Genomic DNA, 120,487 nt, shown 5'->3' with positions numbered 1-120,487 from the left:
ATCTTATCGCTCCCTATAAACCTAAATTCGATTTTCAATCGAAGACATGAACGAGGAACATAATTCTCAACGGTGTGCTCCACCTTCCACGAATTCGTTCGTTGCAACGGTACACTACTCGCCCGAGGAAAAGAACGGAGAAAAGTGTGCGAAAGAGGTAAATAAACAAAACGGCGAACGAGCAAGAGCTAAGCAAAGCTTGCAGAAAATCTTGGGACATAGCACGGTCGAGTTCCTCCTCGAGGATGTCCTCGTTGCTACGTTTTCGTTTAAAATTGATTGATTCTTTTGAAACCACTAATCTTTCTAATTTTGAAAAGCTGCGTGAAACGGGAAGATACCTCGAAAACTGAACGAAACTTTTGCGCAAATTTTACATAAAAAACGATTCGTGTAAAAATAAAAAGCAAGGAACGAATAGTTTTAAGTATGAGCAAGGATTTAACTTAATTAACTTCCTTCGTGTAATTTGCAGAAATTTTTGTGAAATTTTTTTGAGAATTGCACAAGTATAAAGATTAATTTTTCGTTGACAGTAAAGTCATATTGACTGACACTTTTGAAATTGTTTTTACTTAAAAGATATAGTAAAGAAATCAAATAAATCTCTGTTATTGCATTCAATAGTCGTCGATGTTCCAATAGATATGAGAGATTTTTTAGTACAAGATTTGATCAGTGATTTCAAACAGTTATTTCATTTCGATCGAGAATTCGATTTCGAGATTTCCTTTGCGTGAACTCGTTCGTCGGACAAGATGGAAATCTGGCATAACTTGCTTGTCACCGAAAAAAGATATTGCGTTCGAAGTAAAGTAGACTCGCAGTAATCAAACACGACATTTTTTATATTATATTACGTGTAATTATATGTAACGCCACATTACCAAACACACATGCAACACCCATTTGACGTATTGAAAGTTTCAAATAAAAGAACAAGAACATTAAAGTCAGGTTATGTAGGATTACAGTCGACTTTCCAAACTGTAAGCTAGCAATCAGACCACAGAAAAGGGAAATTGCAAAAAGGAATATAAGATCGGTGTCAAATAATCGCACGAACGAAAATAGATGTAACGAGAAACAAAAAGAACCGGTCTCAGGGGTGGTTACGTTCACAGGCGAATGGAACTGCGAAACCGGAAGCACCGCGAGAGAATTATTTCGAGGGCGTGAGGGAAAAGCGTAATTACTACGAAAATTGCTTCCACCGATTTATATTCTCGTTGGACGACCGCGGCGAGAAATGAAAAATGAAATCACGACGAGCCTCGGGGCGAGAATATCGTTCCGAACGAAAACAGAGAAATTCCGATCGCAGATGGTAGGGAAATTCCTGACAGAGTCCCATACACCTTACAACGAACTTAATTTCCGAATCGAATTCCGACGATTTGTAATTCCGCCTAGTTCGGTCGTGCTCTAATGAAATCGTATGAAGTACGAGTGTAATTAGCATTCTCTTGTGTATTAGTAGTTACATTGCCAATGTGAAACTAATGGCGTCGAGCAGGATTAGATGCAGGGAAATTAAGAATGGTAACCGAGTGACGTAGTTTCACGCAGCTATTATTATACGTTATCCTGTCTCTTGTTAGTTGTTGAATTTTATCACAGAGATTTGTTCTTACAAGGAACGATAAGCAGAAACAGGGAGAAATAAAATTACAAACAATCTAATATTATATTCGCCTGAAAATAGAAGTACTCCTTTTTACAGGTAAAGATCACAAAAATCATCAAAAATACTTTCTACATTATTTGGAAATTATAAGAAGTACTCACTACAGCTCTTTCTTTATACTCCATCTTCTTTCGTAATTTCTGGTAGAAACACAACATTCTTGCAATTATTTTTTTGAAGCAATACGCAAGAGAAAGCATTATTAAAACTTTCACCAAACAAATGTTCTGTAAAGCAAACTTTTTCTACCTTGTTTCCTCTGAATTATTCTTGTGTAGAGATGAAACATCGCCACCCTTGGCCAACTTTTGTGACACGAAGCGACTGCTTGTTTCCGGACTCGGAGACACAGAAATTCGCGGAATTTTCGCGTTTTCCCCGTAGGCGTTTTACCCGTTTCATGGAAAATATCGTAGCTGGTGAAAAGCGAGCTGCATTTCCCGGATGAAGGGTGGTGCGATCGCTCCGTGAAATGGAGGGCGAACTAGCGAGAGAAAGAAGGGATTTGAATTCCAAGGAAAAGTTTGAATTAGAGGGAATAGCGATGCCAAGGGATTTCTCTTGAAATGACGGATCAATGAGTAGTTTCCTTTATGATGATAGAATGACAAAGTTGGGGAATTGACTAGGCCACAAATATTGGAAAGGGACTCGTATTTTAGATAACATCTTTGATGTAATAGCGGCAGATTCTTTACCCGAAGATTTCGTTTATATTTTCTAACATAGGTATTTTGAATTTTTTAAAGTTAATGACGCTAATACAAAGTAAAAATTACAGCACGATAAAATCCAATTAATTTCCAAATATTTGTTTAATAATCGAAGCTCAACGATATAATTTAATATTACTAAAGTTTCAGAACTTTTATTAAACTTATTAAAAAGATACCCGACTATGGACAGAGCATCGAACTATCGTGCCCAAAAAAACGAGAGAAGGAAGAAAGAACAGAATTTACGTTGGAAATTTTACACAACACCGACTTCAAGACCATAAACCCGCAAGCAAAAATCCATAGTAAAATAGAAGTCCGCCCAAGCGCTCAAACTATAAATTCTGTCCTCGCAAAATCAAAAATCCCAGCAGCCTTGATACTCTCTAAAGCGGACAATGCAAGTCATTGCAAATATTCTCTCAACCAAACCTGTTGGTGGTAGCAGATATTTTCGAAGCTATGTCGAAGTTTCTTTGCCAGGTTTACGACTGCTAACTTCTTACCCACAAGCAGCAATCCGAGCATTAATTGCGTAGTGGCAAAAATGGTGAAACGAAGCAACCCGCGAAGCTCTTGAAAACGATACGACCAGCTGCCTCGTAAACCTTTGCACATTCAAATCTGCTCACTAAGATGAGAAATTTTCAAGGGAAAATTTTCGTTGCTTTGAGATGCGATCGATATTTTATCTCTACCTTCGCAGTATCGTCAGAGAAATTCGTCTTTTGAAGGGATATGGGAATTCTATAATGTGAAGAAGATTATAAAATGCTTCGTTTATTATACACTATCACTCAAAAGTTTGTGGTTACTTTTCTAGTTATAAAATTAGGGATGCGAAAGTCTAGGATGGTTTTATCTTCTATGAGAACTGTTGTAGAATGTCAGTTTTCAAAGTTGATGTACAATAAAAAATACGTAATATATTAATTTTATCTAATGCGCTCTATCGAAGATGTAATTAACTCACTCACTGCCAACTACAAAATATCTCGTAGTAAGCGTACGTATCAAGATTGCCGATTACGAGATATCTCGTAGTTTGCGCTACAAGTTTAGTTTGATTGCAATTGGTCACGGAATAACTTTGCGTTAGAAATTATTAAAAAGGATGAACGAAAATTTTATATAATAATATTCATATAATAGTATATAGATTTTGTGAAATTCCATGTTTCCTTTAGAATAAAATCTTGGCGCCTAGAGCAAAACGCTCTAAATTTACCTAGCAGTGAATGGGTTAATGTAAAATATTTTTATTTCTATTATTCCTGTAATATTCCTTTAACGATTTCATTCCATTTTATTCTCTATCTCTCGTATCTTTAAACACGAAGATTAAAAACTCATTTCAATTATAAACGTAATTCTACCTTGGTTTCTTTGCTCGTGAAACATCGATAAAAGACAATCGTTATTAGCACCCCCGAGATGGAATACAAACGCGAAACGTCGTTGTACAGATATTTACGTACGCGAAATCGTTTCAATTTATTAAAACGTGTAGCAACGCATTCTGTAGATCAAACAACGTTTACTAACAAATATAATTTTATTAACAGCGGTAAGAGGATTGCATTAATTACCATTTTTACACGCCGTTCCGAAGATTCTCCGGAAAACGGCCAACGTTAATTAAAATTATTGTACGTATAGAGTACGCTAATATAATACGGTAATATGAGTATATGAATTCCACTTTTGTATATGCAACCGAAAATCGAGGAAGAAAGTCAAAGTAATCCATGCGGAACAAATTAAAGATAAATTAGAATTCAAATTAGAATAATCTACAACAAAAAATCCCAACCAGTAAATTATGCAATAAAGAATCAGGATATTCATCACGGTACATTAGCCAGAAAAAATCTCTCCCACAAGACACTTTACCGCCAGACCAATAAATTAAAAAGCAAAGAAAAATCAGAATAGCTCGGTTATCAGAAAAAACCCTGCTATTCCACGCGAACACGTCGCTGGAAGCATGCGTAACAGCAAAGTAGTTTGGAATCGTTATCGCGGAAGTTAACGCGGCGCAATTATACGTGCTCCGGGGCTAGCACCGAGCAAGTACGATAGTTGTAAATTCTGAGAAGCGGATCTGATCCTTCCAGAAGTCCTGTACTAGCGCCAGCAACCGGCAAGGCAATCTCCGCGTAAAATCTCCAGGAAAATATTGAAAATTGCAAGGCTTCCTAACTACGCCAAGGTAATTGTAGCAGTCTCTCCTTTCACGGTATAACAAGCTACGAAATCATATTCCATCTTGCGCCGTATGCACCACGATTCCCAATGAAGCATCGGCAGGACAACGAGACACGCGTCCTTCTTTTCTTCAAACAACAACGAGCTTAGCATTTTTATCGCAACCGCGTTTATGCGCCCAAAGGAATTCGTGATATCGAAGCGAATAAGGAAGAAGGAGCCGGGGGCTGTGTTAACCATCCGACGAAGCTGCGTTCTCCTTGTATTTGAAATACCTGAATTCTCCGCGGTACAACCGCTCTGGAATTTTTGTTCCCTATTGTGGAAATACGAGGTTCTTGGTTGTTTCCTGTTTCTCGTGGAGAATCGAAATACGAATTGAGAATGCAATGGAGAATTAATCTCTGCGAGATTGTTGGTGTTCAGCCGCGAGTCAAAATAAACCGCATTACACGGGATTTGGCAGGATGTGTGATATTACTGAACTCAGTATTCTTCTGCATTTTCTGGTATTTTAAAAGAAAGTGGACGATATTTATACAGTGTACACTGTATGCTTGTGTACTTGCAATAACCCGTGATGCTTTGCGGGAGTGACGAAAAGGTGGGAATAAAACAGACTCGACCCGCGGTAAATTAAAATTTCAAATTATCGTCAGCGTGATAGATCGATCGACGATAAAAACGATATTATTTGGATGTAGGTGGCATTGGTAATAATTGTATTTTGTATAATGTTTCCACAAACGAGAGAAATGAAGCTCGAGCGGTTGAAATTTGTGCAATTATTAGTCGATCGGTCTCTGAATGATTTTCGTGAGAAACTTGAACAAATTTGCAGCGAACGCGTTGGCAAAAAGTTAAATGGAAAATCATTCCATATTCATGCAGGAACATATAATAATTGTATCGTCTGTGAAGGCTTTATTCGGTATTTGTAATTACATATCGAGCCTGATACAATTCTCGAAAATTAACATTATTCATGTTCATTTTGAAAGCTAAATTTTTTTCTCAATGTACGTGCTGAAGCAGAACGCAATTCACATTATTTTCGAAATAACAAATGTGAAATTCATGGGATGTGTTAAAGAGCCAATATTATAGGTATAATGTTGTCGAAATTCATAAATCTTCAATTAAAATGAAATTCGATGCTCCTCGAATCGAAACGCATTGATTTCTAAAAATATAATGATTTAAATAGCTCGAGATTTAATTATCATTTATGTTTCAGCTTTACGTATATGTATGCGATCTTGATTTTCCCTTCGATTTAACATGACGTACGAGCAACGAATTAATCCAGATTCCGACACACATGTTGAACTTAATCCTGTCATTACATGTAAACAAGATGTAAATTCGCGTATCTATCGTTCATAAGTAGGTACTATTTGTGATAACGTATTGCCATGTTACTATATAGTATTGTCAGATGCGAACAATATCGATTAATTGTCTATCCGATGCTTACAATCGATAGAGCGACGAACTATTCAGCAGAGCAGATGTCCATTTTCACATGTTTCGCTGGTAATAAATTATTAGAATTTTTATGGAACATGCTGCTCGCTTTGTTTAACAAAGGGAGATAAAAGTATAGATTTAAATGGGAGAGCACAGGGATATTTTTCCCTCTCTTTATCAATTTTCTGTTTAATAGAGAACCTTATATTTTAAAAGCTCGTTCTCTATTTTCATTTCTTTTCACTTTTATTTCCCTATCGTATCCATATTATATCTTCTACAATTCAATATTTACATAACTTTGCATATTTCCCAAATATCCATAGGATCATTAATTCCAGAATTTTCAATTTTCTGCCTGGCTATACACTGGAATTAAGTCTTTTACACTTGTACCTTCGTTTTAGTTCTGCACCCTACCCTTTCCTCATAATTTATTCTCATACAAATTCACGATCCAATAAAGAGTAAAAGACCTTTCAGCGAGTAACACTTCTTCTACCAACTACATATGCAAACAAACAAAATTCAAAGGCAGTATAAATCCTTATGAACTGAAATCATAAACGAGAAAAGGGAGAATAATTCATATACCTGTGCAAATAACTGGAAAGAGTTTTCCAAGTTCCCTCGGACGCGTCGAAGAGAAGAGAATTCCATTACTGGTGGTTGCTCGCAACGATACGATTTCCTTCTCTCGATATCTTTCCAAACACGTGCTTCGAAAGCAACGAAAGCCGACCAACGTCGCGAAACTTTAAGCACCAAAGCAGAAAACTCGCTGGTTTTCAAACGGGAACGTTCCGCGAAAGTTTTCATGCAGGGTCTTTAGAGGATTTTTACTTCCCCTTTCGCCACGTTTGCCAACGGTCGTCGGCCATTGTGCGACTACCCATTTGTTTGCACGCTCGTACCGTTTGTAATTCGCAGGATGCATCGCTGAAATCGGAGAAAAATTCGTGTCGCGTCGCGTTACGGCGATTAGCGTCTGGCCGTGCAATTGTGAACGAACCGATGAAACGCAAGCAGACATTCTAGGCTGGATATTGCCTCGATCTTCCGATGAAAAAAACGGAAAAGAGCAATCAGCGAGAATTAGAAAACATAACGTTCGTAAAGGAATATTTTTTGAACTGAAGATGGACGATTTTGGAGAAATTTTAGTTTTATTTCTATGGAGTGACGAATAAAGATTTATGGATAGGTCATTATTCGTTTCAGCTTCAAGCCTTCTTTTTTTCTTTAAACTACCATTTTAACTTGGATTGCTTTGACTGATTTAAACGCCATACGTTGTATTTCCCAACCATTTTACTACATTTTCACAGCTTGAAAAATTTGTCATGCATTTATGACAAACGACTACACGTATACTGATATTACCGCCATAGAACCTTCAAAATTGTCGCTGACATTGCTTTTATATAACGATGTATGGCTCACCTTACGTCGACGTACACAGGATAACCGAAACTCCTGCAGGATAGCCAAAGGCTGTTGAAAGAGCTGTGTCAGCTTTGTCCTGTACTCGACAGTACCAGTTGTGCAGTGATCGATCGGATAGCATGCAGCTGGTTGGACTGAGTTAAGGGAATGTCGTATCAACTGGAAAATACCGTGTCCGGGCTATGTTCTACTCGAGGTTTGGATAAGCCTAGATCCTGCAGTTATAAGGAGATACTATATTGTTTCAGTTTAGTCACGGTAGTATGTTGAACATGACACAATGTTTTGCTTGAAGGCGGAGGACGGGTTTCAGAACGTTGCTTTAGTCTAATTCTAAATGGTAATGATCTGCATGAGGCGTGTTTTAGCATAGATACATTTGATTAAATTAAGGAATGTTTTAGATCTTTGGAGTAAAATATTCTTCTCAGAGGAATTAATTAAAAAAATAAAAAAATAATTTAATTTGAGGAATTAATGTGGACATTTGTTGTATTTTCTTTTTTCATTTCATTACTAATATATATAATATATATAATAATAATAATATATATATATATACACTCTCGATGATTTTTTCACTTTACTATATCAATATCAGATAGTAATTTTTTTAATAAAAATATAACAATTCCTTTCAATTTCTATTCTTGTTCAAATTTTCGTTAGCAGGAATCATCCAAAATATTCTGTTAATCGATATTCCAATAAACGACTATTCGGTTATTCGAGGATTAATAAAAGTATCTACATATATACCTATCTACGTGTTACACCTGGGCCACGGAATTCAATCCATTAACTACCATTCACCAATTTATCATCGATAAATTTACAAGATCATTCAAATCTTTCATCAGTTTCTCAAAGAATAGACATCGTTAGAGCAGCACTTAAACGAATTTACCTCCCTTTAGCCAATGATGCCGCAGGTAGAAATTATTCTGCTTGAGCGAAGTTGTATCGCTGCCTGGGGAATTCGATTTCGAGACTTGACCCCGGCTCACTGACGAAGAAACGCGTATTAATGGGGGAAAAGGAGTCGTTTTCGTTCGTGTAATTATATCTATCGTCTATTATCAATTAAAACCTTTGTCTCGCCTCATCTCCCTGCAATTTTCTAGCCTGATTATTGGACGATCGTCCACTTCTTTGTTTTTGATACGAGCATGATAACAGACGAATAATGTCTGATAAGAAGCAGAAATGCTGTTGTTTTCGACGAGATTTTTTTCTTGATGGGAGATGGACCCTTCGGATAGTGGAAGTGATTTATTTTGTATATCAAAGCACACGATTAAAAACAGATACATAAATCTCTTTTCTTATAACATAAATATCTAATTTTTATATCACTTGGTGATTAAAATGGAGGGGATATTATTCTTTTATTTGATATGGCAGGACTATAAAATAGGCTACTAAAAATCTCCAACTGTTTCGTAGAAATATTTTACTAAACTATATATTTCAGTAAATATTTATTATATTAGCGTTTAGTAAGACAGTCCTTGTGTTACACAATCATAATGTAGACGTAGACTACGTCTTAAAAATATTATTAAATGTATTAAATGTCGAGAATCTACATACTGAGATACTAATGGACAACGACAGTGTAATATAAAAGAGTGTACAGAACATTTTTATATGTCACACGTAAAAATTCTCCAAGTATCTCGAGGTCATTTTTATAATATAAGATATTCATGAGCACAGTTCTGCAGTCACACGATGTAGAACAAGTAAAGTGCAAGTATAGCCTGTAAATTAGCTGTACGCGTGCAAACGAATGGATACAAGAGGCAATCGAACCTTTTCCTATCTGAAACTGATCGAGGATGTGGTAACGATTAATCGGTGGTCCACCTGGTTTAGCCTCTGAAAGACTAGCATCCGATCGATATTCGAACTTAATTTATCCGCAAGTGGAACACGTCGGATACCGATACTGTCGATGAACTCGCGAGAAAAGCAGCGTTCAATCTTCAGCCAGGATTCGCAGTTGATTCGCAAACAAGATTTCAGAGCGCGTTCTAAACGTTCAAACAAAGTGAAGTGGTCGGCCAGCTGATTTATTGGCGGGATTTTCTGCTCTCGTAGCCTGCGATCCCCTCGGTCTTTGTGCAGCTGTCGTTGCACGCTCTCCGCCTATACACGCCGGTGTATTAAATCGTCAGAGAATTGAAACTCGACGAAATTAACCTGGATCCAGACGAGATTTCTGCCGCTTATCCTTCCACGATGATGCGTTTAACCCTCGGTTTTAAGCCGTGATCCTATTTTATTTTCGACTCGATCGTGTCCTCCTTCTTTCTAAATAGTTTCCTCGTTTAAAAAAAACGAATACGTATTACCTTTTGAATTTCACCGGTATAAATATTTTGTTCCTTTTTTACTTTTCTTGTCTCTTAAAACCAGTAACCTGACAATTTCTTTATATAATTTAAATTACAAAATATACAAAAGCATGAATACATGATGCGAGCCAAGGGATACGATGAAGTTAATCCTCTTTTTTCTGCTCTTCTTATCGAAATAGGGAATATAATTTACATTGATCTTCAACATTCCTTTATACCTAGATTATTTCAGATTTTCTTCCGAATGTTCCCATTATACGCTCCTCTTTTACTTTTTCAGGTTGAGTCTAAAGTACATTTGATTCTTATTTCAAGGTATTTCAAATTCTTTGAAACCAGGTCATGTAGATTTCAAATTTACAATATGTACGTACAATACGTTCTTTACTAAGTATAATTTCTACGTTTCATCGCTGTATCTTGACAATTTTCATACTGATAGTTTCTCACTATTTCTGGCATTTTTTATTTTCTATACTATCATGCTTTAGAATTCGATCTTGCAATATTTTACTATTACGAGAGACACCTTAAGGCTATTCGTATGATCTGAATTCTTTATGGCCTTCGCGTGCGACCTATCCTTTCGAAATCTGCGCAAATGCGTGCTACACATCTTCTACGTCCACGTAACACTTTGCACTTTGTATTCTCTGTAACTCACCGTAACACGATGCACTCCGTATTCCGTGACACAATCCAATGTTCAGCAGTTTGTAACTTTGGTCGTCTGTAACATTGTTCCCTGCATATTGTTCTCGTGTTTTCTGAAGTTCCACCGGCTTTACTTAATAGTGAATCAAACTGGAGATGAGGCGATAGTGGAATCTAGAGCTAGAGATTAGTCCATTTTTCGTCTCTAATAATTATCTCCACGTTTTAATTAATATTCATTCATTTACACCTTAAGTGATTCACGCTAGTGTCTGCATTATATCATAGTTTATATCTCGTATTTTATCTTACATTAATGAAACATCTCCGATAATATCATTCGAATTTCTGTCGATTTTTACCACGAGCAAAATTCCTTCTGAAACCTTTTTCTGATCATATACTTCCTTCCGGTATATAGCTCTCGCGGATGAAGTGACAAACTATCATCATCATTGTATGTTTTCAGGAGTATACACACCTGAACGAACGTAAACGTTTACGTCGCACGTTTCATCGCGAAATGTTTGACAAGTGTAATCAAAACGCATCGCTAGGTGTTGGCAAATTTTCGTCTGAATCTCCCATGAGATAGGACTACTGATTGAATTTTCGTTTAGAATAGATCTTCGTCAATTTTAGTGAAACTTATTTTAAGAGAAGAAATTCGTAATATTTTAAAAAAACATATTGCTATTGCGCTTAATTATCTGTGAATGAATATTGCCCTGTAAAGTACTAATTTACACGTATTTGTAATAAATATTGATTTTCGTTGTTTTGTAATTAAACCGAATGATTATTTAGTATATAGAAACAACTGAAATGCAAATATCGTGTTTCACTTATATTTGATCGTATCGTATGGTAATCTGTTTTATCATTCAAGTTTATTGACCCAATTCAGAATTCTACGCTACAATCAATTCATTATACGTGATTACGTATATAGATATCTTGTGCACAGAAATGAAAATCCAACGATATATTAGAAATAATTTACAAATATTACTTGCATGTTACAGTAGTTTACACGACTCACGATTATACGGAAAAGTGTGCTAAATAACATGTATAGGTCGACAACTTGTTTTTCAATGTAGAAATATTTTCAAGATTGGTAATAAAGAAACAAATGTCCCTGTAATAATACTAAATTTGTAAATTTCTGAACGGATTTCGGTAACGATACGAATTATATAAAACAAAGTATTAAATATATTTGTCTCTATAAAACAAAATATTAAAGATATCTTTCTCGTTAATAATGATTATTTCAAGCAAACTGGAAAGTTCATATTTCTTATATATTTCGAAAAAGTAAGTTTTTATTTAAGTCAGCTTTCCTTGTATGGATACAGAGGAGAATAGTTTAAAGAAAAGATAGTTTTACCGGACTGGAAAATGTAGTTCCTCCGGCTACGCAATTATGAACTTGCGAACAACTTCGTTTGAGAAAAAAAAGAGTTTCAAATAATGGATATTCAACACACTAACCCATAAAATGAAATAGCTTTGTTAATCAACAACTTTTATCCGTTGAATTTCTATGCGAACACTCAACTACGTAATCATTCGGATTAAAAACTGTTCCTTCTTTTTCTATTCATCTGCAAGCTAATTGCAAAAATGAACACATCAAAAACGTTTTCAATCTGAAAAAAGCAAATAGAAAGGGTAACGAAAATTGTTTTTGCAACATTCTACATTTTTAACTTACGGTAAAAGAGATAAAAAGAGTAACAACATTTATACACAGCGGTTTACATTTCAAGCATTTGATAAACTAAATGAGAAAAGCAACGTAAATTGTAACAAATCTGCATTCTTATGTTCTAATGAAGCAGATAGAGATTAATAGTATCCAACGCGCGCGTCGCTTGCATAAATACGTATTAACTAAATTAGATAAATTAAAATTTATTTAAGGAATAGTCGCACACCGAACAAATGGAAAAGATAAAAATAAATCTACGTAAAGTTGTATTAAAAAAAAGAAAAATAACTCACCAATCGTTGTTCGATTTCAATTGACCATTGCCTTAGGACATCCGTGAGTTGAATCCCTCAGACAAGGCAATCGACCTTTTCGATTTCTCCATCGGAACTCCGTCTTCCTCGTCTTTCTCAAATCCAACCTGTTCGCCGCTGAAAATGCTTTTTAACGATTCTCTACGATCGTTGATACGTAAAAGTTAAAAACACTTGCGCGTCTTGTAAATTCATTTGACTGCTTTTAGACAGCGATATAATCTTTTACATTGTGCAACACAGAGTACCGAACCTCGTTTCACATGAAAAAGTCATTTTCGGAAAACCAACAGAGAGACAAAAATTCCCTTTTTTCCGTCCGATACGATCCGATAGCGGATGTTTTTCGCTTTTTTTCCCTCTCTTTTATTTTTTCGATAGCTGTTCGAAACCCAAACGATTTATTCCCTTTGAAATTCCGCTCTAATCCTTTTGGTTTCCCGGTATAAGGAATAAATAGCGGCAAGCGATTAAGCACGTCGCAAAGATAACATGCCGCGTATTAATTCCCGACCGAACCCTCCATAACACTTAATCTGATTTATTGATAAAGTTGCGGCTTCACGTTCGCCGTTACAATCTCGCCATGCACGCCTTTCATATATTCTATAGTATAATATCGACGATCATGATGTTCGAACATAAGCTTAAACACGTTTCAGCAAATTGGTTTTTAAGCTATCAGTTAATTCGATGGTTCAGTTCGTTTAAATTTAAGATACAGAAAATGTTACGGTGTTCAATCGTGTTCATAAGTATCAAGGGATCTCCTTGTTCTATATAAGATGTGATAATTGGTTTCAATTATTAAGAAAATAATTAATTTTCGCCTCGTGTTAAAAGCTTGAAAAAGTTTGCTTCGGAGAATATATGAATTATTTGATTCAGTTGTCGAGAATGTTTTAATATTTTCCGCCATATTAATGGTTGATACATGAGAAGTATAAAATGAAGAGATAAAAGCGTAATAATTGTTGTATCATTACAAAGAATGTAAATGGAAGACCTGAAGATGAAATTAAAGTTGAAACGCAAATTTGCTATTTATTAAAAAAGTTTCGGCAAATGATTCCCAGGAGTTTAATTTACTGAAAGTTGCACCATTGAAGCTTTTTTTAATAACAGAACACTCCATTTTTTGTCGTTGATTTTTATGTAGATACTATAGCGTAATGACCGAAATATCTTTCATAAAAATAAGATATTTTCTTGGCAATGGTACTCCATAACATTTTCAGTTTGTTCAAACTATAAATCATATTAGAAAAAATAAGATTTTTTGTTCACCTTCGTATCTATAAGAAATCACATAAGAAAAGCAAGAACGAAGAACAAACTTAACCAAAATATTGTTTCGAGAAAGTGCACTAAAATACTCATAAACAATTAAATGCCTTTTAATATTTACAGGATCTTTATTTCGGTAAGTGAACGAAGTATGACAGCTTACAACGTTTTCGATCGAGGATGTGTGCGTAACTGAGAGCCTCGTATTACATCGTTACGTGTAACATTAATCAACCTCTCATCTAATCGTCAACCCAATTAACTGTGTGTCTTCTATTTTATCCACAGCATTTATGTCTCACGTGTACATCCGCATATATTCTCCTTAATTATACGTAATATCTTACGAACTATGCATTCCGCACCATTTCCACCCCGATTCGTGTTTCGCATTTCGACGCGACTTTCAAAAAAGTCCAAAGAATACGCTATTCATTCCCAAATCTTCAACGTTGTTCTATAACATTTCTTTCTCTTTTATACGTCTCACATGCTATAATTATCAATGAAAACACCGTGAAACGAGATGAAAAATATAATAGTATCTTCGTAAACGTAGTAACAAACGAATTCTAGGAGGACGTTGGATATACACTTTTGGAAATCGATCGATCGAGAGCGAACGAGTTTGCCTGTAATTATATAAAGTGGCCTAAAAAGTAAAATTAATGTTCGCTCGGAAGGCTAACATAAAGATTAATACAGAAGATAACATATTAGAAATACAGTAAAAGAATACATTCTTAGCCTTTCGTGTAGAATGATGAGGCAACAAAGGGAAAATATACTTAATATACAAAAGTTTAGAAAGCAAATATTTCTTGCAGAAGCGCTTCTCGACAAAAATTAGGCTACTTTCATAATCACAAGCATAAGTTAGTACTTCTCTAGCTGAGAAAAGTTCTCTCTTCATAGTATTACAAATAACATGTACATTTTGTCATCGAGCACTTGTGAATGCAGCAATATATTCGACAAAATGGATCTTTTTTTCTTCTTAAAAACGGATTGATTTAAATGATGGTCCTAATAATTTATACGGTGCTGGAATTAAAATCCCTATTGTCTAATAATTGTCTGAATGGATATGTAAAGGTCCAAATTCGCTTACAATTCTTATCATAGAATAACTATCTGTTTTGTTTGAAATTGTTTTTTGAGATTGAAAATGGTTGCATTCATAAGTCCTCGAAAGAGTGACTAAACGCTCCGTCAGAATTGAACGTTGAATGAAATCACGAGATTAATTGTAGCGTCGTGATTCTGTGCATACACTGGCTATCGTATAACTTATATCGCTAAACACGTTTAAGATAGGGGTTTCGGTAATGTTCATACATTTTTAGTCCCACGTTTAGGCGACGTACAAGCTTTCCGATAAAAGTCATTATTCATTTTCATGCGTATACTTCATAAAACAATACATGAATACATAAATACATAAATAAAAAACAATACATGAGCTTAATTATTCAATTTCACTCTTCAACTATAAAAATCAGCACTTGATATCCTATAATTATTTTTAACTAAGGAAAAAGAAGAACAACCATACCGGTCTTTCCCATATAAAATTAATTACCAGGTAACAGAAAATTAATAACTTTTATCGATAGCTCTCCGAACGTCCGGAATCAAACGACGATCTAATACAGCACCGAGAAACACCCACCATGGTTCACCTATGAAGTTTTCGCTTACCTACACGTATTTACACACTGCATGCACGTCTATATAGACACTCTTATCGTTTACAAATATCAAAAGGATTCGCCTGATCTCTCCGTTTCGCGGGACTTCGGTTCATCCCTCGTCCATTTCTCGAGCCATTCAGCCCCTCGCGGTTCGCCTTTAGGGCTTCCTTTCAACCGGCGCCTCAGACAAAGGTTCAAAGACGAGCCACGAGGACGTTCGCAGAAAATAGAGTAAATTTCCGGGACGACGTTGTCGAGGATGATTACGGAGCAAAGGGAAATTGTCTTTCGATCGCCTGTGTTAATCGTACCGAATGAAAACCACGAACTATGCGGAGAAAACAATGCCGTTGTATTAACTATATGTTTAGGATAGATTGTTGAAAATTTATTCAATTTACGTTTGACGTTTGAATAAATAGGCAATTTAATATCTTATTATTGGAACTTTTTACTAGAAATAAAGTATTTTAATCTTGATTTTAAATTGCAAGTAAAGGGAAGTCTGGTTATAAAGAGTTAACTCTGTTCTTAGTAGAAAGATATTTCAGATAATTACAGTTTACCAATGGACAGTTAATTAACGAATGAATTGGATCTCTCTGCATGTTTCAGCCACGTTTATGACCTGCAGTATCTTCACCGGTATTCAGGCTGTATCAAGAATGTTCGATACGACACGACATATTAAACTTGAGGAATGTTTAAAGTTTTTCTCGGGCACCGGAAACGAATTCATCGAGTTCAATTTACTTTCTCGTCTGCTTTTTGATTGCCCTCCATTTCCTCCCTGCTCTACAGCTTCCCATTTTCAAACGAAACATCCTTTTAAAATATTTACTCTGCAGCTAAGGGGTTGTTAACCCTTTGTACTGAACTGTCGCTGTATAGTGACACTGACAAATGATATGAAAATTATTTCTTACATAAGTATAAGTAACGATATATCTGATATGTCTACGTCTATATATCTAAATTGGTATAAACAATATCTGATTATATATGCAGTAATTAAGATTATAAAAATAACATTCAAAATCGGTATCAGATGTTAACAAATATTCACAAAAAATGTTTTATAAATTCACGTAATGATCGGCAATGTTCAAATAGAAACTTTCTAAGCGTTTAATTAACCATTCTATTACAAAGATTATATACGTATTTAATAAACAGATGTTTTTACAAACGTACATTTCACATCCACGAAATGGTATTAATGTTTCTGTTATTTTGTGTATCACGTATTAACTAAATACACCGAATATAAAATATTTGAAACATTACGATCATTCCACTCTAATAAACTCCGTCGCAACCTGCGCATTATCCCCATATCTCTTCATTACCAATTTTGAATAGTTAACAGCGTACAATGTATAAAAATCTACGATGCAATCTACGGGAGGCTGAGACACCCCCTTGCTCGATCAAACTCAGCCTTCGTTCAATCAAACAAAGAACTCCGCTAATTTTCTTCGCTTTCATCACAGAATTTCAATTTCCCTTTGTTCCGCAATGAATCTACGTAGAACGTCGTGCTACGAAACGAAGGCAGCGATCGACGAAAACCCGCAAACCGCCACCGTAACCAAACTGAACCTCAGACCTTAATTCACTCGCTATCCCGCTGGGTGGAACAGCTTGAAAATAATTTCGTACCTCGTGCAGGATTCGTCGACCTTCTCCCTTCTAAGTAGCGTAACGACGATCGATCAACCGGTGCGAAGAAAAGGGTGTAAGAGCCGCGTTGACGATCGTTCACTACCCGTGATGATAGTAGATCTTGTCCTTGCAATTGCACGTGGCACCGCAGAACTTTCGTCGTTCGCGGCCCTCTTTCGTGTTCGTCTCGCAGACCCAGTTACGAAACGTCCTGACCAATTCGGCGCAGTTCGACCAAAGATCGTTGTAATAGCAGGCGTTTGTGCACAGCTTGTTGTACGAACAGTGGTCCTTGCACATGCTACACGGCTTGCCCGCCACGTAAGGACGGCTAAGTTGACCTTTGTAATTGCCGCTGCAAGTAGAAAGAATTGTGAGCCATTAACATGGTTTTTTATGCACATGTACATCGTTTTTTATAATCGTCTTTGTCTAAGGCTGCTATGAAACGTTTGAGAGTGAGATGATGTGGAATTTGGTGGAGGATTAATGAAACATGTATTTATCCGATATGAAGAATACAGGAAAGAAACACAGTCTTTTGTTTTAATGTCGCTTTATGATTAAAAAGCAATGTTTCAATATGAAATAATTAAAAATAGAAATATCTTTCAATATTTTAGAACAAAGAACAATTTTAAATTATGAGATAATCTAAACAGTCTAATAGCCTAAATCGAATAAAAGGATATTGTGATACTGGATTTAAGTGCTGCCGTGTAAATGGAAAATGTGATTTGTCGTCTTTTCCCTCTGCTCAGCCTCTTCGCAGTTGCACAATCAGTTACAAGGCACTCTGCATATCGGTATCAACTTTCTGCTAAGTAATTACAATGATCTTTCCCAAAAGGGAAACATCCGTTTCCGCAACCACGAAACAACTTTTCACTGAATAATTTTTCTCTAAACAGCCGTTCGATGTTTGTTTTATACAACCATCATAGCTGTATTTCGACCAGAAAGAATAATTTTGCCCGGTTGCAATCAGAGCGCAACTTTCCTTCATCTCCAAGAACACGACAAAAGACTCTCTAGCTCGCTCATTTCTCCCCATCAATTTCACCCCATCCCCGTGGCAAATGCTCGCCTAATAACTCCGCGTTTACCCGCTTCGACTCGCCTGCCTGGCACTCTCTTCCTCCGGCAATCTTTCCTTCAACTTTACTTTCAGACAATTAAGCCGTGACGTTTCACGACGTTTCATGATTGCAGTTCGCGAACGTCTCCAGCAACTTTCTCTACCCGTCAGACTCTACGTTTTCCAGCGACAAACAGCCTGAGGAATGAGCTCGAGCCAATCCTCGCGACCAAGTCACGATTAATTTACATTTGGAGTATTTTTCGCACCCGGTCACCGAGATCGTCGCCGCGCCGTTTCGAATTCAAATGTCCCGCCGCGAAATTCATCACGAAACCGCGCCGGAAAGTAAAAAGTAATAGTGTCCTCCGTCACAGCTCTTTATCTACTACCCGATCGAAGGAAGACCGCGGACATCATATTAGATCATCACGAATTAGAAGAATTAAAAATCTCTGTAAGGAAAGATCGCGTAGAACGGGTTTATTGGATAAATGCTAGAAATCGAGGCAACGAATAGTTTCGTCGTTCCTGAAGGATTTTGTTTCTAATTTAATACATTTAGCGATTACAGTGTTAAAGCAGGCTTTTTGTTTGCGTCGGTTTGATATCATTGGATTGCGGAGTTATATTTAAGTTCATTTGTATTCATGTACCTGTCTTGTAATTAATGAGATTTTTAATTACTGCGATCTTCAAGTTTTTATATTATGCCACTGTTCTTGTTTCAATAAAAGAGATTTTAATATTATAGAAGTAACTTTAGTAAAATTGGAAAATAAATCGTGAATATCGGTAACAACTGCATCATATTTTCCTGAAACTGACGAACGTAGTAGAGTCGATCAAAGTTCAAATTAGACTACATCAGCTATCATAGTTGCCTAAGGTTTGAAAATATTTACCGTGTCCTCGCCAAGAAAATATTAACAAGAAACGCGACGTAAAATTTATTCTTGTTTATTTTGCTTTGCGTGCAAGAATTACGTTCAAAGAGTAGACAGAATAATTTCTGGCTCGATTAATACAACGGACGCGTTAATACTGGTTTTTGTGTAAGTGGTTTGAAAATTAATTTCTTAAAACGCGGCTGACAAATTGTACAAGTTATCGGCCGTAATTTTCAAAAGAATAATCGTCCACTTTATGCGGCTGTTGCGTAAAGAACTCGAGAAACTTTCCTGAAACACGATCCAAGGGGAATAGAATTAATTTCGAAAATGTGCTCTTGCGTCACGACGTCTCAGAGCATTACTCCGGGATATTATTCCAGAATACTACGATGTAGCACACTATACCGTACAATAACAAAAACACATATTTCTATAACAACACAACAAAATATTCGTTGTAAAATGATGAAGCAGATAAGGAATAAAGTAATTATTAAGGAAGCATGCAATATGTTTAGAATAGAACAGTTTAATGTCTATAATATGCAGGAATTTTTATTGAATCGCTCGAGTTCCAAGAATATTTATAGAGCTTACCGAGAGATAGAATTTTTAGAATTGAAAAGCATACACGCAAAAAATTGGGAACGGTTTATCGAAAATATTCTTCTTGAAATAGTAAACACTTGGTTGAATCGGATTAATTAAAAAAACCAATCGAATAGCACAGATTGAATGGATTCTGGAAATTCTACGACCAAATTGCAGGAGCAGGTGCCTTAAATATCGCTGTATTTAATTTTAAACTTGTTAAAAATTTAATTTCGTTGACTGTTCATCGAGTGGTTGAAAAATTAACGATTTTACGATTTTCGGGTTTAAAAATCTTATTGTAGAGTTTTATGATCTTTCATGATCATCTTCTATGTGAACAATAACGAATAGACAGAGAGGAATAATAGAAACAATGTCCAAGGTGCTAAACAACGTGGTATTCTGGTGAAGCGATCGTGAAGAAGTTTATAGAGGGTGGTCAAAAAGTGGCTACATGCACGAGACGTCGGAGAAGTGGGTCAGACGTCAAGTAGTCTTCTTCAGAGAAGACATGCTCCTCTTGTCGACAAAAAGCAACACCAGATACACGAAATGTAACGTACACTTCGTGATTCAACTTCTTTTTATCTTCCCTCTTCTTTTTCACAAGCATGCATGCAATTTAATTATACCCTCTCATTGCACATTCGCATTTTCCACGTTTTTTAATTGTGCTACATTTCGTCGTTATAATCCATTTTCAATATTTGTTCGTTTCATAGGACATGCTCCTTTTAGGAAAATGACTTATAATATTGAAAATAACGAAATATCTAAATTGGGTAAACAAAACAATTCATAATTATTGGAATATCTAGTCGTACCAGGTAAGGTGTGATAATTAATTTAACATTATAGTAAAATAAAATTATTTTGACTTATCATCGTATAAATTTTCTCGCTTACAGGCCGTTGACCCAACATGATAAATATATCTTAGAATGTAATCGCTCAAAACACAGAGCTTAAGGCGAATTACGTGCCGCGTGAGCGCGATTTGCCGGCAAGATTGCAAGCCTGTCATGATTATGACGATGCAAATGAAACCGTGATACTCTTTACATAGAGGGCTACGTTGCAACTGTTTCGCGAGTGCTCGCACAGTAACTCGCAGAATATGACTGATGAAACACTGATAAAAGACTCTGACATAAGATGAATGACTATTGTACGAATCGTCAGATTCGTCGAACAGATAGCGTGTTACGTTAATATGAAATCCAACGTTCGTACACACACGTTTAATCTCTTATAGCAAATAAGTATCTATAATTACGTTACATATGACGACATTTAAAACGTGAAATTTATAGTACCTACTATTCACAACCTTCTGAAAGTTAGATTTCTTTACAATCCATCGACCTCATAAACACCGCCAGTTTTCCCCTTGGTTCCCTCTTCGCTATCTTATTTTTTATCCCTTTAATTCCTTTGTAATTACCTTTCTTTATTTATCCTTCCGGGCAGTCCTAACGCGCGTACACTGGTAATATTTCCTTGGCGCGATGCACCAACAACGAGAAAAGAAAAGAAGAAGGAAGGGAAAGAGACGAAGCCGAGAGAATTTAAATTACGCGCGTCGAGCGCCGTCATAAATTCGTTTCTCGACCGCAATTTTCCGGATTATGCCCGTGGCCTTCCGCCGCGGTACCAGGCAAACTTTTCGATTACAATGAGCCACCATCATAAATTCCTGGCGCAGGAAGCAGCTGCGACTACCTACACGCGGTAATTCCCTCTGATACTTGCGACCACACGTGGCGAAGACAACTCTGTTACGTTCGTTTTTCACTAATTGACGGCGTGTGAAAAATTCATTAATATGTGTATTTAAGAACTCTTTAACTCGCCTTAATTCAGCTCCAAACGTTTCTCAACATTTCACCAAATCAACGTTAGAAGTTAAGTTTCACGATTGAATATATTCCGCTCGAACAAACTTGATTTCTTCCTCTTGTCTTAAAATCTTACTACTTATCTATTATCCTATTATATAAAAAATTACAAATTTCTGTCCTACATTGCTCTGCCGGTCTATTACTCGGAGAAAGAAAACTTAGTTTTTCAAACGAATTCAAGCAACCTCGTGCCTTAACACGCTTTTGAAAATATCCCTCTGAAGTCGGCAAAATTAAATAAGACGCTTGGAAAGGAAATCATAATAGCCAGTCGGTCGCGTTTTCGAAACGACTAAACCACAGAACCGAGAAAAATGAAACGAAAACAGTGAAACGAGAGCGCGCACAGAACACGGCAACTGCTTGAAGAGAATACACGCAAAGGTACTTCAGCTTTGTTACCGCTCCGTATTGTATTCCTTTTGCTGTTCGCTTTATAGGCGCTTTTTTGTTCCTTGACAAGTGGCTCTCTTGTAGGCACCTTTACACCAAACGCGATAGAACCAAGTTCGACGTATACTTAAAATTCTAACCAATCCCGGTACTCAAATTTCGCATCATAGAAATCTGATATTATGGGGAATACATACAAAGCTGTATACTTAAAGTTCTACGTCTATAGTTTTGTAACTTGTGAAACAAATTATTAGAATATCCTGTAACAATTGTTCCGAGATTGGTAATAAAACATTATTTTCTAATGCCATTTCTCGGTGCATCTCACTCCATTAAAACGAATGAAATAATTTTCACCAACTTTTTTTATACAAATATTCCACTGTGATACTGCTCGAATGTAGTCGACCGACTTTCGAGCCTGTAGAACAAACAATTTGTGAAATTTCAAGGTATCTTATTTTCAAATTGTCAGCAATTGTTTACTCACCTTGGAGCATAGTTGCACACATACATGAAAAAGTCCTTGCCGAGTGGACCTTTGCCACCAGTGCAATGACTCACGCCACAGCCTACTAAATGTGTGGTGGCCCACACGATTTGAGTGTAATGGCCGATTTTGCGATAATCGTTGGCTTCTTCGTTGCCGTATTTGAAATCTTTATATTCCATGTACCACATTCTGATAGCGAAATTCCTGAAAATGAAAGGACGATTGATTAATCGGCAAATTTACATTAACATCTTCCTTTTACTTTCGCCACCATTGTACAATTCTACTCGGGCTGAAACGCCGTTTCTTCTTCACTTTGTACACTGAAAGAAGCGAGGAGCGTTCGAAAGGCCTTTCAATCCAAAAGAAGAGAATCAAGTCAATTAAAAACACGACAGACTCGGTCGAATGGTTTCATTGGAATTGCCGACGCCAAAGGAGGACGTGGAAGTGACATCGGCGACAATTGTTCACTGAACGTCAACAGGTGGGTCTCTAAGGAAACCAGCGAGTACGAAAGCAAGTTATCGTTAGGCAGAAGTAGAACAATGCTGGTGAATCGTAACTTCGAATCAGACTAGGAACTTTCGCCTCAACAATAACAGCTTTTTCTACTGGGAGTCTACGGTCTTCCGCGTATTTATAGGCTTATTCATACGAGGCTACTGAATAATGTATTACCTATTTTTAGAAAAGAATTTCTTACATTGAAACTTTGTACGAAGTAGCAAATAGAATTTTATTTATACGCGGCTCAAAGCTATAAGAAAGAGATTGTAACGAGAAGAGGTTTTATTGTATGAAACAGGAGATTACTTTCCGTTGCTATTGGCAATTCCAATGATTGAAACATTCGTTAAAGAAATGCAGAGATACAAATAATGAGTATAAAAATATGTAAATCTTGTTGCAAGTGAATTAATTACGGTAAATTACAAGATACACTGAATCACTGTACATTGTGATTAATGCTGCACGAAAGAAATCAAACAATTCAAATTGGTAGTAATCATTTAAACAATTTGATTTCCCCTATTTTATCCTTCGGTCATTTTTCTTAAATTTCACTACGAACTTTTCGAATAATCCAATAGCCCAAAAAGTCCAAAGTAAAATGTAATTCTAAAAATTATCAAATACTTTCGGCTATATCAAGATACTCAAATATTCTAGTCCAGAAAAAAATCAAGCTTCCTCGATAAATTCTAATACTCTAATGTGTTAGTCAAACACTGTAACTCCCTTCGCTCGAAACTTGAAATAATAATATTACACGAGTAAATCCTTTGGTAGTAACAATGATAGTTAGCGACTTAATTGAAAGGTATCGATGTGGCAATTATACGGAAATAAGGATCCGCCTTTGTCTGCGTTCTGTGGTGCACTCTACTCGAAATTCTATGCCCTATGCGCCAGAATTCTGCGGTTATTGGAGCACCACGGGGACAATCATCCCCTGCAGCGAGAATATCTTCCTCTGGGGCACGAATACATTATGCGTACAATCCACGAAAGATCTTTTGAAGTAAATTTGAATAATAAAGAATTTTAAGCCCTTACAGAGATGAAAGGTTTGTAGATGCTAGAATAAGATACGCTCGCTGCGAAATACATACATAGCTTAGCTCCTTTTGCATAATTTTGTAAATGCGAAAATTTGGAAATTTCATGAAGCAATAAGAAAATCAGATTCAAATAGAAATATTCATAACTTATTTATATTCGCTTCTTTCTGATTTAGAAAAATAGATTGGTGGATGTTAGTTAAACGTTAAACGTACTTTCTGATATATTTTAATCCTAAATCACCCGAAACTTTCTTGTCTAAATAATAACGGGCTTTTCTATTGAACATACCGCGATCTTCGGCGTCTTCAAACGAAGTTTGGAATAAATTCGAAGGCACAAGACGTTACTGTATCACTTTCCCACAGAAATTTAATTATTTTAAGACTATGAAGTAACGCAATGTTTAGAATATTTCCATGAATTTCATCAAGTCTATTGTTCTGCTCGAAGAACGTCGAGGATTAGATTAAGCTGATACGACTTTGATTGCCCATTGTATGCAGGAATATGTAATCTTACTTGAAAATTTTTAAACTCACCATAGCGTCCTTCTCGTTGTAATGAAGATATTTTGCCCACTCGACCCGAAATCATCCAAATATCGACCGGTTGCATTGTCATGTACCAAACCGAGGCATCGATTAGCCCATTTCTGTGCAGCTTTACCCAAACCTGGATGCCACTTCTGAAACAATATAATATTTCCTGGTCATATTACGTATCATATACTCCTGTTCATAATTATCAGAGATTCATCATTAGAGACACTTATAATAAAATAAGAAACATTTATAGTAAATGAATAAATACAATAAATAAATTTAGGAAATGAAAATCTTTAAAAATTGTCACTTGATTTGTAAACTAAAAAACCAGCGAAGAGCCATCTCCTCAATTGTTAAAATTCCTTAATCAATTTTCGATGTATTTATGTTATATCTAGAAAACAGCAGTAAGCACGAGAAATATAAAAAAGTCATTGCCCGGCTATTTTTAAAGATGAAAATCCTTTTAAAGCACAATCTCAAATGGCCTCATAACCAGCACGATCCCTTCACATCCACTTCGCGATACAATCTCCACAGAAATTTATCGAAGAACCCCTCCGTAGGTTCCCTCCATGAAACGAAAGCGACTGTAACCAAGTGGTACTTCGTTTATTCGGAGCCCGTTAATTTTCACCTCGGTATCGCTTTAACGCGAGAGCGATCCGAGTTTCCTCATAAAAATTTATAACTCGCCACGACCTTACGATAGTCGCGTCCGGCCATCGAACCGCGGCGTTAAGCACTTTTACGCGAACGTCTCGAAGAGGGAAGGACTTTTCTGTACGAGCCCCGCGAATTTGCCAGCCCCGCTTTTCACGTGAAGATTAGAACGATACCGTGGCGTCGTGAATGCATCGTCGCGTCGGCATCGTAACGAACCGCTCGTAAACGAGAGTTTATTAAGATGTACTATTTATTAGAGGAACGCGGATATGTTTACGTAGGTACTAGTGGCATTAGGCACTGTGTTAGGCATCTCTTCGAGATGAAATCTTACGCCTATATTAAATATCAAGCAATAGTTTATTACTTTATTTAAATTTCGTGAAATTATAAAATCTAGGAGGAAGAAATAGCGATGAAATAGTATCAAAGGAATCTTTGAAACTACATTTCATGGCGACAATATTAGAAAGCAGAATTTGATAATGTAAAATGATTGCAGAAATTATAAATAAAATGTCATGCTGGTGTATAAATTAAAAATTCAGGAAATTTCCGTGAAACTTAACTTTCTTCCTGATTAAGCGTGTGGTAAACGCAAATAAAAAAATCATCCAATTTTGTTCCGTTGAAATTTTACAGAGCCTTTGCAGAATACAATTAGTTCAATTATCTTACGTCCGTGTAGTTGAAACAATTACAGAACATCGCGAGCAGGATGCGTTAATGGAATGAAGCCTGCATTTAACAAATGAAATCCAACTTTGAAATAAAGCAGTCTGTGTAATTTGTATTAAACAGAAATTCCAGATAAATCTGCATATTCCTGCAACGAATTCGTAGAACGAGTTAGAGTGAATTGTAATTTATAAAATTAGTTTCGTTACTCGGCAAAGATATCGTTTTCCCCTTACATACTTTCTTATAGTTAAGGAAATGGATCCGTTTTTCATTGGCGTATTTGACATGAAATGATATTAAGCTTTCTGTAGATGTTTTTTAACGTAATCCTCATCGAACCAAAAGTGTGAAATCCATCTATGAATGAATGAAATTATACTTTTGCAACTATAATTCAAACGGTAATTAACGCCGAAATGTTGTGACAAGAATCTTATTGTAATTGTAAAATAATAATTGGTTACAACGCTGTACTAATTATTTTCAACAAGAAATATCTTGGAAAAATCTTGTACAGGAGTTCCAATAAATCTGTAATTACTTATATGAATTCTTTCTCCTTTAGGATGGGTGAACACTCTTGACCACTGTTTCATTTCATGTTTGACTATTATACTATAATTATTTTTGTCATAAACTGACATTTAATATAAATTAGCACAGTTCTATGTCAGAAACTAGTACCACAGAAGAGTAAATTTAGTTTTAGCTCGTAAGCACAGTTCTATGTCAGAAACTAGTACCACAGAAGAGTAAATTTAGCTTTAGCTCGTAAGAAATATAAAAATTATACAAAAATTACTGAAATAAATTGTTAAAAGTGTTAAATTACAATAAACATTTAAGAGTTATTAAATTTGATTCAATTATAATAGAACAATCATTTTTCACAACATCGGGAAAGATCGTTCGACCAACCAATCGGAACATTGTCAAGAGTATGTCACCGGGTATACATGTAAAGTGGTCATTTTCATTTCTATTTCCGTACCGTGAATATCGAAAACAAATTTTGTTTTACTTACTAACAATTATTAAATTATTTATTTAATATTACATTTAAAAAAGTGATTAGTAGCATTAAAGTGATTTAAGTGATTATGTTACGATAGAAAAATCATTTCTTATGACATCAGCAAAAATCGTTAATGTGTATACATCAATTTACGCGCAGTCTGATACACATAGACTTGAAAATATACCATTTATATAAAACACTTGTGCCACTAATTTAAAACAACTCTATTGCTAATTTATAAATATATGTCATTAATTTCAGACAATTATTCCATTAATTTGTGACAATTTACTATTAATTAAAAACAAATATTCCATTAATTTTTAACAATTAATTTATAGTAAAATGCTATTAATTTGAAAAAATTAAATTAATGATTTATTTTATTTCATCTACTATTCATTAAAGCCTTGAAATCTTTCACATGATATTTTATTTCTATTTAATTCTAGTTTTTAATGTTAAATACTTTACTTAATTTTTCATTTCACTACTTCATATAAAATCAGTGCAATGCACTAGCAGTGCAAAATGTACCCATTGATTGACTATGGAATTTAACTCTTCGTGTCCGCTCAAGGCCAAAGAATTAAACCGTTTTCATGGACTTGAGGAAGCAACTGTAATGAAATCAAGGACCACGAAATCTCGCCATCCAATCATGCATGTACTATTGGTAAACCGCATGGTTTGCTTCCTTTGGCGATGAATTCCAATCTTCAAATATGATTATTTGAGCTCAGATACGGGTTTAATACGAGTTCTATCAATATGTATACACTTCAATAACTAAGAACATAAAATATATCTTTATTGAAAGATATTTAAAACGCATCTCTATGCTCGTGTACAAACCTAACAGAGTGATGTACAGATTTTATTTTTGTCTTAATGATTTTCGACTTATTGTCATAATCTATAGCATTCTCTGCTTTTGAAAACATAATTGATAAAATTATTTGAGAACCAAATATAATGCAGTTAAATGTCCTGAACAATTTCCTACGTATTGTACCCTATTCCCTTTAACAAATTAGATATTATATTATAATTAATAATAAGATATAATATTGCGTATGAATGGTCTATATTTTATGAATAGATACTAACTTGTAAGATATATTTTGATAATAATCTTTACTCTCGCTCGCACACTTATAGATATACTCATATTAAAATCACGTACAGCACTAATTAATAAATTTCAATACTAACTAATTCTTTACTATCCAATAGTTTTACATCTTTTGCTCTCGATAACATGAATGACAATTACTCGTGAATCAAGTATAATACAAGCATGTTTAAGAACCTTTTACGTAATCTATTTATCGTCTATTCATAAATCTATTCACGAATCCATTTCCTTCTCTCCAATTATACATTAAATTGAAACAAATAAAATCTAGTGCAATGTAGGATAAGATATTTTATAGATAGATATTTTATAGATATTTTATAGATAAATATTTTATAGATAGATATTTTATCAATAAATAGAATTATCAATTTATGATATGTAATGAGATCCGAGAATATTCGCCTCCCCGTGGTGGGTCCCAGTAATTAGTAACGTTTTCCAAACATTAATATCTCGAAATACTATTGTAAATATTAGACAGTTAATATAATATTAACTTTAATATTACAGGCATATTACCATTTGTAAAACGATACACATATTAATATTTCCGAGTATTACTATCAGAAAAACAATATCAACCTAGCAACTACTTTAATACATTCCAACCTAGGTTATCAAAAATTCCTTTCGGAGTTTCATGATCTAAACTGGACTGGTACTAGCCGCGGGGGCATCGTAGGACGTCCTGGGATCCCGTGGACCGCCGTAGGACGCCGTGATATATCTCGAGAACATCGTGGAACGAGCGCGTTTTAGCTTTAACGAATTATAAGATACTTACGTTAAGCCGATCGCAACCCCATTATGTACAATGACGCTTGTCGAACTCGCAACGAAAAATAAAAATCTATTTTCTTTCGCCCCTCCCGCTGATTACATAACACAAATTGTTCTCGAGATTTATTGGCTCGCTATCGTTCATCTATTGCATTCCTTCTATCTATTGCACAGCGTACTCGTTCGCGCGTCGGTCAACGTGTACTTGAGATTCCCTTGTATTCGTAAGTCGGCCAAAGGACACCTTTGTTTTAGTGACTACTCGATAACTGTTCGCTCATTGCGTCGAGTCGCGAGAGTTATCGTCGAGCCGATGGTACTCGCAAAGTCCAGTCAAGGATATGCGACTCTGCCCAATTGGTACTTCGGTACTCAGACAGGGTTAGAATCTGTAATTTGATGTACTTCGTAATCTTGTTCGGCGAGTCCCTCCCACTGGGAGTGGACCCTTCTAGTTCAGTTGGGACAAGTTCCTCGTAATCCTAATCAGTGGTTCCTCTCATCGGGAGCTCCACTTGTTCATTTGAAGTGTGTCAGATTACAGGCCCGCACGCTCGATCCTTGGCTGGGCAACCGCGACATCATCGGTCGATGACTTCGACCGTGGTTCGCGTAAATTTCGAACGGCGAAGCAGGATTCGAGTGACGGTCAATCTTTGAACCTCCCGCCGAAACTTAGTGTTATATTGCGCACGGGAATGCGTCACGTAGGTTCCTTGCTTCTTTCGAGAGATCGCGATCTCGTTCGTTCCGGGCACGTCACGATTTTTCTTTTATTCTCTGATTCATCGTTATCCCTTTTGCCTTCCCTCTTTTTAAGGGAAGTTCAGTTAACTCATGTCAGAGTTTACAATTTTTCGATATTTTGAAAGTTAGAGTTTAATAGAACGACTCGAATTCCCCTTTGCAAGACACGAAATTACGAATAAAGTATCGATAGTTTTGTTTTCTTTCCGCCGTTTCAAGTTAGACAAATGTATCTTTGATACTGTTCATAACGATCGGCGTAATTGCGTGGAAGATAGCTGTTGTGTCGTGTGTGCCTTATTTTAAGATTATAAAATTCACGTGAGCGCTGTGTAGGAAGTAGATATTGCGTGATGCATGAATTACTTTAAGTTTGTATTCATGTAATATTCATGTAAGCGCTGCGTAGGAGATAGGTGTTTCACAGCTTAGGCTCAGAACTCGACATTCTTCCCAACAACTTGAATGTCGAGATTTGCAAGCAATTTTGAGTGACTCGTGAGCAGGTTTCGTAATTACCTGCTCATGGTGAGACCTGGTAATTGGCATCGTTTTTCAAAGATTAGTCTTCACGTCATCCTACCCTTTCTTTACATTATTTTATCATTACTACGCTAACATAGTCCAGTGTAGATCATGCAAAAGTTCTTTCGGAATCTTTTCGTTGAACTGACAATCCCTCGTGGGACGCCTGTGGAATACCGCAAGGACCTCGTGGGGCGCGTGCGTCTTAGTTTTAATTAATTAGTTTTAATAACCTTTATAATAATGTGTATAATCTTTGTATAGAAGATGAATGTTACGTCGTGTATGCTTGCTTCTAAGTTTATAAAGATTTGTGTAATCCTTATATATATACATGTGTGTGTATTTATTCATTTATTTATTCATTTATGATATAATATAATATGTATAACGGTTCCATATAATATACACGTATATCATGTAAAGATTATGGAGAGTTGCGTGCTATATGCTTTTAAGTTTTATATGTATTAGTTTTAACTTTCAACTGAGGCAGCTAACGCGGGATGCGTGCGTCTTAACCTTAATTAATCATAAGGGAGATCTTATGCCTCAGTAAATTATTAGCATCCATCGTGGGACGCAAGGAATATCGTAGAAACATTGTGAGATACGTGTATTCAAGTTCTAGTTGATTTTAAGACAGATATATCTAGGTTAAGTCCATGGTGCACGATCTCTCTACCAAGATACATTACCTAACATAGAGCAAAAAGTTAAAAGCTCCTTTATCTAATTCTTTCAAATACTAAATTATTAAACAGAACGATTGATTTAACAAAGTATTTATAGTTTAATTTCGCCCTAAGTGGAGGTCTTTGATGCGAGAGACTGCTAGTAGAGCTGCTATCTAATGTACATTAAATTAAGTAGGTTTTAGTTCTAAGATCTAGATTAAGTTAATTTTAAGTCTCATTGGTGGACGACGAGAGACGAGTAGGGATTTTATTCTTCGTTTCAAGTTTTAGTCTTAAGTCTTGGTTTTAAACCTTGATCTTTGAGTCTTAATTTTAAGTTTTAGAATTAGTTTTAAGTCTTACATAGTTTTAACATATTTCTGAAATTTTGGTGACTATTTCACTCTTTCGTGAAACACGGAAAAACAGTGAATGTCACATCTATACCTCGTCTGTGATTGTATCGTTCGGAAGCCGAAAAATTGAATTATACGGCTTTCAACGTTATTACCGAATCGTTCTCGCATTTTCTACTCTTCCAGATTGTTTCCTCTGTTATTGCCTCCGAATCAACGGATAAGCTCCTTGTGTTCCAACTTTTGTTAATGAAAATCGCGCTGCATCGCGGAAATTACCAACTTTCCTCGAAGCGGTTGATTCACTTTATGAGATTTGGAAACGTATAATGATACGATGTTTGTGCTAGTGTTGGTGTTTGGAGTTAGAATTCTGTGAAAGTAACTATTATTTCCCTCTTTCTCTTTTTAACACTATAACTTCTAAATTCGTCAAAATAATAGCTTTAGACTTTTTGTTTTTTCTTCTTTGAGGATTATCTGAAACATACAGCTGTTTTTAGCGAAATTAATATTCACCTTTATTAAAATAGAAACATGAATGATCATGTACGTACTTACCTACTAATTTATTATCATATCGTTTTAATTAAAGATATCTTCGTGTAATATATTTAGGTTTATATGTGGTGGTAATGACAGAGGCTTCGCGTATATTCGTGAAATTTTTTAATCGTGTATAAAATTTTAGAAATTATGTTAAATTCTTTGATTAATTCTCCTTCCCATGAAGAAGATTGTGGAACGTGAACGGAATATGGAAACTTACAAATTGAGTTACATTTAGAAAGTTATGAAGTTTTCACAAGGTCGAGGTCTAAAACTTCAAAAGTGTAGAATACAGAAAAATTATGTAGATTTTGTGGAGTTATGGAGTTCTTTAACATGTTTTGTGTCATAGACTAGTTTACAGATGTAAAACTTTCAACGGATAAAGATGTTTGCCACGCTGCACTGTTAGAGAAAGATACCATACTACAACAGTGAAACAATATGACGATTTTCAAAGCTGATTTAAAATATTTAAATGTCCTATTTTATTATCGAAACAGTTGTTAATATTTATCGCGTGTTAATTTTAGTGGAGAATCATACACGTGGTTTCGAACGTTCCATGTCTTGATTAAAATTGAGTATTTTCCTGTCCATGAGTAATTAAATGGCTTGAAAGTCTGGCTGATGAACAGCAGCGCGTTCCAATGTTATTTGACAATAACGAATGCTGGTACTTCAACCACAGGGATTCATCATCGTTAATGCGTTGCCCGTGAATAATCAGGATCAGGGCATGACTTATGAGATTATTTATTATGCATTAGCCGTAATAGCGGGAAATATCCGCGAAACAACGTAACGATCGTCCATTTTGGTTTTACCGGCAATCAACTTAAAATTCATCATTTGACGCGAGCTATAAAGCTCCCACGGTAACCGTACAATCCGTTGTTACGATAGTGAAACGTGTTTAATGGCAAACGCGAAGTAATTGTTTCGGATGTTGAATGAACAAAACGCTCTGTAACGAGATTGATTTTGGTGACGAGTTACTGTATTCCACGTCGACATGAACCAAATCGAAAATTTATTTGTAAATAAAAATACATGAAATATTTCCACATAGAATTGTTTCTATACGATACGATATAAAAATCGTATATTTAAAACTTTTGTGTTAGATCAGTAACTTTTAAATAAGCTATAAAATGTTGATTCGCGAATATTCAGAAAATATCCGATTCGATGGATGTTCAAAATCCAATTAGGATGTTCGTGATTATTTGAATAATAATACGGAATATTTCTACATGAAACTGTTTACTATAACATAGAATTTGAATATTCGACAAATTTTCTAAAAAAGGATATGAAATTTTGTGAAACATTAATATTTGAGATGCTTGCAATTACTTGAATAGAGATAATATAGAAGTACATGAACATCGAACAGTCTGCTAATAGAAAAATAATCGAGTCCCATATTAACTGAACTGGTATTATCTTCAGTAAAACTCTACATATTACCTATAGATTATCTGATATCTCGAAAATGCCCTTATTTTATTTTCAAATATAATTCCCAATTTCAAAGATTCGCTTTCAATTATTAAAAAAAAAGAATTTCAATTATAACAACGAATCGCGTACTAGAATCACGTTTCTTCGTGGCAGGTGGAATTTTATCAAATGAAGGCGGGAAGGCCGGAACCCCTTTGTGTCTCTTCCACGCTTCGTTAGCCACCCCGACAAAAGCAACTGCTCGGTTTTTTAGGAAAGAAAACGCGGCTCATTGCCTCGACGAGAGGGAATTCGTCCGTCGCGGCGAGAGAAGCTTGGGATCGTTAAACCGACGCCTGTTACAAATGTTTCCACTCGCTCAAACGGCGAACGATTCACCACCGGCTTGTTCAAAGCTACCAATGTTACACTCGGCTCTACTACTCGTGCTTCGTCACGCCACAAAAATAATCGAATTCGCTACGACTCGTTGGTAAATGCAATTGATTTATTTACAGCGAGGATGTAAGGATGTTGTGATGTTTTTGGAAGGGTAGTTTTGGTTTGGTGCCTTTGGCTGAGGTAATAAAGCGTGAAATGCATAAGCTTTGTAAATTAAATATTAGATAACATGTACAAGTAGTGTACTTATGAACTAAAGTGTACATATAGGAATATAAATTGCTCATAAATATATCCTATTTTTATTATTTCAAACATAAGACTAATTAGATGTTTTCGTCGAAAAATACACGTATTCTTGTGAGAAAGAATTTAGAATTCACCGTATATTTAGAATTTAAAATCACTGTTTCCTTCTCTCAGCGATAAACTGACTTTTATTTTATGAAATTTCGTAACTACGCGCTTTTCGTCTAACGTTTAACAGCAAAAAAAATATCGAATGAAACTTCAATAGCATTGCCAAAACCAAACGTGGAGTATACAATCGGAGGGAAATAACGTTGTTTATAGGGAAAGTAGTTTCGCGGTCCTGATTATGTAAACTGCAGTTCGTACGTAAAGTTTAATGCTGGTTTTACTGGGATAAACATGATCCAAAAGTAATCTCCATTTTCACGATAAGACCAACAGAATATCAATTTCCTTTGTTTCTCTTTTTTTTGTATGTTTCTTTTTCTTATTTATTGATTTCGTTTTCACTAAGGGGATTTTGGAAATCGTGAATGAGAAAACGATGCCATTGTTTGCATAGAATAATTCTAAATTTAGTCAAGATACTAATGTCGATTTCAAACAAAATTTAGTATCGATTTTATCAGCTCAACTGAAAAAAATGTTTCAAACATGAAAATTAACATTTTACATAAAATTCCTATAACAAAAAATAAAAAATAAATAAAAAATGGGGAAAAAATAAAAATATGATATGAATGAATAAAAAATAAATTCGGACAGCGGACTGTGTACAACTAAAACTCGTTATTCGGCAAATTGATCTGAACAATTTTTTAATCAAGAAGCGAAGGGAAGATATAGTGAAATTTTTTAATTAAAATTTCTTTATTAAAAAATTCTTAAGCTCTGAAGCATTTAATTTTTATCCCAAAATTTTAACTCAAAGTTTGCAACTTTCTTTCATAACAATGTATTCTGTTACGTTACTGCAACAGCAACATTTCCTTAATCGCTCCCTTAGCATTAAATTTCCTGTTTATAATTATGTTTAGACAAATACAGAATGTCCAACGCAGTTAGGACGATCACAATACCAATTATTAATAACAATCGTCAATTTCCATTTCATCCATCGTAAGGAAAGACCTTCGTGAACCAACATTTCTTTTTCTTGTTTCCTCATAGAAAGATCCAGTTGTAAAAGAGACAAACCAAAAACTCAGAAATTTCATCAAAGAAACCATCTCCTATCTCCGCGAATATAGAGGGAAGAACCTTGCTCCAGCGTGTACCGCGCTTTGTTTCACGTCGATATCCCGATCCCTCGCATCGAAAGCTCGCTCTGTTAAAATGCACGAGCGCGCCGGCGATGAATGGCGGTGGAAATTCTTGGAAACGCCGTGACCCACTTTTTTTTCCTGGGAATGCGTACGTTCCCTAGTAGTTGTGGGCAGCAGTGGGGGTAGTAGCAATAAAAAAGACGCTGACTCGGCGTCTGTCGCTGGCCAGCGCACAGGTGCTGCGCTTGGGATAGGTCAGCACTAGAGTGGAAGAAAGAGAAAGATAACGACACCGAACCGCTCGAAATTATGCTTCGCTTCGAACGAACGATATCTATGGTACGGAAAGTCGGTTCGACATGAAACAAAAACTGGGTTAAAGGGGAAGAATTGCTGCTTCTGACGGCGTGAGTTATGGGGAGTTGGTGTTGATAGATTTGGAATTACGGTCCGGTGAATTTTAGGGGCATTTAATAGGCGATTGAACATGCAATCATACTTTCACGTTATTGTTTATTTGAAAAGTAATTAATGATAAAAAAGGAATAGCTAAAAGCTAATAAAATTGAAAACAATAATCGAGAATTGATAGATGATAACATTTAGAAATTAATTGAATTTAAAAAATAGATCGCATATAAATATCACATACGTGAGCGGAATTCTTGAATCCCTTTGGATATATTCATGGTTAAATTTTTGTAATCAAAGTACTGGTACCATATTGTTAATTACATAATTAGTAATAATGTAAAAATAACAGAGATAACGATATTTGCAAAGAATAGAAGATCGAGAGAAATTTGTTAGCATTACCGTGTCTGAAATAATGAAGAACATTTAAGTTGAAAATTATGAGAAGATATACGCTTCAAGGTAATCATTTCGTATGCAAATATAATTTTAATCGTCCGCCTGGAAACCTTAATTCAACCGGCCCTCCCCTCGGTTTCAATTAAATCTGTTAATCAGGAAATCGTTGTACAAACTAATCTGAAATTTTCAATTAAAATGGAGTACTGCGAAGTCAATTGCAGAGGGCGAAATTAACAATCGTTGACAACTTACTCCCCTGCCTTTCCATTCTAATTTTATTCAAAGTATAAATTTTACTCTGTACCTTCCTTTAAATTTACTTCCTCTCTTAAGACAACGTCATAAATAAAAATCATGTTAGTAAATGATTAATAAATTAATAAAATTAACAATAAAATAATAACGCAATACGAATGATTTAAAAAATGAACTACAAGGTAGGCAATGAAATTTCAAGTGTAACGATAAAGTTGCAAGCGACTCACCATGGCGAGCATATTAGCCGCTGGAGGATTGACTTGCGTGCGAAAATAGTTATGCGTGTCGACGATCTTCTGTCGGACCCTGCCGCTGTTCGTTCTTAGTAGCTTGACAGGCACTCTGTCCCCATACAGCCTTGGTGCTGAAAGCAGAGGCAAACGTTCCTCTCAACAACGTCTCGATAACCGATACTCCTTGTCAATAAAAGTCCTCTTTTTCCCTTTTCCCTCTGTCTTTCACCCTCCCCTCTCTTTACGCGCGTTGCTCCATTTCCTTCCCTTTCGCCCATGGAACAAATGTCCGCTTTAAAGGGGAATATCGACAGCGCCGCCAACTCCAAACAGGGCAATAACGTTCTATTTTCATATCCTTTACCCCTGTTCGCTGCTCTGCGATTCCGCGTTTCGCGGATCGCTTTGTCGAAGAGAAACAAACGGAACAGAGACTCATGTTCGAAATTGAGACGGGATATGCGATTTTCCAAATGGCGCCGAATGGCAACCTTCGGAAAGGACGTTGCTTCTTCCTGAACATTTTTGTCGATTGTGGTGAGGCATCGGAAGGGTTGTGCAAACGGAACAACTGTTGTGCAAACGAAACTGTTGCGTTTGAACACATTTAATTTGTGATAACGCGTGTGTCTGGATTTTCAACCTGTGAATCACGCACGATTTGCGAAGATATTTCTTGAATAATTAAGACGATGCTGAACTCACGATATTGGCGTGATTTTTCCATTATATTTTAGATCGATTGAGAAAGTCGTGATATCTTTCGACTAACTTAGATCTTCATATTTAGAATTCATAAGAGTTGGCCTCGAATCGGAGCTCCCTTTTTTATTCCATAAAAAGTGCATCAAAAAAACGTCGGGAAATAACCTACGTAAGTTCAAGCAATATCTCAACTCTTTTAACGCATCAAACTGTTTATGATCGAGTGCTTTCAAGTTTTTATTACAGCTAAGGATGGATAATTGAAAAGTTCCATTACGCTGCTATGAGACGTAAAGTACCTACATCTCGAGAGATTGCTATAGTTCTCCTCGACATTATCAGCGACAGAACAAAAGATATTGAAATCGTTTAAAAAATAAGTTTATCTTTCCCAGTATACCACTAAAATACTGATACACCTAAAAACTGAAAATACAAGCTTTTATGGAAACGGTCACTCAATTCTCAGAGAAAGAGATTTATATAAAAGAAATTCCCACAATGGCTTATTTCGTCGTCGAACGAGAAAACGAAAGACGCGCCATTAAACGAAGTTATATCGGATCCCCGAACAATGGGTGACATTTATTTTAATGTGAACGAACACTTGCCATGTGCGTTAAGCCGTGATACACGGGTTGCCCGTGTAATTTTTGTCCAATTACCGGTCAACAATGAAGCCAGCGGGAACGCGTCTATTATAAAAACGCCCTATATCACCGGATCTGAACGGGCGATCATATTTTACTTCCGTAACGTTAGCTGCAAATGCATTTGTAAAGCGACGCATGTAACCAGCTAACACCGGCTAATAACCGATATAAGGGAGTGCTCGTAAAAAAGCTCGTCAACTCCCATGCACTTCTAGCTTTCTACAATTATTTCGAAAATTGGTCGTGTGATTCGAAGTAGCCAGATTCACATATTATGAGAATAGTTTGTTGCAATTCTGTCGTATCATCAGCTTGCCTCTTTTTTTACTTTTTTTTCTTTAAAATATTTAAAGTAAAGTATACTGTAAAATCTTAAGTTATTAAAATGTCAATCTTAAAGTATTATAAAACCTTAATCGCGTCTATTCGCGAGAATAAAAAGAAAAAATAAATTTGCAAAAGTTATTCAGTTCTGTTTCTGTAGTTTCGTTGTTTCGAGCACCTCGGGTAGTTTCTTACAGTTACCATCACATAAGTAATTTAAGACAGATTTTATTCGATCACAGACACAACTCGAATTCTTAATTTTATTAAATCACCCGCCTATTTTACATTTTATCATTTCATGATAATACCTTACACGATTTTCTACAAAGTTTCCACCATTTTCACAGAATCTTCATTCCACATAAATTCAGCGTCTAATTAAGGGTTCCTTTGAGTGGAACATTTTCCTAACACCGACCATCCTTTTATCTAAGAACCTGGGTAACTTTATCGACGAGTCCATTAACAGAGCAAACACGAAACCCATTTTTCTTACTGCCGCGTGTCCCAAAATTATTATTTTAATTAAAAAGTTTTCGGCGCGTTAAATTGCTCATCACATCCCATTGAAAAATTCCATCTTTTTACAGAACGTAAAGATAGAAAAAATAGCGAACCTAGTGGTTCATAAAATCGACTTGTGTATTGTCAAAATTTTGGCGTTTTAATGGAAAATTAGATGAAAATTTCATTTCAACAAACTAGAATTCGTAGAAATAAATAGCAAATATGTGTTGATTCGGTTAAAAGAAATATAATGTTAATAATATAACAATCCATAAAACATGCGGAATGAAATAACGATATGAAAAGAGAAAGTTTCACTTCCTTCATCGACTCTGGAAACGTTCGAGAACTCAGAAACAGTTTCTATTCGCATTTACCGAGTCATTGTATCTTCAAGTCACGAGTAGCAGCCCTTGCGTATTTCGCAGGGTAAGAATTTCGCTGTGATTAATGGTAACGAAAATTCAACTTGGTTCGAGCGACAGTAGCGATATTACTCACGTCATAGTTCGCAAACTCCGGCCCTCGGTAAATACAGATTGGGCGATTTTCTTTCGCTAGATTCCCGACGACAGCTGCGTCCAAGATTTCTCTACGAAGCCGCTCAGACTTCTTCTCACACCGGCAAAATTTCTGGAATGGTTTACCAGTTCCAACTTCTTTTCGACGTGGAACCAAAAATATTTTTCAAATTATGAGACAGCCTGTCCAACGATTTTCTATTATTAGGCCGTTTTTTCAATCTCTTCGTACTTCTCCTAAGTTTAACTAACGATAAAGGTTCCGCTGAATGATCTTGAAATTTAAAAATGTGAAATTAGATATTGAAATATCGTGTGTGAACCTATCTCCACAATCTCCACAAAGATTAAAGCGAAGCAGAAATGTATTTTCAACATCATTCTACGTACCTCAAACTAGTTTGCTATGTAATTTCTACCATTATTGAGATAGTTGTCATAACGGGACACCGGTTCTTGCATGCGCGCTTCATAAAATGGTGCCGCTAAAGAAGGTACCTAGCGCGAACGTAACTTCCGAAATTTCATACGGTTCCAGACATAATTTCGTGGAGAAGTGACCGTAAAATTTGTGGGAAATGAATGAAAAGTAACGAAGTTGTGTCACGTGTTTGGTATTTAGCAAGTTACTATCACGCTGGTTGTCACTTTAGGTGGCATCAATGTACGAAACGCGCAAAAACGAACGTTAATACAAGTATCTCAATAAAAGTAAAGAATTACAATACATAGCAAAGAAATTTAAGGTATGTAGAATGCAATGAACATAAATTACTATAGATTCGGAAATAAATTTTGTGCTTTTCGTTAATAGCCAATCGGAAATTTCTGGACTACGCCACGTAATAACAACGATAAACCTATGACCATTACGTAACACTACTGCAAACAAGCCTCAATTATCAGCAAACAAGATGCTAACGCACATTCCCTGTTCGACCTTCTCGACGACGTTAATCCACGATATCCCGCGAATGATCGCAAATTATCCGCGAATGAAGCCTGGTTCTCGGATCGACCAATCCGCATTGTCGCACGGCCAGAGAACCGCCTCGTGGGCTAATCAACGACAGCTTCATCTCCTTGTAAATTACTCGCAACCCTAATTTATCGCGGTGACCCACCAGCATCCGGGGGATCAGATGTTTATCCACTCACGTGTTCTGATAAAATCTCCAGACCCCTAATAACCCCTGACCCTAATTTAACATTCGAACCATGTTAGGCGAGGCCAAGCTCTCACGCGAGTATGGTTTCGGCTTGGGTTTAGCTTTTCTCTCCAGCGAAGACGAAACAGTTGATCCTACTTATAGGTCGGAACTTTGAAAGACTTATTCAACCCCGTTTATCTTGTAGATTCTAGTGGAATGGGATTACACGGGACAAATGTGAAAATTCTGATGAGTCGAGGTAACGTTGAACGCGTATAATAAATTGGTGAATGGTGCAGAATTTACGAATTCTTTGTGTGTTTTTTCGTTTCTTCGATCATCGAGTTTCTATCGATGAATGCATGAACTTCGCGTGATTGTGAATTTCCCTTCCTCTCTTTTCACGAATACGTAAAATTTACAAAATTCCCTGCGAATTTGTCCCTTGTTCTTCTAATCATTTAAGAGAAATGAATTTTCATGTATTCGCGTATTTTACGTATTTTCCTCGCCCTACTGTCTAATTCGAACTTATTTCATTGTACTCGTTACATGTTTTAATTCATTGTTTGAAATATATTCGACAGAGAATGATTTCAATGGGTGTGGAATTTGTGAAAATCGGCGTGAATTCCCTTTTTGTTTTTATAGTAAGCAATGTATTTGTTTCGTTGTAGTCGTTACATGCTTCGATAAAATTGGAAAAGAACAAATTCCAATTGGTGTGGAATTTTCCAAATGCATTGTGAATTCTCTTTGTTTCCTTTTTGTAGAGTTTCATAGCAGATATAATTGCATTTTATTTCACCACACCCACTGTATGTTTCGAAATTTTCGATACACACTCCTCTCTCATTCGCAACTTTTCAGATTACTAAACCATTGACTTCCAACGTTGCGCTAACGCAACATTTCACTCGCAATTTTTGTCAGCAAATTCACGGTATTGAACTTTGCCATTTCAGGTTACAATAACAAAAGTAAGTTTCAAACATTTCTGTAATATTTTTTTATTATTATTTTTTCTTCCGCCTAGATTGCACAATGTCTTGAAATTTGAAGAAATTGAAATATTTATAACATTAGGATAAATCATTCTTTTTTAAATAATGGAAATAATCTTTTTCTTTTTTTCGTAGATCTGCGTGCAATGTCTAGTATCGTAATGTTCATATTTCGGCAAAATATATATGTAATTGTATTTACGTTTATCAATAACGTTGAGTCTGCGAAACTATGGGATTAGTAGATAAAGTTCGAAATATAGAGAAAAATGTGAGTGGGCAATTGAATATTTTCTGACAATTTCTTTTCGTTATATTAAAATTAAATTACTTCATACACTAAAACTTCAAAGATTCTTTACCATTGGCACTATTCGCGAGAGCTGCGTTGGAAATTGCCATTTGAAAGCCACTTCAACTATGAAAATAAAGAGAGGAGCTCATTCGACTTTGCTTTCGAAAGGCAAACTGAAGTTCCGGTGGTGAAGTGAAACGACTATTCCATTGTGAATGTGATCACAAAAAATAGCACTGTAGAATATTTAGCACAGGCTAGAAAAGAAAAGAAAACTGCCTCTGTACCACAGCCTTGTGTAACTTTCGAGTATAATCAAAATATGGGACACTTTATGATGTAAAAAATGGTGATGGTCTCTGTTTATAAATTTGGTTAAGCACGTTATTATAAATTCATGGAAAGTACATGAACTCGCACATACTAAAAAGATGTCGCAGCTAGTGTTTCCATCATATTTAGCTACGACCTTGTCCTTGTCCTTGACGAGAATGTCCTTATTCTGAGGATCTTGAAATTGGAAATGAACAATCTAACTTAAAAATTAGTGGAAAGGAAAGAACAAATTATGGCTGTCCTACAAAAAATGCTTTATCCATAAAAATACGTTATGCTCGTACAGGGAATGCTACAACAGTTGGTACTTGAGCAAAAAGAAGATGTAAATCGTGCAGAAGTATAGCTATTTATAAATGCCGAAACTATAATACGCATCTCCACGCAAAATGTTTGGAACAGTTCCGATCTTCAAACTAATAGTAGGAATATATACCTTAAAAGGCGAAAGCTGCATAAACGTAAAGTTTCGTTACACAAAAACTAGCGATTCGAAATTTATTTTGATAGCATTTATATTATTTCTTGTACATTTGTATAAATAATAAATAGCTATATGTATAAAACTTGCCTTATCTCACTAATTGGTCTTCAATGGGCTAATAAACAAATCCACCATGTAGTAGAAACAAATTACTATATGTGTATTACGCAATGTGGAGAATTTATTACTAACAACCGAACATTTGATTTTAAACTGCATTTTACCTTCTACACATTTTTACCTCATATTTCTACGAAGAAAACTATGTGCCTCACTCTACACAATCCACCAGAAAATTCGTAACATTTTTCATTCTTCTGTAGACTTCTTTGCCTTGTGTAAATCTGACTCACAGATGGCAAAATTCTCCGAGTAACTTCGCTCGCGGACTTACCATTGTGCGCGGAGCTTTGTTTATACCAACTTTATATCAGTACTTTTTTCGTGACCCTAAAATTAGGGATGATGAAGTTGAGAGTTTCTGTAACAGGTGTGCATAATGAATGCGGGTGCAACTTTCGAAAAACTCATTCTATCTGGCCCATGAAAAGCAGTGAAAAGAGAAAACCATGACAAAAATTTGAACAACTTGACTCTGTTTTTTTTTTCCTTTATATTAAATGCTCCATGTGTCCTATATCCCTTGTATTCTAGAAATTTCAAGAAAAATATAGCGGCAAAATTCGTGGAGATACTGGGTTTGATCGATCGATAACGATTCGCGCGTGAGAAGAGTTTCTTGACAGAGAAAAGCTAGAAAGAAGAATCGAAGAGATTGAAATAAATGTGACTACTTACTCGGCTTGCTACGATGCGTCTTCCGTGGCACAGCCGCTGGCAGCGCCAGAGCTATTAGAACGATAATCCACAGCCACCTCATAATTTCCGATTACGACCTGCAACATACCAAGCAACACCTTATTCAAGAGCAAAGATCGTTAATAGCTTTGAAGTTTGAAAGAAGCTTGTATCTTTTCTGGCAGACTAATGGTAGTTTCATGAAAATTTTTCAAACTTAATATTTAATATTATAATAATATTAATTCAATATTATTTTATGGAAATTTATAGACTGGCTCGAGTGAAGCATTCGATACACTTCGATATTTGTCATCGTGTAATTTCTACATCGATACCTTGTATCTGTTTGCGCGCTTTAATAGTAATGGCTAACAGCATGTAAATTAACTGCTCAAAAACTTACAAAAATTACATCGCTATATATTTATTCACAATGCATGAACTAAATAGTAGACCTTCTAATTAAATTACACATAATCTCTTCCGTTTTTGACGAAGGAAATTTATTCACGAAATTGAACAGATCGTTCAAAGAAATTTATTTGACAAATTATAAAACTAAATTGTACTTCTTTCCAATTTATATCTCTAAATAGTACTTTAAATTTTCTCGGAGCTTTCGTTTCAAGTCGGTTGTATCACCGCGAGTGAGCTTATATTTTCGCAGGCGGCGAAGTGTTCATTAAAGAAAGCCTCTTACCGGGCTTCTTATCTCCGCCCTTTTCGCGACGAAACGATACGGGCCTTGCTCGTATGCGCTTCAAATAGCCGAGCGTACGTGCGCGAAAACGGAATGACGCGCAGAATGAAGAGCGAGGCAGTCGGCCAGAAAAGAGCAGAAAATGAAAATAAGTGATCCAAAGACGACGCGACGTCAGGATAGAGAAAAGGGATTTACACGCGAGATTCTTTTACCTGTTTCCCTGTGTGAGATCTTCTTTCAATGATCCCATATATTTTAAGTAAATAACCGTAAATAAGCTGGAACAAAGCACATTTCATTTCGACTCTCTACAACGAAGCTACGTGACCCAAAAGTTAAACTGTATTTATCTACTTTCTGTATTTAAAGAAGTTCTACGATTGTCTTCTTTTTAAAAGAAACCTGCTGTATAATATATCATCTTGTATAAAATTGAAGATCTCAGGAAAAAGATACGATAAATACATTTTTATCGAGTTTCGAATCTTCAACGGAGTAATTCGACGTCCACGACTCTCATAATACCAGAAAAAAAGATGGAAGATGAGTTCTATGATTGCAAATTTTATCTTCTGCTTGTTGCGAAAAAAAGACGATTTTAATACTCGTTCCAAACAACGGCGAAAATTTTCAAATGCTAACGTGACAATAAAAGTGAAAAAGAGAAAATTCTATCAACATCGGGAAATAAAATTTCACTTGCTACTCGTGTTGAAATCTACATTGATCGCGGTGAATCGGCCGTGTAGCCGAGCTTTTCACGGGCGAACGCGCTTCTCATTAATCACGATTCTCCGCATCAGCGGGAAATTTCATTATTTCTCCGGAGGCGAACGCGTCCAATGCTGTGACAGCGTCGATGTCTGCCACACTGTATCAAACGCACAAACGAAGACAGATTGTGTTGCCACTCGTCAAAATCGCCCAGAGCGCGAACACCGGCCAAAATCGAGGATTAACGCTGGCCTTTTTTTTGTTTTGCGCGAGCGAACAGCTCGACTACCTACCCGGAAAATCAGTCATCAGGTTATGAGCATCGAGCTGTGTCGACGGGATGCTCGTGGTCAGTAGCGTTGAACGAGTTGTTAACTGAATTTGGTTAATGGATTAAAAACGTAATGCGGAAGCTCTCTTAAAATTTATTAATCTAGTACAAGTCTTTATTACCATAAAACACGTTTTTTTTGTTGGGAAATTTTGTTCATAATTTTGTACTTCAAACATATACAATGTCTATAAAAAGTACATCGTTGTATTTATCATAATATTTACATACTAGATAATTAATTCCGGATATATTCATAGCATTTAATAATACTTCCACGTAACTACCAAGAATTCGATACGATAAAAAATGAAATGTATAATCTAGTAAAAAATGTTTCTCATTTATATCGTATTTATTTAAAAAATTGCTGATTTCTAATTTATCCGAGATCCGAACAAATGAAACGTGTTGAGTTTCAGAAATTCTTGATCGTCAAAGAGATCACTCTTTCCATCAAACCAAATCCTCTCAGTTATCATACCCATATCTCCATTATTCCCGCGTCCCTGAAACCAGCCGCTGGTATCAAACTCTTTATCCGTGCTTTACATTCACCTGTCCCAATACACCTATATAACGATATCTCGAACATTATACGCCCGTTTATTCAGCAAACCGGCGTAGAAATCGTGCATACCGATGGAACGAAAAAAAAAGAGGTTGAAATTCTGCCAAATACCAAGCGCTTGAGGTATCGTTACATATTCGGGGCAACTATCGATGTAGGGAATCGAGTCGATACCTGAGCAAATGGTTCATGAGTCCGTATCGTGTCTCGATTTCAGGCCCGAGTGATCAGAAAGCCGATAGAAAAAGGCGAAAAAGGGCGAGGAGTAAGAGCCGCGTATCTGCTCTATATCTTAAACCACTTTGCATTTGCTCTATATGGGGTACCATCGTCTTTCCGGATGGCTGAAAAGGGTGAATTCCGCCGGAGAAAATGAAAACGGAAGGTATAAAAGCGTCTGCACACGGTCCATAGAACGGGGACGCTAGAAAACGAAAAATATCTTTGACGTTCGATCTTGAGGACCTTGCGCCTGGTGACTTTGTTGCAGATACTCCACTATCTTAGGTGCGCGCACGCGAGAGACTGGTGACTTAGTAAAAGAGATGTTAATGTGGTGGTTTATGACGTAGACGTAAGAGCAGAATAAAGTTAAATTCAGTAAAACAGAATGTAAGATTAAGTTCTAAATTATATCATAGACATATCATAGGCGTGAGAGAAAGATATAGTTAGATTCGAATTAGAATACCGAGTGGTCTTTCGAGAGGAGAAATTTCACAATAACAGAAATCATGGCGCAACGTTCCAACGATCAACGTCATTAGCACGTGTTAAAATCTAAAAGGAGTGTTAAAGTTTCAAAAATTCAACGATCTATTTCCTTATTTACTTTTCGCAACGTGTGAAAAGTGATTATTATTTCAAAACAAGTTGGAGTTCTAACGACTACTTTCGAAGGTTTCGGTGAGTAAAAAGCAGAAGTTTTAGAGTTGGGAACTCTATCTGTCTTCCTATGCGAAATTGGAAGATTAGAAGACCCGTGGTTGTATAGTTTTGAATTAGAGAGAGAGTTACGGAGTTCAAGATTGCAAGGTTCGGAGTTTTAGGGTTTTGGTTTATAGAGTTTCGAGTTGTGAATTCGGAAGTATAGAATAGAAGATGTAAATTTATCGTAGATGAAGGACATTAATTTCAGAGAACACTAATATTTTTTTCTTACCATGTTTTATCTGTTTCTTAATCGGAATTTCTTCCGCTTTATTTATATTTATTCTTAATATCGACACATTTGTAGTATCGAATTAATTATAATTGTTAGTGTTTGAAAAGACAAGTTATTGTTATTCGTATCATTATTATAAGCGCCTACATTCAATATTTTGAAGATGTATTATTTAATAAGCAAAATTTTCAAGAACATTAATTGATGAAAATTAAACAGTCGAATAAAATATAAGACAATTGTAAAGTGCGTTGGCTTGATATTATTCATAAACAATCATCGTGTGTTTTACATTAAACTAATCATACATAACGATGTAATTGATAATGGAAATTAATATAGTTGATAATGAAATTAATATGAAAATGATAATAATAGACGGAGCAAAGTGAATAAGATTTATTGAACGCTACACGAATACGTAATGTATCTGCTTCATTTTATCGGAGAAACTAGATGTTGCGTCATATCGAATTTCAGTAGTAGAGCTAGGATACGCTCAGCCATGTCTGACCATAACTAATGTTAACTACTAAAACTATTATAACGTATCGTCGTATTATAACATTTAAGTTTGGATTGGATAACAAATAAATTTTAATGTAAGAGGTTAACGAAAAGTAAGTATATATAACAATTGTATATTTTCGTTAACATTGTTTGGAAAATTTAAAATATGTTGAAAAATAGTTTTTGGAATAATCTTTATTTAATCAATTAGTAATACATTGTTATTCAAGCTATTGCTTAATAATCTTTTTAAAATCTTTATCGATAATTATATTTAGCTGAATGTTTAAGATATATTTTAACGATTAAGTAAAAGTAACGATAAAGTATATTATAAACTTAATTATTGCTTTTACTTTATTAAACGTACAAATTTAAATGTTTCAATATGAAAATTTGCGCAATATTTATTTGTTTATTTATCATTCGATACATGAAACGTGTGACATGTATAGATTGCAACAAAACCGTTTAGTGTGACGAGTTATTGATCATTAAAATATTTGCGAAACACCGTGTTGACATGCTTCAATAATGCAACAACGCATAAACCAATCATATACATTAATAATGAAACGTCCAGGTCGTAGAAGTTGTAAACGTCGATCAGCAAGTACTTATTTTCACTAATTAATGAGCTTCAAATCTCTAGATTCAAACCTCCCATCGAAGCAAACATTTGTAACTAAGCGATCATGCTCTGATTATACCATATGTAGCTATGTTATGTAAGTTGTGTCAACCATTATTTAAATCAAACTTAATTAAAAATAGGTAAAATTAAATCATTTCATAATTAAATAAAAAATGATTAAAATATAGTTTCCAAGTATTCAAGTGTGTTTACCTCCGTGTTATTCGTATTAAGAAAAATCAACCTAATTTAGCTGGTAACGAGAAAGTTTCAATTTTGACAGTTACAGCGGAATGGTCAAACGACACGAGTCGGTAGCAACATATACACGATAGGGTTCGTTGCTGGTCGTTATCAGCAGAATTCCAGCATCATTTGCGAAATTAAATGCAAACATTCACGAACTCTACACAGAAATTTTGAGCGAGCGGTATTTCGCTCGTTTTTGTTCGGCAAGCTGTAGATGGATTCTGTGTGCGATATGAGTGCTTGAATTTATTACTACTTAAGCAAATTGTAAAATTATACGTTTCTTCTAGCTAGGAACACAGAAATATCTCGTAAACAACTTTTATACTGATGCAATATTATAACTGGTAATATAACTGAACAAATAAAGCTAAATAGAGATCTAGTTTTTTCTGCAATTAACTTGTGAAATAAAAGCAAAACAAAGCTCTAATTTATTACGAAAAGAAATTCTACGAATACAAATGTATAATTTCAACATTCGGAACTGGTAAATAGATTGGGCATGAGAATAAATCTATCCTAATTTGAGGAATTTCAATCACCTTCCTATCTCGAATCATTTCTCATAAAACTTCACAGAACTTCAGAATTTCAACGAATTTACATATTCCCAATGTATATAAGTTACCAGTGATCCACGATACGTTTTCATTAAGTGGAGAGAAATGCCCTTTACCTCGATATCGAACTAAAGCGAAAAAAAAAAAAGGTTGAACTGAAACGAAGTTACTGTAATTGTCGAGTTTCTGTAATCGAGTATAGCAATGAAACTTTTCGACCCAGTTTTAACCTATCCAAGGTCTTAAATTTAACAGCACATTCGAAGAGTTAGAAAGAGCCATCAAAGCAAGGTAATGACATTCTGAACGAACAGAGGCACTAGCTTACCCTTTAACTATACATATTATAGAACATCTGTACTAAAACTTAAATTTAAATAATATCAAAGCAATTTCACCCTGAAGCAATCGCAATCTTTAACAGCTGTTTTAAGGTCTATTACATATTTTAAATTTTTTGCACATTATTTGAAACATTAATTTTAACAACGAATCCGCCGGTTTAATCCTTATGCGCATGTAGTTAAACCACGGTTATCAATCAATCACTTAACAAGTAACAGTCAGAACAGTAAGTTTCTAACAGCCAAGCCAGTCCGTTGTTTAATCAATCAGGATCGGCATTACTAAGAAACAATCAGACTTCGACGTTAAACCATTAAATCCATGTTTCTCGTAATAAATTGGTTTCAGCTGCAAACAATTTCTAGATTGGCTGATTACTTCAAATTAGGGCGAAACTATGCCCATTCATTGCCAATTTCTTTAAATGTAAAAGGGAATCTCATATTCATTGGTAACTCACTGTAACGAGGTAATCGAAACAGTCCGTTCATCTCGTATCGCCCTTTTAACAGAGAACATTGAGAAGATGTAGGAAAAAAGGAGAGATACTCCGTCTGGAGAGGAAGACGAGTTGAAGGAGTAGAAGAAAAATCCCTGAGGAAATCCGGCTTCGTCAAAGAAACCCGGTAACATCTATTAAGACCTTTGTCGCATGACTCGCATTTTTATAACCGAATCGACGTGGTTGAAACCCGATTTCATCCCCCGTTGGCTTTTGTCAGACAAAGGGATTGAGATTGCTCGACGATGCACATTATAACAATATTCGTGTACCGTAGAGATTCTAAGGAAAGATACGAATTCTAAGGAATGATCTTTGTCATTGAGGAACTTTATAAAATGGTCGATTTTACAAATACCTAAAATCGCTCTATCAATTCTTCTTTCTTTCGACCAGTCGTAAAATTACAAGTATTCGTCAATATACCTGCATATTTTCGAAAGTTGCTTAATCGTGAAAGAGCTTAATCTTTGTCCACCCTTATAACTCTGAGTACGTTTTCAACTTAACGTATAAAAGGAAAAAATTGCTCACCAATTCTCAAGAACGTCGAAGCGAAAGAGAAGAAAGATGTCTGAGAGAAGCACGAGCGAAACCGGCCATAAGACTCAGAGTTAACGAGGAATAACGAAAGAGACCAAGACGCAGGTTTCCCCTCGAGTGTACCCGGAAATCGGGGCATCGGAACTTTTTCCAACGTCGCGTACCGCTAAAATATCGGTCAAATAACATTTCTCCCTCATTCCCGTTACCCTTCAACAAACGACCATTAATTCGCGGGGAGAGGCTGCTTCCAACTCGTTCGAGGAGAGAACCTCCTATTTCCCGATACTGACCCTTCTCTCCACCCCCTCGTTTAAAAACCCTCTTCTCGCTTCCGCAACTTCAAAATCCGCCTGATCCAACTGTCTGTTTCCTCTCTCTCTCTCTCTTTCTCTCTCTGTTTCCGTCCAAGCGGCGAATTCATGTCGCTGCAGACGATCGAACGAATACCATGCGACCGCTATGAATTCGTAGAGGGGCGAAGGCGAAGGGATGATAGCAAGACCGGGGGTTGAATTCAACGACCGCTTTACATCATCCTGAATACTGCTTCAGGCCAGTCCGAATGGATATAGAAGCCCAGCTGTTTGATTTCTTTTGATTTACTCCGAAACTAGAAGGTAGAGTAATCTTTCGTGTTTTCGTGGGTTCGGTACGAAGGCGATGAGCGTTGTATATTGGTATATAGATGACTTTTTTGGAACCTTCCCTCGGATGTTTTCCCAAATAAACCTGTTTTCTAGAGAGTTTGTTTTTTTTATTGATATAGTAGTTCTGAGGGGTAAAATGTTGTAGAATATGGCTAAGTCGTGAAATCGGTAGATTGTTGCCCGTTGGAAATTATATATTATTGCCTGTTAAAAGTACCGATATACTATTTGGATTAACATTTCGAAACTCACATGCCATTACAGTACAAGTCCATAGACTAGCCAGTTATAGAACTAAAATATAAGAAGTATTGTACAGCCGCCTTGAAAAAGTGTTTGACAAAATCTGCCATTATGGATTAGTACTAACACGTAAAATTCACTTTCTACCATTATATTATAATCTTCTAAAATCTTACTAAATCTTCTAAGAACTTATTGATCGAACCTTCTATGTAAAAATCAAGGATATTCTCAGGCATTAAGCAGATAAGAGGTGTACTCGGACTAATTTTATACATCCTCTTTACGGTTGATATTACCAGCAGTTAATAGATTCTTGAAGATTGATTGTATAAAAGAAAGTTTAAAGTAAACGCCAATAAATATAAACACATAACGTTCACCTTAACGTAAAGTGAAACGTCAAAAGACTAATCAAAAGACAAATAATACCAAGGTTTTCCGAACGAAGACAGTCAAATATTTGGGACTACATTTAGGCTCTAAATCGACGTGAAAGGAACACATTATCGCAAAAGTTTGGCGATATATAAAATACCGATTACAAAGGAGAGAAATGGCATGGATGATTGGCAAAAGATCGAAGCTTAGTACAGAAAATAAATTACAGCTCTATAAAAGTATAATAAAGCCTGGGCGTACGATATACTACTATGAGGAATGATGGCGAAGAGCCATATGACCAAACTTGCAGTTCAACTCAATTATGTCACGTTCAATCGTTAGTGCTCCATGGTTTGTTAGGAACGAAGAAATAAGAAATAAGGATAATGTCGTCACGGTAAAGGAGAAAATAATCAAGGCACTCGGCAATATTATATAATTAAAAAGGCATAAGAACGCACGTTAATCCATTAGCCAATAATACATCCGATCGATATATCCCACGTAGGCTTAAAAGAATACACCTTACAGCCCTAATAAACAAGTAAACATCTGCAAATAACCCACATAAATTGATCTTAATGAGAATGACGTTATCTCAATGGAGACATCGTCGTTGTGGTATTTTGCCACATTTAGAACAATTTGGCTAATGTCTACTGACAAATTGCAAGGTATACAAGAGATACACAAAAGAGGACAAAAATTTAAATTAACTGACGGCACTTAAGGTGAATTAGAAATTTCTCTGTTTCATTTTATACAGTACAGGCGCACACAGCTGGCTGTTTCTGTTTTTAATCCTTACATTATATTTCTTTTTCCTTTCTTTTTACTGCCATAAATCCTTTTTTTACGTCGTTGCATTCTTCTTCTTATTTCTGGAACTTTTTCTCCGCGTCTCCTTACACCTTTTTATTGTTGAAATTCTCTTGTCGGTGATCTTGCGTAGCTTTTCATTGGCGAAATCCCTTTTCCGTGCCCAGCATTATTTTTTATTGCCCGTCTCCCCTTCTCGCTGGGATCCCCTGTTGCTAGAATCTCTGTCTGGTATCCTGCGGCAGAATTGCTTGACCGAATGTGAAAACTTTTTGAGTTAGGACCTGGCCATATCGCAGATGTTTGTATTAGCTCTCATAAATTCTGTATAAATATCTTAACTCCCAGAACAATATCCTTTTCAAAATGAAACTTCCAACTTGCCTTCCATTCCAGTATTCCATTAAAGTTTGAACTACACAATTATTTAAATTACGGACAGGTTCGTACTATTAATAATCGTGCAAACTTAAATTTCAAGATCACTATTGCTTATAATGAATGAAAATGTAACTCAAAGCAAATTTCATTAGCACTACCGCAACTTTCTTCTCTGTAATTTCAAACTTTTCAAACGAAGAAATTATCAATTCGATATAAAAGATCAGACATTACTTAAAATTATGAAACTCTTTTCATGAAACAGAAGCGTGACTGGACCAAGAACATATTGGAAAACATAGCAAATAAAATTACAAATAATTTTAAATTTCAGTAGTAACTGAAATTTTAAACATTGTATTTTACATAAACATATGGCCATTACCAACGAATTTTCATAAATGTTAGGCGAAATTAGAAATTTCCCATAAACAAGCAGTGAAATATAACTTCATTTTATTCGCGTGGTATGAAAGATTAAGTATAATTACTATGAAAGATGTATCATTCCACGATCATTTCGCCTCGTCAACTTCTTCTTCAGCAAGACATTTCATGGAATTATTGTACAGAAGAAACACGAACGTACCGCGACTTTTGCTCACAGTTCCTCGACTTTCTGGGATAGACGAAAACGCAGTCAAGTTTCTTCTCCAGAGATTTATGTGTTGTCCTGAACTACGATACGAGCGTGCTCATTCTCGTCCGGTCTTTCAACTACTGTTACGTGGAATGAATTATGACGTGATACTTCAGACACAAGCGTGATCGTTCGATATCGTTTGAATTCAATTTTATGCCTCGATGTAACTTTAGTACTAATAGAAATGTATACGTGCAAAGGAGAATGAGCGATAAAGGAAGCTTAATACAACGAAAAAGCAAAAGAGATTTCGATATATACATATATTTATAAAGCTTCTCACGATTAAAATAGAAAAACGGTATTGGAGAAATTCAAAGGACAAATGGCTCGTAAACTGCAACCCTTTCCTTCTTTAATCCACAGAAACCGCGTCATAAATTCGACTTTACTGTACTGGTCGTAGCACTTCGAATCACGCCATAAATGTTTATAAGAGAGCTTAAATTTTCCAATGAGCACACTTTATGTAATTCTTACGTAAAATTAGCGTAAGTTCGAAACTAAAGCGATGTTTTACGATCAGTGTAGTTTTATAGCAATTCGCTGACGCGAACTGTAATCGACCGGGTGCTTTTTTGTTCGCAAAAATGGCGATCAGTCGTGAACGGTGATATTTTCTGACAGCGAGGTGTGTTCTTTCGAAACAGCAACTGTGTCGAATGATTTATTGCCGGAGTGAAACACGTCAAAGAAAATCCGTGGAGATTTAGTATTTCGATTTAATGTGATCGAATGCTTTTATCGAAGTTGTTTTTGGTGTATCTTTCGAAATGATCGAAGTTTCCCGATGAATATTTCACTTAACAGAGGATTGGATAAGGAATCGATTTTATATAGGTATGGAGAAGATTCCAATGCTGTGAAGAATGAATTACGCAAACGATACAGGGTACTCAGCTTTTCTCTGCAATATGTAGAAATAAAAAAAAAATGTCATATAAATATAGACGTATAAATACTTTTATAGAAAATACAAAACGACAATAAACTGATTTTTTCCTAAATTATGAGAAAAATACGAGATGACTGCGGACTGCCAATTTCATTATGCAACGTGAAAACGAGTATCAGGATGACAGATTCGTCTGATGTAATATTTTATTATATAAGTTAATGGTCGGTCTCGATTCACAACATTGTTACAGCGCTCGTAGGATTTTCTGGGCCCTACATTTTTATTCCTGTGAATGTAGAGGAACAGCAAAGGATATCTATCGACGTTCGATGGAATAACCATCCACCGTGGGCACAGTCGAGCAAATATTCCTAGAAATGATCCCTTGTTATGCAAACACGCATGAAGAATAATCCGGTGGAATAAGCCCTGCTGGATTGTTAGACGCGACAATAATGGTGTCTGAATAGTAGAAAAAATAGAGATGCCGGGAATATGATTCGAAGGAACGTAAAATAATTCGATACATTTGTACGTTCTCGTTCTTGTCCACTTTCGTCGCGTTTCAGTCGATAAGCTGTAATTAAGAATAAAAAGAGCAAAAACCCAATCTGCGCGATAACTAACGTTGCCCGCGAAATTTTGCAATAGAAAGTGAGAAATATATCTCAAATAAATATATCAAACTGCAATAAAATCGCAGTAAATTATCCGAAACAATACATTCCCGCGTGTTAAAGGCCTTTGATCAGAGTCCAAATAAGCAAAAACAACAGGATATATCGTTATCTATGATACGACCCCCGGAAACAACGTATAACGGATTTATGTGGCCCATACTGCTGGTCGCAATGATAACGCTGTCAAAATTCATCGTTTTCTCGCGACGCGAGATAACGCGTCGTGTCCGGCTTTCAGGAAACCGTGGATGGGATTCGACTGTCACGAAACGCGCAATTACCCAGCTTCTATACAGGATAAACAGCGTGTAACTTTCAAATAGAACATAACAGTTAGACCGATGTTATGTTTCTGTGAAAATGTTGCATTCGCTACAGCGATTTCGCGTAGTTGTTTCGCTATTAAAATTAGATCCGAGACCGACGCATATTACTCTTGGCGGAAGAGACATGTGTTGTTATTCTGTATGTTTGTTATAATTTTTCAACTCTGTATACCTTGAATTATTTCATTTTTATATTTCTAACACTATAAAAGGAATTATAGATGCTAGAACGTTCTCCTGCTAGAACAAGACATAAACATTAAATGCAACTAAACATAAACAAGAGTGGTTTTTGTTATGAGTCTTTTAATTGCCAAAGCCCAAGATATAAAAGAGCGTGTTTTGGGCCAGCGAAGAATTCCCAAGAAATTTGTAGATAACTCCGTTGACGATGCGAAAAATTCACCGATGAAACAAGCATCCGAGAGTTCCAGTCAAACGCGTTTCTGTGCAAACGAAGGAGACGAACACATTTATCCCTTAGAGACTCTGGGGATCGTTTCAGATTCGCGGCGTGCGAGCAATTCGTGGCGTCGGCATCGCACACGCGCTCTCGTGTTTCTTCCGTTTCCATGTATGTATGCATGAGCTGGGACGCGGCGAGCGAGGATTTTATAAGGGATTTTATTCATTCCGAGCGAATTCCTCGCGGTAAAGGGTGGCCTGCAAGCCGACACCGAGCTGTTTCATTCACATTTTAACACGAACCGCTAAAAGTATTCCCTTTAGCGAACCTCTCGTTCTCGTTTTCTCTCCTCCTTTGCCTCTGTGAGGAAGACGAGATGGACTAATCGTAACGTGTTAGCCGTTTTCGGAGAGTTTCGTTTTACCCTTCGTGAATTATTGTTATCGGACAAAACGGTTTTTAATATTTTAACAAAACTTCGAGCAGAACGTTGAAATAAGAAATCACGCATATTAATCGTTTCATATCGTCCACAAACTTAAGAAACGTCTTAATGACAGAAAAATAGAATTATGCAAAAGACTCGGAGAAAGAAGCAGAATAAATTGCGCAGTATATAACATGAACCTACTCTGGAAATAACGAAATACCAAAAGAAAGGCAAGCAATTTTGCAAATTTTGCCAATTATACCGTCATTTGTTTCTCCAATTGGCAGTCGTTTCGTTCGTTGCATCGACTGTTGAAACAGTGGAAACGTTCAGGACGCTACAATATACGGAAGAACACTGCAAGCGAATCTGTTTTTCATATTGAAACAGTCACGTTCCTCTGCGAAGGTATTATTACAACCGACATGCCACTGTCTGTAGCACAGCCTCGTCGCTCCTCTCCTGCAATTTGCTATTCAACCTGGAGCCCCCTGTTTGCCGAATAGTTTGTCGAATACGTGTACGTCCGCGCCTGCAGTCTGATTGGCTGTATGCGCAATTGCATCAGAGCCTGGTGCTCTTCGCCGAAGACGCATCACAAACTAGTTTCCCACACGTAAACCGCCGTTTCGCGATTTCCTTTTGACCGAGATGAGGAGAGGATTACTCCATGAGAGAGGTATTAACGTAGAAGCGAGTGGTATTGCGAGTGGCAATTGTGGCTCATGACGATTTGCATGGCAAGATCGTTAACGCCATTCCTAGTCCAGAAACGTATTAATTTAAGGATTATATAGATATGCTTAATTTAATTGCTTAGGGAAGAATGGTTGTGCCGTCGATTGTAAGAGTGACACGATACTTTGATACTCGATGTGTTACGACCGTTCGCGGAGAGACGCGGTCGCGAGGAAAACGCGTCAGCGAGGGGCGTAACTTCTCGCTACGATTCGGTGAATCGACGCCGCGAAGTAGTCGTTCCCCTGTTTCGTTTAGGATAACAGAGGTGGTTGATTTGAATATGACACAGTAGTAAGTTATATTTCACCGTTTATTCCACAACTTATAACGAGGATAGTTACACTGGTGCGTATGTACGAGATAAGTGAGTGACTGAGTGATCTGCGGGTGTGTATACCCGCTCGAAGGATGTTGACCGTTCGAAGGATGCAAAAACAGTACTCTTGGAAGACGATGCTGTCTCGGAGGAGAGCTAAGGATGAGTGTGTCTAGCGCACGGGACCATCGGATTGGTTGGTGCCGATGTTATTTAGGAGAGTGAGGGAATAGGCTTCGTTTTTAATTGGTTAAACGAAGGGCCTTAACCGCCCTCGAGAGAAAGTGGTTAGTGGGAGGAAAGTTGCAGCGTACGTGACAAAAACTGACTTTCCCTTGTTAAGCCGTGGTAGACAATAGTCTCTAGAAATTCCTCCGGACCAGATGTTTGTTTCGTTTGAAGGACCTTTTCTAGGAAATCTATGTGATTTATGGAAGGTCCTTGAAATCATGGAAGATACGCTGCGAATATCCGAAGACATCTGGTTGCCATATTGCCAGCGGTGTGTGGCCTCGGCTAGGTAGTGTTACGCGACGTAACACGATGTATTATTAAGTAATTCGTTGTCGATGTGATATCGAGTACACTACCATATATGGTCGATATACCGATATCGTTATATTATCTGGCTTTGCTTTACAATATACGAATTTTCCCATTTTTTTGTACGACTAATATAATTTATTGGAATAGATTACTACTGTAAGCTCACGCTAGGAAAGATGTGACTTTTAAAACGTTGCACCTTAGGTGATTCAAATACCTCTACCTTATCCCCTTAAATCATCCTTACCCGCGAAACAAATCTGCTTAAGATCGCCATCAAAGACTTCCACGCGTAAACACCAACCTATCACAAAATAAACGAACCTCTGTCTCAGTCCTTGGAGATTTCTACGCCTTGCTTCTCCCTTTAACGGTACTGCACACGACGGAACTACAAAGGCGACAGGCAAAACTCGTTAAGTCAACGCAACGGTCTCAACCATCGGTTTCGCCGTGTAACGACAGTAAACTCGCGACTGTATTAGCCGAAACGACGTCGATAAACATTTGTAGATAGAGTTATATTTCAACGACAACGAGTAAACCAGAAGGGGTAGAACGAGTGGGAAAACGTCTTTACCCAGTTCCTAGGCGGCAGTATCGATTGTGCAACTTGGCTGGGAACTACTTTAAAAGTTTCCACCGCGGTACTCTTTCGTTCCTGGAGACTCTCAACGCCCGACTCTTCGTACCTGTACTCTCGGACTGGTCCCTTTTACGCGATTACACCCCCGTTCGTCGCGATTCTCACCAACTCGAACCACCACCAACACCGAATCAGAGTTGCGGAGATCGCAATTCGCTTTGGATTCTTTTCGATTTCTTAATGGAGACTCGAGTTCATTTCGATATAGAGGAGAGTCGTATAGTACCGACCGCCATAAAGTTTGTTGTTATATCTTTGCTAGAGTGGGTAAAAATAAAAATTTAAAGGATGAGTTTATAATATACTTACGGAATTTTATAGAAGGAAGGAAATTAATTTTGTGCAATTCAATAATAAGAATTAACAATTTCCAACAGTAAAAACGTTGTAATTGGTTAGAAAAGAAAAGGCCAATTACTTAATCAGTAAATTTTTTGGTCTAAATTATTAATAACGTTGAAAAAGGGCATTTAGACGTTAGAGTACACATTTCTATTCAAATTTTATTTTTACATAAATCACACGTAAAATAATTAATATTTTCTTGGTCTATGCATTCGAGGTTTGCCCAGTCTTCATATTCGTCGTTCTTGGGATATTAAAAGCCTTGGTCTATCTCTCGGTAATTTTATTCTCAAATAGTAACTTTATAGCTACATTTGTGTTCTTTTTTCTGCATTGGAATCTCTTCCGCGACATTTTTCTGTGGAAAAGGTAGAAGGAAGATTAAATGAATATTCGTTAACTTTAGTTACCAACGGATTGAGCTTACAGATAAAAAAAATTTGGTCTACAGTAGTCGACGGCTAATTGATTGTTACTGAGCGATAAACACGTAGAAACGTTTTGCATTACAGTGTATATAATTTACAAAGAAAGTTACAAAACTGGAGCTTGTAATTATACAGCTACTTAATAGATTAAATATGGAAAAATATCATTTACTTACTTGACAAACAAATTATCAGCTCTAGAAAATAACTTTTAACACTTGGAATACCGACATATACGTTTAACGTGTTGGAACAGCGAAAACAATATATCTTCGAAATAGATTACGCGTAAATTGTTATATTTATTTGATTATTTTTATAAAAGTGTCAATATCTGGTGAAAAAGCCGGAACTAATTTTGGTCGGTACTGGACAACTCTCCCTTATGTATAGTATGTATACGTAATTTTTATAGAGATAAATTCAAAATTTAAAAAACTGGAAAGAATAAAAACATTTCTGTACAGCGTATGGTGAATAAATAAAATGTTTAACAAATAAATAAATATTTTTGTGTACATAGTATCTATAAATATCGAACATCAGAAAATGTCAAAAAGTACTACGTTCCCGTTCCCTCCTGCCATTCTTTGTGTCATTTCATCACTAGTTTGTGTCATTTTATACACAAACTAGTTTTAAGATAAATATTTTTATTTGTTTATTTTATTTATTTATTTACTTACGGGATAAACCGTTTGACATAACAGATTAACGTAGGATACAAAAAAAAAAAATAAAGAAAAAATAGAAAAGAGAAGATGCATATGTACGAAAAAGAAAAAGAATGAGAATAGACATGTAAGAAGTAATGAGACAGAGACACGGTATAAAAATGTAAAAAAAGCTTACGATACAACATTGTCATAGTATTAAATATACTATAAATTGGCCGAAAATATCTCTGCTCGTGTGACAAAAATTTACGTGATTGACTATGCGATTTATGCAATTATAGTAACCGTACAATGTACGATGTTGTGTATGAAACAATAAATGACTTTTTAAGCTTCTTAACACTGATACATTGAGGAAGAGTAACAGCATGATATCTGAACAATCGACAATACCTTTAGCTATTTCATTAATGAAAATTATATCAGACATAATTGTTCTCCTGCTCAATGTCGGAAGATTTAAGCTATTCAGGACATTGTCATAATTGTGAGAGTCAAACGGCATCTGATATTCGCTACTTTTGACGTCCAGCCTTAAGAATTTGTGCTGAACATTCTCCATATTATGACTGTGAGACATACAATTTTAAAAATTTTTTACAATAAATTAACAACATTATTATACCAATATTATTATTATTAAAACGTTAATTGTCCATAATTATTTGTTTTATGAGGCATATGAGAAGTATTTCTTATACAGTACGTCCAGGATTCTCTCTTGTTCAATTCAAGCTAAGAACCTTGAAACTCCTGAAATACGCTGCAAATATCGTCCACAGAATATCAAGAATATAAAGAGCCTCGGGTTACGATGTTTTCCTCTAGCCATACTTTATCAGATATTCAGAAAAGAACTCCAAAGACCAAACAGAACGCAGTTCATTTAAAACACTGTCGGCTTCACGATCCTCTTCGTAACAATAAATTTAAACCTCCTTACCAAGGGAATGTCGCGTAACTTACAGAACAATGCCAGACCTCTTCCACAAATTTCACATACATCCTTCTCCGTAGAAACCACTGAAACTTAAACTGCCCTGCACTTCCAATACTCCATACGTTACTTAACTACGAATATCCGTGCACCTTATTCTCCTTTATTTTCGAGTCACATGTCGCACCAGTTCTCAGCATTGAATCCCTTATGCATTACTTCATTTGTATTTTACTTCTCCTTTTAGAGATTTTTCTTAGATCGTCTTATCGTATCAACGTATCATCTCATCCATCATATTCTTCTAATTTATCTTCGACAGAATTCTGAGTTCTTCTTAGACATTTAGATCTTTACATTCATATGTAATTAATATTCTTGTGATACACTGGTAAAAATAGTATTTATATTTCCGGACGGGAAAATAACATATGGCACAAATTTGAAAAATTTTATTGAACAGAACACAGAAATATAAAAGCATATTTCATTAACTTAACAATTAGTTTTTAGAATATGGTTCTTAAGTGTTATACAGCCCTGAAGTGAAAATAAATACTTTTTCCTGGAAAATTAGAAATATGGAATTCGAAGGAATCAAATGATAGCAGATGCTGCAGAAAAACAAAAAGTTGCTCGCATTTAACGAATATGTTAATGTTTTGTACAGTTCCTACGTTTTTTACAACTACCGTCATTCTTCTTGATAACGACTTAAATAGCTTTTAGATTCTTTTTTGTGTTATTTTTTCACACTCTCCGACGATACAGTTTCTCGAGTTATTTACATTCTGAAATCACCGTCTGTTTACATAATCTGCTCTCGCGAGCTCACCCTAACAATTTTCTATTATTCGGCTGACCTTTCTGGCTATAAAACTTCTATCTTTCCCTTGAGAAATATTTCTGCACCGAACTGTACAATGTAACCACGACATTATCCTATTGGAGTACGAAGTTTTCATCAGATCAATTGATCAAGTCAATCTACCTTATACTATTCATTTTTTTCAATTAACAAATGCCCATAAGAAGCAGGGACTGAACTTTGCGGGAAAGCAGTTAAAATGATTTAAAGGATGGAGGAGTGTTACTTTCAACGATGGAAAAATGGTTAATTTAGATGGCCCAGATAGGTAGAAGTATTATTATCGTGATTTACAGACGAAAAAGAAATCCGCGATGAATTGGTGGAAGTGGGACGAGAAACGAAAATCGTATTTATTAACGGAAAATGGATAGTATGAAATAGATTGACTTTATCAACTGACAGATACAAGCACACACAGTGCACAGGTCGGTGAAGAAATACTTTTTTGAGAAAATGATGGAAGTTTTATAATGGGCAGAAAATTCACCCGACCTAAATATAATAGAAAATTGTTGGGATGAGCTCGCAAGAGCAGTTTGTGAAAATAGACGGCAATTACACGATGTAAATGACTCGTGAAACTGCATTGTCGGAGAATGATAAAAAGCAAAACAAAAAGAATGGAGAAGCTATTTAAATTATAACGAAACAGAATGAAAGCAATTGTAAGAAATAAAGGAAACTACACGAAATATTAACATAACAATATCTTTGGCAAATATGGGTAAATTTTCATTTTCCTGCCGCATGCGTTGCCATTTCGTCGCACTGGATTCATATTAATTTTCATTTCAGAACTATACGCACAGTGGTACATTAAAAACTAGTTATTGAGTTAATGAAAAATATTTTTGTATGTTTATTTGCTATTTGATGAAATTTTCCGAATTTATACCGTGTTATCTTTCCATACGGAAGTGTATACTTCAATTACTTCAAAGAAAGATGCTCAGAAAGCTTTCAGGATGATCTAATACATTTTTATCTACTTATTATCAAATATCTATCGAGGGCAATGTAGCTAATCTGTTCATAATCTGTTTGAAGAATCTTTTCATAAATATACAAATCCTAATAAGCACAAATAAATTCAATTCGTAAAAATGTATAAACTCGTTAGTCGTTACTGCAATTCTCGCAAACCACAGCACTCGCGGATGTATTACATTTCCACCGCGAGTCAGGATTAATTTCTGCAACACCCCCGCACAGCGACGATTCTCGCGACGTAATTCAGCAAGTTACACGTTCAGTTGTCCCCGCGCGAACTTAATATTTTCTGCATTGTCGAGTGTAATTCCTAAGACGATACCACGCGCATTTCACCATTTTCGTATCTCTGTCGCGCTATAATTCTCTGCTCGTCGCGCTTTCAGCGCCAGCCAAGCGTAATACGTCACCCCCATTTACGACGGTGTGGCGAACATCTTCAGGATTCGAGACTTGTATATGCAACTTATGTGCAACAGTGGTTTCGCATGCGTGCACCTTGGGAACATCATTTAAGCGGAAGCATCCCCGTCGACAGAACTTCTCGCGCGCCTTAAAGTTTTACCGTGGACGAAGCGCGATCTAATAAGTTGAGCGAGACCCAGATTGCTTACTCTCTTTCCCTTTTGCGCCTAACTTTATGCCAACGTTAGACTTCCATAATTTCTAGATCTCCAGTTACAGTTTGAATTTTGCATTTCGTTTATTTGTAAGAGTTGCTGAAAAGCTCCAATCGAGTGGTACAAGTGACGAAGCGTTCAATTAGAGAAAATTGTAGGCGGTGAAATGATCCGAGAAAGTGAGTTTCAATTTTGGATTTCGTTCACTCGTAGGATTTTTTCTAGTTTTTTAATTATAGAATATACAGATGCAAATATCTCTTAAACTACACGTTATTCGAAGACGTATTTCAGACAAAACTTGTTCTGTTTGAAGAGGCACATCTTACGATGCCCAGCAGATTTGTTTAGGTGGAGGCGTTTCCGAAATCTCAAGGTGATTTTGTTTTCCTAAATGGAGCTATATATCTTTTTATACACTGTTCAACATAGTTTTTAATTCTCTACAAAAAGTTTTATATTAAGGTACCTGTATCTGGAAATGCTTAGTCTAAAATATATTTCAAGATTAATTAAGGGCGAGGAAAACAAATAAAAACATCGCGTTATCTTTTCTTGCCCTTCGTACGATAAATTTTACTAGATTAAAGTTGAAATATCTTTTAAACTAATCATTTTTTATCCCAAGCACCTTGGTAGTTTCTTATAGAGAGTTAAAAAATTCATCGAATGATATATATAGTTTATGAAATATATAGTTTAGCAGATATTCGTGTAGATCGATTAAAATGGAACATTCTGTATGTGATAAAATCTTCAACTTGGAAAAACTGTAAGCGTAAAATTATAAAATATTGAGAAAATAAGATTGAATTTCGTTTATTCGTAATAGATCCAATTGGAGAGTAGAAACAATAAAGTTTTTAATTTGAGAAATCTCTGATGCATTCTGATTCGATTTACAAATTCTCGCACAGTTTCGCACCATTTCACAGAATTGGTGATGCGTTTGAACGATATGATTCCGTCGAAGATGTTTAGTATTTTATCACGCTACTCTTTCCCCTTTTCTCCCTCCCTTTTTCTGTTTCTACGAGAAACCTTTGCCTGTCACAGTATTTAATTTGCCCTTCCTTTTTTAAAGTTCGTCGCCCTGTTCGCGGAATTTGCATATAACTTGCCGTGTCGCAACGTCGGCGTCGTTCGCGAGGAAAATTCAGGAGTCAAAATTCGCCTCACGTATCAGTGGCGCAAGTAAAAGTTGCATTTTTTAATCTTCAGCCGCACTAACGTGACCGTGCTTCATCCTCGAGATATCGCCGTCTTCTCTTCACCGACCAATTCTAAACTTTCCACCGCGTAATTTTATAAATAAACGAGCTGCGAGTTACTTACGCTATTTTTCATTTACATTGCTCTCGGGATATCTGGCTTGGCCAAAGTCGGACAGTAAACAAAAGACATTAGAAAGTAACAGCAATCAGAAAAAAAGAGATCATTTTAGATTAAAATACTCTATTATGCACTATTTCATTCGTGTTTTATTTCTCTCTGCGTTTACCTATGTTTTATCTTTTAAATAAAGATGTACCACGTAAGCTGTTGCGAAATAATCCAACCGAACAAAGAAAAACAAAAATAACGATAGAGCTTTAGCTTTCTGCAGTTTCAAAGTCATGAACAGAACGCGCTTTTTTCATCGCGCTAAATTTGCATTCAAATCAGAACAGATAAAGAACTACAAGACGATGCTAACAACATTTATCGTTAAAAGGAAAATCCATCTCGAAAGCCGGTCGTTAATCCGGTCATCGAAATTGAGAATTTTCAATTTCGCTCGCATCGTCTCGCCGAAACCTTTCCTCAATCAATATCGATATTCCCATATTTTCCACTCTTTTTTATTTTCCTCCGTAAAAGTTCTCAACGCAGGAATCCTATGAAACCATACGAAGCGCGTTTCAAACAGAATTCAGCCATATATCTGCGCATGCGAAACTAGATACGAGCGCAAAGGTGATCCTAATGAAATGGCCAGCGGAACAATATTAAAAAGCAAGAAAAGGGGAAGAAGATATATTTTAGCAGAATATTTTCATTTAACCGTCGGTAAACGTTGAACGTTCGGGTGCAGCTTTGAATGCCATTTCACCGGTGATATTTAACACGATCCCTCTTTGTGAAGCTCATCGCTCGTGCAATTTCCATATAAACGCAGTTCACAGCGAGATAGTTTAAACACGAATGCAAATGCATTTTCATTGCCTTCTCACAATGATCGGCGTTTTTTTTTTTTTTTTTGTCTTTACGCACTCGTGATCACAGCGAACTGATACCCCATAAAAAACATCTTGCTATGCCCAAATGAAGAGAAATATGAAGCTAGGTATTATAGATGGGAAATATCTACGGCCAGTTAGACAATGGACATACTTGGTCACTGAATCAGGATCGTGCGTATTTCGATCCTTTTAATTTTCTTAACAGGTTGACGCCGGCGCCGATATTCATAGTTTTCTTTGTGAAACGGTGCCCGAATACACGGTCTGCTTCGTGGGGCGGCGCAGCGTCAGATTAGACTGTTCGACACGACCGCAATTTTTCAACTTTCACCTCAATTTATAGCAAAATTACAAAAGCTATACGGTTTCTATTGGGTTCAATGAATTCCGTGGACTTCAACTAATACATTGATATACAATAGTTTGGCAATATCAATTTACATGTATCTATAAATGTTAAATAAAGGTGACGGGACCAGCTGCGACCCTAATTTTGTACTTTTTTCGATTTTTCTCAAAAAGTAGGGGTCTGACGCGAATTCTGACCATCACACGCAATTCTGTGAACATTTTTCTATAAAAGACGTTCATAGCGCGAATCAAGAAATTTTTCAATTCCGTAGAGGAAAAAAAAATAGTCATGCGTATTTGTCGGAGAACGACGGCGCGCGTAAGCAACATGTACGACGAAAATAGTGTCAGGTTACGTTAAATTTTTAAAATGGACTTACAAAAGGCCAGTATGTATGTTAGCTACTTCCAAAAATCACAGCTGTGTTGTAATGTCGAAATAAAATAATATAAACCTATTTTGTACTACCTATTTTGTGAAATACATGTGTGACCCATCGCGTTGCACGCCGTCTCACGGAACAAACTCGAGTGACCCATCGGTAGTGCACGCCACCTTACGGGACAGACACGTGAGAACCGCCGATGGTGCACGCCGGCGTTAACGTGTTAATTATAACACGAATAGCGTATTGTTCTTAATTGATCAAATTATTACTGCATAGGCCGATCGACATTTCTAAGAAATTGAAGTTTTCAACTTAAAATGTACTTTTCCATCGCAATACTCCATCTATCCACGATTATCGTACGCAACAAGGGACAAACGATGTTGCTCTGCAAAGTCATGAATACCATTCAGAATCGATTTACGAGGAGCATCGATCATTCGGTTGTGAACGCGATTTTCCCCGCGCGTTGACAGCGAAACTTTATTACGCGGCATATTTCGTCTCCATAAACTATTGAATATAAGCGTGTGCACCGTACGAACGGTAATATTTCCTTCCTTACCGTTCACGTGCTTGCAGCCTGTCAAGGATTTGTGCAAAATACGGATATTTGCAGAATAAGATAAATTTCAAAAAGAGTTTTGAGTTTTTAAGGAATATCTTGGAAGTTATATTTGTAGTGTGTTATATTATATGTATTCTATTTTATTATATCGTATATTAATTTTATATAGAGAAACGAGAAAGATAGCAAAATATTTTAGCGACAAATTGAAATTGTTTAAAAGAATCGTTGTTTGCAAGAGTTTTGCAATAAAAATGTATTGGATATTTTAAACGGAACTTTCGATTGCGAGAAATATCGAATTGGTATTTGCACATAGAAGAAAAATTATGAATGAGGAATAATTTTACTCTATTCTATTAATAAACAAGACTGAATTTAAATAAATTTCTTATACATGTTTTTAATTTTACTTTCTTCCTTTTTTTTATTATCATCAGTATTGTTTGTGCATTTTCTTTTAAATTATCTTTCGAAGTATCGTCTCTTATTTTTACAAGCAATTTTATAACCTACTAAACCTCAAAGAACTTCAACTTTGGTAATTCATTGACATTTACGACGAAATGCGTGTTATGTAAATTATACGTGTAAAAAATAGAATCGTGTAACACAAGAAGTTAAATATTTTAATTTTATTTTACTTGACATTCAGTGTTTGAATTGATGATTTCTTTATAGTGTCTTACGCACACAAGCTTAAACACATATTATTCGCATAAAGGTTCAAACTGCGAAAATTTTCAAATCGGCCTAATATTTTTTACCATTTTATCTACCAAACAAGTAAAAAATCCATCCATTATATTCAATTTATCTTCCGCAGGAAAATCACTCTTCTTTGCCTATCGCTATCTAATATCGTTCCACGCAAGAAGCAAATGGTAGACGACGGAAGAAAAACAGGCCAACGATTCCGAGTCGTGCAACGCATCTAAAACGCTTTCAGGGGCAATCTATCGCGACGTGGGTGGAACGCGCTTTAATCTCCTGCACTGTACGCCGTAGAATGAACGGTTCCCGGTTATTGACGAGTAAACAGTGAAATAAACGAATCCCATAGTAGCGTAAAATATTCTCGATTAACGAGAGGGACTGACACAACTCCAATTTCGCGACGTTCGTTGTCGAAAATTACTAGCGTAAAAAACGCAACTTACCAGGAATCAGTGGCGCAATTCGTTTCCTTTTGCTCTTCCAAACACGGGAAAAAGCTGAAACAGAGAAAAGGAGAAGCGAGTGAATTATATGCGATCGATTCTGCAACATGCTTCGTTGATGATATCACTTTCTGTGCGTTTAAATCAAATATTAATAACGATATTAATATAAAAATATTAATAACGTAAATTCGTCAACATTTTTTCAGAGAGCTATATTGAACGTTATTACTTTTATGAGGAGTGTCTTAAGCGCTACTGCTCTAAAGACACGTGTTGTTTAACTCTTTCGTGTCGATATTTCTTTTAATTGGCTTAAATTTGAAAAAAATATAGGCGATTCATAATTAAACTCCAATGGGTCTCGATGATGTCAAAAAAATTGTAATAGTTCAGCAATTTTTCTAAATGTTCCCCTGGATAATATCTGTCCTTGGATCGTATTGTCAATACTCTTAAAAGGATTGAGTCCCGTATTTTTTATATTTATCAGGCGTTAAAAAAATAACAGGTGTGCTGCCTTTTTAAAGACTCTTATATTTATAATATCTAGAGTAGAATAGTTTCTTACCATGTAAAAGTTGTAAAATAGAAGCGATACAAAAATTGTATCATCGTATTTAAAAGAATTAAAAAAATAGGTAACCTAAAAATTGATAATAAACGGCTTTAGAAAATGTCGAGTTCATGCGATGCAACGAAATCAAACGCAGAAAATTATTAATTACACATACGGAATTCCAAAAGATTGATGGTGATGAATGGCATTAATCGCTTTGTGTTACTCACCGATCCATTCGCGAGCGAATACGCAAACACACGTATTATCTATTGATGTTCGGATGCGCTCGTATGCGACTCGGCAGACGGAAGTTCTGTACGGGCTACGAAGTTGATGTAATTAATTAGCGGAGCAATTACGAGGCGTAATGAAGCCGCGCGAACAAATCGGAAGCACGCGAGGCGCCATCGAACAATTGCTATATTCCGGTGTTAACGAAGATCACGTATTTTTTTCAACAGAGAATAGTACTATTCTTCGGTTACGAATTTGTCGTTCGTCGCAAAATTGTAATTTGTAGTTGGAGTTAAAGATCATCATTTTAAATATAATTAGTTTCGCTTTGCCTAATTATGTTTAGATAACGTTCACTACTCACATATCCGTATGTGATCCTTCAAGATTACTTTAAATTTAACTTCAAGCTCTGAAACGAATACTAAAGTACGAAACGAACGCTTCAATCATTTATCGTTTAGTATACTGCTCCATGAAAGAGCACTTTACCCAAATCCATTCCAGCGTTTGCGAACCGTTATTTGTGCCAGTTTATCAACGCCGCAAGAACTAAGAAGCGCGTGAAGTATGAACAAACCTATCTACGGCTTAATTAGGAGCATTAATATGGATAAACTGGGAACCTCGACGCAGAGGATTTGCATGTTGGCCGCCTGCCGACGAAGACACCTTCGAGTTTCCAGCTATTTTCCCTTCCTTTTCGACAATGTCCGGATTTGTTGGTTCGTAGTTCAGGAATCTAGGATTTCTAGGAATGCGTATCGTCTGACGAATATCGCGGAAAGCGAAGACGTTGTTACGAGAATACTCGCCGAGGTCTTAGGTGAGTGGAACACTCAAGTGGCAATTGTTGATAACAGCGTAAGAATGTTGTAATGCAGATAGATTACAAGTCGAAAGATATGACAAAGAATTAACATCATTGAAATGCAAAAGATATTTCATAAATTTTCCACCTCTAGAAATTATCCAGCTACGATACTTTTATTGCTATATTTCTATACTTTCACCGCTATAAGGTGTACGAAAGGCAAAATATATATTTTGTGCAGTCACGAAGACACCCAGATAAAATGTGATAAGTGTAATTTAATGATAAGAGAAATTTTAGAGATTTTTCTATCTTATAAATTACCTAGTAGCAATACTCTATTTCTAATTTGCTGTGCATCTACGGTTAGAATACAAGATCTATAAATAGATTCTGTCCAGTGCAAAGGTATAACGAATTGCAACATCCAAGTATAAAAGAAACCTCGTAAATCTCTTGTCATTAGAAATGAGGTAGCAACAATACCTCTATTGCTAAACTTCTATACATCTTTTGTTAGAATTCGAGGCCTACCAAAGTTCAAGAATAGGTTTCGTGCAACCACTATGGCATGACAAATTACATCGTCTGGGACTGTCGGTGATCCATTGTTCGAACAAAATCGATCGTTCCCTATCTCTTGGCCGATCGATCGGTAGTGGAAGCCTCTGTGCGGTTTCAGTCACATCCAAACGGCGTCTAATTGCTCCTAAGGGAATCGGGTCATCGCCACAAACGCATCTAGGCCGCGATCTACGTAGCCAATTAACTAAGTCGCTGAATTGCACCGTAAATACGTATAAGTGGCCCGTCGCGATTCGACGTCAAACCAACGATGAATGTACCCTCGTCTGTATTTATCTGTTTCCACGCGAGACAGCTGCGAATGAGATCGATTCTAATAACTGCTAGTAATTTCAAAGACTTTGACGCTATCATGCGCCCTAATGGAGGATTTCGATCATTTAAAACAGATATGCTGTTTATGTTTGTGTTTACCTGTGTTTTAGTTATTCGTGTTTTCTCAAGAAAATTATGTAAGCAATTTTCTTTCTTATTTCATTCTCCCTTATTGTTTCTGGCAATCGGAAGTTTTATGAATTATTCGTCTCTACTTCGTCGTTCTTGCAACTTTTGGCCAAATCATATTTTTTTGGGCATATAACATCAAATATCTTTTCCTTGCTTTTGCTTTAACCAATTTCAGCGATCTACTATACATATATTGTATATGTACATATATTAGAAACCTATTCTGCTAAGGAATAATAGTAATCTGTCGAACTCTCGAGATTATTATTCCCGATCGTAACATTGTCCCGGACAATCCTAGCGTTTAAACTGAATGGTAACTAACGCGAAAGCCACGATAACGGCGCGAGAATCACGAAAGGTTAAGACGATCAGAGTTCGTGAAATCACGATTGGTTCCGACAAGGATCGATATGACATCCGTTTCAGATTTATCGGGAACACGCCGTCTGTTGAAGCGAATCAAGCGATAACGATGAATCGCGACTAACAGTCTATCAGATAACAATACCGCTTGACAGAACTTTCACAGAATCGCCTAATGATTCGCTGTACTTACCCAACCCGGTCTCCCTTTCGCGAATCGAAAGCAACGAGTGCATCTTATTCCCTCCTGGCTCGAGGAACAAAGAAGAAATCTAGACTACCAGTCGGAGATCGCAGCAATCGATCAAATTACCTCACTTCTGCCACTTTGCTCGATCGCCAGACGTCTGATCTTTCATCTAGCACGTTTGTTCTTCTCGAGCAAGATGTTCGTGCCGAGGTGGAATTTTTTGGATAGTCTCAGCAAATGGAATGGACGATGGCGCACTATCAGCAATTTGAATGGGGAGAGAAGGTTCATTAAAGTAGTTAAGGATCTTAATGCAGTGGTTTTTGAATCTAAGACTTTTATTTTAACGCTAGAACTGCTGACGATAGGTTTCAATTCTTCCTTTCTTCTCTTTTCTCCAATTATTAGAAAGGAACTATTATCGTTAAATAATGTAACAAGCAATACTCTAAGCTTTTCTCCAGATTAAAATTGATTATCTACTTGAAACAATTGTTCACTTGTAAACTTTCTATACAAATATAACCCTCGCTTCTTCTACCCGAAAGATCGCTGGTATCTCGAGCCCACTTCAATCTTTTAGCCGCTCCAATTTGCAATCCGCTTTATATCCTTATCAGTAAGGACACTTCGAACATGCTCAAATAGCATAAAGATCGCTATTCTTGAATCTGATGAAACGATATAAATTCATGATCTGGACTAAGCTTTTAACCTTCATGATTTGAGTGCGCCATTATTTTTTGTCGATATTTCGTCCCGATATTTTCCCCTAATCTACTTCGGTTAATAAGTTGAATAATAAAACATTAAGCTAACGTAGAATACTTAAAAAAAAAAAGGAAAAATTGAAACAACGCGAAAATACAATCGTATTTTTCTACGTTCCTATCTATCTCGTAATTTTAAACGAAGTACGAACTACGCTGGAACTCTGCTCGTCTCGCCCGATGGAAATAAAGCACAATCGATAGATTGTACCAGGAGTAGCTTCCGCGTAGTTTATTAAAAATAATGGCCCCGTGAAAAATTGCTGCTCCGCTTCATTTCGAGCGAATCGCGGCTGAAGACGTAGCTTCGAACGCGGAACAATTTCGAGCAAAACGAGGCGTTGTTTCTCGCGCGGATGAATTTCCGTGTCTCGCGTTCGAGGGCAACGTTTGAAAGACGGGAAAATCCCTTTTAGAAATTGCCCGCTACCATTCCATATTGAAAACTCGCCGCCTCGGTTATTCCATGACACTGGGTATCGTTTAGTCCGGTCAACGACGCTCTCAGCTGCTATCCTTGCGTCATATTTAATTTGATTTTCACTTTTCGAATATTTAATTTGGTTGCTTGATTTTAGGATAGTTGATTTTAATTTGCATTTTGAATCTTGCAATTTTTTATTATATAAAATATAACAAACAAGTAAAGGTTAAGTTTCAGACGTTACATCAAAATAAAAATTAAGTAAAAAAGATCCGTGAGAACTTTAGTTTCGACTGGAAATTTGGTTGTGGAGCATTTAATCTTAATTTTTATTTTAAATTGAGCACGATAAACGTTATTCATAGTTATTATTATATAAAATGCACAAGACAAATTAAAACAAAGTACTCGTAACGAAAATCCTTGTGAGTGGAAAGTCAGAAAAATCTACTTCATTACTTAGCTTCCTACTTTCATATTACTTTACATCATCTTTTCACCAAATCCAAACTCCATCAAGATGATCAAAATGTAAGGATAGCTTACAATCACTGGAAGCGGAACCCCTCTCAGAGAACTACAGGCACACGAATCGATCAGATTGTCCGTGGATCGACTCTTTGTCCAATCAAATGCAAGTTCCATCTTTCCTTTGCCGCTTTTTTGCGACAGAAACTATCTGATCCCCCAAGATTTCCGGTTTCGACCACTAGCCTTGAAACCTATGGCAACGTGTGGAAACTACAAGACGAGCATTCAATGCGGAAATCTCGTTCGATAAGCACAACTCGTTCAGGTGATATTTTTAGAAACGAGAAATTTCGGAAATACACCAGACTATTTCTGCCTCGTTATGCTTCTATTTTTCTGTTTTTCTATCCATCTCGTTTTTGTAGTTTTCTATTTGTTTTATTTTGCGATCGGCGATAATTCAGAGGCGAGATTGAAGCAAATTTTGCGGATTAATATTTATATCGTGCGTCCCGAATTGTTGTCATGCCGCGAACGGTTTGATTTGTTTTAGCGTTTCGAAACGCGTGGCATAATCCTTTCCAAAACGCAACTTGAATTCTCGCGAAAGATTAGAAGCAAAACGATACACGAAAACTCTCGAATTTAAATATTTTTTTTCTCCTCCCTTTTTTTTCGTCGGTTTGCGGAGTAGGATCAATGGGAATTTTTGTGAAATTGCTCGTTCTCGGTTATCGCCCGCCCTTTTTTATTTTTTCAAACTTTTTTACATTTTTTGTCTTTTTTTCCTAGCAACCATTGATGTTTGAAATATAGACCAGAGGATTGTTTGATTTGCTGTGTAGTTGGTTACAGCAAGTTGTTAACAAAAATACGTGGTTTTACTCTATCCAGGTTGATTCAGTGACGCGTGATCGTTACGATAATTCAAGCATTTTGAAGAAGTAAATGTACCGTATCGGACGAGGATTTTCGTACACCATTGAAAACAAGATAACTGTTTTTAAATTGGACCTAATAACGACTTATGTTTTCGTAAGAAGCGTTAGTTTATTAGATGACGTGAGAAAAGTTCACTTTCTACTACTTTTTTGTCTGGGCCTGTAATGAGAATCTAAAGAGCACATTTTGAATATTTAAGCCAGTCACGTACATGCTAAAATTGTTATCGAAATGGGTTCATACGGAAACAAGCGACAAGCATCGACAGATGTAAGAATCTTTACATTTCAAACCGAAAGTCGTGAAAAACTACAATTTTCATCGCATTTAACCGTTTATAGCCCGTAACAACGTTAACCGATTTCAATGAAATTTTTAGCGTGCACATAACTGATATAAATCTTCAACATGTGTTGTTTCAACTTTCGTTACAGGCCCAAATAAAAAAATTGTAAAATGTGAACTTTTTATACATCACCTAATAAACTAATATGTCTAACATCTTAGGAAAGCTCGTTTAACCCAATCTTAAAAGAGTTATACTGTTTCCAAAAGTGTACGAATACGTTCGCCAGGTATTGTACGTCTACTATTTCCTCTCCGATAAAAAGATTGAAATCTAGTAGAGTAAAGAAGAAATACGATAAACTTTCCTTTTAACTGAAGATGCATAAATGCTGAGGTTTCTGAACTGTCTTATTAAATTTTAAGCAAAATATACAATAGATAACGAAATAAAGTTCAGTCCCCTCTCAGAGACAAAATGATCTATAGTCGAGAATTAAACTTACTTTTTCCCGCCATTATAGAGCATTAACGAAGCTTGTATCACAAGCAAAGTTACATAAACAAAAGTTTCACCCTCGGTAAAAAAAATGCTCTTTACCCCATCCCTATCTTTCCTTGTTTCCAACACCCGCATTTCGTTGTAACCGAAAGCAAGTATACATCCAGATGCGTTCATAATAATGAAAATTAAAGTAGCGTACCACTGTTTTCGCCCTGCTCGCATTTTCCATCCCTGTGCTTGGATATATCACGAGGTTCGCACGTTCTTTCTCCTCCACAACATCTCCAAAGTTATTAACATCAAGATCGTGCTTTATTTCCATTATTATTGTTTGTTTCACGCTTTCACGCGCGCGAAATCAGTCGCCAGTCGCTCTGTTTCTTTCCATCAAAGAATTCATTATAACAACATAGACGTGATAAAATTTGCATCAGGATATTAATCTGTATTCACATCGATACGGTCGAACTTCGAGCCTCTTTACTTACTCTCCTGATCCCTCTTCGAAACTTTCTACTGGAATTAAACCATTCGACGGTGTCCGTCTTTGAAACTCGTTAATGAAATTCTATCGATGTAGCTTGCCACCATAGGGATTTTAATAACACCCTGGCGAGCTTCTTTTACAACCCTCTCCGAGCCGGCTTCTCATGGTAAGTTTGCTTGGTAATTAAAGAATATTTTTTTATCCTTTATCCGTGAATAGGCGGATAAGGACGAGGGAAATTGTGATCAGGATACTGTGACTTTTCAACAGATCTAATTAAAGTACAGAAGGTATCCCAATAGTTACAATACGGATGGCAAAGGCCGATTCTATGTGTAAAAATGAATCGAAAATATAGAATGAAACTTCATTTTCGAGAAAATTTGCGAACGATTGTATGATTTATCTAAATGATAAGTATCCCAGAAGTTTTGCAAATTTTTGTAAAGTCTAGAATAGTCAGAAATTAAACCTGGGCACAAAGAATACAAATAATCTAAGGAGCATAACAAAGTACTTCTGCTTAAAGAGAGTTGAATAAGTTAGACATTTTGAAACATGTCAAGCGATCCTTGTATAAAATTTATAAAAATCCAAAATGCAAAATGAAATGTGGGGCAATGGAATTGTTTTCCATTTTTTTTAAAGCACGTAGATATCAAACGTGCAGTATTCTGCGTATTGTCCTAACCGATAGTAAATTAATATGAAAAGAGCAGAGAGAAGAATTTTATGGGAACAATGGCGGAAAATCGTTTTGCTCTTCGATAGCACACGATGCATCGCGTCATTTACACGTGCGAACGCGTAGAGGCTTGCAGTCAATTAAACTCGACGAAATTTAACTGTTGCGCAGAAAATTTAATGCAACGATATCGGATCGCATGTTTTCGACGTGATATTCTCGCGCGGAGAACTTTTATAGCCGATTGTTTGCCATTCGCGCAACCCGCACCTCCGCGAATGCCTGTTTTTCGCGCGACCAATTACATTCGTTATCAGCCATTAACAAATCTCGTTAACGTTAGTTCTCCAGTAGTTATTTGTTTAATCGAAAATGAAAAAAAGGAAAATCATTCGCTGAATCGTTATTTGTAAAATCGAAAAATTCGTAAAGTTTTCGCCGGTTTCAGAGAGAAACGTAACTGTGTATGATTTAAATTATAACTAACGATAAAATTGCCATGCTGGTATTATGGAATATTCAATTGTTGCGATAACGATTATATTATTAAATGGGATTCTAGAAGAATATATGGAAAGTTATTAAAACTGAAACTAATACGTCTTGTTTCCGATGTTTCGCCATTCTGATACTTATCTGTGGATATATTTAAATTTGGAAAATAAATTTTATCTTATTGTACTTCAGATTCAAATATTTTTTTTAAATCTGTGAAACTTGTTTGAAACACGATCTTTTAGATATTTTACAATTATTTACCTGATTATTACCTTGCCTTAATTATTTACCTTATTTACCAAAAATGTTAATTGTTAACTCCATCGAAGTTTCTCTCATTTAATCGTGAATATATCGGGGAAAAAAGCGAAACGAAAATAACATGTATGCAATTTACATTGAAACATCAAAATTTCATTTGCATCAGCAAGCGCGTTTACATTGTACAACATCGAAGTTACAATCATTGATACTCGGAAGGAGAATCGATCGCAAATTTCACATCGGCCATTCGAAATTGCTGAAATTGGTTAACCTTAGTCGGTCAGTTGTTATTGCCTATAGTTCGGCTATTTAACCGACCGAAACAATCAATAGACCGATTCGGTTAACCGGTTAGTGAAGTTAACCGAATCGGTTAAACCTTCAATACGCCGTTTCTCCAACTACGAGTTATTCCGCAACATGAGCCGATTGTATGACAAATCGGAAACGGATACTGATAATAAATTCAGCTGATGCTAACGAGACGAGAGAGTTAATTAATAACAATAACTCCAATTATGTTTATTTTATATTTTATCTACGATAAAAATAACTCTTTACGTTAATAATCTTGGCTCTCTTGCATTTATAAATTGCAGATTATAGATTTATATAATTTATGGAATTTGCTTCTAAAATTTCATATGGTTTATTAACAATTTCCTTATCGTTGTATAAAAGGCTTTATTAATGCAATCAGTAAAAAGTAAAAAAATATTTGCTTTTAGACGATGTTTTAAACTAATTTACTGCCAATGAAAGTATTTCGATTGTTCGAAGACAAAGGATACGAAAGTTTAAAAACAACGTAAAAAATAATCAAATCCATGGCGTATGTCCTTCCATCACTTTCTACAGAGCTCTACTCTACAGATACTTCAACTTCCCCACTAGAGAGATCCTCGAAAACTCGGTTCTAGAAACGTGAGAAAGTTCGATCGATAGGGTCCTTGAAGGACTCAACTGGACATTTAGTATCCTAAAAAGTTTGCTCCTCTCTTTGCCGAGTTCTTCAGCCAAGCCTATACTTTCGAGTGGTCGCTGTATTTTTCATGAACAAGAGAGCAACTTTTCCTTCGCATTCACCGCGCCGCGTCGTTTTGCTTTCAAAATTAACTTCCACAACGTGAAGTACAGTTGCACGGATTTATTGTTAAAATCGTTTCGTTGCAGTAGCTTTGAAAAGTTAATTTAAATTACACGTCGATTCTTTTCCTCTGAAATATTGTTTGCAAGTAAATTATTGCGGTTTACTTTTTCTTTATCGTTGTATTTTCTTTTTCAAATATCAAAATCTAATATACTTCTACATCAGATTCTGTAATAATTTTTGAAAAACCTTCTTTTCTGCGTACCTTTATTAGTAAAAATTACTTATGAAAATACCTGCTGTTTAATTTATTAACGGTCAGAACTATTCACAGCGAAAATAACACCTTTATTAACACGGGAGTAAATTACTCATCTTTTTAATTAATTTTAATTTTGATTTTATGATTACATTTCTACTAAAAATGAATTATGTAATAAATTAGTCCGCCCTTTCGCCACACACTAGAAGAAATAATTTTAAAATTAATTAACTCATTTTTGCGTGATAATTTAACAACCCTTTCCTAGTCGAGAGATAGTTCGCTTAATTTAATAGAAGAAGCTATCCAATCTTCAAATTCATAACTGATAATAAATATGAATATTCAAATAGAAAAATTGTGCGTTTATTGGAAATTTCAATGTTTAAAAATACATCATATATATTATATGATATATAATTACATATTATTATATAATATATGTATTTATACACGCTTTACTTTAAATTAATTGAAAAATAACGTCGGGGGAAGAAATTGTTAATCGAGCAACTTTCAGCTCGTCATCTTTGTGAACGTGCGCGTCGTTAATTAAATCAGCCACCCTAGTCGAATTAACTTTCCAGTGCGTGTTCGAGGAAACAATTTTAGGATAAGCTGACACAACGTCGAGGATATAGGTCAGGCGAAGCAACGCAGTCTAATCGTGCGATAATTGAACGAGATTAAAGTTAAGGCGTTTAATAAGAAACGAGCCGCTTAACCGGACACTATGACCACTTATCTTATCATCTAATACGATCGCCTCGTTGAATCACTATTTAGCCTCGTCATACCCGATTTAATTGCCCTTTTGCTTGATTAAGCTATAGAAATATGGTGAATTTACGTTGGCTGGGAAGGAAGAAAAAGGACAAAGGAATTTAAATTTCATTAGTATTTAAAAATTACTTGAATGTCTTTTTAATATTATATTTTATAATTATTATGGTATCAATGTTTTTAATAGGCGATACAAACCATTTGGTTACTTAAATTTTCGCTCTTCCAAATTATTTGGCGCGAAGTTTTCTAAAAGTTATACAAATTATTTGGAACGATGTAGATAGTCATTTTTAATTAACTTATTCGACTACCGACTTTTTTATTACCAATCAGCGCAATAGATACGGAAACATCTGTATTAACTCAATTGCATGTTCCGAGTAACCTCGACCGATCCCGCGAAAATTTCATTACCAAACGACAAGATAACGAATCTACACTAATTACAGACTGCTCGATACAAAGGAAATTACCTGTACAATCAGTCGTACAGAAACGCCTTCGCCAGTGTATCGAAGGACCAAGACCAGAATCAAAGGGAAGTACCGAGAATCTTAGGAAATTAAAAATAGAATTACTTTATTTAGAGTCTTTCACAATGTTTCCATAGATTCAACCGAACGAATCAAGAGCAACGGTACACTATCGCAGAATAAGATTCATCGAAGTAGTAAATCGTTTGAGATATTTTGAAATATTTTCCCTTGCCCTAATATATCTCAAAAAATCTATTTTTTTTTTTTTTTGTATCTCGTAAGATAATTCAGGAACCAACTCAGTCGTTCGTTTTATTGTACAGATTTTCGCATCACACGAAGTTTAACAAATACAGAAATCATTACAGAAATCTATGTAAGCTAAAGCATACTTGCCAACATCTCTCAAGGAGATAATTTACGATCTCATCGCATAGATTCCACTAACTGCACAAATCAAGTGGAACGCGTTTCAATCAGTCGCGATAAGACTCTAGAACGTAGAGACACGACTGTTTATTTGCAGAGATATTACACAGGCACGAGTTGCCGCCGCTGCGTTGCCTTTTATTAAAAGTACATTCCTTGAGAGTTCAACTTCCATCGACGCAACGTTTCGAACTTTGGAAACTTGCCATGGCTCTTTGCTGTTTGCTCCAACGTTCCTTTTCGATTATCGTTGCATTCGAGGGGTTGATTACCTGGCAATTAAAATTTTTCTCTCATGAAAGGGTGCAGCGCATAGTGCGTGACTCTTGACAGTGAAAAATAATCTTGGCACGAGAGAGTTAATTTTGAGTTTGATTTCGCGTTAATATCGAGCAAGACGAAGCTTTACAGAAAGTTGCAGCAGCTTCATCAAAAGAGATTTTAATTGCGCGTCTTTGAAACAGCAACGATCGTTGTTTTTGCAATTATTCTTTTAGCATTTTATACCTTCCTAATAAACTTATTCCCATAGAATAATAACTGTCTCTAATATTACAATATCTACAATAATAAAAGAAATTATGTTATTTGCATCCCTCGGATATTATTAAAATGTTTAAAAATGGAGTGAATAAAGCGGGCACCGATACGAAACACGGTATGAAAAGATTGTTGAATATTCACAAGCTAATTATACGAGGCAACCGAATATGCGAGAACGTCGAAGTTCTAGGGATGTCGACTGCGACGGAAACGATGAAAAACGCTTTATAAGAAACCGATCTAGCTACGTGTAAGTGCGCTAACGATGCAAAGAAACGACGGTGAAACGAAGCACGTTTTTCTTTAACGAACCGTCCGTCCAGAATTTAATTCCAAGGATACTGACTGCTAAGAGACTTTCCCGCTTCGTACACTTTTACATAATCCATGTCTAGGTGTCTATGTATACTACCGTCGGAATCATCCCTCTCGGTAAAACGATGAGGAATCCCTTTATGAAAATTCAGTAATTTGTGTGTAAAGTTTGTCCTGAAACCTAAACTCAATTAATATCTTTTTTTGCTTCTTTATAATTATTATTAATGCAGAAAAAGTTATTTTTTGCATGTAACTTTATTCTTCTAACTACTATCATAAAAAATAAAAGCAACGACAATAAACGATTTGTAATAATATTAAATATTTCGTATGTAAAATATTTAAAATAGAATATTTATTATAAATATTTAACATTTCATTCGTATTCCAACGAATTTATGTAATCGAAACATTTTTGAATTAAACAAAGTAGAAATTAAATTATGCTAAAAAATGATGGAATAAATGTATATTTTATAAATTTTAAAATGCAATTTTCTCGAAAGTAGAGCGCTGCATAAAGCAGAATACTTTATTTTACGTTTCGAATTTATTTTTATACGAAGAATCAACCCCTGTCTGACTGTGTCAGCTATCCCATCGCTTTTTGAATATTTAATACAGAATACTGCAGTTCCTCGTGCACGAATATTCATTGTTTTAAGAACATGTAAATAACAAACTCTTATAAAACATCATACCGTGAATATCTACGATTAGAAATAACGAAAAAGCCATTTTATTGAAAATTCAAGTAATAATAGTTATTACGTATTTTTTATTACGTTATTTGTTACGTAAAGGCAAATATCATTTATACAGATAAAATTGCGTATAACTTTTCTCATTTAGTATTTTACGTAACAGTGATAAATTTTTCAAATTAAATTAAAAATTCCATCATGATCCTAACATTAAAGAGAATAATACATAAATTTCATTAAAATGCCACTATAGTTAACTTTCATTGCAATTAATTTTCGGCAGCATGCAACATGTACCTCGACACAGAAAACATTTTTGACCTCAAGTTAATTTCCATCGTAATTCAAATCATTAAAAAAAAAGATAAGTATTTCATTAATAATTTTAATAAAATAACAATTTTTTGCAAAACCAGATATCGTAACTCCGTTAAAATCATTTGTTCTCATAACTTAATTAGCATTCAAATTAAATTTTATGTCAGCTCTGGATATTAAAATTAATATTAAAAAGATAAATATCTATCATAATTCCATTGAAATCATTTGTCGCCATAGCATAATCACAGCTAACGTTCAAAATAATTTCTACCTGCAAACCAAATTTTAACACTGAAAAATAAATACCGCACGAGAACATACATCGTGGTTTTAGATGAATCGCTTTTTATTCTCTATCTACCCCTTGCTTTAAATTCGTTTCACACGCATATAATTCATTCATACGGAAGCCAGTGAAACAATGTCCTAACCGGGCAAAACGTCACCGGAATTCGCAGCAATCGAATCTACATACGGTTATCTCATCCAGACACAGTTTTATTCGTTCTAGAAATTCCACGATTCGGCCACGAGAGGTTGTGGCGCAATCAATAGCACGCGAAATTTAATCTTAGGCAACCTGGCATAGCCTAAATATCCTAAATTCTCTTGTTCTCGTGGGATTTATCTCCCGGTCGAGCCATGACACGAAAGAAAATATAAACCTGTATTCTTTTTACTTTTTTCTCTCTCTTCTTCTCCCTTCTTTCTTTGTTTCCTCTTTTTCCTTTTTGTTGCTTCAAAGGAATACGTAGTGAAGTTTATCCAGTATATATATATATATATATATATATATATATATATATATCGTTTTTACAAGATGAAAAAATTAATCAGAAGATTACATTATGACGCTTAATTAAATATCGATCCAGATTTTTTCCCACCCCTTAAGTGAAAAGATTGCTGGAGAAATAGATTACCGCGTATATACCCTTGAACCGAACCTTTTGCGCCTTCTCGCCTTCATTCTCCCTTACTTTAGCGTGCGCCGCTGGAATATTGCCGGCTTTCAAAAGAAATTTTTTATTCAATCCTGAGCAACGTAAAATATCGATACGAATAATTTTTGACAAGATCGATATTTTTTCATGTTCTTTCAGTATAAATTTAGAGAAATTTTGTTTCACGATAGAAGGGGAAGAAATGTTTAAAAATAAGCAATAGTTCGATATTTTACCATTAAATGTATTGATAATAAAATTAAGTAATTTTTTCTCAAAATTGCTTGATTCTTGAAATAACTTATTAAGTATGAATTTATTAATACGCAACTAATACGAAATCCGATTCAAACCGTATCTAATAAATCTATTTCAAAATCAATTTGAATAATACATCCTTCTCGGTTTTATTATTTCGTAACATTTCAGTACTCAGCATCCCATAATATCCACTATCCAAACCTTTGAACAACTTTGTTTTCATTTCCGCGTAAACACCAACAACAAATCCTCTTTACATCTTCTACATAATAATTTCCCCGACTCTGAACATGGACCATGGCTCTCCGCCATTTAGAATTTCTTCGAAACACTGCGCCCCTTGCCGACAGCACATACACAATAGGTACAATACCTTACAAAATTTTCTTAGATTATCCAGCATAGTGATTTCTTTATTATATATTATATTATAATTATATTGAGAAAATATAGTAACAATATAACATTTTATCTGTATTTCAGAACCTTTTGTATTGCGCTAATAAAAATAGAAATGGACAGAATTTCGCGTACTACATTAGAATCTGAGATATAAATATTAAAGAGTTAAGAAATGGGTAACAATAGAAACGAAGTAACATCGAACATCCTTGCATTCATTCAAAAACATGAAATATTTCTCTTTGGTCTAACATTTTTCCACGACACTGTACCTTCGTGCGTTAAATACGAAATATCACGGCAACCGGGAACACGGAGTTTCCTTAATTGCGGGATAGAACAAGATGTGGAAGACCACTGTGGAGAGGGTAGAAAACATCGAAGGAAGAATGGACCGGTCGACGAGTAGAAAAGCAAGACACGCCACTGACAACGAACACGAAATTTAATTCTACCAAGGCCTGTCTCCCGTGAGAATGCATCCACGCCGCAGCTTTATAATCCCGAGGCCACGGATTTATCTTAGATTATGTCGTTCCCGTCCTCTTGTTTAACTCGCTCGAGCAGAAGATACTCGCGATTTTTCATCCTGACCTTTATAATCTCGCACCGATCTCATTGTTCCGTACCCCGTCCGCGACACGATCCTTCATTAATCCGCGAAAGGAACGATTCACGGATTACATACTTGTCTATTCACCGTGTCTGCCGTTTCATCTCCTTCTTTTCATGTTTTCAAAGCTACGTACTAGAATAAGTTTCCGGTTATGCGTAATGTTCGGTCGTGCGATTCCTCCAACGTTGATGAAACGAAGGAAATTTACTTTCTCTATATTCGAAATAAGAGATTGAAATTACTATAAATTACAGTATAGAGAAATGTTGAGGTTGACTGATAGAAGAGTGAGTGGAAGTATAAGTTCAGGTATAGTGTATGTTGATCCAGATCCTCACTCTTACAGCGTTACAATACAATAGAAGAAGCAATAATAGGGATCACGTTCATATATTTATAGCAAAGGACATTACCAAAAAATTAATCTTATATCTCTAGCTGAATGCTACAAGAAACAGCAATAGAAATCTACTTATAGCCCTTTTGTTTCTAGACCTTGTAATCCAAAACAAAATTTATATTCAAGGGCACAATAATAAGGACTTTTTGATTTCACTAAATTCTATTCTTTTCATAACAGCGGTCTCCAGGCCACGGATATACAAAAGTAAAGACGTAGTGTTTTTCTTGAAGTAATTGCTTCAACAAGATACAAACGCGAAACTTGTCATGAACTACCTCATAAAGAGACATGATACTTAACGTATGATACTGAACGTAAATGAATCTGCTACTCTATATTTGTGATGAGGCTCGCTGGGATTTTGTTGAGAATATCTTCTTTAATTTAGTTGCAAATCTCTTTTTGAGCGTTCTTTGTGTTTTTCATATTCCAAAAAAGATAAATGTTTCCATTGATGTTTCCAGTTTTTCTATCCATTCTTCGTTTCGTAATACAGATTGCAGAGATTGCACTGTAGATGGCAAAAATTTTCCTAAATTTATTTCGCGTGATATGGTAAATAATACCATATCGGAAGAGGAATAATTTTCTTATTTACGAGTTAGAAGACTGTATTTTAGCGATCCTCTTTTTCATTCGCATCATAAAAATTGTAGAGATTATGGTGGATACAAATTTCCTTAATTTATCAGAATTTTCGTTTTAATATTTAGCATCAATTTTTTTCACGGGACAAGTATGACATCAAGAGGATGAAGGTTTAAATTTTTACTTTACTTGCTAATCTTCTCTAATTTGCAACTTTTTCCTTTTCCTTCATAATAAAACTGTTAGGATTATGTGTCACGGTTATGAATATCTCATTGAAGTATAGAAGGCTTACGTATATTATTTTCAGGTACGTATTTTACTTCAATTCTAAATTAAAAATTCTAAATAAATTAAACATATTATAACGAATGAAAACTCATTCGGGTAATCTTTTCTAGCTATTACATTTTTTCTGTTCTCTTTTAAAATAGTATCGAATATCGTATTTCCGATGACAAGTTCTACGAGATTTAGGAGCTTGAAAACTACGTCTTCAGCTTAAAACCGAGAATCAATTCTTCCTTATATCCGCCTTTTCTCTCTGCTCTTCACCTACTTGTTTCAGAACGAAGTTACAAAAGTTATATCTCGTGTCACGACGGACTCTTGGATTAATCAAATCCTTAAGAAGAATTTTCCTCGTTTTTTCAACTGGTATTAAATATTGAACTTTTAATTATTGCAAGCTTCACGTCGAAGTTGAAGAATGACAAGGGGACTTGACCTAGATTTCGATACGAGTTTCTCAAGAAATTAAATTAATATATTATTAAAATATTGTAATCTTACGTACTGGCATTCTTTTCAGTCGGGAAAATACTAATCAACGTTGCTAAAAATGCTAATTAAAATGTGATTCTACTTTATTAATAAATCCTACTAACCCTAATAATAGTACGTACCAAGCGTACCAAGTAGTACAAATATCTACAGTATAATAATCGATGATTAACGATATCATCGTCACTAATAATTACTCATGTTCAGTTAAAACAACACACATTAACAAGTATATTTAAAAAATGACAATATAATAATGTCATTAATTCATCCTATATCGTTTTTATAATAACAGAACATTTTTATTCTCAAGGAAAAGTAAATAAGGAATCACGACGCAAAATTACAGTGAAAATAGTAAACTGCAGCTCTGCAGAGTTCGATATCGTTACAACCCCTTTGAAATACACTCGTATTTTATGAGAACCACGTGAAAAGGCATGAAGTGGTGGAAACATTCTAGGCGGATAGTTTCGTCGCAGAATACGGCGCGTGTTCTAATTCGAGGCAACGCGAACAGGAGGAAAACGCCGCGGTCGATTTTAGTTAAACCATAAACACCCAACAATAAAACTCAAAGCATTATTAAACGCTCATGCACGTGCTCGAAAACCATTCCGATCCGCAACAAGTTTCTCGCGCGATTCAAATTGAATTTGATCGCTCTTTCTGATGCAAATTCCAAGCTAAGCATAAAAATTCCTCTCATTTCTTTTCCGATCGAACGTTACTCTGAATTTTTTCATTCGTTTCAACGGTAAAATGAAAAGACAAGAAAACATTGAAAAAATCGGATAGAAATTCTACAGATTTTTTTCCAAATTTTGCAATAATAAAAGAAAAAGATAATATTTCGTGATTGGACATTATTTTACGCAATGGTACTTCATCAGCGGTTTCAAGATCAACATGAAATAGTGAATATAAAAATATTACAAGAAAAATATTAGAAGAGAAAGTATTCGGAGAAAATATGACAGAAAAATATTTGAAGAAATTCTACAGAAACGGAGAAACTACGTTAAAGGGAACTAATGCCAACAGCAGAAATATGTTGGAGGACATTGGAATAATACTTCATCTCTTCAGGCTATACGGATGTCATCCGCACGCCATTAATATAGCGGCAACTTCAAAACTGCTACACCCTTACTCTTACGTGCAACTCTTATTCACTCTGCAACAGTGTTCTATTTGCTTTCCAGTGAAACACATAGGTATAGCGTTGACGCTCAATAGTTGTACACTGTAGTAAATTTGATATATCTCATGGTATAATAACACGTAAAGTATTCTCAAATTTTCAAATTTTCAAATTGTTTTCAGCGATGTTGCCATAATAGCTTTTCCTTTTTGTAAAGAATATTTAATTACATTGTTTTAGCAAAGATTGCAATTTCAGAGAATTCCTGAAAATACATTAAATATCTAACAATACCGGACGTACACAACGTTCCTGAATACTTGATGGATGCTACGGGATGTCTGAATGCATACTACGACGCGCAATTGTTCTCGTGGCTCGTGGTTCTAATAGTAGACATTCTAGATACGAGACTAGTACCTATATTGGGCATATATTTCAGCCAGTATAATTGAGTTTTGCATATTGCATTCAGGATCGATGAATATATTAGCACTTGTTACCATCTTTTTCAGTTAATCTGTGCCACTTTCCAGAAGCATCAGTAAAATAATTTCGCTATTTAAAATGCATTATTGTTTCCACTTGAATCGCAATTAATAAATAATTTGAAAATAATTAGTAAATAATTCGATTTTAATACCAATTTTGCAAACGAAACGGCTCGCATTTCAATTTCGAATAACAATACTCCAGTGGCACAATCCTCGTCCTTGCCATTTCACGTTCGAACCTCCGCCATTACACCGCTGTCGTTTAACGCGACCGCGTGAAGCGCGTGTTACGAAACAAACCTGAGAAAGATGCATGTATACGCTACAGACACGGTAATATATTTATTCTTTTTTCTGTTCTTCCCGACGTCCTTTGTGTCAGCGCACGAATACACATGGACTCGACGGCTACGAAACTTTTCATCCTTTATAACGCGACGAGCTTTTCTTCCGTGGAAGAAACATAACGTCGCCTCTGAAATAAACGGCGTCGCGTTCACGGTTTTGTGCGCATCCAGATGAGAAAAAAATATTTGAAGAATTAATAGGGTCAATGTTCAACGACCGGTTCGACAAATTACACCCACGAAGGAGAAAACGTGATTTCTTTCCTTCTTTATGAAATAAGAAAAAATAATGATTTTAGATTTTTACAACACAACTACGAAGCTGGCGCGAATAGGTGAACGCTGCACGATGAAGTACTTGACCCAATTTGATCAAAATTGAAGATTATAGAAGAAGAAGAACTCGATAAGCAGTCACATTTTTCATGATTTTTTGATTTTAATGTCACTTTACGAAATTTGAAAATTTGAATTTTGATCAGCTTCTTAAGCCAAATGCTCTAATATACGACGCATCAATCGCATAATTAAAATAAAAAATGAAGCAGGAACTCTCGTCATTTTTCCCACGTCAAATAACTGTCCAGGACGAGCTCTCGCTGGGAAAACTCCATCGAATTACCGTGAGGAACGCGATATACCATGAGACTACATTTAGTATTCGGTTTATTGATAAGGTTGAAAATTTCGCGACTTTTCGGCGTAATTTTCTGACTCGCGACGTTTTCTCATTTCAGGAACATGAAAGTTCCTTTCTCGTTATCAAGCAGCATTATTACGTTCCTGCTAATCAGTGACGCTCGTTGTAAATTGAAGATTATGGATTGGAGATGAAGCGAAGTTTCATGGCGTTTGTAGAGTATAGACCTCTTAAATTGATGTTCCTCGTGTTTTTTATTTTACGGTGGAATAATTAAGGAAATTTCTCCTTTAATTATCGTGGTACGATATAATTATAGTTAAATTATGATTATAAATAATAATTAAGATAATAATGTTGCGCGTTATGTAATGGCGAAGCCGATATCACTGAAAATTAGCAAAATCTAATCTAAACACCTTCAAGCGTTAAATATAGGAGCTCAGCAGCTATTAGCTTCTCGTTGACGGTATTTCCCTTAACGAAAACGGAACGGCGAATAATTCTAAGAGTTAATTAACTTTTTGCGTGTACTGAGTCCACAATTACCCGGAAGGTGGCTACAAAGATCCTTTCGAAAATATACAAACTCCTTCACCGTATATACAATATGCATACTTTATCTACCGATTAACCCAAAAACAAAAAAGAGAAAAAAAAGAGAAAGTAAACACGATTCGATTATCTAAGCGTTAAAGGCGCTTTAAATTTACATAACGCTCGTCAATTAGCCGCTTATGTCGCGAGAAATCTACGAAAAAAAGCACGAAGGTTAGAGGAAACAAAGCTCCTGATTAATTTTATTTTCGTGCAGAGAGATCGTGTGTTTGAATGTTAGCCGGTAGTTTTATCGCAACACAATGAATTTTAATAACATCGTTTCGAGGCTTCGAAAGAAACGAAAGAGTTCCCTTTAAGACAGACCCAGCTAACACGAATCATTTTATGAAAAATATATCTTAAATTCTTCCTATTTTAGTATTTTCTTATGTGCTTCGAAACGAATTTGAAAACGAATAAACTTTATTAAAAAGCTTCAGACAAATTAGATAAGAATCTCCAACAAGTTTGCTTCAAATAAAAGGGAAATGACACTGGTTTGAGAAATATTACAAAAAAAATCCAAAAATTCAATCTGAAAAGTAGAATCTAAACAATAAGGTCTAAGTGATTTCGTCTGTTTTATCATTCTTTTCTTCCCCTTCCTTTTTTTCTTTTTTAGCTATCACTCAATTTCGTCTAGAACTACACAAAAGGAAACTACGTGGTGAGTATTCTACTATAGCTCTAGAACAGCCACGAATTTCCTGGATCCACAGAAATAAAATGTTCTTTCGCAAAAGAGGAGGCGAATGGTGGGATAGGATCGTTTGCAAATTCGCGTCTTGGAAGCGAGCAACGTTCCAAACTATCCGCACGGTGCATGACGGGAATTGTAAAGCGGCGCTCGGCAACAATATTCATAAAATTCAATGGGCTCGCATGCAAATGCGGGGCGCAACCAATTCACACGTTTCCGCTTAACAGGCAGAAGGAAAGGAGAACGGAAAAGTGGTCCTGAAACCTCGAGATCAACATCCTATGGGAAAGGATTGCGTGGCTATAAGCTGCCATAAGCTTCCCGTCTCGCGGCCGGTCAATTTTCTCTGCTTAAGTGAGATTCCATACGGATGATGTTAGAACCTTATTTTTGGCAACAATAAATATTTATGTAGATACATATCGTCTTCATCTTTTACAATGTCTTTGACGTAGAATTTTTATTTCTGTTACCAGACGTTCAAATTATTATAAAATTGGATAATCATTTAAGTAGTCTTTTCTGTTTAACAAGATAAAATACATTTAAATGTGTGCGAAGCGTATAAACATACACACGTGTACACGTACGCGAGAAACGAGAGAATTCGGGACAGGACTGGAAATTTCCATCTTTACTTCCTTTTAATTGGAAGCTCGCCTCTTCGTATTTTCGTACCACTGGGAACGCGACAGATGCACAGCAATCTACACGCGACCAGCGTAACGGGAAACACGAGCCATCACGTAACAAGGGATCCGGTCTTCTATCCTAAATGTGTCTCGTCGAAAACTTGCTGCACCGATCACGCAGACGAAAGGAAGAAGAAACGTTGAAAAGGGGGTCGCAAACCATTTGACCCCATCATGATTCTCATGAGAGCCAATGAAGATCCGAGTACAAACATGAAACGTGGTAAATAGTCGAAGGGAATTTACGAGACCCTACTGGAAATTACATTTTCTTTGCCAATTGACAAGCTACGTAATATTGATTTTAATAGGAAAGTAATACATTTGGAAATAACGAATTTGTGTCGTACTTTGGGGCAGATTTTTTCTGATTCATTGAATCTAAGTGTATTTGTTATTAGTGATTACTAGACATTTATAGAGAAGTGAAATATAAATTTACATTGAAATCTGCAGCCTAGCAATTACTAACCACTTCTCGCTTTTCCACTATCTATTTGATACCACGCGTATCAAAATTATCAGAAAAGCTATAAACAGCGCAAACCAATGCACCTCGGTATAAAAGTCAACAACATAAGAAAAAACGACGTTGATTATCCAAAAATCCAAACTGTTCGCAAAGTCGGCTAATTTTGCCGTGTATTCAGGAAAATTGCAGCCATCGACGTTTTCCACGGAAGCCAATAAGAACGTGTGCGAACACCGGGCGGAAGAGCAGCAGGAGGCGGAGGGAAACGGGCGTAGCAGAAAGTCCTTTCGCAACCCCTAACACGAAACCGCACTCCGGCAACATTTGCGTTTTAACGGGCTCGCGACGCTTTTATTCCGACGGAATCAGCTCGATTTTCCTGGCATCCGCGCGTCACAGACTGATCCGTCGATTATTCGATTTATTTCAACTTGTTTTCGGCTGCTTTTCGCCGATCTTCCGCTTGCCTTTTATGCTGGATACACAGACTGTTAGTGAAAATGTGTTCGCCGCGGTATAAAGCATCGGTTTTTGATTTTTTACGGGTCAATGGAGATTTCATTGACGATTATAAGTTATTGTTTCAGACTTACATTCAATCCTCTTGTAATACGGTTTCGATGTAACACGGTGCAAAAATAGCGACAATACGATATTCTTATAACACGATTTCCATGTAACACGATTCAATAAATTTGGACAACTCTCATATAACATGAATGCCACAATTGTCTTGATTAACACGGTTTCGATATAATGCGGAACGAATTAATCGCGTCATAGAAAGATCGATTGCATTTATAGTCGGTCCCGGAAATATTCGAACACTAGCATAATTTTAACTTCTATGTTTGATATCTGAAATAAATGCAGATAAAACAACAAAAATGTTTTGCAATATATTGAAGTATAGTATACAGACGCCTGAATGTAAAAATCATCTGACTTAAAATAAACCGTTGTTTAAATATTCAAAAAATATTGAAAATAGTTGAATTTTCATGTTTCAAAAATATTCGGGAACTTTATGAGTTAACGTCAAAAAAACTAAACTGGCAATTTATTATAAAGGTTTAATGTTATGTCCGGCACTCCTCATATTTATAGGCTACATTGCAGTAATTTATATGTAGTATCGTGGACGAAAGGCCTAAGAAATATCGGGCGAACTATGAACAATGTCGCGAGAGCCGAGGCGCTGTCGGGCCCATCAATGTGTCATCGGTCTTTTCAAGTGCATAGTTTCGTGGAAAAGACCTACGTGACCCTGGCCACGAGCGCTTGCAGAACACGTGTGCGGTGGGCCTAGGAAAAAGACAACGGAATGCGGCAACGGCCAGAGCGTTAGTCGAAAAGCAGAGTGCGAGTCGAGGAACCGTGTGCGAGTTGAGCGGAGACAGAGGTTGCGAGTGGCGTTGCCGAGAGAGTGTGGATTGCGCTGTTTTCTGTGCGTTTGGCGTGAATAGTTCAGGTTGAACAACAATCGTCTTTTTCTGTCTGATTAACATCTCTATTGTCCACTCTTTGTAAACACATTATATCACGATATTACATATATTACAGATTTTTACAATATTGCACGTAAGTAACCAAGAAAAAAAATATGCTGATTTATTGTCTGATAGTTTATTGACACAAAAATCGAAGAAAAATAAATTTAAAATTAGCAACAATACTCAAATAGGTTACAAATTTAAGCTATCAAATTAAGATAACGGATTTTTTACAGAAGTACGCCCATCTCTGTGGAATGAACTAGACTGTAGAATTAGCAAAAAACAACAATAAATAGTCAAGAAATATGACAAATTCGTCTAATGTAGAAATAAAATACAGCATTATACATTACTAACAAAAATAATTTTCAACATGCTAAACTGCTTAAAACGTGTTGTAGAGCAAAAAGGATATCGGAAAAAATATTAAAATTTTATAAAAGAATTACCATTTTAGCTTTCTTAACGTCAATATTTGAAGTGTCCGAATATTTTTGAGACACGAAAATTCACTTTTTCCCTATATTTCTTATAATATTTAAACAATAATTTGTTTTAAGTCGGAATTTTTTTTGCTTTCTGACATCTATATGTCCGAATACTTTAGATAGAAATTATGCGAAAATAACGCAGTGAGCTGTACGTACTAGAACGAACGATTCTATTAGGTTGCTACTTGCGAAATGGTCAATTTTAGAAAATCAGAATCTAACAGCTGATTTTACCGTTATATACTATTTATCACATGTCAACTTAAAGCTCAAAGTTAACCAAAGACAATATCATAAACATTTTCTGAAAAATGAAATAAATTAATCTTATATTGTTTTTACGCTTATATTACTCACTTCGTATTGTTCCTGTTCAAATCATATTGGATAGTAACTTTGTTTTAGACTGCTGGCCTAGAACTGATGATTACCATTAAATACCTATTACATATAGATATTAATGTATGTTAAATCAAACAAAGTTCTAGAACCAGTTATGTTCATTCCACCGTGTTCCACTGTATTTGAGAATGAAATTTGGCGGGAAAGTGGTGAAAGGGCATCTTTTCTACCTAAAAGTCTATTTCAAAATCACGCATATGAAAATTTAAATATACGTTTTAATAGATTTTGAACGTATTTCGCTGGACATTATATTTCTGCTACAGAATCGCTCTCGAGGATAAAGATATTGACTAGAGGAATAATTATACAACTGCAGTAAAATTAGAATTCATTATCGTTTGAATAATTATCTGAGGAATACGTAATTTATACTCCTGTAGGGAGTTAAAACGCTTTTAATGACAAAGTCTAATGCCGGTAAAGAACGGTCGAGATAAAATGAATTTCAAACACTATACAGAAACTTTTCTCGACTATAAAATATTGAAAATCTAATTGTTCATTCAATATAGAAAATATTGAACGCGTGAAATGTCAAATGATTTATTCCTTAAAAATTACAAGAAATTTTCTGTTCTTTTTTTCTCGATTTACTTCGGGTAATTAGTGATAAAGAACATTTATTTCAAGAATTTAATTATGCAAGTGTTTATTTTACCACAAAATCAAAGCAGAGAACTCTACAAGTGGACTTTTGGCGTAAATTTTCGGAGACGCTTTACCAACAACAGGATGCTTGAGAGTAGACGGAAATACAGAGAATGCCGATTATCCGGACAAGCGAGCGGACAAGCCTTAAGCCGATAATACAACACCGAAAACAATTAAAGGATCGCGCCTGCTATTCTGGAAAACAGGCTAAGCATCAAAGTTGAATGACGTACTTTACCTAATTGAACAATCAATTTGTTGGTCAAAGTAAACGCGTAAGAAGATAATTTAAAAAATTGTTTATTTCAAGGGAAGATTTCGTTCCAAAAGAGATATAAAAATTGGAGAGAAGCAACTCGTTCTTGTTTTGTGTAATTTGTACTCTTTCGATAATCATTGTCAGTCTTGGAAAGGAATCGAGTTTTTCAGCACTCCAACAACTACTTCGATGTTTAAATCGAGCTTTTGTTAAAATACCTTGGCTACTCCAATGTCCTTTACTTCAGCTTAATGTTCTTCTCTTGAACCAGTTCCTGTTCGAAAAACATTCTTCCTGACCGTAACCTCTTTTGTAAACTTGATTCGAAGACAGCATGGAAAGAAAAGAAACATGGTCTAAACTTACAACAGAAAGATAAACATGGTCCACCTACTTATTTCTCAGTCTGTCGATTCCTCTGAACATCTTTCTGTCGAAAACTATTGTTCTTTCGATATTTTTTGCCACGTTTTATTGTTTCTATGAGCCAGGAATTTATAGATTAAAATAATTAACTTCATCGATTCTTGAAAATTAATTTTCAAAGTGCAATAAACTGCAAGTTTTCTCCTTCCAAAAATAAAATCAATGTTTCAAATATATATATATTCGCGGAAATATTGAAATATTGCTACAAAATATGGAAAGTACGATATACTCCAAGTCCAACCTGATAAAAATGACATGTAGTCATGTTTTTAATAGAGTCGACGAAATTATATTCCATGGGAGAAATATTTCAAATATCGGAGATATTCACACCAAATGCAACGTTGAAACGAAGCGATAAATTATTTAATCGATGAAAATACCGACGAATCACTTTACGCTTGATCACCTGGCAAATGAGAGAGCTAGTGGAAACAGCGCGTACCGTTCCCAGCGCGATTATTCGTCGAAAGAACGCGGTGAAATGAATTTTCGAGCTGAAATCATTTTTCCCGCGAGCCAAGCGAATAACTGGGGACGACTCAGTGATAACTAACGAGAAACTGTGGACCGTAATGAGCTCACCGTTCCTCGGCTCTATTTTTCGTGTAGAGTACGTTAGCGAATTGTACGATTTAAATAAGAGAAAACGACAGCAATGTCTAAGTGTCATTAATAATAAGTCGTTATAATAGCAAGAATAATTATTCTGGTATAAATATCGGAATTGTAAATTATTCATTACATTTTCGAAGAAATATTTTCACTGAAATTGATTCGAGTACACGAATTACTTATGCGTTTAATCTGTACTGTTGTTATCTCTCGGATCAGCGATATGACAAAATCGGCCTTCGATTAATGCATACTCTCGTTAGTTATTGTTGTTCCGCTAATTGCGTGTATTATGAGGATACGTTGCTGTTTAACGATTGACATTGTTACAATTGGAAATTTAATCGGTTCCATTCTATGATTTATAGCCTTTATCAACATGCTGGCAGTGAACTTGAAAAGTCTTGAAATTATTAATATATATGCTACATTTTCTTTCAAAACAGAAACATTCTACGCAATTTGATGTATTAATACCACATAAAATAATACATCTACATGCGTGCAGAATACTGCTTGAATCCAACTCTGGAATTGCTTATACAGCGTTGCAGAGTATAGGAACTTTCGCGATAATTAAGGAACCCGAGTGCGAAGTCAATAAGAAGTTACGGAGTCAGCGAATAAATGGAAATATATTCGTTAAGTGGAATTCTTTTAACTGGAAAAATTTAACGATGCCCAAAATTAAACTTTATGCGTAACCTTTTTTTCGTGGTGCATGTGAAAGAAGTATTAAGTATATACTATATTAATGTATCTAACTAACCGTAAATTAATTTCGCAATTTAGCAAGAAGATCAAGAAAGTTGTGAAGAAAATATACGTGATTATCGTTAGAAATAATAATCACACCCTATCGTCTAAAGATTATAAAATATATTCTACAATTAGAATGTTAATAATAATCGTTATCATCTGCTATCTAACACAAGAACTCAAATCTGTAAAATTAAATGCCTCCTAACTTGTCTTCGGTCCTCTACAATGCCTTTCAAGTATCCGAACCACATTTATACCAGTCGCGTTGCTAGAATCAAATATCGAGGAAGCAAGAAACGTTGAAACGATATAAATCACCGTTAACGTCCCCCATACGACCCGTACGCACATATATTTCGTTAAACTGTTCCACGAACGAGCATCAATTTTCATCGTTAACCAGTTGTTTGCATCCTGCTCCTCCCCGTTGAACGAGATAAATTAAATAATGTATCGATGGAAGCGTTAACGAAGAATTTCGCATTGGCAACGACAAAAGCAAAGTTGTAGCTACATTTGCGCCCGGTGAAATATTTAACGAGCTGTCCAAACATGATCCGATTTGCAAGGGTTGATTCGGGTATTCGCACGCGCAACACTGAGCGATTAGAGTTCATTTCAAGCTTTAACGCGGCTGAATAAAACGGCCGTCTGTTTTTATCCATTCCTGTCCGTCCCATTTTATTTTTTCTCTTCTTTTTCTATTTATCTTCTTTTTTTTCGCGTGCACTTGCTTGCAGTAACGCGAAATGATTGCATAATGGCATTAACAACATGAAAGCTCTCTATCCAGAACGCCGCGAATGAAATTTGCGAGTGGCACACTGTTATGAATTTCGATAATTCCCCGAATTTTTGCGATTTACGCAATCGAAAAACGCGTGCATCAGTTACAACGAATATCGTTGATTTGCTGGGAAAGTTACACAATTAAAAAAGTAAATTTTTCAGAAAGTCAGTTTCAAATATAAAGTTATTAATCACTCAACCGTTTAGCAATGAACAAATTTTTACAAATTTAATGTGCGAAACGAACATGAAGATAATGCTAATATTTATACTGAATTAATAGAAGATTATTCGATTTGTATTATGCTAGCGAATATTCTGTTTTGTTTCATTATTGTTTTCTTAGCAGTTGATGGAATTATTTTACTATTTGTCTCTTCTTTTATAAATCCATTTAAATCACTGGCAAAAAGCAAATCCAGTGTTTAATCGGATTTTTTTGGCAGCTTGAAATTCTCATAAAAGAGACATGATCGGGTAACACACAGTCGAAATACGCGCATACGATTTATCTAAACGAAAATTCGATTTTTTTCAATGTTTTATATCCCCTCTCCCGACCCGAATCCATTATTATACAATTAAAATCCTTTTGCCCTGTTATTTCATTTGCGTGTTATTTTAACGATAATAAATCGTTACCGTTAACGCAATACCAACATGCTTTTGTTAGGAACAAATATAGCTTTTTTCCGTCCAAAATATGCTATACGAAATACAATTTACTCAGATCAAAACTTTTGCAAACAGAATGGAATATTTCAAATCCCTTTTATTTATTTAAAAAAAAATAATAGATACGAGTAAAATACATAGGAAGGTTTTTAATTGTTTCATGTATAAAATAAAAAATGGCGAAATTTATCGTCGGGAAAAGAAATGACGCTAAATGTTTAATATAGTAAAATTATTCCCTATGACACGCAAAAAATATAAAAATGTATGATAAATTCATGTATTTTGATATTTAAGTATTTTTATTAATTTTTTGCTATTTTTAAATATAATAGAAATTCTAGATCGGAAAAATCAAATTTTAAAAATTAAAGACTTTCCAATTTCTTTCTTTTATTTAATCATGATACAATGTCACAACTCCCACTCGCGCTCATCTAATCGGTTTTCCCGAGGACAGTGAAAAATGTGCGTGCTACAACAAACAGGCAGAAAACTGTTAAAACGATTTCCTACACGCCAGAAGAGAGAACCTCGACCTGGTTGCTCGTCGTTTAAAAATATCGTTAAGCTACTTTTCCTGGTTGCTATTAGACTTTTAGCGAGAGCAACTTGCAAAATAAATTATCACGAGGAAAACTTTCGCATTCGCGCTGCCGCTTTTGTTGCTTTTTGAAACAAGACAATCCGTTCGTCTGGAAAATTAGATTATGATTCTCGGTTGCGTCTTATTAACGTGTTTATCGAAGGAAACAGGCGAATACAGAGAGTGTATAGAAATCGCTGAAACACGGGAATTGTGTGAACTGTTGCAAAAGATTAGAATAATAGCAACGATATCTTTTATAATATTGTTTATCATCTCACAAATCCTGATTATTTATTTTCAATTTATCTGAAATTTGTTTATTACCACGCTCAATTACATCTTCAATGCCAGTATAACTACAAAAATTATCATTTAGTCTTCACGATCCAAAAAAAGATCGTTGGAGTGTATAAAAAGATAATTAACAGAAAAGATTTATTCTGCGTAATGAACAATCTCGCGTTTCTAACCTTACTCCATTTGTATCGCCGAATAGTCTTTCTCTAAAAGACAAAAAGGAAGAAAAAAAGAAAAGATTTCGCGTGACTTTAGCAGAATCAAACTCCCCAATTCTGCTTCAAAAGTTCGAATTATCCGAATTCACTCAAGCCGGAACAAAGGACAAAATCCTGGAAGCGTTTAAAACGAACGATATTCCGGCAAATACCGCATTATATCGTAAATGAAACGCTCGATGGCACTCGAACAAAACGAACCGTCGTCCGGCAGACCGAATATCACCGATCGAAATAACGCATCACCGCTCAAAAGCCGCCGATAATTCGTTTTGCGAATCATGTGACCCAATCTCGTCTATACTTTTCATTTTCGAATATTTGAGCGAATATGGCTTGACAAGCACCGATTTTACCCAAACACTGGAAAACGATACAGAAATTTGTGTTGTCTGTAAGCTCGAAGAATCAACAAAAACTTTTTGGACTTTAAATTAATCCTAGATAGATAAAGATAAATTAAAGGGAAAACTAAATAAACGTTCCACTTTTCAAACAGCAACACCACAGATGTTTGTATAAAGAGAGGGGAAGACAGGATACTAATACAAAGTATCGCGTAACAATCGATACAGGTGAATCCAACACGCGATAAACCGAACACAGAGCAGACTTATCTTGCACATAAATATAAAATGCAGATGCAAAGTTGTAGGGAGGCTGGTCGTTCGATTCGAACACCAGATGCGGGGGTCATAGACTCGCAGTTAACTGCTGAATCGCAATAGGAGGTTTTTACATTTGACCCGAATCGAGGATAGCTTACGAGACTGGCGAATGGTGGTATAGAATATTCCATGGAACATTCAATGCAACCGTATTTCGAACAAATTACACTACCGTTCAATAGTATTGAGGCACTTGCTTGTTTTTGATAACACAGTAGAACTGCATTTATCCGACTTCCATTTGTTTCAATGAAATTTTAGTTAATACTAGGTTAAATGAACTTCCATCGATTGAATCGACTTATTTGAATCTGAGGTTTGATTAAATAAATGAAACAGTATAGATTTTAAAATAATGCGGTCACAAGAAGTATTTAACAACGTTACGAGATAAAAATAATATTAATCGTATATTTTTCTCCTATTAATTTATCGTTGAAATTATAGTATAATTGATTCGGTATAAGTAAATCGAAAAAGTCCTGTTCATTGGAAGAGACAGATTTTACTTTAAAATGAAATGTTGCTGATTGCGTGATAATGGATTTAAGATTGGTAAGTCCGACGTTTTATGAATAATAATTAGTAGTAGAAGTTGCGATAGTTCCTTAAAATGGAATATCGTTCCACGATAAGTTGAAATTTTTCGTATTTTATTCAAAAATTATATATAGGAGAAATATGTACTGTCGAAAGCAATGTTACAGTTAAAAATTAAAATATCCACTTATAATTTAAAATTACAAAACATAAGTATTTTAACGACTTTTAAATGAAACAGATACAATACATATTGATAGAAAATAGTAATAATTAAATTTATTTATCACGATAAACGTAAAGATTTTTGTACGTCATTTTTATGAGATAATTTAAAATAATACCTTTAAGAAAAGTATATTTTTTAACGTGTTTTTAAATATACATTTATTTTACAACCACCATAAAGCCTGTTGAGCGTTGTTATTGTCTATAAAATTTAATGACAGTACTTCGATTTTATAGTAGCCTGATTAATAAAGTTTTTCAGGTGCTCAAATACCCAGTCACCACTAAAAATTTAACGTGCGTCATTAGATTTGATGATAAGAAGACGGAATATGAAGGTAACTCAATTTCCTAACTTTTTCGACCTACTCCACTCTCATCCTTGAAAGCTCAACTAACTGTAAGAATTGCTGTGACATCTTTTTCTTTCTCATCATGCGAGGAATAAAAACTGCTTTCGTTGTAACAACGAAATTCCCTCGTATCTCGTTATACCTAACACGTCCCCAGATTAATTAAGCCAATTACGATCATGAAAATAAAAATTCGAGACGCTTATATGAGGATAACAATTAATCAAGTTTTCTCGACTTTCTTTAGTTACATTTATAAAAATAATATTTTCTACAAACATTCACGATTTATTTACTGTATTTTTATTATTTATTATATTTTCTAGGAATTTTTTATATTTTTTAATATTGACTTGTTCAGTCGTCCAAGATATAAGAAATTCTATACGTTTAATCTGATCATGAAGCAATAGAGCGTCTCATGCTAAATAAAAACCCTCTATTGCGGGAAGGGGTACAGGAGACGAACAAGAATTTTATTCGGCTAGTTTTCCAGGCAAATATTTACAGCATTTGATAAATATCGGTAGCATATATGCATTCAAGTCAAAATACGTGTATGTCCAGTTATTTTATCAATCACTGACAGTGAACAAAACACGAGGCGACGTTTTCTGTAAAGTACAAACTTCAATGGGAACGGATCTGTATCCAGGGAAAAAGCACTCGATAGAGTAATAACAAATGAAAAACTTTAAATGGCACGTATTAATTCAAATGAGAATATTTACAACACATATTTTTAGCCAATTTTTTAATAGATTGCAACTTACGAGTCGTTCGTGTTCGTGTAAATAATCCTGCTTCGTATGAACGGATATTCCTGTTCGTATCTCTGAACTGTACTTGATGATAGTGTGCAAGAGATGAAATGTTTTTTCTGCATTTCTTCAGTTAATAAAAGTTAATTAATAGAAACTATAGAAATAGAAAATAAGAACAGAAAATTTTTGAAGTTTAAATATGGAAAAAAGGAAGAGAAAAATATGCAAAGACGCATAGCTAAATTTATAAAGAGATAAATTTAGTTAATTTTACTCGGATTATATATTATTCGAAGAAAATAATACCCATTTAATTTGATATTGATAACGAATATGTTTCAATGTACGAATATTATAACCTAATTCAAATAATGTTGAGGAATTTTCATGAGAATTAATTGGCGATTTGTAATGCTCGAATTTCGCTTTCATACATTTGTATACATAAACCTAAGTCTATTGAAGTAATTATTGTAAATAATTTCATTATTGTAAAGATTTCATCTAGCTGTGTATCTGATAATTATATCTTTTTCTGATACGGTTTCCTTATCGTTGAGTTAATTATATCCGTACCAAATTTTAATCTGATACAGATATTCATTCAGAAATCCAAGGAATATAATGTGATTTAAATATCGTTTGAGAAGATCAAGCGATTTAAATGTTCGCTTGTCACACCACGATTCGTCTGAATTTCTCTTTTTGACCATACTAATAAAAAATGATTACTCACCAAGTCGACTTGGAGGAAGCTTAAAACCGAAAGCTAAAGAACCACAATTGGTCACAGTGCGGTGTCAGTGATTAATCAGCAAGAATTCGCGATTTCAAACCAATTACCGTCGTTCAGCGGCCCATTAACCCTTCCAATCTCATCACGATCGGTCAGAGAATGTTTTCCATTAGCACTTCGCCGATCGCACTCGACCAACATGAATCCGTCGACGAACAGGGGGGGACAGATCTCTTCTCCTCGATGAGTTTTCGTATCGACCAGTTCCGCCAAAATTTCCGCAGTAGCCACGATCCAGTTACGATATACCAAACATTCGTCCTTGTAACTTCATCTCACTCGAATAGAAAAAATGTCAACACAAAATATCCGCACAACTAATCATGCGTTTCTTAGAATTTCGATCGGTCGAAATTTCTTAAAATTGGTGATCGTTTACCAACAACGACAGTTCCTCCAGTTATTTTACGTTACAAACAGGATGAACGATCTGTCCACGTGTTGATCATAAACAGAGGTGGGATTTGCGCTTTCTTCGGGTCACATAATTGGTATTATTCTAACGACGTATGGCTCAAACATTTATCATAGTAGCAAGACACGAAAGAATTACAAGCAGGTTGTACGATCGCACTGTATCCGCGACCAATCGTTCGCGCTAAACCTCACCGTCCGCTTCAAGCCTGAATCTCTCAAATCTGTACTCTGAGATCTTACAATTTTAGTTAGAGTTACTTGGATTTTACGAAAAACCTTCGGAATACTATCCTCCAAATTCGGTGATGTTCTACGATAGCTCTTTCACATTAATTCTAGTAAAAACCTTTATAGTACAATCCTTTTTTCGATTCAGTAATCGATAACGCCCTTATCCCTTGACTTTTATCTTAATCAAGGACAAAACACGACGACCTCAAATCAAGATTATCTCTAACATACAACCATTATCCTTGTAATCAATGTTAACTTTTCCACTGGAAAACTTTCGTTAAAACGATAAGCACTTGTCGTTCTAATTATTCGTCACAAATTATGTTCCCACTAATTCTCAGTGTTCACTCGAAGACACTCGCGATCGAAGAAACTCCACTGAGATCAATTCGATCGATGGAATTCCACCAAGATAAGATTCACGAAACTTCGTCAAATTGGACGAGATCGACGAATCTTTTCGCAATGAACGATCGATCTTCTGGATCGAAATCTTGTGCTGGGCGAAAAGATCGATCCTCAAGCGGTGCGATGGCACGTACGATACAAGTTATCGGTCATGCTGACGCAGAGAGGTGACTCTGGTCCGAGCGGATGAACGAAACTGGCGAAGGCCGGTCGCGCGCCTCTGCGAATTACCTCGAAGCAGAGCGGAGCGTTCGGTGGCGCGGCGCACGTCTCTCTGTGCGGCGCGAGCCGAACTGGCGCAAGCTCGCCGCCTCTCGCGAACCTCGGGGGCAAGTAACTCGTTCGCCAACCCTTTGCAAGCGCGCCAAGACGACACATACTGGTTCTGTAGCCACCGTTATGGAAAGGGAACGGATATATGCGGGCTCGACGTAAGGAACCAACTTTCCCTCTGGAGCTTTTTGTGGGGGGAAATGGCACGCTCGACAATAGGGGGAGATGCTCTACAGTTTCGTAATATGATATACCGATCGTCTCAAGTGCGCGTGATTTTTGATAGGACATGTTTTTTGAAACGTAACTAAGATATAAAAGCGTACACTAGAAGTTATGGTTTCGTAGTTTTACGAGTCATGTGTATTGAACGTATTCTCATTTCGATGTGTGTTGTTTTTAAAGAAACACCAACTTTAAAAAATGTCATATAAGAATTGGAAACTCTAAATAACAATCACAAAAAATACCTTTCTATACGCTAAAATAAGAAAATTATAACATATAATTATTAACATATTATAGACAAATTTCAAACAATCTCAATGAGAAAGAAAAAGTTAAAATTTCCTTTTGAAGGGAAACAAGAAAATATATAGCGCAGGCCTTATTTACACAATATTGACAATTTTCTACGTCTTTATAAATATCGTAGGTAGAAAAACCGATGCACAAAAGAATTGATACTCAAATAAAAGAAACATACCCTCTTCGAATAACTATACTGGCCATAAACTCAATATAGAGAGTATACAAAACGTCCAAGTGAACCTCTGTTTTTACAATCAGCCCTGAGAAATTCAATCGCAGTTACTAGGAGGAGCTCGATCTTTGGTTTGAAACAAATGCATGCACGATTCTCGTACACAATATCTGGTGGGATCGAAGATATTGGCGTTTTCCTCGAAAATCAAATTACTCGAACGATATAGGAACACGCGTACAAGATAACATAAAACATTGAAAAATAATGTTCGTGCAGGAAACACAGGAACGAATATGCAGCCACTTTATCAGACCGCCCCGTACGAAAAGAAGAAAAAGAAGGAAGAAGGCGAAATAAGGTCTCTTGCAAATGAACGTATCACGATGTATCCATGAGGCGACAGTGAATTATATTGGAATAAATTGAAAAAGAGCACAAACATTTAACTGCGTTGCTTTAAACTTTTGCCATCTAACCACGTGAAAAACTTCTGAATTACCTTTTGTATACACTTGCCAAGAATGTCCATGCGAATGAAATAGAACGACCCCTTTTATAGCATTATGAGAATTGTACCACGGTGTATGAAGGCTATATATAGTACTTTCCCAGAGACGTAATTTTCCACAAATAAAGAAGGTATTAACCTGATTAACGAGAAGTTAGTTCTCGAGAAAATGAAATGAGGAATATGATCAAAATAGTTTTTCCTATTGAAAAATACGAACACCGAAATACCAAATCTTGTTAATTTGCTCCCTGCTTGAAACCGAGCCAAGTTATGAAGCTGCTAGTTGGTGAAGCAATTAAGGAATTTGAGATATTTATTCAACCGAGAGTGAGAGAGAGAAAGAGAGTGAGCGAGCGAGTTTATTATTCGTTAGGTTATTCGCTGTTTTGAAGTTACTTGATGTAACTTGTTCGGCTAACACGTTTAGATGAATATTATATTTTCCGCTTCAGAGTCGGGCAAAGTTATCGTTTGAATTTCAAGACACGGAAAATCAAACTGTACGCATTTCGACGTGTTACATCACTGTGCACGTCGGTCTACGTTTCCTACAGCCGATATTCGAACGAATCGATATAGCGGAACCAAACATTTCTGTAGCGAAGATACATTTAATATAATATAGTCGTTGGATTTTGATTAGGAAATTTAAAAACTTTGTGTCTGAAATAAATATATATATTTGAAATACAAGCGAGAAGAGATTAATAGTCTAATCAAAGAGACAATTTACTCCGTGTACAGAGGAAACTTCTAATTGATAGTTTCTAGACAATTGAGTCCCCGGATAATCAACGTTCCACTTTCATCTCTTCTACCTCATCACCTTTGCACGATCGGTTATAAGCGTATCTCTAATCATTTTGAGTAACGTATTAATAAACATCGGATCTACTAGCAAGAGAATAATAGCTATCTATGATTTACATTTTAAACGCATCATTTACTAGATGAAGGATAGAGATAATAGGCAAGCTATTCAATCCTTTTTGAAAAATAGCAATCGCGTCAAATTTTTAAAAATTTATTTTCGATCGGAGAAACTCTTAAAAAGGATGATTATTCATTTATCAAAATTTGAATTCACAGAAACCAGAACCATTAAATCAAAAAGATAATAAGGTAACAATTGTATCGAATTCTTAATAATTTTTTTTTCCGCGTTTATTTCGTTTATACGAAAAATCGAAAAGCATCTTTCCTAATCCAGCATAGATTTCCGGGTCACTAACGGCAGTGCGTTGCTAATAAATCAAGATCAACCACGAACAACAGAATTTTCCGACGATTAATCGTTGCAACGTTAAAAATGAAATCCTTCTCAATTAAAAGCCCACCCTAAGGTAAATAAATCGACTTCCCGGCAGGTTGGTTGCAAACCGGATTCTTCAAAAATTGAACAATGGAACGTCAATCATATTCTATATAGAACAAAGAGCGCATAAAGGAGATTCTAATGCGGAACCAGATCACATTCAAAGTTCGATCCTATGCAACAAGATATTATTCATGTACCATCCATCAAGATACTAAAATTTCCTTCGTTCCGCGCGTCATGGAAACCTCGTTCGTTATATATAGCAAAACTTTCGAAAATGACAGCTCCAGCAAAACGAACTCTGTTTGACAGACATACGTCATCGTTATGAACTCGATATGCCCACTAGCAGCTGTGTACATGTTCGATATCCAAACGATCAGTGTCACCGAGCGCATCTTTTCATCTATGTGTTTCGTGAGAGGAAGATTGTTTCGATTGCTGCGTTTCAATGCTGTCATCGTTTGCTACTGATTTGGATCACGATCTATTTAAAGATCACACGATGAAGACATCACATGCTCTAATTTCTCGTATCTTCTACGTTTTAGTAAAAACCAGATTCAATTTGTTCTCCAATGTTGCTAATTGAAATGCGCAAAAAACCCACTTTATTACGGGGAGTATTAATGAAAACGTGTTCCAGTTATTTCTTTCATGCCGCGACACGATATTGCGAACGCTATTTATACGGGATTTGAGGGGCCCAATAAGCAGATCTTGGGACGCCCGGTCTTAAGCAGAACGAAACGAAGCAGCAACCTAATTAGCACGAGAAAAAAAGGAGAAAAAAAGAGAAAAAAAGAGTAGAATTCCAGACGTTCATTACAGGGTAAACGCGCTTCACCCCCTGTTTGCCTGTCACGAGAAATAAACGATTAATAAAATAAATGACGAAATTTCAGTCGGTCTTCTTGTTTCCCTAATTGCCGAGCATGACTCTTTCAGTTGACTAAAACAAAAAGCGAACTTTTCTTTAAGCTCCTTTCTTATGGCTTAAAAGAAGAGAATTGAAATTCGCGTTTTAATGGCAGCAAACATATTGACCGAGGTTTCTTCCGTTATTTCTGTCTTTCATTTCGATTTTTTTCTGCTGCTTAGTTCAACTTGGTTGCTTGCTTGGATATTATGAATATGAAATGAGAATTTTATTGTTTTCAATCTCACTGCCTCTTTTGTTGCGATAACATTTGTTAAGCTTGTAACAAGTTTTACTTTATTATCCAATAAACATATTATTGTTATTATTCAAATGTTATTTTATTTATTTTTAAATTATTTACGTGGTGAAATATATCTTGGCTATGTCTTATTCGACTCAAAAATGGAGAAAAAGTGACAAATATATCATTTCCAATTTTACTCATTCTTTTTCTGATTTTTTATTCATCTCACCAATCAACTTGCTAGCGACGTATTCTATTCGATTAATCAGATACTGCAATCTCTCATTTCCATTTTTCCTGTCTATTTCTATTCACCAACATCTAACTTGCGCTCCCAAACACGTTCCATATCAAAATCGACCAACGAAACAAACATCAAAAGCGTTTTAATCTCGCGGCAACCCAGTCGACAGATCTGCTCACACGATACGGGGACCGAGATTTTTATGAAAAACTGTTCTCTCGTTTCTGAAGTCTCTAGTGATAAAGAAACTCGAGTCTATTAAAATTTTTTACGATATATCGTAATATAATCAAAGTTCAAATGAAACGTCTAAGACTTTAGTAAGTTCACAGGAATCTTAAAGATATAATTTATCATTTTCAAATATCAGTCATCATTTCAAAAGTATGATTACTGGATAATTGTACTTCTTTCATTTCAGCGCTATCCACATTTTAACGGTATTCTTTTATTCGAACGACTAAAATAATACAATGGCTCACGAAAGTATTTAAATACTTACAGAAATCTTTTATCAATCTGTTATATGAAAAGTTGGAAACAAAAAAATGGGGTGTCTGTTAAATGAAAACTTCGCTAGAACTTGATAAATACCTCCAAAACTTGGTGTAAGTCAGGAAATACTTGCAGTAAATTATAACTAATTCAAGACTAAAACCGAGAAATAAACGGTAAGATTTGGGAAGATTCGTCTAATTAATTTCTACATCTAATAGTTATTAAAGAAACAACAATCTTTTTCACAATGAAAAAGATTCTTTCGTGAAAATATTGAAGGGTTAACTTTACCGTAATTTTCCCAAATCGAAATTTATTACTCGTACATTTTTCGAAAGTCAGATTAAACGATTTTACTTTGAAAAAATTTTTAAAGTTTCTTACAAACGAATAACTGATTTCCATAAATTTATTTATTGTAAGAAGATTTATATTATTAGGGCTATTATATTCCCCTATTCCTCAATTTGTAAAGTTGACCGATATAGCTTCCGAATTTTTCCTCCGATTCCCTCACATGAATGAAATAACGTTACTTCAACACGATACAATTTCGACAGAAACTCTCTCGGTCGACGGCCTGCGATTTGGAGGTGGCTCACCACCCCCAAGGGGAACAGTTTCGTCCACCAGCCACGTGTACAGAGCGTTTTTGCTCGCGATTCTTCGCGCTCTGATGTGTACTGGCCGCTTTTCGAACCACCTCGTTAAAACCATTTCCGGACGGAGACTGGTTTTCGGAGCCCCACTCGTCCACTTCCCATTAAAATCGGAAATCTACTTTTTCCACCATTCCATTGGAACAGTACCGGTACACCTAGCGCCGTATCGTTAATTCCATTGTATAATTGCAAAAAAGAAACGTCGTTACGAACAAACGGTAAACTAATGATAAATATGTAGGTAAGAAGTTAGACATTCGATATACAGTGTTTGTTGACTGGTATGGGAGAAAGTTGAAATGAAGAGATTTTCCCTTTTTCTTCGTAATTTTCAGCATTTATACTAATCGAAACATTTTAATATCATAGTAGAAAGTAAATACAATCTAAAGAAATACTTACCACAATTGCAACCCCTTGCGTTTACATTCGCTGGTTTTCTTCCCTAAAAACAAATTTTCATATAAAATTTCATATAACTAGTTGAACCAATAAAATCCAGAAATAATTCACAGAAAACCAGCAATACACGAACGATCAAAGATTCTCTTGGTAAACTTTATACGATGTTCAATAGATTACGGAATTTATTTTATCTATGCGGAACACCTATACATCAACAATTTGATCGAAAATGACGGAACGATCCTTTGGCATAGACCGAAAGTTTATAGAATACTAGCAGTCGGGCTGGTTTCTGTCCTATCTTTTATAGCCTTTGGAAACGTTCGTGATTCCTTCTACTGATGAACAATAATCAGCAAGGAACCTTGGGCTAATAATGCCTCCGTTATGGTCGATACAACGCAACGCCGCGACCAGAAGAAAAGAAGCGTTTCCCGGTGCGATCTACGCGACGTGACTGATTGAAAACGGACGCTTCCGCATGTGCCAGTGATAAATTATGTGTAATTGGTGAACACTTTTATTGTGATGTCGGTTGAACCATCACGGTACTTATAGCATGCTGACAACTTCTATGAATTTTAATTATTAGTAGTCGCTTGAAACAATCTTTGTTAAATGTTTCCATCTTGAAGGCGTTACTCGTTTTATGGTCTTCATCTTGTTTGAAATTAATAAAATACAGTGACTCTTATTAGTGTTCAGACGCCACCGTATTTGAGAGATTGTTATGTACATTATCATTATAGATTAAAATTTTACATACCTTCTTAAAGGGTTTATTAAAAAATTATAGCAAAAATACGAAATAATCACTGAGTGCTTTCTTGTTCGATACCATGCAGGAATAAATCGTCGGTCCGCGTTATAATTCCTTTAAATGTTGTCCGTCATCATGAATGCAGGACTGATATCTATAGAAAATGGAATCTATTGCATTAGTAGTTTCGCGTTAATTTTCCTTAATCACAGCAAATATTTCCTTTGCATTAACCTAGGGGTGCGTTAGAACGCGCATCTGTTTGTGTTTGATAAACTGTTTCTTTCACAGTTTCACGTAAAAATCCATTGACATAATATCTAGTGCTCTTGGAGGTCAAGGAATTCATTGTCCTCGACCTATCCATCGTTGAGGATAATGGTCATTTAACCAATACTGTACTGGTTGAACAAATCAAAGACTTTAGCAAGTATACATTAGAGTTTGTGTAAACGTATCAAATGGATATCGACAATGTGTTCTTTTGCTGTGTCGACGAAACACCAATTCGCTATCATTTTGTATTTTTGTTGCAACTTTAATAAAGAATTTAGAAGCCTACGTTTATATAAAAATTTCTTCTTAATTTTATTGATAGGATATACTGATAAAGCTTTGTGAAATGAAACTGAAATACCTTGTATTTATTTCTAATAGTAGACACTGCAATCGTTTTGCTGTACCTATTAAAACACTTGTTAATGGAATCATCAATTTTATTTACCTCTAATAAGCGACAAAGATTAACTTCAAGACCATTATTAAAAAGAAAATATAGAAATACAAGGGATGAGTATTAAAATCAAAATAACACGAAAAACGATTCTTTAACTGCCTATTGCTTTGACAGGATTAATTGTGGTAAAATACAAGTAAATATACAATATAATCAATAAAAAAAATTCATTTGAATTCATTATGTCGATTATTATAATTCTATGATGTCATTCTGTAATCAAAATAACAGAGCGCAAAAGTCACGAGGGACCTGTCTTCCACAATTCCCTTGGCTGACTATAATCGACTGTTTCTACTAACCATCTTGCGGTCGCTTTTAAGTCCCGCCAGTTTCATTTGACGTACTTAGACGTGGACAAGTTTCACTCGCGTAATTTTCCCAAGTTAAATATACCGGGTGGTTCACGAATCAATCGCCACGATATATGTATAAAGCGTGACTGAGAAGGGGGAAAAAGTTTATCGATTGATTCATTGATATCAGTATATTTCTAATGTAAAATTAAATTTTTGTACATGAACCTCTTCGATTGTTCCGATGTTTAGACTTGGACCTATAATTATCTCCCACATATTTTATGACACCCTGTACTATATGTATGCGTATATGTATTATGTAACCACTATCGAAGCTCGTGAACACGATGGAGAACACGATAAATCTGTCCTACGGAACGGGCTTGCCAATTATAACGTCGTAACCTGTTTCAAAACAGCGCAGGACAACAGAGAAGATTCGAGGAGAAAAAATAGAGACTAGGAGCGAGCGAAAAAAGTTAAAAGACGGTACACATTAGAAAGAAGCTTGAGAGTAGCAGTGGGACCCGATGGCCGCACTATCTTAACTAATCTTAATTTGGCTGAAAGTTCGTAACCAATCCCGTAGGAGCTCCAGCGCCTGACTTTGCTAACACAGGAAACGGTTTCGGGGGACCGTTACAGGACATCCAGTTCAATCAGTAATCAAACTAATGGCCGATACAATAATCTATCTCACGATAACGCGACCCCATCGTATTTCTCTCGTTTGAAATCGACATTTAATCAATCAATTGAACCGATTTCCCTTTTTTTACGGAGAAGGTAGCTAGTGGTATTAATCGAATGTAAAATGCCAAAGGAGGAACGATACTGATACTAGATGTTACGAAATAAAATATAATATACATAAAAAAATACACATAAATGTATAAGGAATAGAAGGATAGAACATAAAAGCAAATTGGTGAAATTTTTAATTTGATATAAATTATTTAAAATACTATATATTTTAAATATAATATAAATAAAATAAATAAAAGTTTAAGTTTTAGTCGTAACGAGAATGTATAAGGCCAGGTTTCTAGATTCGTGTAACCTGAAAGATATAAATCTTGTATCCGCCACTGTAATTATTGCACATCCATTCTAATTCTCTGGCACATTCATCCACTGTGAACGTATATTTATCGCAAACGCAAGTCTTGATAGAAATATATTCGGATCAACTCATTTGGGATACATAAATCAAGGTGGAAGTTGGTTGGAAACCCCAAAACCGACTGGCAAAAGTTTGAAACACGAGCCAATGATTTCGGTTCGGATATCGACTTTATGCGTTTCTCTGTATTATGCGAATATAATATATGTATTTTAATATAACAATTCGGAGACCACAACAGGGTTAAATATTGGACCTGATTCCTTATTGTTGTAAATTCTCTAACTCCCAAAAATCGTGACTGAAAATTTTTTACTGGATCGTAATCAATCAATTATACCAAGATCGGAATTGGCGATCACAGAATTCGACTGTTGGGTTAAAGGAAACGTTGTTTTACAAAACGAGCCGAGATTTTGATCGTGCACATACATCCATCCACGAATCACGTACGCAATTAGGTGAATGCACATTCGACGAAGAGCTGCGGGTATGTAAATTGGAAATAGGCGTTACGTTAGAATTCTAGGTGAAACTCGAGACATGTATAAATGCTTTCTAGATCTACGGACATACATATATTTTATAGCAGGTAAAGGGCAAATAGCGTCGGTACAAAAAGAGGAAAATATTAAGTCGTTGCAAAATGTTCGTCGCTTTGTCGTAAATGTATAACTTCATTTCGCAACGCATAAACGGTAAATCAGATACGATTACTCATTTATGGAACTTTCGTAAACGCTCTGCACTTACTGTCTGTTTAAGGCGCTATATGGAAAAATCAGCTCGTATCAGGTAACGTGGAATCATTAAATTATCATTTAAACAGACATTATTGTGAAAGAAGTAATGAGATGATGTAATTTGGTGGTTGTTGAATTATATATTAATTATAATATCATCGATACATTTTAACTCTGTAGAGAATAATTAAAATATTTAATAACGTGTACTTAGTATCTGTGTTAATATTAAACCATCCTGAATATTCTCACAGTTTTAATCTATTTATTTTGAAAGAACAAAACTCCACTGAAATTGAACATTTTTGCTTTTAAAGATTTCAATAACGTTCCGTACAACGCATTAAAATTTGGGCCTACGTTAAAAACCTGACCTCTAAAGTAAAACAGTTACTGAAACAGGAAGTTAATAATTTCAGAACAAAATACAAGGTCGTAATGTTCCTTTAAAAAATAGGTAATCATTATTTAATTACTGAAGTATTACAGAATTGTTTAATTTTATTCATTATTACACTTAATAGCAACTTCGTAACACGACTGACTGCCTTATACCTTTGATTATACTTGATAGTACTTCCGATTATATAAAACATGCTCGAGTTCAGCATAACAAATGCGATAAGCATACCATTACCATGCCGTGATAATCAAGCAATTAATATACAGTTAATTACCTTAAAAAAAAGAAACAGCAATATTGTCTAGAGCATAAAGTGATAGATTGGACGATACGAATAGAACTACAAGAAATTACACTTTGTCGTACTATAATGCTACCGTATCATCGCACTATCGTGCTATCGTATCATCGTACTAGAAAAATGGGAAAGTGATAATGCTCTCGATAAAATTATCTAATTACACACATAATACGTAAAGCGCACAGAATGAAGAAACAAAAAATTCGTTGTTAATATATTGAATCTTAAAAGTATGGTTTTATAAGAGATGGAAATATAGCTTATCATGTTTCTCACTCGTGGCCTTCACATTAAATTTTCATTTGACGTATAAAAGAATGTTATAAATTTTATAAACATTACATAGATGAATTTTCCGAATCTTCTCCAAACGTGAATCGTGCAGTGTTATTTCAAGCAGCAGATATCGTAGCTTGAACTCTACTCGAACGTTTCCGCATAGAAAACGGTAACACGTCCACGGAACAATGGAAACGGTCTATCTGGAACGAGAATCGCGTTGAAGAAGCTGCAAGGATGGGACAGAGATCCTAGATCACTTCTGCTACATGGTGCAATGGAAGAAACCATCCGTTAAAGTTTATATTCTACACTCGACGCTTTTCTACCATCACCGGAACTGCAGTGTTCCTGACGATATACGTACGGCTGCCATAAGTCGTACTATGCGAGTACTGTTATTTTCCAGCCACCTTCCTGCATATCTCGTTGTAAGTGCGTTTTTTAAAAAAACGAACACCTTGGTAGCTTACATTAACTGAATCGTGTTAACTGACGCTCAACCGAAATAGAATTCAGAGAAATAAGAAGGGAATCAATTGTTTATCGAAAGCGATCTAACTGAAACCTAGCAATTAAATGAACACGTTACAACTCTCAGTTTCCAAATCGTATTCACATGGAAGCGGAGAAGTCGACTGAGTCACGACACAAGTTTCGTCGAAATGATTCGAATGCCGCATTGCAGACGAATAAACCTCGCCGTCTGACCAGCAACAAGAACGAAAGAATTTAATTAATTTTGCCTATTCTTTTAATAACACGAATATAATAAGATCTCTATAATAACGCTTGATTTTAGATATCTTTGATTAAAAATTCCATTTTAACGGAAATGAAAGAAACCCATCTGTGTTCTTCGTAAGTACAGACGATGGAAGCATGGTATTATCCAGAGCATTCATAGAGAAAAAGCAATTAGCGTTTACTTGATCTCTTTGTGCGTCTGACAACCACTGTTTCCCCTGCTATCATTATTGTTCACGGATTATACGGATAAATGAGAATCGATATGAAGCTGTTGGAGGACAATTACGCAATAGATGCGTCACTGTAAATGAGTCATTTTAAGAGGTAGTCGAGAAGAAAAATCTTATTCAACGGCTAGTGTTCTTTTTCAGTGTTATTTAATAGGTGGATCACTGGTTAATTTAAAATCTTAACCTTAGCTTTAGTCTGTATTACTTTGTAGTATCTGAACGTATTATGCATATCTTTTACAAAATTGAAGCGTGTGAGAATACAAAATTCTAATTTAATATTTAATAAGTACTAAAAATTTTCAACCAGAAATAATAACAGCGATCTCTCAATAAACAATTTCCCATCCACAGATTAGGAATACGCCATTACTTAAAGAACTGAAAAATTTATCGATTTGTTTTACTTCTACTACGCAATATTTAATTATAACACGAATCAACCGAAAAATATCCACTAATCTCAACCATTGATTATCTTTGTCACGCAACTGCCGACAAAACAGTCTCTCGTGTAAATAATTCACCAGGTGTTTACAGTTTTGAATACTCTCATGTACACAAGTAGGAAACAAGCCAGTCTCAGGACATACATTCGCATAATGCATGGCTGTATCATCCATTGCTTCCTCAAAAGCCAGTTTACCTTCATCTCGTTCTATCTCCGACGAACGAATTCTCCAGTGTATTATTTCCGCGAGTAGTAATTCTGCCCTGGAACGCATTATTTCTAACGAAAGCGGATAAAATACCGTTTAGCAGTCCGCTTTACAGGTTCTCGCGTGTTTCCGCCACCATAGCCGCGAGCCACATGTTTGTTAACCGATGGCGAAAGCGATAAACGTTTTCTAGGAAAGAAACGATTGGCAGAAACGATCGTGTCAGATAGCAGAATACGATCGATTTCTTCCATTCTCCAGGTATTTCACGCGATAAATTGGTAGCAACGAGATATATTGTACTATACAGAGTTCTCCGGTACTCTGTTCTCTAGTACAATCGGGCATCGTGCAAGAGGCGATTCTACGTGAAAAAATAAGTCGAAAATATATATGTAGGATACAAATTTTTCGTATGACGCATCATTTCCGAGAAAATCGAAACCGAAAATATGCGAGTACATTAAACTTGGCTAATTCCTTTAGTGAGATTTTTAAATGGAATAAAAATATGACATTAGAATATTTCGTTAAAATAAAACAACTCGTACGTGATTCCATATAATATTAGATTATTTGTGTAACAAAACCACGAAAAATATGAACAATAAGTAATGAACTCAATAAATTTCATTCTTAGCTGATCATATAACACTTCGCCAAGATTTTTGTTCTCAGCGGGCACTTTCAGACAAATTTAATGCGAGCACTCGTTTCAGGTAACATATAGCAAAAGCAAAAAGAAATAGCGAGATCATTTTATAGGTGGGAAGAAAAAGAATCGGTCGATTGGCGACTTGCTAGCTCACGATTCGTGGGTAACCGGTCATTCACGTCGTTTATCAAAAGAAACATATTTTTCAGTTTGATATTTCCCTGAGACAGGCGGAGTGAAAAAAATGAGATTCCAATGGTTCCACCAATGAATAGAACAATACAGTTTCTTATAAACTGTTTAAAATATTGACAATTTTTTTCATTAAACATAATACCTAAAACTTTCTTGTATATAACTATGATTCTGTTTATTAAGTTTATTAGAGTGCTGATGACAGGCAAATATGTGCTTCTTAAATTAGGCAGCATGTTTACTAAGTTACGACGTGTAATGGGTCAATGTAAAATTTTGAGATATAATACTTGTATGTAACATCAAAACATACCGAGAGGCAAGCTCTCTTATTATATAACCTAACGTAACAAACTTAATATAATATTAATAAAAAACTTATTCATTGGTTTAATAAGGCTTGGATAACATCGAAGCCAAACTAGCTTAACGTAGGACACGAACAGGCACATACACGTAATAGCTAAGCCGGTGAACGGAAAGCAAGGTGATTCCCACAGTAGTTTGTGTGTGGTATGTCTTGGCCGATAATTAGGTATCGATTTCCACGTACCACGAGAATGCCTGCAATAATCGACTTCACACGTTCCAGTATCTTCGCTCTGTTGACCGTACCTCTCCGAAATCGAGCTATTTACCACGCTTTTTCGAATCGTTCTACCTCCAAGAGTGAGGAAGAAAAAGCTGGAAAGGGAGAAAGGAAAAGAGAGAGAGAGAAAGAGGGAAGTCCATTAATCATGAAACAGGAACGCGAGAGATAGGATAGCGTCACGGAAATGAGGCAAAAATGCCGTAGAAGAGCGGCGCATAATTCGCTGGCAAACTCCCGTCCGGAAAATACTATCGAGCAAGGAAACGATTTGTAGCCCGATTATAGATTATAGCGACGATACAAGAAGTAAGAGGACGTTTGAGAACTATTCGTTGACTCAAATTATTTGACTTTTTGAGTGCACAGGGTACTTCGTTTGCCTTGGGTTCCTTAACATTATTTAATTTAAATTTACTATTTACATTTAATTTGAAAGTATTATATAACCGCGAATAACTGTTTTTGAGATATTATCATTTTTGTTTCGTAATTTATATTTTGTAGAAACAATAGTTTGGACTTTAAAGAGACTCGGAGGTTTTAAGAAAAGCTCGACGCTATAGTTTTCTTGAACAAGAAATAGCGTATACGTGAGATACAGACATTTATTTTGAAGACAATGGTAGAGGCTACATAAAGAATAAAGCCTGTAATAAAGGAGAAATGATGGCATTATCGTTAAAAAAGGAGAAAAATTATAAAAACCGTGATAGGAGGCAAAAAATTGTGGTTATTAAAATCCACTGAGAGGACGAAAATAATAAAACACATCGAATGTTAGATGCATATATTTAAATGAGAAAGGAGAAAAAACAGAGATAATTATTATGCGAATATTTACGCTACGAAAGATATAAATCATATTCGCATATATGTCAAAACATTTAATTTTTAATTTAGTTTAAAAAAATAGAAGATAGCCTAATCGAATGATTAAAGATTTATGTAAATAATAAATTAGATTTGATATAATAATAAATAGTAATAAATTTGATTTATCAAAATAGCATCAAATTATCTGCAAAAATACGTGGTTATATACCGTATTTAATTTTTAATAAGTTTATTATTATAATGATGATTTAAATATTTCCCTACATAATTTGTTAATATACTAAATGAGTTTGCAGTTAATATTTGATGTATTATCGACTGGAACGTTTGCTTCTTACCCTCCATGTTTAATTTTAATAATTGCAATTTATTTAAAAGGAAAAATGCTTGTATATATAAAATAAAATACTCAGTTTTTCTTTTCCTTGAAAAATAAATGTAATTTCGTCGATTTTAGAGCATCATAATTTACTGGATGATTCGAAATTATTCAATTCTCTATACCACTGTTAGACTCACTCCAATGATCTGTTTCACAAGGTTGCGGAACATGCTTGTTACGCGTGTAACAGCAAACACGCTTGACCATGCAATTAATCCAAACTGTTATCGTCATCTACCGTGTTGTATGACAGATTCTAACACTCTGTGCATCGATTTAGGCCGCGTAATAGAGTGAGCAGCTTGTAGCAAAGTGAATGCTCTAGTGCAAACGTAATTTAAACTACAATTAGTCTTGTCTTACAAATTATCTTGCACTTACTATTGATGCTACATTTACTCTTCTTTTGTAATTACGTATTTAACTATCTACATACTTATGATATGTTTAATTTTACAAAATATGACCATTTGAATTCACATTACAGTTTAATCCTGTGTTTATAACTGCAGATTTGTTGGAACACCATACCACATAAAAAGTCAAAAGATAATAGTGAAAATGTTAATTTTTACAAAGGAGTTCATTTAGTCCAGAAATACAATTTTTAAGTGCATTATTCACAATAAACATGAATTTTTATAATGGTATGTTAGGCAAAGGTATCGATACGCGGCGGTACGACGTAGCCATGCTGTATTATGTGTCGGCGCTTTACATTTTTTGTTGTATGATGCGGTTTTTGGGTTTAAGCCTCTGGGGAGCGGAGCTTTTTTTTATTTTTTTCTTTTTTTTTCTGTCCTGAAAAACTGTGAAAATGTTAATGCTCATCAATTTATGATTAGCAATTTGGAATTTGTATGTATGTATAAAAAGTTGAGAAAGTTGTGTAATCGTGATAATTATAATTTAAAGACAATCTCCATTATCATGGTAATCTTCATAATCGCGAATGACTTGAAATTATTTTAATGATATGAAACCGTTGAATATTGAATATAACAATGGTGCATGTGAAATATTTCAATGCATGAATTCTACCAAATTATGTAATTATGTTCATATAAACTTTCTGGTGTTGGTATTATTTTAATATCGTAGAAATATTTTATTATCCCAATCAACATTTCTATTCATCTACAGTTACAGCAAATATAAATTTTCCAAATGCAAAACCACAATTATCGATTTCACCATTTCAACTTCGAAACTAAGTATCGAGACTGTATGTATTTAATTTGTTGGGAACAATTGTCGCAATGCAGCGTGTGGTTACTTTGCATACTTCCCATTCGACTGTGTATCGAATTATCTTAACTACTCAATCGTGAAATAGAACTGAGGTAAACGTGTGGCAGATTAATTACTTCTCATAAATTTCAGTTTAAGAGATGGCATTTCTCTTATTTTCTGGCATATCTGTATCTATAATATTTGATATTTGAAAGGTACCTGTAAAATTCTCTAACGTTTTTATTAAGGTGTCGATTGATTATAAAATAACATACTGGTGCCGGATAATTTTCAATTACAGTACCATTATACGTATGTACAGTGTACGTATGTTATCAATATATTTTGTCAAATGGATCGATGGTGAGCTGTTAAAATCTTTGTATAATGAATTCGGCGGTATATAATAGAGCGTTTTCTGGACTTAATTAAATGCTAACTACTTCACGATCGTGCATTCGGTATTCAGGCCGAAAGAGCTTTTAAAATGGAAGTGATAAAAGCGAATAGAGGGGAAAAAGAGCTTGACGTGACGTTTGACCCTTTTTTTCTTCCGCCATGGAAAGTTGTTGCACCTGAATAGGTCGCATATTCCCATGTATTATCTTTATTATAACTCCACACATATACAACAAATTCTCTTTCGAACCTTATTTCTAATATTTAAAAGAAATAAGAGAAATAGTGTTAATAATATGTCTATTAAATACAAATAATTCATGGAAACAGAAAATGTCAACGCAGTGCAGACATTTCTAAAACTGTTGTCAAAAATATCTTATATACCTTCCTAATAAATATTTGAGTATTGACAAAAGATTATTCATAATATACGTATTTTAAATAAATTTAATTATGAAAAATTCCTGACAAAATATTGAACTTTATTTTAAATGATTCACTTCACTGTATCAAATTTAATAACCGTCCATCACTACCATATAATTATCTAGGATATTTTTATTTATCGATAGATCTATTTACAATGGATTAAATAGGAAACGATGATTATTTAACGTGGCCATGGTCAAGTAGACCTTTTTTCCGCGTAACTATTTTATTGAAGAACCCACGACACATTGATGAACCGCTCGGTCCATTGAAGTTTCTAGACCCTTTTGACCTGTCGACACTCTAGGCTTTCTCGCAACATTGTTTATGGTTCACCCGATATTTCTTAGGCCATTTGTCCACGATACTACAATTATTTCACTGCAAAAGCAATGCGCTAAATCAGTTTATGTATTAACTATCCTTGAAGATATTGCTGTCGAATCCGATTTAATATGTTTAATTAAATTGTCTTTAATTTCTTGTTTACACGTTCATAATAAAAATAAAAATAACTTTGCATCTATTAAAATAATCACGTTTCATCGGATTTTCAGGTAATTTAATCAATTTCTGAATGATATTATTTTGACATCGTCAAAGAGATGTATCGCATCCAAAGTAATATTAATAGGAACAAAATTGCAATTTATTTCTTACTGTGTAAATAACAACTGGTCATTTGCACAGAATATCTTAATGTGACACAGGAGACTTCAAATTAACAATATTTAATAAAAATAATAACAAAAATTCTCTAAATTTCTAAAAAAAACATTTGCGAATTAACTCGATAATCCAACGAATCTAATCCTCAGATACAAATAATTATTACCACAGCAATTCCAGACGTTAGAAAGGAGCAATAACAATGACTTCCCTTTTCATTCTACGAAGCAACGAATTAAGCATGCAAATTCCTTTTCGTACCAGGTCTGACGTTTCCTTGGTGTAATTATCAAACTGCTATCTGCGGAACATTATCAGTTCCCCTTTTTCTTTATTTGATTTTAACTTAGGCAAAGGTGTGCGCAAGCAAGCCAAGCCACGCTGTCGGAACTCAAGGCAACTGCTATTATTTCCGCTGAAACTGCAGAATTTCCGTGTCCCTGGCACACTGCAGCCCGACAGAAAGGAAAATTCACATTCGAAACATCTGTGGCTGCATTTCCTAGTCGCCGTTACAATTAACTTTTAAGAGCTATGCGACGCCAGGTGTCCGTTCGTCGACGCTAAAGAAATTCAAACGTGGATTCGCACGCGAATACTGACTAGCGTGACTAGCAAT

The 120,487-nt window shown here is 35.4% G+C and overlaps 1 protein-coding gene across 1 annotated transcript; it reads right to left on the bottom strand.

Moving 5' to 3' along the window:
• Positions 1-16,333: 16,333 nt before the first annotated feature.
• LOC117237531 (cysteine-rich secretory protein 2-like) lies at positions 16,334-102,164 on the bottom strand. Its single transcript, XM_033501579.1, has 7 exons — positions 101,293-102,164; positions 67,784-67,837; positions 43,284-43,381; positions 36,497-36,633; positions 24,685-24,830; positions 22,574-22,780; positions 16,334-17,576 (listed from the first exon to the last, which is right to left on the bottom strand). The coding sequence occupies exons 3-7, from the start codon at positions 43,363-43,365 to the stop codon at positions 17,321-17,323; spliced, it is 828 nt and encodes a 275-aa protein (XP_033357470.1). The 5' UTR covers positions 43,366-43,381; positions 67,784-67,837; positions 101,293-102,164; the 3' UTR covers positions 16,334-17,320.
• Positions 102,165-120,487: the final 18,323 nt, after the last annotated feature.

The sequence above is a fragment of the Bombus vosnesenskii genome, unplaced genomic scaffold (assembly GCF_011952255.1).
Source record: "Bombus vosnesenskii isolate JDL3184/JDL3185 unplaced genomic scaffold, Bvos_JDL3184-5_v1.1 scf7180000013379, whole genome shotgun sequence".
Classification (NCBI taxonomy): Eukaryota; Metazoa; Arthropoda; class Insecta; order Hymenoptera; family Apidae; genus Bombus; species Bombus vosnesenskii.
This window is presented reverse-complemented; position numbering and strand designations above follow the sequence as displayed.

Coding starts and splice junctions, on each gene's coding strand:
- LOC117237531 (XM_033501579.1), bottom strand. CDS start 43,365: ATGAGGTGGCTGTGGATTATCGTTCTAATAGCTCTGGCGCTGCCAGCG. Junction 24,831..36,496: donor CGGCTAATATGCTCGCCATG/GTGAGTCGCTTG, acceptor ATATTGTTTCAG/AAGTGGCATCCAGGTTTGGG. Junction 22,781..24,684: donor ACAACGAGAAGGACGCTATG/GTGAGTTTAAAA, acceptor TTTCATTTTCAG/GAATTTCGCTATCAGAATGT.